The 135,155-nt window shown below is 39.7% G+C and overlaps 6 protein-coding genes and 1 long non-coding RNA gene across 14 annotated transcripts; 4 read left to right on the top strand and 3 right to left on the bottom strand.

Moving 5' to 3' along the window:
- The first annotated feature begins 32,626 nt into the window (after positions 1-32,626).
- Positions 32,627-58,824, top strand: LOC124416509 (glutamate synthase [NADH]). Of its 5 annotated transcripts, none has more exons than XM_046897644.1 (34): positions 32,627-32,748; positions 39,239-39,367; positions 44,214-44,344; positions 44,550-44,676; positions 44,768-44,893; positions 45,228-45,371; positions 45,488-45,576; positions 45,693-45,897; positions 46,056-46,216; positions 46,950-47,055; positions 48,373-48,495; positions 48,957-48,959; positions 49,611-49,831; positions 49,918-50,017; positions 50,231-50,565; positions 50,649-50,889; positions 51,008-51,145; positions 51,287-51,472; positions 51,571-51,854; positions 51,987-52,152; positions 52,272-52,472; positions 52,613-53,002; positions 53,287-53,618; positions 53,769-53,907; positions 53,982-54,295; positions 54,553-54,712; positions 54,804-54,967; positions 55,073-55,338; positions 55,440-55,837; positions 56,037-56,282; positions 56,521-56,688; positions 56,840-56,953; positions 57,059-57,215; positions 57,314-58,824. In XM_046897644.1, the coding sequence occupies exons 2-34, from the start codon at positions 39,248-39,250 to the stop codon at positions 57,448-57,450; spliced, it is 6,192 nt and encodes a 2,063-aa protein (XP_046753600.1). In that variant the 5' UTR covers positions 32,627-32,748; positions 39,239-39,247; the 3' UTR covers positions 57,451-58,824. The 5 variants fall into 5 exon arrangements, with proteins under 5 accessions (XP_046753600.1, XP_046753603.1, XP_046753601.1 ...); XM_046897645.1 differs by lacking the exon at positions 32,627-32,748 and adding an exon at positions 33,122-33,216; XM_046897646.1 differs by lacking the exon at positions 32,627-32,748 and adding an exon at positions 39,089-39,156.
- Positions 58,825-60,605: 1,781 nt separating this feature from the next.
- On the bottom strand, positions 60,606-64,142 carry LOC124415949 (protein odr-4 homolog). The gene is made up of 8 exons (XM_046896704.1): positions 63,987-64,142; positions 63,036-63,215; positions 62,771-62,973; positions 62,511-62,682; positions 62,213-62,398; positions 61,771-61,981; positions 61,442-61,624; positions 60,606-61,309 (listed from the first exon to the last, which is right to left on the bottom strand). The coding sequence occupies exons 1-8, from the start codon at positions 64,080-64,082 to the stop codon at positions 61,155-61,157; spliced, it is 1,386 nt and encodes a 461-aa protein (XP_046752660.1). The 5' UTR covers positions 64,083-64,142; the 3' UTR covers positions 60,606-61,154.
- Positions 64,143-66,297: 2,155 nt separating this feature from the next.
- On the bottom strand, positions 66,298-83,307 carry LOC124415829. Its single transcript, XR_006930740.1, has 4 exons — positions 83,298-83,307; positions 75,680-75,685; positions 71,172-71,175; positions 66,298-66,566 (listed from the first exon to the last, which is right to left on the bottom strand). It is a non-coding gene; the product is annotated as an uncharacterized LOC124415829 (long non-coding RNA).
- LOC124415827 (delta-aminolevulinic acid dehydratase) lies at positions 71,835-75,262 on the bottom strand. Its single transcript, XM_046896481.1, has 5 exons — positions 75,095-75,262; positions 74,116-74,263; positions 73,813-74,032; positions 73,089-73,321; positions 71,835-72,196 (listed from the first exon to the last, which is right to left on the bottom strand). The coding sequence occupies exons 1-5, from the start codon at positions 75,214-75,216 to the stop codon at positions 71,909-71,911; spliced, it is 1,011 nt and encodes a 336-aa protein (XP_046752437.1). The 5' UTR covers positions 75,217-75,262; the 3' UTR covers positions 71,835-71,908.
- On the top strand, positions 78,095-81,521 carry LOC124415828. Of its 4 annotated transcripts, XM_046896483.1 has the most exons (5): positions 78,095-78,307; positions 78,412-78,526; positions 79,575-79,754; positions 80,403-80,578; positions 80,900-81,327. In XM_046896483.1, the coding sequence occupies exons 2-5, from the start codon at positions 78,445-78,447 to the stop codon at positions 81,173-81,175; spliced, it is 714 nt and encodes a 237-aa protein (XP_046752439.1). In that variant the 5' UTR covers positions 78,095-78,307; positions 78,412-78,444; the 3' UTR covers positions 81,176-81,327. The 4 variants fall into 4 exon arrangements, with proteins under 4 accessions (XP_046752439.1, XP_046752440.1, XP_046752438.1 ...); XM_046896484.1 differs by lacking the exon at positions 78,412-78,526 and having other exon boundaries at positions 78,095-78,310; XM_046896482.1 differs by lacking the exon at positions 78,095-78,307 and having other exon boundaries at positions 78,330-78,526.
- Positions 83,308-83,353: 46 nt separating the features above from the next.
- On the top strand, positions 83,354-84,940 carry LOC124416216 (zinc finger MYM-type protein 1-like). Its single transcript, XM_046897141.1, has 3 exons — positions 83,354-83,422; positions 83,506-84,769; positions 84,897-84,940. The coding sequence occupies exons 1-3, from the start codon at positions 83,354-83,356 to the stop codon at positions 84,938-84,940; spliced, it is 1,377 nt and encodes a 458-aa protein (XP_046753097.1).
- Positions 84,941-98,504: 13,564 nt separating this feature from the next.
- Positions 98,505-99,143, top strand: LOC124416215 (uncharacterized protein F54H12.2-like). The gene has a single exon (XM_046897140.1). It carries the CDS (start codon positions 98,505-98,507, stop codon positions 99,141-99,143), a length of 639 nt encoding a protein of 212 aa, XP_046753096.1.
- Positions 99,144-135,155: the final 36,012 nt, after the last annotated feature.

The raw sequence follows: 135,155 nt of genomic DNA, 5'->3' as shown, positions 1-135,155 counted from the left end.
TATGTGAAGTATCATTAATTTAGTATCTTGTTTGACAGGTGGATGCAAGCATACTATTACCTCTCTTATGTGGCGTCACCGACGAAGCATAGATCCGTCAACTAGAGAAGTCAATTGATATTGGCCAAACGCGAAGGACAAGGGTTGGAATATATAGAACTCTGGGCTCTCATTAAATAATGCATTTCGAAAACAATCCGTTAAATGAGTTGCCGTACGAGTATTTGCTAGCCTCGGTGTCTTACTATTTTCAGTCTTGTTACCTTAAAATTTGATTGTCTTGTACTCTGTACGAGCTAGTCCAAGTCTGTTCTTGTTCAGTTTTTATTCAGTCATTTATCATCATGGGGGTTGGAAATTCCTGGACTACACAATGCAAGCTATAAGGTCGGTAGATAATTACACACTATTTATGGTTGATATATTCTTCGAGTCATAATTTTGAGTGCAAACATGTATGAAATATATAGTGCTCTTGTGGTTCTGTCGAACCTGAACATTAAAACGATCTTTCTATAATATTTTAGACACTAAAAGCTTCGACTGAAGCAGAATTAGTGTGTCATGTGCGTGAAAAGCCAGTTTTCCAAATATGAACGATCGAACGTAAGATCAACACGAGCATGAAGGGACCACTCACTTAAGGAATTAGTCAAAAATCACTGGAAATCACTAGAATTCAAGATGTACTTTAATATTGATAGTCACCTGGAAATCAGTAATATACTAAATATCTTTAGGAACCACTCAAAGACTAGTGGTATTCAAACTGTTTTTTAATAATGGAAATTACCGGGAAATCATTCGTAAATCATTGACGATTTCAAAGTGCGTGGCGCCTTTGACCATCATTGCAGAACCTGTCCACAGATTTCTTTGTACAACTTTAAGGTGCATCAAAAGTAATTTTATAATATTGCTTTAGGAAGATTTGAAATCTTTACACATTCAGAAGTTCTAGTCGAGTCTTTCGGCAAAATTATAGCAATACCAATGACCAGCAAAGCTTCATGTGTACTAATTTCCATGTAATTAAATATCAGTCACTTAGAGGTAAATGTTCACAAGATTGAAGGTAATTTTAACATGTTTACTCTTGATGTTGTGTAGCTTTCACCGATCAAGTTTGAACTATGTGACGTTTGTTAACTGAATTCTTTATTTCATAGTGCCTGATCCAAAAACAGGATTTATCTAGAGTGCTAATAGATGACCTTTAATAACAAAAATCAATTCAGTGTTGATGTACAAATTCATGATAAATATATGAATAATTACGGAAAATTGGGTAGCTAGAAACTCTGCAAATGAGCTCCATCGATCAGACCTTCAAGTATATGCAGCGATATATGTAGCACTGAGTGCTCACTATATCAAACATAGTGAGTCGATAAAGTCTCGAGCAAGCGAAGTCAGCAATATGAATCTCAGTACAAAATAAACTTTAAAAAACTAAACGTTCTGATACAATACAAACAACATAACTGGTTACGGTGCTAATGTCGTTTCTTGGACACTGATTCAATGTGTGTAATATAATGAAAGAAAGTGATGTTCATGTGTTTCATAGTCATAGGTTCAGAACTAAGTAAAAATATACAAATTCGTCATAATTATCAGACTACTTTAAATTAGTTCAATGAACAGCAGAGCTTTCAATGAAGCTATAGTATGCTAATAGTCTTGCAAAGCTTATGTTTATGCTTATGTAATCGGGTAAATTTGGTATGACAATCTGTAGCACTATCGTACCAACTAGATGCTGCGTTGAAACGTCTTAAAATAACTATGACTTTGGTCCAAAACAATTCTCTGCACTTCGAAGTTATCAATATCTATCAAAAGTAGTTTATACATAAAACTAAAGAACGAGTAACAAATAAATTTATACAAAAAGCAGTGATATCCCCAAAAAAGCACCTCCGATGCAAAAACCTTTCGCCAAATACATTAAAAATGTGTTCTCATCGTTTATAAAAAAAAATTGAAATCACATACTAGCACCAAGTATATGTCTGTTTATTATATTACACAAAATACCTCATAGATTGACGAAGATCCAGAAAAAAAAATTAAATTACCAAGTGATACTTGGCGAAAGGTTTTTCCACCGGAGGTGCTTTTCGGGGATATATATATATATATATATATATATATGAGATATATGTATATGGAAGTGAAATACCAACTGCGCAGAATTACGATAGTGTTCTACCTGCTGCATTACCGCGGGCAATATTTTGTAATATTACGGACTCTGTGCCGGGAGAAGACGAGACATTGCGTCAAAGGGTATTGATTTCGCCTGTACATATGTAGCAAGGGATCGCGAATGTATATACACTGTAGATAATACATATAGATATGTATACGCATCGTCGTCTAGTTTGGAAGAAACGAACGACGCAAAGCTTGCGTCTGTATGACGAAGGGACGAAGTCGAAGGTGGATCGCGGCATGATTGCGATGATGACGATGGCCTGCAACCAGCCAGCAGACCTTGGAATTAGTATAGCCGGCGTCCTACGTCACACGTGTCGTCTATTTTTAGCAGGGATTGTGTCGGTCCTCCCTCCCATCACCACGTGCTTGTTCTGGCCTTGAACTAACGGGTTTCTTTTGCTTGGAGGAGAGTTTGCCCTACATTTTTTCTTCCCTTTTTATTTCTCTCTCCCTCTCGTATCGAGACGACGCGACTGCAGTTTCGACGACGCAACGCGATCAGGATTTATGTATGTTGCAGGTTCTTTAACCCATTTATTATGAATCATGTTTTCAGAAAAATTCTGTAGTAAAGGTAACTGTAACAGTAACATTACGATAACAGATTGAACAGTATCTCGTGAATGGGTGAGACAAAATTCCCAAATTCCAACCCATCATGATAAATCATAATTATCATATTTAACAACTTTCGAAAGATCGTCGTCACGTTATTGAAGGACGGTTCTGTTCAATTCTAAGAGCGCATTTTTTTCAGCTTCGATATATACAGTAGCTCGTTTCGATGCGGTAAAGGTCAAGCACAAATATGCATGTTTAGGGGAAATTGTTACTTCGCACCTTTAGGTTTGTCTATCATTTAGTTAAACATATGATGAACAAAATATACTCATATTTTGAAAAACCAACTCCACGAAATTCGTTCCAAAATTGTACAATAATGGTTTTTTCGCGAATGTTTCGTTACGTTAACGTAACGTAATTCCGTTAGAATTTTTTTTCCCCTTTTACCTTAACTTTGACGATGTTTTACAATATTTAGACAATCAATTTCGATTAGGAAAACTGACAGAGCTCCTTCTGCGATCCTTAAACAATATCTAAATATTTATTTTTTATTTTTAGAATTCATTGTTGAAGCAGGATATCACCTTCATGGAGCTGGGATGAATTTTCACTCAGTGTGACCGGTATGCTATTCTACTGAGGTGTGAACAATCGGGGTTAGGAACTAAAATTTCAAAATATGAGTGTGTTTTGTTTTATTACGGCTTACTACAATATCAAAATCTTGAGATAACGGATTTTCCTCTGCATGAATCGTTAAGATAAGGCTACTGACTTCAATATGATCATACGTTCATGTAGGTAAAATAATTTTTGAGATTTTGCGCTGTTTCGATTCAACATTTCTTTATCAGCAATTCATGACTGCTATAAGTGCATTAATTTTTCGATTTTTCGAACACTGAAAATACGCTAAAGTACAGAAACGCGTACCAAAGACATTTTTCTTATTTTTTTTTTTTATTTTCGTGAGAACGCCGAGCAATCGTGACGTCTGGTGGCTGCCGGTTGTACCAACCGTATAAATTATAAATCTATATTTTGTATAATTATTTGGAATATCGGAAACTTGGAAAATTGATATGTATTTAAATTCACTGTTGAATTCAGCGTTGAATACATGTAATTTTAACCAATCGATACAAGCATAGATACGGAATGTACAACATAAAGAAGGCAACTGTAAAAACCGGTTAAATCCAGTATAAAAAAAATATCTCGAAAGCAGCGAAGATATATCCCCGAAGAAAATCTAAGGTTTATTTTTGGAATGATCGCACCTAATAGTCGTTACGTTATTTACGATGCCTGTGTTCCAAAAATCGAAATTATATCCAACGCTGCATACCTGTTTCCTGATTCAGGTTTCCTGATTAGATCAGCGGTTCATGACGTTCTTTCTCAGCGCCATTCAAACTGTCGCGAAGCTCCAGGGCATTGAAATCGGATAGGGAACACTACAATCGCAAAAACTTATCTTAACTTATTAGGCGATCCATAGAATCGCGAGAATGGAATGTTCCTCATATAATTAGCAGCGCAGTAGCATTCCTTAGCATTGTGTAACGAGCCCAGGAACCTCGTGTATAACAATAATTTTATTATACCTCCGTATACAGAACTGTTCTGTGTATGGAAGGAAGCTCTTATCGTCAAGGCGACGTGATGATACATATATGCAGTATGGAACAACTCGTCGAAGTATAATTAGAGTCGTCAATGAACGAGAATATTTAGATATATTTTTTTTTTTTTGCGAATAAACCGAAAACGAAAATACCGAGTTAAATATTTTTTACTCGAGTCGCAATATCTAACGCATCACCTTAACCCTAATTGAATTGGAATTGGTCACAACCAAGGAACCAGTTCCAAAAAAAGTTATATCCTGCTCCAACATAGAAAGCTAAAGATCTTAAAAAATATTTAAGTACTATTCAAGGATCGCAGAAAAAGCTCTTTCAGTTTTTCTAGCCAAAATTGATCTTTTAAATATTCTAAGACATTGGTAAAATTAAGGTAAAAGGGGAAAAAAATAATTTACGGAAAATTTTAGTTTTACAAATTTTGAGTAAGTAAACTATGAAAATCTATTCCTGAGGGTTGAGTGTGAAAACGTATCGCAAACTTGTAAATCGTTCAAATTTTCTCTTGAATTTTCCATAAAAGGTTACAATAATTAACGCGTTGAGCATGTCCTGCGTAATTTACCAATTTTTATCGTTATTAAGGATCTGCTAATGCGTTTGAACGTTCTCCGATATCTGCAAATTTGCCACTGAAACCTTGTCAAACTGCGCCGCAGAGGAATACATATATATAAGACGTACATTATAGGTGTGTAAGTATATATGTATACATGGTACATACCTCGTATATACCGTCACATATACGTCATACGTAATGCGAAAGATTGCCGGTTACCTTTTGCCTTTTTTCCGCTGCTTTCCTTTACTTTTCGTATCCTCTTGAGCATTGAAGATGCGAAAAGATATTACAGTATCGAGCGGCTCTTTTTGGTACGGGAAATAATTTGGCGGTTTGATATTAGAATACAGTCGAACCTCGCTTACTCAAACCTCTATAAATTAAAATCCTCTATATGTCAGAGTTTCAGTCTGTTCCCTTCGAAAAACTCTGTAATTCGTAGAAAAAACAGAGAATCACTCGAAGTTTTCCCGACGTATTGAGGTCCGTTATTTTGCCTCTGTGACCCCTATAAGTCAAAGGCTACCTCTATAACTCGAAGCAATTAATGCAATGACGTGAAGAATACATGTCATAACCTGCATCCCAAAAAAATTAGGGTGATTGAAGCAGTGAAGATTGGTTCAAAAAAGAAAAAAAAAAAAAACATATTTGACAAATTTTTAGCAGCCTCTATAAGTCGAATATTGTTTTGGTCACCCTCTATAACTCAAAAACTTCGATTAGACGAAATATCTCTTACTGAGTATTGAGATTTGAGTTAAATACAATAATGTATTATTGTGTACAACATGATATACTTATAATTGAATTTTACTGATACTGTTTTCAATGTAGTATATTTATTTAAATTTTTGTTTAATTAAAAAGAGTAAAGGTTTATAAAACCTAACAATTATTTCAGGTTTTTCTATTTTATACGAAGTTATGTTTGAATGAAAAATTCCCATGCAGATCTGATAAATTCGACTAGTGCAAATTATTAAATTTTTATTGCTTGCATTCAACACGATTTACAAGCTTTTCTTCCTAGCTGACTCAACATCGAACACTTTTAACAAAATATATTACATATAAACAGGATATGGGCGTATTACAAAAGCGCATTTCAAAATTTCACGTGTATAATACAATATAAGTATATCGCGGTGCTAATGTCAAAAGTCATATAGTTTTTTTTTTCATTGCTAATCATTCCTTAGACTTATTTTAAAGCTAAATATAGAAAAAAAATTAAGACAAAAGGGCGTATGTCCAAGTTTAAAGCCAAAAGGACATATATTTCTTAAGATATTTAGTTTGTAAATCAGTCTACGGAACGACTGACAATGAAAAAGAGATTAGCACATTTCGTATTAGCACCGCGACATATTTTAATGATCATTGGCGATATTTCTCCACAATAACACATACCGAGAACATTCCCACTCCGATAGAAAATACATTGATTAATGACAAGACTGGGACGACAAGGTAGTTGATCATTTTTATTCGCATCTGCAGATTATTGCACGAGGGTCAAGACCAACGGTGCAATGCGGAGCTTCAACCTATTTCGCGATACATCGCGTCATTCGTTGTTATGAAGAAGTTGATGTAACGAGTTGATCGGTATAAACATATGTTGGTCACGTTTCGGTGTGTAAGGTGTCAAAGTTTAGATTTAGATAACCTCTGAAATAAACAAATTGATATTCTATTGGGGGGGGGGGGTCCTTTTATCAAGGTCTGCAGAGGGCACCCCACTGGGTTTATAATTTACCACTTCGTGTGGCCTTTGCTTTGACGACAACAAAAATGTTGAACGCATTCCGGGATTATTACAGCTGATAGGCCACATTGGCGGTGAGTCAAACAGATCCAGTGACTTTCAGTGATTTTTAACTAATTCCTTAAGTAAATGGCCCCTCCACGCTGGTGTTTGATCCTGCGTTTGGTTGCTCATATTTGAAAAACTAACTGTCCATGCGCACATCGCACCATTCTGATTCAGTCAAAGCTTTTAGTGTCCAAAATTTAAAAAGAATGTTTCAACGCTTAAGATAGACAGAAAAACAGATTACGTAAAACAGAGTACTATACATTTTATACATGTTTTCACTTAAAATTATGACTTGAAGAATATGTCATATATCAAACCATGAATAATGTTTAAGTAATTATCTGCCAACCTTCTAGCTTGCGTTGCGTAGCACAAAAATTTTCACCCTCTTGATGATAAACGAATGAACAGAAAACAAACACAATAGCCTGGGACTAGATTGTACAGAATATAATACAATCAACTTTTTGGGGTAACAAGGCCGAAAAGGGAGACACCGAGGTCAGCAGCAAATACTTGTACGACATCTCATTTGTTATACAGAATGGCAAAAATCGTTTGCATCAAGTGGCTCGCCACAGACAAATTGTTTACAGAATGCGTTGTTCAATGAGAGCCCAGTTATCTGTATATGTCAAACCTGGTTCGTTGCTTTTTGCCAGTATCAGCTGACTTCTGTAAGTGCCAGATCTACGCCTCTTCAGTGAACCCACATGAGAGAGGCCACATGCTTATACCTGTGGAACAAGTCACCAAATTGACGATACTTCACACATATTTTATGGGAAAACATATTGCTTTGAACATGCCAGCTGCTGTGGCACACTCTTGTCATTCTGCAGTTTTTATTAATTCTTGGCCCTTGACCGTCATCACGTTACGACGTACGATTTGCTACGCAGGTTGTGCTCTGGACTGATTTTTGTTTTCCAATGTATGGTGAGCTGGGCGACGTAATTGGATGTACCTCATCGCTGAGGCGCCATAACTTCCCCGTGCGAACCTCATTATATAACATAAAAGGTATATCTGTCAGGTTATATGTGAAGAAAATGTAGATGCTCATTGATATTAATAAATAAATAATTTCTGTACATTCTGCTGGGTATAAAGAAGTATATAGAAAAAACAAAGAACGAAGAAGACTGCGATTTACATGCACTTTGAGGCTATAATACACTTTCGAAACCCTTACGTGAAAGTAATCTTAGGTATTTAAATGAATCTCACACAGATGTACGAAAGAGGAGCTACAATTTATCGACCAAATCTCAAAAAATTTGACGAACATGATGTACTAAAATATACAAATACAAATGATATAAAACATTACTTACGTACCACTATATCCACATTAATTTTTGGGAACATTGTTCGAGTTTGCCTTTTGAAACCAATGTAGGTCATAGACATAGATTCCCAATAAAACTACTTATGCAAAGAAAGATTTCGATGTGTTGTGAATATGTTTATTATTACAAGCGCCTGACGCCCTTTACATACGATGTACAATAATAATATATAATAAGTATAATTACTGCATGTTGGTTTTCTTTACATTTTCGATAATGTGATGTATCCCTCGATCGCAGCGACGCTATCGGCTTGGCACGTCAAGAGGCTCACGTCGAAACCTGTGGTTGCAAGACCTGCGACTAAGACCGTGTCTGAAGAGGAGAACGAAAATTCTTGATCGAACTTACAATTCTTCTTTTTAATTTTCCTATGCTTCTCGACGTTGCAGCTTCTGAATTTGTTTTACTATTCAACGATCGTATTAAATCTTTTCATAAAATGAAGAATCACTATTATTGGGGAATTGCTAAGCTCGAGAATTTTTCATTGCAATTTTCTGGATTTACCCAAAGCCTCGCCCAAAGCCCTCCCCGTCATTTTTCTGACTTTTTCGGGCTTCAATAATCCGTTGGCATTTGCAGGATTTTTACTATTCCAACTCTCAATATATGAACCCATCTTCTTGACAATGGTTTAATATAGTTACAAATTTTATGAAACGAAGAGAAAGGTTTGTTGATGATACACCAAATATTAGGGATTAAGATTAAGAGGGAAGACCACTGTGACGGCCAAAAATATAACCAATTTATGAAAAAAAATTTCACATGGATAACTAATTAATAAAGGGACCGGATTGTTCGTATTTTATTGAGCGTGTATTAAACTTTTTTTGTGTAAATTTTTGTTGACATTTTTTTTAAACTAACAAAGACATGGGCCTCGACTCAACGACTAATAAAAAAATGTCCCCCCTATTTTAGCATTGATATTTCTGTAAAGAGTTATCTGAAAATAAAAATAAAATTTTTATCAACATCTATACAAATGTAGCTATCGTTATACTTGGTCATTTATTTCCTTTTATTATTTACAAATTACGGATTACGGATGACGAAGGTACCCAATTTTTTGGATGAAAATACGTGACAAAAAACACAATTGCCATTTTTCGGAATTTTTTACCCAGCGTATGTGTAGTATTATTTAAACCTTGAAAAAAAACCTGACTTTCTGAAATCTGAAAAAATTCAGATAAGATGTAACAAAATTTTTTACACCTATTAGAAGATGGAGATTTCATGACTTCGAAGAAATAAATAAGAAAAAGAAAAAAATACAGATATCATCATAATGTATTTGATTCCCTGTAACTCTCTAAATAGGCATTTTTTGGCCCATATTGTAATGAGCTTTTATGTTCATTATTATGTCAAAAATTCAATCGAATAATAATAATATATATTTTTTTTTTTTTTTTTCACTTATTCATTTATTGAAATTATGAAATCTCCATCTTCTATAGGTGTCCAAAATTTTGTTACATCTTATAAAAATTTTCTGAATTTTTCCAGATTGTAGAAAGCTGGGTTTTTTCAAATTTTTGAGTTATACTTCAGATACGATGGGCCGAAAAATTCTGAAAATATTGCGATTGTGTTTTTCGTCATGTACGTTCATAAAAAAAATTATAAAGCCAATCTGAGACATCGACTTAGAATCTTCATCGAGATGTCACGGAATGCCCCACATATATTTTCACATTTGAACCGCATATCTTTTTAACCTTAGCCTGCACACAATATGCATAATCTCAGATTTAGATCAATAAACGCTTGCAACAAATTTCAGGCAATCAGACAAAAAGATAAACGTGCATTCTGAAACGTGAAGAACGTGAGACAGGAAATTCGTAAGCATTCCTCATTATCTTCTATTCCCAAGACGGAAAGTATCATTCTAGACAACAGAACATAAATTACCCTCGAAGAGTATATTATATAGAATAAAACTAAATCAAACTCAGAATCGATTCCAAATTCAAGTGCAGAGAAAGTAAACCAAAATCAAACCAAATTTCAGATTCAGAATCTCTCAACTCTAGCATTGCTATTCCAATTATAATTAAACTATCTTACGAGTGAATAAATATTGTTAAAGTCTAACGCTAAGAATTGACCGAGAAGAACTTGTTATTTGTTATTAAATGTGTATTTCAATATAAGTGATAGTATTTCTTTGGCCGTCACATTGGCCTCCTCCCTTAAATATGGCGAAAGAAATGTTTTTCCAATTCAACAAGAAAGGTGATTAGAACAACAATTTGTATTCTTTAGAAAATGATATTCGTATATTTGAATTAATTAAATAAAACATTACTTCTTTCGCCGTATTATACATTTGATGGACATATTTGGTAAATTCAACAAACCTTTCCCTAGTGTGTGTCGATCGTTCACAAGTTTTATCGAAAACAGTAAATTATACAATAGGCAGACGAAAAATGCACCATCCAATTCATTCTTGAACGTTTTTTTTTTTTTTAAAGGGGCGGGGGGGTAAGGGTTTCAGCGTAAAAAAAAACACTTTTTTTGTGAATTTTTTTTTTTTGAAAGTGTGGATTGAGCAAATTTATTGAAACTGTTTGTACACTATCAAGCATACTTTTAACAATATTCTGTAATTTTTTCATGCAGAAATATTGCAAAACAAGCCGGTGACAGAGCTTGCCCCAGAACGTCTTAGAAAAAAAACCATTTGCGGTGTTCACGATATCTCGGTCGGAAATTATCTGAATTCAAAAACCATTAAAATTTAGTCAAAGTATTATCAAATCCTCCCCCAACGTTCTACGATTATTATTTTTTTTAATTTAAAAATTTTTGGTGACCATCTAAAGTGTAAACTGCTATTTTCCACGAAAAATTCCGCCATTTTGTGGGTGGGAAACCCCCTTAATGTTAAAATTTTTTTTTTTAACTAAACGTTGGGGGGAGGTATTTTATATGTAGAAAATGTGTGCCAAGTTTGAAATGGATCGGTCAAGTAGTTTGTAAATGACAGTGAACACGGACTTTGAAAAAGTAATTTTGAGAAAAACGCGTTTTTAAAGTTTATTGAGCTAAAAAAGTGAAGAAAAAAAGCTCTTTCACCGGCTTGTTTTGCAATATTTCTGCATGAAAAAATTTCAGAATATTGTTAAAAGTATGCTAATAATGTAAAAAAGGTTTCAATAAATTTGCTCAATCCATACTTTCAAAAAAAATTCACAAAAATGTGTTTTTTTTTTACGCTGCCCCCCCCCCCCCCCCCCCCCCCCCCTTAAGAGTTTTGCTCAGATCGACTCAAAATTTTGAGAATATATTTTTGAAAAGTTTAACAATAAGATAAGACAAAAAAAAATCGATTTTTCAAAAGTGTAAACCCTTACCCTCCCCTTAATCATCAAGGAGCAAATATTCGATCTCCCATTTTCCATAAATTCTTGTCTGCGATGCCAATGATTCTCCTTACCTGCAGGACGAGAGGACCGTCGCGTCGGTTTAATGCGGTGCAGCTCTGCAGTCGACCGCAAACGACGTGAATTCAACAGAATAAATTATTTACGGACAAGCTTACATGGCAATGCTGTATCAATGGTAAAAAATGCGACTCACGTTCATTCAGGTATTCGATCGCTGATTCCTTGCAGACAACTGCTTTACTGCAAGAGACTTTTACTTGTGCCAAAGGTCCTCGTATCGTCCACTTCTGTCAGATGTCTCCAAGAAACCAACTTCTCCACTGACGAAAAGTAAATTGTCGAATCGAATATTTATTCTAATAATCCTTAACAGCAGACATTTAATTATTTCAAATGCTTACATACTTGTAAGATGAAAAGTTGGTTTGAAATTAGAGTATTTTTATTGAAACAATCGAATAGTTCTTTGAGTCGATAAATTATATATGCTAAGGAGTATTGAAATATCAATACATCATGGATTGAAGTATTTTTTTTTTTTTTTTTTAATCTAAAGAATCCATAATCACTCAGGTCGATCGATTTCTCCGGCGAAAGGAATAAAAAGTTTTGAGAATGTAAATTGATAAAATGTACGTCGCTTTTGTACCGGTGATGTTAACATTTTTTATTATATTTCACACCATGTAGACTCATTTCCAATCATCTTTCCTGAACTATGATTATAATAAGTGAATCATGACGTTTCTTTATGTATTTAATTGCTATTTCGACGAATGATCAGCTGCACGTTTGGTAATGAATAATGTTATCGTCTGGGTCTATGCTTTTGACATTTAGACCCGGAAAAAAGTTGTAACTAGCGATTTTCTTTCGGAAATCGTTGGGGGGGGAGGGGGGTCACTGGCAGTCTACTTTTCGGGATTCGCACCCCATTGCTTTAGCCGCCATCTTGAATTTAAGGTTTTAATCGAAAAATATCGATCTTAGGGAAAAATTGATAAGGACCAAAATTGTAGGAAATTTAATTCGAAACAACATTGATGATTACCATTTTTCGTGTAAAATTTTCATTCCGTAAACCGTATTAGTGATAAATTGAATCTGTATAATCCGATTTCATTTTGTTTCTCAATAGAAATGAGAAGGAAGAGAAAGAAGAAAAATTTGAAAGTACGCGGACGACGAATTTTCGTTTTCGCCAATATTTCCGCACACAAATTATAGTCGAATTCGGCATATGAGAGGCAAGTCTGGTACATACTTCCTTCATATTTTCAATGCGATACACTCGGTTAATACGTATTATAGAACCGCAACTGCGTTTGCTCTGCAGCTATTAATAAACGTGTGATTAATTTGTTATGCACCCTGTTACTCTTCCTCCTCCTCCTCCTCCTCCTCCTCCTACTTAAATTATGTCTTGCGTATACGTATATACGTATAATATTCTTTCGAAATGCGCCTATGGCATTCATTCTCTGAAGAAGCATCCACGACACGGGATCGCAGAGCCGAAACGATCTATGGTCTAATTTTAGCAAGACACCACGCGTCGCCGTGGCATTCCCGGTTTACGGTGTCTCTTTATCTTCTTCTTCCTCTTCTTCTTATTCCTTGCCGTTTTCATCTCGGATTAATTTCCTTTAAACCATAGCTTAGGAAGTATAACTATCAAGTTACGCTGTAAAGGCGCAAATCGCTAAGCTGAGGAATATACACCAAATGATCTTATATCTCGTCTCTGACCAATTCTAACATCATTCGCTCGCTTCATACGTGGGCAAAGCTCCAAAGAATTTGTGCGCTTCTTACACGATATGCGTTTCGCTGTTGATTATATAATATATACATATATACATCTTGAATATGTTTTATACGGTTTATTTATACCTTATACACATTCAAGTACATACATAAATCATTTCCCAATTGTTCATTTCATGGACACGCTATTTTACATGCGGTCACATTAGCTCCGGCAGTCTTGCTCTGCTCTCGTTGTGAATGTGCTCGATTTTTATCTTTCCTTTCTCTCAGCTTTTTTTTTTCCTGATATTTACACCGCATGAGGAAAGTGCAACAAGAAGGGAAGCGTACCGACTGTTCAACCTGATTTTCTGTGCAAAGATCCTAAGTTTCTGCTACTGTTCATATTTTTCTTGTTATTATTGACGTGTATTAACTAAGAAGTATTACGAAGAGACATCGAGACGTCTTTACACACGACTTGAAAGTACGCTCGGTAATGAGTTTATGTATTGTGTATATAATCACCATAATTACAATGCAGGGGAATTCACTGGGAACATGTCGTCGGAAACAATTTTGCAATTCTATGATATACCGGCAGTATATGGATTGAATAATAAATTCTCCGAGGACGATGTTTTAACACTGCTTACTTAGCTACAGAGAGCGGTTGTGGTTGAAAGTAAGGCATATAACATCGTAATTGCAGAAAATAAGAAGCAGACGAGTATGTTTCTCTACGTCTGAATGCGACAACTTGTAAAACGCATCCATATACATATATACATACACGTATTATATTATTATGCTATTATGCATGAGTTAAACGAGATCCAAGTCTTATCGCTGAACTCGATTCACGGGTCTATCAAACATTTTAAATATTGCACAACTCCGCGGTTTACACGTGGGTATATCACAGAACTGCATCAGTTACTCCATCAAAAGATCTTTCATGGACAATTTATATGTCATATAATTTTGTGGTCGGGGTTAAGGTCTTATTAGACGGATATTATCATCAACCAAAAAGTAGGTCTCGGTGAGAATATTGAACACTTCGCGATGAGATAAAAATCTGAAAAACTCTACGATAACCGAGATGATAAGATGATTCGTTTTGAATAATAATAACAACAAAAAGTCTTTAATGAGTTGTTGAAACAAAAATTTCTTCAACAAATTTCTAATGAAATTTGTTTTATTTTATATGGAATGAATTCATTGAGTTTGCTGAATACCTATGAATTTTTTTTCAAATTTTCGATGACGCAATAACAAGCAAGAGAATTTACTCGAATATTTCAAATTCTTCGAGGATTTATAGATATTTTTCATTAGACAATCATTTTTCTTTTTTCTGAGCTGACAGAATACTACCGAAGATCAAATTCAGATTAAAAATTAAATTAGTACGTGAAACTTGGCGTGCTCTGTAAAGGCATGATGCATACATGAAACGATGATAGAATTTCAATTATTCTTAGAGGTACTTTTCTAAAAAGGCACGCCAAGTTTCATTTACCAATTCAATTTTATTTTCTGGATTTTCATCAATGTATGAGTTAATTTGTTTTTAATTCATACTTAATTATCATTTGTAGTTGAATGAGTTTAGAGTCGGTCTAGCCATAGTGTGGCAGTAGTGTGATTCCAGAAAGATGTGGAAGCGAATTGCTAAGAATTGAGTTTCGATCATGCATTTGTTGTGAATTAACAGAAATGTACTTGGAAGTGTTATGTGACTTGAATTTTATTTGATGCAAGATGAGAACACATTTTTAATATACTTGGTGAAAAATTTTTGCATTAAACGTGCTTTTTTCGAGGATAACACTACTTTTCGTAGAAATTTATTTCATACTCGTTCTTACGTATAAACTATTTTTGGTAGACATTGATAACTTCGAAATGCAGAGAATTGTTTTGGAACAAAGCCATGATTGTTTTAAGACGGTTTCATTGCAGCATTGGAAAACCAAGTTTACCAGGTTATATGAGCATAAACTTAGCCTTCGCAAGACTACTAGCTCTTCATATAGCTTGATCGAGAGCTCTGCTGTTCAACAATAGCTGTTTATGTGGCATGCCCGTAAACCGCCTGTTTTTTTTGGCAAGGATAAAGATTTCAGGACGAGCTGAAGGCGAGCCGGAAGCGAGCCGGAAGCGAGTACTGAAATTATCCGAGCTAAAAAACGGTTTACGGGCATGCCACATACAATATTTTTTACGGTATGGGCATTGAAAAGCAAAACGAAGAGTGAGGTTATGTCGCGAACTGTTCGACGAAGCTACTTTATTCGGCAGTTTGGGATGCGCACTTCGAACTGCGCATCAAAACTGCGGAATAAAGACTTTATTCCGCAATCTTGTTCGCTGCCGTATAAAGCGTCACTTTACGGAACGAAAACTGCCACAAAAAGTGGACTTTTCAATGCCTATGCCGTAAAAACCAATTTAAGTTACTTCGTTTATTTGATGCTTCATGTGCTTTGTATCCTGGAAGATCAATTACAATTGGCAAGATATACTTTGTTAAGTTTGATTTTATCCACCTGGCTATGTTCGATATATTGAACACTCGATGCTACGTATCTCGCTTTATATACTTGAAGTTTCAAGTTTCAAGCTACCCAAGATTCCGTAATTATTTAAATATATCATGAAATCTGGAATAGCCCCGCGATGCTGGTGTATGATCCTGTGTTCGATCGTTCATATTTGAAAAACTAGCAGTCCATGCGCATGTTCTTAATGTCTAAAATATAGAAAGAATATTTTAATTTTCAGAATAGACAGAAAAATAGCTTATATAAAACAGAGCACTATACATTTTACATACATGTTTTCACTCAAAGTTATGACTCAAAGAATATATCAAACCAAATAATAATGCTTAAGTAATTATCTGCCAATCTTTTAGATTGCATTGTGTAGTACAAAAATTTCCAACCTCTATCATAATAAATGAATGAACAGAAACCAAGCAAAAACAAACCTGCGACTAGCTCGCACAGAACACAATATAATCAACTTTTTGGGGTAACAAGGCCGGAAAAGGACACACCAAAGTCAGAAAATACTTGTAAGACATCTCATTTGTTATACAGAATGGCAAACGTTGTTTACATTATGTGTCACGCAACTGACAAATTGTTAAAAAACGCGTTGTTCAATGAGAGCCCAGTTTTCTGTATATTTCAAACCTGGTTCGTTGCTTTTTGCCAGTATCAGCTGACTTCTGTAAGCGCCAGATCTACGCCTCTTCAGTGAACCCACATGAGAGAGGTCACATGCTTGCACCTGTGGAACAAGATACCAAATTGACGATACTTTACACATATTTTATGAGAAAACATATTGCTTTGAACATGCCAGCTGCTGTGGCACACTCTTGACATTCTGCAGTTTTTATTAATTCTTGGCCTTTGTCCGTCATCACGTTATGACGCGACGTACGATTTGCGACGCAGGTTGTGTTCCGGACTGATTTTTGTTTTCCAATGTATGGTGAGCTGGGCGACACGACGTAATTGGATGTACCTCATCGCTGAGTCGCCATAACTTCCTCGTGCGAACCTAATTATATAAAAGGTATATCTGTCAAGTTATATGTGAAGAAAATATAGATGCTCATTGATATTAATAAATAAATAATATTTGTAGACTCTGCTGGGTATAAAAAAGTACATAGAAAACACAAAGAATGAAGCAGACTGCGATTTACATGCATTTTGAGGCTATAATACACTTTCGAAATTAAATTGTTCACAGGCATCATGACTTCCTTCCACTGGGTCTGGTTAGCATTGTTTCGTCAAATTCATGACGAACGAACAACCTCCTCCTGCGCATTTTCTTGCTAACAATTCGTGCGTAACACTAATATTTGTGATTGTTATTCAGGCTGTTTCGCAAATTTTTTTCAATTTTAGAATATCGCAACTTCGTCGGCTCGATTTTTCATTTACACGTAGCTTGTAACTGTTTCGTGCAATCATTAGAGCCCATAATGCAGTCGTCGTACTTTTCACTCTTCACGACTCTCGATCACTGTTTCACTCACTCACTAATGTCATAACATAATCGGCATGACCCATTTTTACTAATTTTACAAATTGACTTCAACATTGGATAACAAATAAATAATGATGATTATTTTTTATAAATATTTTTACGATCGACAGCGTAATGAGCGTGACAGCACCCGGGGGGCGGCCATGACGGTTACACGGGTAACAGCGCCATCTGTCGGTTATGTTATCAACTGCTATACCCAGCGGCCATTTTTTATAGACTCACTTCGTAATATGTAAACAGGAACCGGAATTTAAAAGATACTAGTTTTCTTCTTCCAACTGGCTTATAACGGTTCAAAGAAGAAACCTCTGTGCGATCCCTAGCATCGATCGCTGCTGAAAGATATATCATTTCGAAAATAGAGGGAAAATGATGATTCACGCGTGTTACAGAAAAAGTTGACAATTCATAAAGACAGGAATCTCCAAATACTGCAGAAAAAAATTTCCTGTATTACAATATTATACATGTATATTACACTTCATGAACAAAAAGAAAAAACTCTTTTCGCCAAAAATGATGCGGATCTACTTTTGAATACTGTTCGTTTTATTTTATTTATTGTAATTCAAGTTTTTACTATTTTCGTTCGCTGTAAGTATTCATACTATGTCAAAAATTTAAGGATCAAAAATAACCACCAACCCGAAAATACACCCAAGGCGCTGCAGTTCTGCAAGTGCAATAACAGTTCCGCGGTAAAGCGTTGCGAATGGGCTGGAATCGTGATACAAAATCAAGCAGTCATAATATTTCTAACGAATTAATTTACTCTATTTTTTACTTCTTGCACAAATTGAAATCATTCCTTCAGGAGGAACATAATCATTGTTTTCACACGTCAAAAAAAGTAAAAGTTAGAAAATCGCGTTGTGACGGTTATTGTTGATTTAAACAAATTCTCCGTTGACGGAAGAAAAATGTACCCAAAAAAAAGGCACAAGGTGTAAATTGTAAAGAAAATTGTTCAAACTTGTATTTCTGAATGAAAAAATCAGTCAATGTCATTTAATTATAGAAATTTCAATTGAATTATCCTTTTTGTATGGAGTTGGTATAGACGTTCGTTTTGTTTAACAAATAAACAGATCAGGGGTGTATAAATTGTATAAGTAAAATTGTAAATATTATTTATTTTAAATCATTCATTCGCTAGATTAAAATATCCCTATAATACATAGAAGATTTTTATGACAATTACTCTAGAACTAGCGTTTTTCTTCAAACAATAACAGTGTATTTATCGTCCTTTTTGTTTTACCTAACTTATATTTTTCTCTATCGTTGTCGAAGTCGGTTCCGCAGTTTTCGTTACACAGATTTTGTTTTCGTAGATAGCTTTTCACTGTTCGTTTTTATACATTTTTTAAATTTCTCAACTTTTCACTTATAGTTTTCGAAGAACATTTGACTAGACTGTTTAAAGTAAGGAAAAAATGTATGTTGTAAAATTGAATAGATTGACGGGTGAAAGAATAAATCGAAATGTGGAATACGAGGTATTAATTCGATAGTGTTACTTCGGCGCCTTCTCGTAGAAGTAAAAGCGAGAGTTGGCCAAGACGGAAATTGGAAACTTGACAACTAAAGTCAAGCCTTTACGTATAGGTTTACTAAATTAGTCAAATTATACTTTGAGTAGCCGGGCTTATTCAAACTGTTACAACGTCGACATTTGCGTTTTTCATTTTACGCATATTTCAAGCTGTAAGTTATTTGACCAGTGACTCGATCGGTGTTAAATATATTAACTGAGAAAAAACGTATAAAGTATTAATTTATATTTTTGAAATTTATTTCATTTGAACTTGATTCGATTTTTCTCACTTTCCAAGCATTTGTTTCTCATTTTGCTTCTAAACTCAAAAACTTGCCCACTTCCATATTGGTCTCAAAATTTTCGTTTCTAACAAAGAATTCATGAGAATTATTTGGAGCCAATCGATTAGGGCTATTCATTGGAAAATTGGGTTTTTGTATTTTTGGGAGCAGTTAAAATCAAACCCGTGGTCCAAAAAAATTTTATAATCTTTGAAAGATAATGTTGTTTCACACTCTATACTACATTTAAAAATAAGTGAAATGGCCGATAGTGAGGGTCAGAAGTAGGTCGGTTTGGGGTGGAATGCTTGATATATTACATGGGGCATTCCAAGTGAAATGGAGGAGTTATTTGCCTCATCTCCTCAGATCCTTGCATAACCTCTTTTCGCATTGATTCCCCTTCAAAAGAAGCCTAATTTTCTTAAAGAATTTTCTCACTACTCCTTCAGGTGGCGCGACGATCGTTTTTATGTAAAAAAGGGATAACTAAAAAAACTCCATATTTAAAATTCTGAAGTTTTTCCCACAGATTTTGAGTAAAAAATAAGTATTATCTATCGTAACTAGAAAGTGGGCTGTGGCTGCCTCATATTTTTTTGAATTTCCAAAATAAAAGAAAAACATATACAAAAATCAAATCCTAATAGTCCTTGCAGAAGCGGAAAAAAAAAGAAAAATAAAACATGTCTAGGAAAATTTACATATTGTGCATATTTTTCAAAATAAATGAGAAAAACCTTTTTTTCTCAATAAAAAAGATAAAAATATTTTTCTCATTTATTTTGAAAAATCTGCAAAACATAAAAATTTTTCAATCGATGTTTTATGTTTCTCTTTTTTTCTGCTTCTGGAAGAACTATTAGGATTTGATTTTTTTTATGTTATTTTTTTTATTTTGAAAATTCAAAAAAAATATGAGGCAGCCGTAGCCTACTTTCTAATTACGATAAATAATACTTATTTGTTACACAGAATCTGTGGGAAAAATTTTAGAATTTCAAACATGGTGTTTTTTTAGTTATCCCTTTTTTTACACAAAAACGATCGTCGCGCCACCTGAAGGAATGGCGAGAAAATTCTTTGAGAAAAATATACTTTTTTTGAAGTGGAATCAATGAGCAAAAAAAAGTTATGCAAGGATCTGAGGACATGAGGCAAATGACTCCTCGATTTCACTTGGAATGCCCTATATACATATATATAGCAGATCAGTGCCACATTGTAGCTGCAATGTGTTGTAAGTTCGTAATACACCTAGCCGAGATCATTGAATTGTTTGATCAATTTCGATAAGGTCTACAAACTAAAAAGCCGATTATGTATTTCCTTATTTGCAAAAAATCTGCACTCTCCGTATAGTAACCGTAAATATACAACAATACCTTGTATAATGTTATGAAAATCTCTTTGGAAAATAATTTACCATTCTGCGCCTGCATTTTGAATCCAAATGGATTATCACGATTCGAAACATCGGCAACGTAACATTCTATATAAACTAAATTTGAAGGAACTTTGAGATGAATTGAGTATAACTAAAAACACATCGTGAAAAGAGCCTTGGAGAATCGTAACACGTTTGCCTACCTCAACACGGCGCCGCGTGTAAAAGGCATGCGGTGACGTGTAAGAGGCCGGTGTGTAACAGGTAAGAGAAAATACCAGAATACGCGTGTGCGTGCAGATGGCAAGCGAGTCGAGTCGACGTGTTACTCGAATATCATCTGCGCGTGCAAAACAGCTGGTTGAAAAAACTTCTTGTTGGCAAAAACATTTTTTCATCGCGGTGAAAGAAGAATATAAAAGCATTTTACACTTTGTCGAGACGTTTTGCAGCATTTTTCAAGCACCGGTTTCGAATTGGCCGAAGGACCAAGAATATCTCTTGAATATGTTTGTATATAACTATAAGCCTTCATATTACTCAACGTCAAGAAGATGCTTCTGTTGTTTTCATTAATCTTGGATTCTTTCATTTTTGTACAGCGACGCTCTTGTGCTCGTAAATATTGAACCAATTGGCACGACCTCTCTGTCCATATCGTCATCCAACGCCAAGGCGTATTAATACCTTGCTTTCGGAAATAAGTCGAACCTGGTTGCATCCCGAAAATCTAGACGATGTTTGTATCTACGTTCTACTTATCTATAATCAATCATCATAAAATATATGACGGAATATATTCTCGTCTGAATATTGGAAATCGAAACTGGAACAAAACTTACAATCAAACTATTGCAATCTTAATTTGGCTGAAAGACGGTACAAATGGTGATGTTATTGGTTGAAAAATATCTGCTGAGCATAACGATTGAATGAAAGAAAACGATATTCATTCGTACGTGTCATATTGCGTCGAATATTCCGAACAATCATCGTCACTATTTCTTTCCTCAATTCTTGTATATATATATTATGGTGATTTCTTTTTCGACGATTTTTTTGAAGTCGAACCTAAAATTTTGTTGGCTATGTCGAAGAAAAAATTTCTTGTAAGTTATAGCCCTTAATATTAATATTAAGTACTTTCCCTGGGCGTGCAAAAGATTTTCTATATAAAATACACGTAAATCAAAATATTTTTTTTCAAAATTCTCTAACCCAGCGGCATTTTATGCTATCGTATTGTTCTTGGTTGCAATTTACGCAGAATTGAACGATCTTTAAAAGTGTCTAGAACGGTACAAGTGCAACTTACAGTGGTGAGATGGTACGGGTCACTATAAAATAGATTTTTACTCAAAATTCTCGATTTTTTCCCTGTTATCTCCGAAATGATCAACTTCACCGAAAAAATGTGAAGAATAATTTTGTTGGAAATTTAATTTCCTACTAAAAGGTCCTGCAGACCTAAGTGCTCAGATTAATATTTCTTAAGATATCGAACTTTAACTTACTTGCATAAAATTTGTATGGTTTACTGAATCAAACGTTTTAAATTATTGATATTCCATTGGAATTCGATTTTTTTCGATTCGATTGGACCCGATCCATTCGATCTATTCTATTGGAATATCGATAATTCAAAAGGTTTGATTCAATAAACCATACAAATTTTATACGACACGTAAGTTAAAGAGTTCGATATCTCAAGAAATATTAATCTGATCACTTAGGTCTACAGGACCGTAATGTGCGTCGCCCATTTGGCGGCCGATTTTTTTCTCGAAAGTAGGTTAGAAAAAAAAGTGATCCTGAAAAGTTGAACTCGATACACCCAAATTCGGCCGCTAGAGAATTTTTTGAAATTTGAAAAAAGTCGATTTTTCAGTAATTTTCAAAAATTTATATCTCAACTTCTATATGACTTTGAGATTCCAACCAAATGTCATCCTTCTCTGCCAATCTTATATTTTCCAGAAAAAAATAGTCAGTCAGTGCAAACTCATATCCGGCTTAGGTGGAAGCTCCCAACTGGACTGCTATTTTCATAAAATTTTCCTTATTTTTCAAAGGCTCTCAAATCTACATTTTTGGAAATCAAAGGATGGTTGACGGCTTATATTTTTTGTTAAAGTATATTTTCATGATATCTGCCCTATTTTTCCTAATCGCTTCCATTTCATCAAGATGTCGCCATATAAAGCAGGTCGATTTTTAAAAAAACGCTGTTTTTGAATAGCTATAACTTTTTTCTCTCAACTTGAAATTCTTTGAAATTTTCACGGATTATGCTTTATTGTATGCCTAAACAACCCTAAAAATTTCAAGTTTGGAATAAAACTGATTACTACGCTATGAATTTTTGAAAATGTCAAATTTTCGATCTAACATGATATTTTTTGTGGTTTATTATAAGTTTCGATAATTTCACCCAATTAATCGTTGAAAAATTGTTCACTTGTAGTATGTACTAAGATTGGAAACTTCACCAAATTTTAACCTTCTAGGACTTACCGTTCGCCAGAAATGCCACATCAAAGTTTATCATTTTGACCTGACTGAGGTTTAAATGCGAATTATTTTCGTATCGTTACCGGCATGAAAAAAATATGAAAAAATATGTATCTCATGTGAAAAACTCTCACCACTTCCAAATATATTATTCATTTTTAGATAAATTTTCAATATCAACCTTAAAACACGTTTTTAGGCAGAAAACCGCTTTTTGTCATGCGCCGCCAAAATTTATCTTATTTTTGAGTTTTTCACGTAAAAGCTGATATTTTTTCAGTGAGGAACCCAAATTTTCAGAGTGGGATAGCCATGAGGTCTCACGTGAGACACGTTTAATTGATGAAAGTCTGTTAAAATAATACGTTGTTTTTCAAATTTAACGGGTCATTTTTATTTTTTCGAGGACAACTTTGGTTTTTAACCCGTTGCGTTCACACGTTCTACTTGGACAACAACCTTACAGTCCGGTTACACGGGGTCCAGCGGATCCCACGCACAAAAACAGAACCTATTCAATTTATGTTCTATTTGATGTATTGACTTGAATCTTGCGCCAAATTCCAATTTAGAATTTCTTATAAATGATTTAATAGTTGTTTTTTATTTAAGTTTTAAAAATAGTGCAAAAATCGATAAGAAACAAATAGTTACGAAATTTAACTTTTTTGTACTAAAAAATTCGTAGAAATTTCAATTTTTGCAATATCGTAAAAAACATTACGACATTTCACTCGGGCACAATAAATTTTTAAGTAAAAAATAGAGCTCTAATGAACTTTGAAAAAAGTATATTGATCTTGGAAGTTTAAAATCACGAATTTTGGTAAATCTCTTAAAATGACAATGGTACGTTTATACATGCTAAATAATGTGAAAGAAGTTGTTCTTGACGTAAAGTAGCTACAAAGTTTGCCTGGAGTCCACAGGACCCCATGTGATCCAACGGGTCAAGACTCTCTCTAGCAATGAACAATTCAAAGGAATAAAAATATTCTATTAAATCTGAAAATGAGCGTACTATTAACAGACTTTTATCAATTGAACATGTCTCACGTGAGATCCCATGGTCATCCCACTCTGAAAATATGGGGCCTTTACTGAGAAAAATCTGGACTTTCAGATGAAAAACTCAAAAGTAAAATAAATTTTGGCGGCGCATGAGAAAAAGTGGGTTTCTGCCTAAAAACGTGTTATTGAGGTCGATTTTGAAAAATTATCCAAAAATGAATACTGTGTTCGAAAAGGTGAGAGTATTTCATATAAAAAGCATATTTTTTAGTAATCTTTTTATGCAGGTAACAATACGAAAGTAATTCGCGTTAAACCTCAATTCGGTCAAAATGATAAATCACGACTTGCGCGTGCGTCAATTTCTTCAAATTTCATTAGCCGACAGTTACCGCCTAATTAAGCAGCCCACACAACACCAATCGCGACTGTCAAAAAATGTCCCTAGGAGTTCACCGTTAGCTGTTGTGGGATACCGTTTTCCGATAAAGACTTTCAGCTCAAAAAACTGCGAAAAGATCTGAGAATATAATTGGTAGACTTGCTCGTATACATATATATGCATATATATATATATATATATATATATATATATATATATATTTAACCTTGAATTTGTAGAATAAATGACTATCTAAGTCGCAATAGCGAGTCACAATAACTGATCGCTATCTCGATCCAACGGTCAATGCATTGTGCCATTCGCAAATTCTGCGTCACGCCGATCAGCACTTACGAGCCACCGTCATGCTACCGCGGTGTTTGCAAAATGCCAAAACGGAGCCCTTGTTATCTCATCAGTGCAATGATGATAATGGATTCGCCCGATTCCAGGTGGACGAATCCAACGAAACCAAACCTCTCCACCCATCCACATCGCTTTGTGACTAGATATATTCGGTATCCGGGTAACCCATTGCTCTTCGTCATCTTTCCCTCAACCGATGGAAAGACTGTTATATTATACAATAATACTGATGCAAAACGGACGCGAATTATACGTTTGGACTCGGACCCCCCCCTCAAGGTTGTGGAGGGTTATCTCAATGGAGCAATATTTCTGTTGACACGCGTCGAAGTCCGTCGTCGTCGATAGAGAATCATTATCAAGGGTCAAACAAAAATGCACCCCGTATCATGGTTATCAGTGTCTGAGCGCGTGCCCTCCGTGCGTAAAACCCGACGTGATTCTTCGTTGGTGTGCTACAATCAAACCACGCGACACATGAATGATGCCACTGTCGGATTGGCCGTCGAGCACGAGGCATCGAGTCCGATTAGTCATCGAGCTTATCGCTTATCTTGTGCACGCGTTTTAATCACTCCGTCTATACAAACGATACTGGAAATATGTGTGTTTTTTTTTTTCTTTCCTTTTTTTCGTTTAATGGAATCTTTTCCTCCGATTCTTTATCCACTTTTATCACCGATGTTATCTTGTTCCTATCGCTTTTGACCTTGAATTCAACAGTTGGTGAAAAATTTTGCTTTCCAATTACTTTTCCAATCGGTCTCCCCAATATAGTTTAAAATTTAGTAAACAGAACATTTATTGTAAGTTCTGTTTAATATTACCCAGTATAAGGGATAGCTATACAACTCTGTAAGTTATTTTTTACGGCATAGGCATTGAAAAGACCACTTTTTGTGGCAGTTTTCGTTCCGTAAAGTGATGCTTTATACGGCAGCGAACGAAGTTGCGGAATAAAGTCTTTATTCCGCAGTTTTGATGCGCAGTTCGAAGCGCGCATCCCAAACTGCCGAATAAAGTAGCTTCGTCGAACAGATCGCGACATAACCTTACTCTTCGTTTTACTTTTCAATGCCCATACCGTAAAAAATATTGTATGTGGCATGCCCGTAAACCTTTTTTTGGCTCGGATAATTTCAGTACTCGCTTCAGCTCGACCTGAAATCTTTATCCTTGCCAAAAAAAACAGGCGGTTTACGGGCATGCCACATAAATAGCTATTTTTCATTTTTTTTTTTTTGTTATCCTGAAGATGGCCGACAGGGCCCGGTTGAAATGTCGAAATAAATATTAATTTAATGATCATCTCCGAGGAATTTTTTTCATTCGTTTAAACTAATATCGTTACGAAATCTAAATCGATGTTGTGTTCGGTAAACGGCAATTATTATACATGTATCTATGCAGCGCCTGGGCAGGAATTTTGATTTTTGAAACATTTAATGCGCTTGCTCGACGTAACGAGTCAGTTGTAAAAAGTACAGGTTCAGTAGATGATTAAATACCATCCTTCTGATCCTTCAAGTAAATGGAAAGAGGATCGGTGAAGTTGAGGTACTTTCAAACATTTGAAAGTTCATTGTAGTTTGTTCATTGTGTTCTTTATTAATCATCAGCGATGCATAACAGGGATTTCGGAATAAAAGTAATAAAAATGGTTTTCGGGAAACCAAATGATATTCAATTAGTCTATCATTGGTCTAAGTCTTTAGCGAAATGGTCACATTATAAGGAACGGACAATATTTTGACACGGACCTTAATAAGGATGGAGTCATTTTACTGTAAAAAATTTCTGGCCGGGGGGTTAGATCGAGATTACTATATGTTTTTTGGGTCGCTGAAACCGAATCCGAAGTCCGTTTTCCCCCATCACGTCAGGTTTTTGACATAACCTATAAATAATTATTTCTACTTTTTAAGGTTATGTGATTATTGGGATTTTAGGTTATAGGATAAAGAAGTGTCGGAGTAAAGGGGTGAAGGGGTTGAATGGTTATGAAGTTGAGAGATTATGAGGTTTGACTGGGCTTGGATTACAAGATTTTTTAAGGTTATGTTAAAAACCTAACATGATAAGGTGAAGTGGACTTCGGTTTTGGATTCAGCAACTCCAAAAACATATAGTGAAAATGGCTTGACCCCCAAGCCAGAATTATTTTTTATTTTTGTGTGGCTGTGAAGACTTTTCGAGGTTATGTCACAAACCTGACGTGATGAGGTAAAGTGAACTTCGGATTCGATTTCACCGACCCAAAAAACTTCTAATAATCATAGTCTGACCCCCGGCCAGAAATTTTTTTTGTAGTGGCTGTGTTACTTTTATCTCTGGGATAACAGTGAATGCAATTCTATATATCTGGCGATTAATGAAAGAGAAGTTATTCGATACACGATAAACGATATCATGTTTGGTATATGTCGATTATAATACACGTATCGCTTTTCATGATCTGCATTCATACAAAAAAATACCGCAAATGTGCGTCGCAGCGGTCAAGTATTGGATAATAATATTTCCGCGCTTCGTTTGCTGCTGAAGTATCGTTATACGCGTATATCTGAATATCCTGTTATAGTTTTTTTATTATAGAATTTCTGTAGAAGTTAAAGAGATAGGTTATTACAACGGTTTTTATTTCTGAACTATGGAAGATGGTGTCACGGGTTAAACTAAAAAAAGGTAAAAAAATTTTTGCTGCGCCGCAGTGAAGTAGAATACGTATGGTGAAAAAAAAAATTATTATTTTGAATTCATTTGTTAAGATTCTTGTAGTAAAAAATGAATTAAAAAGAAACTTTGTCGTGGTAAAACTGGATTTTCTCTTCAATTCAAGAGTAAACGAAGAAAACCATGTTTTTTTAATCCACTTAAGCATCGTTTTCTCGAAATCTCAAGCTTTCAAATTTTATAAACTTTTAATAAATTTAATTTTAATAAATAAAGATTATTATTTATAATTACACTTGTTCTGTTTTATTGTGAAGGCAAGAATAGGGTTAACTTCGAATTAGGTTGACGTAATAGGGTTAACTCAAATCCTATAAACGACTTTGATTTTGCCAGAAATTTCAAAATGGGCGTTTATTAAAGATCGTATAATACATCGCAAATATTATGTAAGTTTGTTGACTTTAGAAGGCATCTATTCTAATTGACTGAGTGTGCGTATTTTGTTACATAACGTTTACAAGCTGAAGAATATAAAGTATAATGAAAATTATGCAATCATTCTTTGGATCCACTTATGCCGTTTTTCATGAAATCTTATTATGATGTTTCTGTAATATATTTCGTGGGCAAAGAGTTGCACAATTTGTGTATAAAATTCTTTAGAAAACACAGGCTTTATAAAGTTATTCAATCAAAAAAGATCAATGAGCAACTTGTAGTGACGTGAATCGTGTTTCCTGCGTAAGTACGACGTTAAAATTGCGGCTATCATAAATAAATATAAATATGATAAATGCGATAATTTGCGACAAATTCTTTGCGCACGCAGTCAAGATGTGTCTTCGGACATGAAAAAATATGTACTCAGCGTCCGTTTGTTTGTTGACAACTCTGCGGTGATAATAATTAGAAATGATAATTCTAAGACCTATTGCCAACATGTTGATATATATCGAAAAAGGTCATATATATGTACAGAGATTAGTCTCTTTACATATATGAGCTAGAAAGCACTTTTCTAATCGGGTAAGACTTGGATTAGTTTTGGACTTGCGCGAAATTAGATAACATAATCCTCTCCCACGATTACAACAATACCTACAGTACACTGTCTCATGCAATTCTACATTTTTCAGATCTACTAATTGTTAATCGATATTATGATTTGGTCATCCAAACGTGATGAATTTACATCATTCGATAATTTTTTTGTGACTCATAAGAACCTCGTTTCGTTGATTATAAACCAGTCAACGACGCAGGCAAGAAACATGCACCAAACCGCATTCTCAAAAATATTTAAAACTATTCTATAAATGCGGGAGTCGCGACAGTCGCCCAACGCAACGTTCTCCAGTGATTTCGGACTCGGAATACAGCCAAACCTGCGTTGAAAAATTACCAATATTCCAGGCTCGTAGACCTCCCCAGAACCTGCAAACCAGCTGACTTTGAGCCAGGGATTACACAGGAGTAACTACCTACGTAAATGAATTCCGCCGCATATAAACCATATCCTACTTACTACCCACCTACATTCTGCGAAGTATTTCCAATAATTGTAATGGTCGGAACACGCCCAGTTCCGTTCCGAGTAAGTCTGATTAACCGTCAGCGTTCCACGAGAGAAGAATGAATGTGAATTAATATTGCAGTCACGCGTGTATTACAGGTTTTCCAGACTCTCGCCTATAAATGTACTTGATTATTGTAAATTGATATGTGGTTATGGTACATTATATAATACACTGAAGTTGCAAATAGTTTGTGAAATGTGTGAGTTTTTCAAGTCACGTTGTGTGTGTCAATATTGATTCTACATTTTATAAACGTATGTCAATTTTCTGAGGTAATAGGCACCAACGTTAAGTAATTTGTTAAATAGAAATTTGCAAATTTTCAACACGTAATTAGAGCGTCAACGAAATTTTTTCCAGTTGAAACGCATCGAATTTATACTCGCGCATTGCTATTCCGAGTAGAACGGACGGTCGTTAGATGGCAGTAGAAGCGCTCGGCGCTCGCTAGAGCCCGCAGAAAGTAAGAATACTGTCAATCGTCACCATTTTGAAGTTAGTTACATATTGGTACGAATGAGTTTGTTATTGAAGTACCTACCTCAAGTGGATACAATGTGAATATAGCCATACCTAGAAAATTATTAATAACTTATTAGTAAAAATGTGATCTTAATGCGATAATTTAAATAGAGAAATCAATGTTCAAAAACACGTTCTTTTTAATATTTGTGCGATACTAATTGCAAGCCATTGCTTTCTATGTCACGCAATTTTATCTCATAAAATGATTTTCAATTGCAAAGTCAAATTTGTTGATAAGAAATTTAATCCCACTGATTTGGTTTCAAACATACGAATAGTCTGTAATTGTATAAAATATGTATTCCGTTTACAAAAATAAAAATGGAAATATTCCGAAAAGGCAATGAAGTAATTAGGTATCCTTGTAACTCGTAACCAGAACATAAGTTTCGCGTAATAATCTTTGAGTAAGAAACAGAAAATGAAAGCTCGCGTACTTTTTCCAAAAAACCACGTTGACTACTTCCGTTAAACCTGTATACACATTAGGTACTTCTCAGTGCGATATATTCAACATTTTAACAGAAAGTAACGTAATAAAACGTCTGTTGACAAGGTGAAAATCTCCGATCAGAGCGGTCTTATCGTCCTGAGAATGGCGGACATCTACTCTACTAGTCCAACCCTTGTGGTAGTAAATCGTCGGGGGGCTGCAGCTGTCTCAGAAGACAAATAACATTCCGTTCTCCTACCAACAGCCCCCGCATGTTTTTTCTTCGCCTACAGGCTGCAGAAGAAGAAGTTCGAACCAGGCCGAGTTATCGATCCTAGTCCGTGACAGTCTTCTTCTCGCGTATGTACAATATAGCCGGATATTGTACATATATATATATATATATATATATATATATATATATATATATATATGTATATATATATCCATGTATGCTGGGTCGGAGACGGTAGCGAAGAGTTTATTCTTGTCTAGGCTAGCTGCACTAATTTTGGACGTGCATGTTATATACATTATATGTACATGCTTTTAGGGTGCTCGAAAGTCGATGCGGTTCGCACGCCATTTCATTCGCCGGCTTATACAGATGTAACGAAGCTGTATGTGTGCGTTTTGGGAGAATATTTATTCATGTATGCACGGTTTACAGAAACGTTGCTGCTATATGGCATAGCTTGCAAAAACGTATGTACGTCTCGTCGTTTGCAGAGTTTGCATACGTGTACCTAATCATATAGTTAAAATACTTCGATGCAAGAGGTGAACTGATGAGACAAATTGAAAATGAGAATCAAAAAGATTGCAAGTACCAGTTTACATAACTTTTCATAAAATTATGCATCGAAGAAAAAAACGTTTTTCTTTTTTTCTAATTTTAGATCGCAATTCCTTACAGCCTCTTTTGTTCTTCTGTTGAATATTTCATCTCATGTTTGTATAGTTAATATAGATAACTCTGAGAAAATATGGTTATCGTTGAAATAACAAGAAAATTTGGTTTATTATTTACAAGTATTTCATGGTTTAACAGCTACAAAACTCATTTTCACTTTGTACACTCAGCATTTCATATATTTGAGAAAAATAGTTGAGAACTGTGTAGTAACCTCGACTATAATAACAAGGGAGTTTGTACTTGGATATTTTAGATAAGCGTTGTCGTGCACGCACCAACGATGAACAGATTTAAATGAAATCTTGTCTGCACTTGAAGCACTTCGAGTCAAGAAGTGTACGGTTTATTGATTTTAGACGCTGCTGCAGCCGCACTTATTGCAGTTGTCGTGGAATGGATACTAACAGAAAACAATTCTCATATACGTATATATGCCTAGACAATTTATGATGGGGAAAGTCCGGTTGTGGTTTATGTATCGGGTATTTCACGGAATAGAAATCAGGAAAAATCAGTCTGTCATTACCGTTTACAAGAATTCCTACTTCACGAATCTATATTGAGAATCGATATTTTCTTTTTATCAATCTTTATTAGTACGTATAAATATATACTTTAGTGGAACGTATTAAATCGCCGAAGCTATATATTTGAAATTATAACCTGTATAACTTTTGAAATAATAATATGTTCAGGTATATCGCAGTCGGCTAAAATTCACTTATATATGTATAATAAGTAACACATACGCGTTGAATATATATTATTTCAATACCCCGTAAAAGTTCTTTTTTTCTTTCTACTGATTCTCACTGTGTTTTTTCCCTGTCATAAGCAACGCGATTTCAAATCAAAAATATTATACGTGTACAACACACTTACAGGTTACAACGTTAAAAATGTTTTATGTATAAAAGTTGACAATATTTTCCAAGGATTTTTTTTTTTTCTTTTTATCGAAAAACGGTTTTATTTCCTAATTTATAACAATTTTCACACGTAACCGTTCCGTTCAATTACCTGCACTGTGAAATAATGACAACATACTTGCAATAAAACTTGCACTCTAAATAATCTCTACTTTTTTTTGTACTCCCTTGCGACCCCCCCCCCCCCCGTGTATTACGACTCATGCATTACATTATGCGGATTGTTCAAAGTAGAGCCAGACGTTATGTTGCTCAATCGAAATACTCAATGTCTGGAATTCGCGATATACGTATAGAAGTTATTCTGCGGACACACACATTGTACAGGGCATTCATACATACTCTGCACTACCGTGAAGTTCGTAGGGGGCAGCAGTGGCAGTTAGATAAAGACCCCCCCCCCCGGCCCCTCTCGCTCTCTCTCACTCTCTCTATCTTTCTCTCCCTCGCTCACTCTCTTCAATACGAGTGCTTCCGAAAGCGCCGACTGATGCTTCGGTCGGTCAGTTCAGTCTGTTCCGAAGCTTTGTAGCCGCCGGTGTGTCAGTGCGAGATCGCGCTACCACCTCACTCTTTATTATATACATACGTATACCTATAATATATACTTTCAATAAATAAACGATCAGTTATATAGGTATAATTAGTACAGTCTCTGATTTTGCGAGATAATAACTCGCTGCGAATTTAGTTATTTTCTATTTTTTTTTTTTTTTTATTCCGCTACTTGGAATTACCACCCCCACCGTTCTTCGAGGATCATCGATACATTCATATACCGTCTGCGCTTGTAACGTCAAAAGGTTATATATCTCCACTGTTTTATCGCAAAAATATTTCGATAATAATAATAATTATTATTATTACGTACTATTATAAACGCACCGCGAACTACCGGAAATATACATACGTACGTACGTACATACATGTATGTATACTTTGAGTATGTAATGTAACATCGATTATATACTTGAACACACATTATATGTATATCGATTATCGATTAATGTTCGCGCGTATGTTAAAGTCTTAAGTAAGTAAAGAAGAAGGAGAAAAAGACCGTCGATATTTATCAGTAGTGCAAACATTTCTCAAGTCCGCTGGTAAATTAATTATAAACGCAATTAATCTGTGCCTCGTCTAATTCGTCATATATTTGTCAGTGCTTTTTGTGAAAGTAAAAATAAAGTGCAAATTTTTGCTTGTGAATTTATTTTACGAACCGTAAATTTATCGGCTACTTCAAAGAGGAAACTGCAGTGTATTCTCAGGTACAAATATTTCAATCATTTCAATCATACCTGAACCGTAGGTTTAGTAATTAATTATTTGATGTTTAATTTGCGAAGAGAATGACAAAATTCTTGAAAAATTTAAAACTACAGATGCGATTAACATTTTAAAAAAATGTTACCAAACAGCTGGATATTGTGAAATTAAATAGAATACTAAACTCGTTGCTAGGCAGTCGAGAAAGCTCGTTTTCGGCATGAGAATAATATCTATAATTATAGAACTTACTTAACTTGCTTATCAAATTTCTAAAATTCACAATTTTCGCTCAAGTGATTTTATAATAACACTTACCAAAGTATTTTTTTTTTTTTTTTTGTAATCCAATTTATTTGACTTTAATTTAGAAACTCGTCATTCGGTAATAATCAAAGCTTCGATTCAATCCATTAATATTTTTCGAGTGAAACAGTGTACATTTTCGGTGAGAGGTAGATATAATGTTTATAATTTAGTGTGATTTGGTTCATTGGTTCCATTTTTGCATACCTACTCTCATTGGCACACCCATCTTCTTTTTCGCCACGTATGCTGTTCAGTATGAAGCTGATTGTGTCGCCGTTTTTCTTTTACCTGAAACTTTTGTCGTTTTTTCGCCTCTTAAACTGGCTTCAACATACCGTTATCTGCACGGAATATTGAATTGTCGCCGAATCTCTTTCGCTTCGCGATTATGTAAAACTAGCCGTAACCGCGTCGCTGAAAATGGAGAAGAGGTGTAATGGAAGAGAAAAAAAAAAGGAAATGCTATAAAAACTAGTTAAATAGACCGCGGCGCTACGTTCGAGACGCATGTATACATCTATGTATAGGCTGTCCACCTCAATACGACACACCTCCGGACTTTACCGTCTCCGATTCGATCCATTTTTTGATATGTTGTTGTTCTAGCTCTAAAACATTTTTCTGAAACTTGTTCGAATTTTGTTCACCAACCCTTTCTGAGTGATGAATTTTTTTAGGGTGAAAATTCTGCACTATTTTGTAATTTAAAAACAAAATCACTAAAATTTAACATATGTGTATTCGTGATTTATATCAATTAGGTCGTCAGAATGATCCGTTGATAACAGTGAAAAAAATCTTGTACAAATGTAAAAAATAAAAAATAAATTTTCAAGCGATCAACCAGCTGGACTCTTGAATTTTTTAATTCGTTCTTTTATAAAATATCATCAACCAACAATTGACTCGCATTCGTGGAATGCTAGAAGATGTCGGTGACGCGATTTGTCGAATAAAATTATTGAATAATGACAAAAAAAAAAACATAAGAAAAATTCCGTCCAGGTTTTTGGAAGTAGATGGTTGTTCCCCATCAAGAAGAGAATTTTGGTGAATTTTTTCAGAATTTAACATATGGTGGCAAATTTTCATCCTAAAACAATTTATTACTCAGAAAAGGTTGGTAAAAAAAATTTGAAAAAAAAATTCGGAAAATTTTTTTAAAGCTAGAACAACAACATATCAAAAAATGGATCGAATCGGAGACGGTGAGGTCTGGAGGTGTGTCGTATTGAGGTCGAAGTTCCATACGTAACATTATAACAAACGTATTTTTAACCAACCGTATAGTCGTATAGCTGCCGAGAAATGAATGATGCATTCTGGAACAGCAGTGATAGAAATATCTAAAAACATTATAGACACCTAGGCCTATAATTATTGATCTCTCTATTTACACTCGATCATTTTCACCGTGACTAAATTTTTGATAGTGAACAAGTATCGTACGAGTATTCTATTTCTTTTTCATTTCTGTCGCGGAAAATTTCTTTTTTCTACTCTTTTCTCATTCACTAACGTGCGTGTAGTTTTGGACGAGTTCCAATTTCTCAGCAACTCGCATCTGTGCGGACAGTGATCACTTAATTTTTCTTTCACAAAATTTCGACAAACTTATTTTTAAGCTCACGTTATGTATATGTATATGCCTTGATAGTTCACTAACCGTACCGGTTATCCATCTTTGAACAGGAATTTTTTTTCTCTTGTGATATTTTTCCACTCGTAATCAACCGCAAACGGAAATTAGAATCAGAGCGAACGTTGAGTACAGGCAGGAAAATTGACGAAACTAAAACAGGTCCCCGGATTTTTTTTAACCTCCTATTCGTACGGATTGCAATCTGCATGATTCAAAATATTCCCAATGTCCTATAATTATTGCATCTTCTTATTTATTTGCGATGTTCACTGTTTCGATTAACGATTTTATCTGTGAACAAAATATCAAGAGAATAACATATCAGTACATTTCTTGTTGTCGAATTAATTTGACAAAAAACACTACAACGACCGATTGTGATAAAACATATATATATATTGATTTATTTGCTTCACTTATGCTATTGAGAAATATTCGGAAGTATCCTAATTGTTGATGAAAATTCCATGAGCACTGTATGCAGGTGTAAGTTATCCGTGCTGACAATTTTTTACGTGATATCTTCTCACAAATTGAATATTCGTGTGAAAAAATGAATATTACTATCACATTTAAGTTTTGAATTATTTGCATTCATGCATCTGTACGGATTATTCCTGTAAACACATTTAAGACATTATATATATCCGTATCTATATTGCATTATAGAATAACGATACCGAGAAGAGTTGAACAAAAGTGAAGTCAGCCGTAACATAACGTAACACAACAATATCATGTAGAATAATACAACTTAACGTAACATTGTGATAAAGTGAGTAAAATTCTTGTGCTATGCAATTATTACGATATGAGAAGAAGAATTGAATCTCTTCGTCGTCGCCGTCGCCGTCGTTCGGTCGTTATATTATAACATGCTCACACACATCACAGTAGGTCGACCCCGTAATCTGAATAGATTAGTGATGTTGATTTTACTGTACAGATTATACCGTACGCATGTAAATACGTCGGGCATTCGCCACCGCAGACTTATGGTATATGTATATATGTATGCCAATGTTTATGCTTCTGCTTAAGATAATAATGTAACTTTGAATGCGTGCACAAACGGGGCTGCTGCAGTCGTTAGGACACGTCATAAAATTCTTCTCATTGTCAGAGAGAAATAAATTTCACATACTACTGCATACTCTTCACAGACGCAAGAAATGAAATCTAGAAATCCCATGGAGAAGGAAACGTTGTAGGAAAAGAAAAGTACGGAGATGTAAAAACGATGAGAAATTATTATTGTGCGATAAGAACATATTATTCAATGTCACACAAGCACCGCCATCGGCAACGTCTGCATCGTCACTTCTTAGACCGCTGCTGCAGTTGTTCACTTGATGCATGCCTGAAGTGCAATGCGCAAATGCTACGACGGAGTAGAAACTCTAGTATCTGTTGTGTAGGAATTCAATTCACTCGAATGTGTGCAGCTCTGATATTTAATACATGTTTACGAACGTATCGACAAAAGGCAGAAGGGTACGTTACACTCTCGTGTATTCGATTCTTATATCCGATATTACAGACAAATACGATACCCGATTACAAGTGAATCGAAAACTGGTACAGTTAAGAGAAGCCGGCACATTATCACAGTCTACCAAAGTATTCATTTTCACCGGCACCACGAGGATTATGTTCACGAATCGATAAGCTTGATTGCGTCGTGTTTGTTGCGTAACTTATAATTCTCCAAAGCTCGTTAGTACGGTTTTGCACTATTGATGTGCACATTTATGCTGACCTTGGATGATGAACTTATAGCGCCGTCGTTGCAGTTATGCAACTATAAACCATGCGCCAATAATCATGCAACCTGTCGTCACGTAGAGTCTTGACGAGACTGAACCTAGCAGCCAGAATTAGCAGCCAAACGTTGTAATTCCCATTCGCACAAGGTAGTCAAGTCCGAAAATGAAAATTTTGTGAAGTACTTTGAACCCTCGATACTTTTATAGAATTGCAACGATAAAAATGCACTGCATTTTTCTATATCCAAAAAGTTTAACACTTTAAAAGCTTAATTTCGAATGGCATCTGAAAAAGTTTCCGTACACGAAGGAAAAATTATTCTCTATCGATTGAGAATCTACAGTTTGAACTACTGAATAAATTCGAGTCGCGTTATTATTGCAGTTGGAATGTGAGTGGAAATTTTTGTTTATACATCCTATTCAAACGCGCCAGTTATATGTACAACAAAATAAAAGCAAACGAAACTTTCGTACACTTTGCCAAACTCGTTGAAATTCGTCTTATATAATGCGGTTTAGCTGGATAACAGAAATTTTTCTTCCAATCTTTTCTCTGCGCATAAATTACGTTGCCAAGCATTTTTTCCATTATCACCATAGTATGTAACATGAAAATTTGCGTGTTACTTTAGTCTGCGCCGTGATAATTGATGGCGAGATGGTTTCAGATATTTTATATCCCTAGGCCTTGTCTGCACTGCAGATCACTGTACGCGAGTACATCATAATTGTATTATCAACTTGACAAATGTGGCTTCAAATTTCTTATTTCTATATGTCTAAAGTCACGGTGTGAATTTGATCTGATGATAACAAGATTATCGAATTGTCCTGTAATTCCACTTCACATTACGCATTTGCTCTGTACTTGTGTAATTGCTGATACCGTTTTATAACACGAAAAATTCTTATCACGTATCATGTATGTATATCGGCCAATCTACCAATTATCAACGAATGATTTGGATATCAGAAAATTGATTTTTCTGAAAATTTATTCTCTTTTAGTGTGTACTCAGATTGAAAACTTCACCAAGTTTAAACTTTAGCAATGCACAATTCAAAGAAATAAAAATATTCCATTAAATCTCAAAAAAGAGCGTATTATTAACAGACTGTCATCAGTTAAAGTTGTCTCATGTGAGATCTCATAGCCATCCTACTCTGAAAATTTGGGTTCCTTACTTAAAAAATCTCAGCTTTCACATGAAAAATTCAAAAGTAAGATAAATTTTGACGGCACATGAGAAAAAGCGGTTTTCTGCCTAAAAACGTGTTTTTTGGTTGGTCGATTTTGAAAAGTTATCCAAAAATGAATAATACATTTAGAAAAGCGAAAGTTTTTGATATAAGATACATATTTTCTCGTAATTTTTTCATGCAGGTAACGATACGAAAATAATTTGCACTTAAACCTCAGTAAGGTCAAAATGATAAACTTTGATGTGGCATTTCTGGCGAACGGTAACTCCTAGAAGGTTCAAACTCAGTGGAATTTCCAATCTTAGTACACATTAAGAGTGAATAAATTTTCAGAAAAATCAATTTTCAGACGTCCAAATCATTCGTAGATAATTGGTGGATTGGCCCGTATGTACATACCTGTGAGGCTAATTTTTCATCCAGTAGCTATTACTGCCTGTTTCACTGACGATCTATTTTCAAATTCAAAGATCTTATATATTTACGAACTAAAAAATCAAGAGAAACACGAATGAGTTATAAACGATGACGACACTGTATACTTGTAGAAACTGCATTCGTACTCTTCGCGAAATATGTCAGCTTGTTTTTGCGAATCAAAATACTTTTTGCCCAACTTTCTCTCACGCGCATTGCAGCCTGCCATGCGGCAGAGACAATTTTATTTTATGCTATGTACAATAATTTCACGATGCTCAGCGAACACTGAGTTGCTGCTCAATATTAATGATCCGTCTAAATAAATTTGAAAAAGTGTGGACCGATAGGCTTCGGACACAAACGTTGTTTTTCACATATAATAGTTCAGGTAAAAATCGATAATTAAGGTTTGCCCAACAGTTCGACGAGGTACGAGCACACTGATCGGTTTCCTAATTCTAATGAAGTCGCTGTTGTAATGCTCTTGACTAATTTGAATTTACTCTGTGATTTGTCATTATTCATGTATGATATATCTGTTGAAGTTTATTCAGCGGGAATGGTTAAGAATTAGTGTGGAACCCGCGTGTAAACACTTGGTAATATATAGTGGATATAAACGACTTACCGAAAGACTGCGTAGAACCAAGTAAATAATGAATAATAAATGTTTGTTTTCAGATTACGAATATGAGCTCTGGTGACCCGTGGTCTCTACCGGTAAAGCAGGGCCTCTACGACCCAACTCTTGAGAAAGATGCCTGCGGTGTTGGGTTCATAGTCGCTATTGATGGGAAACGATCCCACAAGGTGAGATATACAGTAATTCTGTGCATCATATTTCATTTTTCCTCATTCTTACTCGCTTATCAAGCTAAAAGACGTCAGGATGAAGTTAGTAACGTTAACGTATTCACAGAAACATCTCGGAAAAAATCATTCAAAAATCGTCATTGTACAATTTTAGAATAACTTTCACGGCTTCGGCTTTTCAATATGAGTAGATTTTATTCATCCCAGTTTAATAAATAAAAACGTTCATAACTCCTACGTTTTTAAAAGAACTAGTCGCAGAATAATCGCTATGAAATTCAAAAATTCGTGAAGAGAAATTTTTTACTGACCCAGTCTGACAGCTGTTGTGTCGACTAGATTCAATACGATTATAACTGTTTTTACTTTGCTTATATATTCGAATGTAGGCGTTGACATTTCACGAAACTTAACTTTCATGAGATCGTACTTGACAATTAGAGTTATTATCCGTTGCCAATAAACCATCGTTATATATCGATAAATTCTTCCAGTTTATCGAGTATCGCATCTTGCAGTGAATTTGTTTTTCGGATACGCGAGTATTCATTACATAAAATTAATCGGACCGTATGATATTTTTCTCGGAAGAAATCATCGCATGATTATTATCCAACTTTCCAAAACTGAGCTAAATCAAGTTTTATCATCCGTAAGATGAGTCACACTTCCTAGGTGGTGGTATTGTATATTGATCGATTAGCATTGACCCAGTCTATCTTTTAAGCTTGACAAATTCCACAATGCTTATCTGAGAATAAATGATTAATTTATATCTTTCGAAATAAAGTTTAGACAGATATTAACGACAATCTCGAGTGGGTAAGACTTTTTTTTAGTCTCCACATTAAATTCGAATGAATGAAAATTTTTTGTCGAGTCATATCAGCAATAAATATTTACTTCAGGAAAAAACTGTTCTCATCCTATTCTATGGCTTAATGTTTTAGAATTCGATCAGAGACTTTTCTCTAAACTGGCATTTTATTATCCGGTTAGGTGCTTATTTTTGCCGTACTTATTTATTACCGAGCGGTAACTCAAGAAATAGAGGAAATAAAAATTGACGTACCTATATATACTACCAGAGTTCACAAATGTCCTCGCAGCAACTTGACTTGGCGCTCTATTCGTATATAAAATTTCGTCTAACATTCATATTACGAAATTGACACGCCGACAAATATGAGGACACTTCACCAATGCTGGTATCACCTTAGATAAAAAATTGGTAACTAAATAATTATACAAAAGTTTCACAACCTCGACCTCTTACACAACCTGCGTATCTACAGGGTTAACATTTCTAATTAGTTCCGATTTTTGCCTGATCGAATGTTGATTCAAAACAAATCGTTGTTGATTCGTTGCCTAGGCATTGAATTTGATCGTCACCTAAACCAATGCAACTTAATGCCTTGATTAGTTTCCTGTGGTTTGGCTAATTTTTTTTCTCTGCGTCAGACTGACCATCATCACCGCATTTGAAACCTTCAAATGCGGTCAGTTGTTTTGATATTCTTAAGATGATCGTAACGCAGCGTAGATTAACAAGAATTCCATAAAAAACTATCTGTGGTCACATTTTTCTTTGATTTTTATTCAATCGTTGCTGTCAAAGTCAAGAGTTACTCCGATGAATAAATTCGAGATTAATGAATCATCGTATAAAAAGTGTATAATTTTACCAAAGATTTACAAATTTTACGCAAAATATTTCCTTTCACTAGTACAGAGAGCATTCAGTTTGCGCAGCAAATATATGCTCCGGTGTGTGAGTTAAATGCAACATAGTTTCGCCGAATTTTTCGCCAAAATTTCCATTACTACTCGGATAAATCGATTTTATTTCCAAGTTGAAGATATACTTTTCGTAAATGGGTTTCTTTGACATCAAGTTATGATCTACCCTGGACAATTCTTTCACTGATCTCAGTTTTGACTTGAAAGAGGATATACTCATGTCATTTTTCGAGACTATTACAGCTAAATCTCTCACCAAACACGGCTCCATGTCCTTCATATCTCTTTTCAAAAGCTCTATACCCTTTCGCCATTCCCTCATCTCCTCAAATCCACCTCTCAAACGAGCCGGGCCGCATGATCTGTCGCATTGAAGATTCACCTACCATGCAGAAGAAATACCTTTACGGCTTTATATTATACTTTCGTCGTAACAAATCATCCGTTTATTATACCATCACGATCAATGACTCGGTACTCTCGTCGCAATTGTTATAATCGAGGTGATTCGTTTTGTAGCTCCTTTGAAAACCTCCCTGTTTGTCAACTGTAGTTGTTACCTCTTCCTGAAATCAATCGAACAACGTGACAAGGTACGCTTTTACTCTTCGGTTCAATTGACTCACAGTATCTTCTTCTAATTCCGCGGCTCTCTCGGACTCGCTTCGGAATGAGTTTGTGAAATTCGACCACCTGACGTGCTTTCTTATGTACTTGAGCACCTGCAGAAGTTCTTCCGGCCCGATTGGACCGCCTAAGGGTTCACTTATTTTCGGCGGCATCTCAGAGTGTCCTTTCATCGCGTATTGTCCTGACAATTTCACCTGTCGTCGCAATTTTTTCGTCCTCAATGCGAATATGAACAGTCATTTTCCTCACGAAAGAAGTGCAGACCCCGATCAATACTCACCAGCGGCCCCTCGTGGGTAGCAACCAAATTGTAGGATGAGCTCAAGTAGGAGTCGAGCAAATCGACGATGCAAGTCCCGTACCTGAAACCATGCACGTCTCTCTATATTTTCCCTCTTTCCATTGGATGGTGTTGAATGTCATTATAGTCCAACGATTCAAACATATTATGATATGATCTCCGTATTTTACCACCATGACGGTTCTTCTTCGTCGGAAGTAATTCGAAACCTTTCAAACCAATCCAGATATTGATCAATCAGTAGAACTAATTTGGCTAGCTTTTTGTTCTCCTCTTGTTCCATTCCTTCACTGCTCTCCTGAAGCTCGATAAAAAGGTCCAGTATTTCTCCTGGTGTGTTTACCAATTTCATTACATAGACCGTACAATTTATAACCCCGTTTATGGTCAAATTTATCGCTCTTTAAATTACGTCGAATGTGTTGTATGGGATGTTAATTCCACACCTCTTACGAAAACTAGCATGTTGGGCTTTCATCACGAAAACCAGTACGTTTTGGGTATTGCGGGGAAAACTATCATGACTCGATTAGTCCAATAAGGGTTTTCTGAAGTTTTGTGCAGTGTGCGGTAGTCGAAATGAAAGTCATTTTGCGGATGTAGAAGTGCGTTTTTTCACGTCAAAATAAACTTACAAATATCTTGGAAATGGTGTTGTCGATGCAGATTTTAGGAAAATGAATGCTTTTTTCTATAGGTTCTTTACTGATGAGTTGATCTTATTATATTTAAATCAAGTAATCCTTACTTAAACTATGCGTAATCTTTCTACAAAAGTGCAACAACCATCGTATCTTATTGGAAATCTCTCACTCTTACTAATTTTAGCTAGTTTTCGTAAGAATTCGAAACGTGCTAGGCGTCGTTATAAGGTACGTATACGTATACTTACCAGGGGCAAAGCAGCCTCTTCCATTTCTAATGTAGTTTCGGCATAATGCGAGCAAGATGGCGTGTTCGGTGCCCAGTAGTCTCAGAAAACGACCTCTGAATATCGCATCGCTCGATATACAACTATAGAGAGACATGATATACTACAGTATAGTATAGATATGAATTATCGAGAGAAAAGCAATTGTTATTCAAGGGTTCACCGTTGACTAATTGCACGTTGCTATTTCTCACCAGATAGTAATTAAATTAAATAAAATTATATACAATTGAAGAATACCTCGCGTTATGAGTTTTCAACAGAATCAGATACTGCGTGTATTTGGTTATAAGTTGTGGGCCCAATTCTAAAAATGCTGAATTTAAACGCCGTCTAGCAGCCTGATGCAAATTGTTTGAGACACCTGAGAATTGAGTTATATTATCAGTATGTTGTTTATTATAATTATTACATGTCATGCCAATCTACTTTCCATGTTTACCCCCGAGTTCTGGTTAAGGAGTAATTAACACATTTTTATTTTAGACTTATATTTGAGTGTGAATCGACATAATGATTATGTGGTATCGTAAGGATTTTTTTTTCTTTAATTCGTACCTCGGAGTCGAGATATATCATCAAAACTCAAGTGATCCAGTATTTTATTCAATAATTTCGGTGTTAAACTCTGTAAGCTTGACATCCCAATTACATAATTTGAATGCATGGAAACATTTGTAGGTGTAGCTGGAAAGAATCTCCAGGTTTAGTTACAACGACAAATGTTGTATTAAGAAAATATTTGACAATCTTTATTCAAAGTAGTTTTCGTAAAAGAAATTAACCCCCAGCAGAAATTGTGCAATTGCCCACCATCGCACATAAACCTGAAGGGAGCACGATAGTGTTATGAAAGAGGAACTCGCGTGTTGAAAAAAAAAAAAACGTCAGTACAAACAATGGTTAAATATATCATATCTGATATATTCAGCAACTTTGCCTGTGGAATACGTGGAATATATTACACTTTTAACCCATGTCATACGAAGGATTTGAACTACTTCTTTTTTCTACTTTTATTGAATAATTGAAACGACGAATAACGAATTTTAAATTCAAATTAAAAAATATGGAACGGCAAACACAGCTTTTCATCTTGATTATTTTGACTTGGCCCAGCTGAATTTAAAGTAATTGTACATTATACTGATCTGTTATAGATATAGTATTAGAGTCCAATTTTTGCTGTAGAACGAATTACTTGATCTCATTGCTTTTTCTCTTCACGTATGTTTCAGATCGTTCGAGATGCAGAAAAATTGTCGGCGCGCATGAACCACAGAGGTGCATGTGCATGTGACAATGATAGTGGTGACGGAGCTGGTGTACTCTGTGCTATTCCCCACGATTATTATGCTGCAGAAATTCGGTAGGTAATACGAATTATACGTTACCAAAAAGTAAAAAAGAAAAATATTTTTGTTATCTCATTTGGAACGAAAATCAACTTGCCAATCTACTTTTGTTAAAGAAGTATTAGTCGCAATTTTTTTGTGTTTAATTTCAAATTATTGTTATAATTTTCCGTCTACTGAGATGATTTGTGAAATTATGGAAGTATTTTATCTGCTCAGTCAACAGCATGGCGTTGAATTGCCTGAATTTGGTCATTATGCAACCGGAATTTTCTTCCTCGATAAAACCACTCATCAACAAACCGAAGAAACCTTTGCTAAATTGGCTGAAGAGTGCAATTTGCGGGTATGTTTTGTCCGTAATTTAGAAAACTATACTTTCATATCATAAGGAAAATCATCAATTATATACAACCTTTATGTTTGTCGTGTTTTAGATCATCTGTTGGCGTGATGTGCCCACAGATAATACAAAAATCGGCCAGGTAGCTTACAAAACTGAACCCTATTCGCGTCAGGTATTTGTCACTGGGGATCAAGAGGTCGAGGCATTGAACCGCCAGGTAAGTTCAGAGCATGGGATAATTTTCCACTCCTTGCTTAACAGCTGAATTTGTTGCTCGATATGATTTTGAACAGTAGGTAATAGTAGTGTTGAAAAAATTGCTACTCGACTATATGACGCGTCTTATAATTTAATTACTCACAATTGGTGAAATAATGATTAAATGTTGCACTCTGAACATTTTTGAAATAATATATTCAGGACCTGAGAAACCAATGTGCAAATCTTTAAAAGTACGCCACACATCAAGTTAGGAAAATGTTTTAAAATCCCACTTGCTTCGATTTATTATTGGTATTTCAGTTTGGATAAAATAGTATGCAATTTTTCAGGTGTTTGTACTGCGCAAGAGGGCATCGCATACTATATCACAGCCGGGAGTTCGATTTTATATCTGCTCCTTGTCTCTGAAGACGATTGTTTACAAGGGTCAATTCACTGCCGATCAACTATGGAAGTATTACACAGATTTATCGGTAAGCGCAACTGGATCTTTCCTCTATACAGTCCCAGTTCACAATGGGGTTCCTCTATAATTAAAATCTATTTTGATCGGATCAGTTCTCAAGATTAAAGTTGTATTCTTTTTCAGTCTCCAGACTTCGAAACATATCTGGCCTTGGTGCACACACGTTTTTCCACCAATACATTCCCGAGCTGGGAACGTGCGCACCCATTACGGTGAGAAAATACTCGAAATAACTTTGTGTAGTATAATAAGAAATCAAAACTGCATCTTCGCTGAGATTGTAAGACAAGCGTTGTTAATATTGAGTTTGAAAAACTTATTGTTTTAGTCTTCTTGCGCACAATGGTGAAATAAACACATTGCGGGGTAATGTTAATCTAATGAAAGCGCGAGAAGGTGTCATGAGCAGTCCTATCTACGGTGATAAACTGAAACAACTTTATCCTGTTGTTGAACCAAACCTTTCTGACTCTGGAGCTGCTGATTGTGTCCTGGAATTCTTGGTGATGGCTGGTCAACGTACGCTACCTGAGGTGAGTTCTTTCACATTATCCATGCCTCATGAATTTATCAACAACAACATTCCTTAGATGAGGGATTATCAGTTTCGAATCATTCACTGTATTGGTAAAAAATTAAATAGAAGCTTTTGAACGCCCGTATGAAAATAGTTTTATTATTCTCTGTCCAGGCTGTAATGACGATGGTCCCGGAAGCCTGGCAAAACGATCTAACAATGGCCACAGAGAAGCGTGATTTCTATCACTGGGCAGCATGTGCTATGGAACCCTGGGACGGACCAGCCCTACTAACATTCACGGATGGTCGCTACATTGGAGCTATACTAGACAGGTACAAGACATTGCATTTTACACTGAAATAACAGTTAGGTACCATTTTATTAATATTTGAACACTACATAATTACACAACTGTTTGTATCGATGAAACTATTTGTGAATTTTATTATTCTACTCCACCTCTAGAAGCACATAATATTTTTGTGTATAATTGGCAAGTCGTAAAAATCTTTTTATTATAATGCGTAAGATTTCAATTGTAAATTTTTTTTTCTGTTTTTCGACAAATTTCAATCCCCTTTTACTTTTTCTAATCTGGACTTATCTTTTTTCTAATTTATGTGCATGGATATACTATGTCAGGGTACAACGATTATTGAAAATTATTATCCCAACAGGATTTTTTACTTAAACATTATGATCTTAAGTATATATAATAGAGGTAATGGAAATAACAGGATATGAACTAACTTGTACTCAGGAGTCTTCGGACCAGATTGAATTATTCAGGTGAAAAGAACAAAAATATAATACAATCTGTGCCAAGGAGTCACCACCTTATTGGGTGTATGAGTATGTTATATATAAATATGTATATTATTTCCATCGCTATCTATGTGGTTAATAGGAAGAAATTAACAAGGTAACAAGTATGTGTGTATATACAGAGGTATATGAGAATGCCGGCTGGAAAGCAATCGAACGAACGAACAACAATTATTCAGCTGATAATTAACTGATGCAAAGATGGTAATACAGAAGAATTTTTGAATTTTTGTTTGGCAGAAATGGCCTGCGCCCATCGCGTTTCTACGTCACTAAGGATAACATGATGGTGATGGCGTCCGAAGTGGGCGTCTATGACACTCCGCCCAGCAATGTTGTCCTCAAGGTAAACATGGCGATTACGCAAACCCAAGGACCTAATCATGCTGGGACCAATCAACAGTCAGCTTCCTAAGCTGGGGCAAAAATTCTTACTGTCTAAAAACAGTTACTTCGATCGCCTCTTATCAATCGCTAAAATTTACGATACAGAGAATTTCAGCTTTAGGGATTAGTTCTTTGGAGATGACATCATGGATCAGGGTCTCTTGACCAGCCTGCTATTATGGGGGGGCGGGCGGACTGGGCTGGGCTGAACATTTTGGAGTTCGGGCCTGTTGTAACTTGATTGTTACAGCGTGACCAATGATTCATCTGATTCAACATATCTCATTGATTATTTTTTCCATCTGACTAGTTTCTCTTCAATATCATTGATTTTATATTTAATTGGTTTAAATCGTTTGTGGGGCGATCACCTTTACCTTTATGCATGTTGCGGAAAAACAGACAGCATGTCTGAGGATTTCACTTGTTACAGTATGTTGTTAAAAATACGTATTTTTTTTTTGTTTCATTTCTAAAGATTTGATTTTCCGGACTGCTGTGTATAAAGAATAGGTGATTACCCTTGACTTCTATGATAACTCACACATGATTTTTATAAACAGCTATATCTTAGTGAAAATTCTGTACTTCGGGCAGCATTGATAATGTGCTGGTGATCTGTCCTTGTTGTATTTTGTTACATCCTGATTTATCTTTTTGTTTAGTTACTGCTAGTCGTCCTTGGGTCGTACTTCAGTGATTTTAGTAGGTTTATAACTAATATCACAGAATCATGTGAATAAATTTAGTTGTTGATAGGATACTAGACAAGGATTTTTAATTCCTTACCTCGTTTGATATTTACTAGGTGATTTCATATTGTATGATTTTTAAATCGCACGGACATTTCGTAAATTTTCTCTTCTCGTTGCCAATATGATGCTTAAGCTGGAACTGACATACTTTTAAGTCGCAAACGCGAACGCGGTAAACTCGTAATGTATAGAATATTGATATTCTTGTATTATCGAGGAAGATAAGTGACATGCATGATTATGCGATGGATACATCATCAGCAACGACAGAATATCAATCGTTTAATCCACATATATATTTTTACACTACTGTATTCTAGAATTTGTATGAATAGTGTATCATACTGTACTCTATTTTATTTATTTCTATTCATTCCACAAACGACCATGTAATTATCGCCATCTAGGGACTGGGTTTGTATAAAGAGCTGTAGGACCGTCATCCAGTGCTGTTACATGAATGTTGTTCAAACTCAAGGCGCTTTACAATGGCATTCACTTTGCATCTGTTTCATTTTCAGAGCCGTTTGAAGCCTGGAAGGATGCTGTTGGTTGACACAGAAGAGAAGAAGATTATTCAAGATGTCGATCTCAAGATTCATATCGCACGCAGCAGGCCTCACTCTACTTGGCTTAAAGAACAGGTATGTTATTTCCCTCAAAATAATTCATAGTGACACTCGGTGATCACGACTAATCAATTCTCCACGAGTGTAATCGAAGAAATCAGTTACAGTGATGGTTTAATGGAATAATTAATTAATGCATCAGATTTTGATTTCGAGAGTAATACTTTAAAAATGTACAGGTAGTAACAATTCTTTATACTAAATGGATATGTCATCGGGAGTGCATTAAGTATAGAATCAATCAACAATCACTGCTGTATTTTCATTTAGTGACATGGTGGTGGTATATAACTGCATATGAAAAGTACATACATCATGACATATCTCATCCGTTCATTCCCAATATATAATATCATCAAATACTAAATCAAATTGCATAGCTGTATATGCAAAATTCAATAATTGGATAATGATGTTAACTTGACATTTCTTTTCCAATTTATCTTCTATGATGGCGACATTGGTGTTACGTGCAGAGGGTGAGTTGTAAATGTAACAAACAATTCCAAAGGTCTTTTGAGTTTGGTTATTTAATATGGTGGTATTTGATATTTCTCAGTTGTTATTTATTATATACTTCTTTGAAATAACGTTTTACGCTTCTTTATTTGGTGATATCAGTCTTTATTTACATAAAAATGTATTTATTGATCTCACATTTCCACATACATTTCACTCTATATTTTGCTATATTACCCTGCTTTTAATGAATAGATTGAAAAAATTATACTTATAGCCAGAAGGAATCTTATTTGTGGTTTGGTTTGGTATTTTCCCCACTAATATACATGCTTTAAACAATGTTTACATACATTTTGTAGCATTAGCATAACAATCATTCACGTTTCAATCACCAATTCATAATTTTCTTTCATACATTGCCCATACACTTCTCATTTACCAATTTTCACTGGTATAAGTAGTTTTATTTGAAGCCGATGTACAAATATGTGATACAGGGACATCTTTGGAAGTATTTTTCTATCGTTCGTCATTAGATATTTTTTAGATAACTTATTATTTTATTAAGTAATAATATAGTAATTTTTTCTTCTTTTGCCAAATGCATCTCTTTAGCCTGGTGTCATGTACAACGTACAACATTATTCAATTTTCTAATTTCTACGCAGATATCGATGGACCAGTTACGAGAAGCTCATATTGCAATAAACGGGTCAAATGGTATTACTGAAAACGGAAGTGTAGAATTGACTAAGCTCAATGGTATCAACGATACTTTCGAGGGTGTTTCTGCAGTGAATCGTGTTTGGGGAGGAGACAAACGTCTTTCGTTATATGGATATACAATTGAAACTATCAATATGCTTTTACTGCCCATGATTCAAACCAAGTAAATATCAAAATATTATAAATATGATTAAGAATTTTTTCATGTAAATCATGTAATTGAATCCGTTTTTTTTTTTTTTTTTTCAGAAAAGAAGCACTCGGATCTATGGGTAACGACGCACCCTTGGCCTGCCTCTCCGACTTTCAACCTCTGATCTACGAGTATTTCAAACAATTGTTTGCACAGGTGAAAATAATTACCCTTACTATTGCAAAAATTGACGGAAGATTCTGCTTTTACGTTCTGATAGCAGTTGGACCATTAAAAACGAATTGAATTGACAACACTGTAATAATGTTCGAGCACATCAAATTTACTTTTCTTTAACGTAAATTCATACTGAAATTAATTAGGTATAACAGGTATTTCGAAGCATAATCATGAGTGTTGTATCTTCAGGTAACAAACCCGCCGATTGATCCATTCAGAGAGAAGATCGTGATGTCACTAATGTGCCCAATCGGTCCTGTGAGTAATATCCTGGAACCAAATGAGTTACAAGTGCATCGATTATTCCTTCATCAACCCATCTTATCCCTGAAAGATCTTGAGGTGATTAAAAACACCACCTATCGTGGCTGGAGAACAAAGGTTATTGACATCACGTATCCTGCTGAGTACGGACCACCAGGTCTTCAGAAAACCATTCACAGAGTGTGCAACGAAGCTAACGAAGCTGCCCATCAGGGTTATCAGCTCATTGTCTTATCCGACCGTCTAGCTGGTCCTGACAGGTACAAATTATCACATTCAATAAATTTTTTTCATCATTCAAACAAAAAAATGTATATGCTGTAACTGTTCAATGTACTCACAGAGTTCCAGTGAGCACTTTACTCGCCCAAGGTGCTGTACATCATTTTCTCATCGAAGAGCGTCAACGAATGAAAGTTGGCTTGATCCTAGAGACTGCAGAAGCTCGAGAGGTGCATCACATGTGTGTACTGCTTGGTTACGGCGCTGACGCAATCTGTCCCTACCTCGTCTTCGAAATGGCTAGAAGTCTTAGAGCTGATGGAGTTTTAGATGAATCCTGTACTGATGATATCATGTTCACTGTGAGTGGTACTTATGCAATTTGACTGTGAATTTAAATTTTATAATTCGTCTAATTAGTACAATATTGTCTTTGAAAAATATCAAACCTTAATTTGGATTTGAAATTTCTCCTTCTAGAATTATTCTGACGCTATGGAACGTGGAATTGCCAAAGTGATGGCAAAAATGGGAATATCTACTCTGCAATCTTACAAAGGTGCCCAAATCTTCGAGGCGGTTGGCTTAGCTGATGATGTTGTTGATAAATGTTTCAAGGTATTTATGCGCTTATTGATTATATAATGAATAAATCATTGATTCGATCATCTTTTTATTATTTCGTTAGGTTCTCATACTTAACTGTTGGTGTCACTATGCAGTGTTACTTAATGTTTCTTATGTCTGTTGACATTTTAGGGTACCCAATCACGAATTGGCGGTGTAACATTCGACATAATAGCAAAAGAGGCTTTCGAAAGACACCAAATGACTTACATGGAAAAAGCCGTTGATATGATGGTTCTGCGTAATCCTGGAATATACCATTGGCGAGCTGGAGGAGAGAAACATATCAACGAGCCCAACAGCATTGCTAATCTACAGGTAAATGTCGTGAAACACAAAAAAAATTAAACCTTTGAACGTGTAATGAATAATGCCCCTAATTCGAATTTTCTATTCATTTGCTTCTAAAAATATAGGAAGCTGTTGAATCGAAGAGTACCAACGCCTACGAAAATTACCGCAAATCTACGATGGATGCTGTCCGAGCATGCACACTACGAGGTCAATTGAAACTCAAAACTATCGATAAACCAATATCAATTGATGAAGTGGAACCAGCATCTGAGATTGTGAAGAGATTTGTTACTGGTGCCATGAGCTTTGGAAGTATTTCACTGGAAGCTCATACCACCCTTGCTATTGCCATGAATAGAATTGGTGGCAAGTCTAATACTGGAGAAGGTGGAGAGAATGCTGATAGGTGCGTCAATTAAGCTCATCCGATCATCATTTTGTATCTTGGAAAAAAATCAATAAAATAGATATGGGTATATTATACTGCTTTGATAAAACTTTTGATTTGATTTAAACTCGTGATTGTTAACAATTTCAGATATTTGGATCAAGATCCAGAATTCAATAAGCGGTCATCAATCAAACAAGTAGCAAGCGGCAGATTTGGTGTAACTTCCAGCTACATTGCAAATGCCGATGATTTGCAAATTAAAATGGCTCAAGGTGCCAAACCTGGTGAAGGTGGTGAGCTGCCAGGATATAAAGTGAGTTGATTTCGATTATTGTATAGAATAACTGAACTCACTTGCCATAGGTACTTCTTTAGTGTGACCGTTTCAATTGAATAGCAAATTAGTGAATGTAATGATTTTCAATATCACAGGTCACAGCAGATATTGCTGCAACGCGTCACTCTGTGCCTGGAGTTGGACTAATTTCACCCCCACCTCATCATGATATATACTCAATAGAAGATTTAGCTGAGCTGATTTACGATTTGAAATGCGCAAATCCAAATGCACGGATCTCTGTAAAACTTGTGTCGGAAGTCGGAGTTGGAGTTGTTGCATCTGGTGTAGCTAAAGTGAGTATGATACAATGTTTCAATAATTTGTATCGAATATTTTTCATGAAACCCTCTTATAAATCCTTTATGAAATTAATTTACTGATATTTCGTTCGTCGCTTTTCTCTAATCAGCATGCCCATTGACTATTTTTGTAGGGTAAAGCAGAGCACATTGTAATATCTGGGCATGACGGTGGTACTGGAGCTAGTAGCTGGACTGGAATCAAGGCAGCGGGTCTTCCATGGGAGTTGGGTGTAGCAGAGACTCACCAAGTCTTAACACTCAACAACCTGCGCTCCAGAGTCGTTGTACAAGCAGATGGTCAACTCCGCACTGGCTTTGACGTCGTTGTCGCTGCACTTCTAGGTGCAGACGAATTTGGTTTCAGTACAGCTCCACTGATCGCTATGGGCTGCACAATGATGCGAAAATGCCATCTAAATACGTGCCCAGTAGGCATTGCTACACAAGATCCAATTTTACGTAAGAAGTTTGCAGGAAAACCAGAACACGTCATCAATTTCCTGTTCATGTTGGCTGAAGAGGTAAGGCTTTGTTTCGAATTCAGTTTTGTCACGTATTGCATGCATTCCATATTCATTCCTGCTCAAAAAGTCCAATAGGATTTGATAGATTATAGTTAGGTCATCAAGAATATTACGAAACAGTATTCAGAATCGCGATACAGAGTAATGGACGAGGCTATTCCGGTTTTGAATCTCATTCTATAATGTTCTATCAGAATCTTTCATGTCCCACCAATCATTTAGTAAGGATAGATGAAATAAAGTTTTTACATAATGCCAATAATTTCCAAATAATTATCCAGGTACGATCGCACATGGCTAGCCTTGGTATCCAAAAATTCCAAGATTTAGTCGGACGCACTGATTTCCTAACGGTTGCTAGTCGTGATCATGAAAAATCCAAGACTCTTAATTTTACGAACATTTTACGCAATGCATTGGAGTTGCGTCCAGGTGTCAATATTAAGGGTGGCTCGATCAAGCAGGATTTCCAGCTCGAAAACAGATTGGACAACAAGCTTCTTGAAGAGGCAGCACCAATTTTGGAAGGTCTCAAAAAAAGCGTTTCCATCCAGATGAGCATCAACAACGAATGCAGAGCATTTGCATCAACTTTAAGCTATCACATTTCAAAGTAAGTCGCAATAATTGTATTTAATTTCAGTTAGCACTCGAACGATGCACAATCCCTTATTTCGTATAGCTACCATTTTCTTGTATATGTCTGTACTGTTTCACAATTTCTATTACGTTTGAGAACTCTGTTTCACGAAATTGTTTTTAGGAAATTCGGGGAAGAAGGGCTTCCAGAACACAGTATTAATATCAATATGACTGGCTCTGCAGGTCAGAGCTTTTGCGCTTTTATGACAAAAGGTGTTCATGTTACATTAGAAGGAGATGCAAACGATTACGTAGGAAAGGTGAACAAAAATGATTCAAATGCCTTCACTAAATTGTATAAGAATGAATACTTACCTCTATTTTTGTCACTCAGGGTCTGTGTGGCGGAGAGATTATCATATATCCTCCTAAGGATTCAGACTTCAACTCCGAAGCTAATGTAATTGTGGGTAATGTCTGTCTGTATGGTGCGACTTCTGGTCGGGCATACTTCCGAGGTATAGCTGCAGAGAGGTTCAGCGTTCGTAACAGTGGAGCTATCGTAGTTGTAGAAGGTGTAGGCGATCACGGATGCGAGTACATGACTGGAGGTTGTGCACTCATTCTTGGACTGACAGGAAGAAATTTTGCTGCTGGAATGTCAGGTGGAATTGCTTACGTTCTCGACGTTGATGGATCTTTCAAAAGGTAAATTGACACATGCACTGTGCGTAACATACGTTTGGAATATTCAGTGTGCACAGATGGATTTACTTCTGCAGTTGAGCGAATTTGTTATAGTTCTAATGATGCAGCTTTTTTTTTGTGAAGAAAATTATTGTTACAATATCCATAATAGCAGGTAATAATAACTGAGTATGGTCAGTATCACGACTAAAAAATATTACACATTTGCTTTTATTACATTTTACTGATGATCAATCATATTGCCCTGTATGTTTTAGTAAATGCAATCCTGAAATGGTGGAGCTACTTCCACTTAATCAGCAGAGTGATATTGCGTATGTGAAGGAACTTCTGGAAGAGTTCATTGAAAAGACTGGGTCATTGATCGCTCAAGAATTATTGAAGGTCTGGCCTGAACCAACCACCAGATTTGTAAAGGTACGCTGATAAACTTTACTCGATGGTCGAATTATTTAGAATTTCTTCAAGTTTTTATGGTTTAAATACATCTTGCATATAATACTATCAGGTATTCCCATACGAATATCAACGTGCTTTAAAGCAACTAGCAGAGCAGAAAGTATCACAGCCAGTTTTGAACGGCAATAGCAGACCATCGGAACCTAACGTTAAAGATATTGAAGATTCGATTGCTGATGGGGATATGGAAAAGAAGAAATTGGATAAGATTCGGTAAATACTATGAATTTTAGTTCATACACTGATGATACGGTATGTGAATTTAATTCGTCAAATTCAATAGCACAACTAATCACGACATATGTACTTTGCTCGCAGAGGATTTGTAAAATACGGTCGTGAAACAAAAAACTATCGACCGGCTGAAAAACGAATGGAAGATTGGGATGAGATATATAACTTCCAAGGTGTTAGGAAGGGACTTAGAGTTCAGGCAGCAAGATGTATGGAATGTGGTGTTCCTTTCTGTCAGAGCAGCCATGGCTGTCCTCTTGGAAACATTATTCCAAAGTGGAATGATCTCGTATTTCATTCGAACTGGAAAGAGGCCTTGAATCAGCTGCTCCAGACCAACAACTTTCCTGGTTAGTTTTTGCCCTATCATCACGATCACTTTTGGCATCTGGTGAAATCAAAGCAGTGACGGCTAGAATTTGTCTTTAACATACACCCGCCATTCTTACAGAATTTACTGGAAGGGTATGTCCAGCGCCTTGTGAGGGCGCTTGTGTGTTGGGAATCTCAGAGCCACCTGTGACAATAAAAAATATTGAGTGCGCTATCATAGATCATGCTTTTGAGCAAGGATGGATCACTGTGCAACCTCCGAAGTCAAGAACTGGACGTCGAGTGGCAATTGTAGGATCTGGTCCTTCTGGCCTCGCTGCGGCTCATCAGCTTAACAAAGCTGGTCACTTGGTCACTGTCTATGAAAGAAACGATCGTGTTGGTGGTCTTTTGCAGTATGGTATTCCTACCATGAAATTATCCAAGCAAGTTGTTCAACGGCGAGTTTCTCTTCTAGCAGCTGAAGGAATCTCCTTCAAGACTGGTATCAATGTTGGAAAGGATATTTCAGCTAAAGTGAGTTTGTGAATTGCTGTTTTTTTTAAGCAGTGAATTTCTCTTATCTTCCTATAGTTGTTCATAGTTTCGGCAGAATGAAAACTTTCAGTAGGCATCTGTTAAAATTAATTATTAAAGCCATTGGATCCTGAAAAATTTTCCACTTAATCACGCATATTCCGCAATAAAATATACTACCATATTTCTTGCACAATAGGAATTGAAAGAACAGTATGACGCGCTTCTTCTGTGTACTGGAGCTACGTGGCCAAGAGATCTGCAAATACCAGGACGACACTTCGAAGGAATTCACTTTGCCATGAGTTTTCTCGAGAATTGGCAAAAAAAACAGATGGGAAACACTGTACCACCCAAAATGGAATTAATTGCCCAGGATAAAGATGTCATAATTATCGGTGGTGGAGATACAGGATGCGATTGCATCGCTACATCCTTGCGACAGGTATTACACTTTGCGCATCAAATCGCATGGGTCTACAAGACCCATGATCCATTACGATAGAATACTACAATACAGTAATGTAAATCTCATCCTTATTTAGTATGTCTAATGCAAAAGTACTAACAAACGGATCTTTTGTTCGAAATCTAAATTTTTTGTCTAATTTTTTAAACTATGATGATACTAAGTGTATGGACCACTATACATACCTATGTGTAACATTCTGACCTGTTGTCAGGGTGCCAAATCCATTACAACGTTTGAAATCTTACCTGAACCTCCTGTGAAAAGAGGAAAGGACAATCCATGGCCGCAGTATCCTCGAGTGTTCAAGGTGGACTATGGGCATGAAGAAGTTTCTCTTAAATTTGGACGGGATCCACGTCAGTTCAGTACACTGAGCAAGGTAAATGTAGCATTTTTCTTCTGCACTGAAGTGTCGTAACAATTAGTTGAATATGAACGAATGCAAATGAATTTCAGCTTGAAATAATGAATTGTCTTTTATGGAATATCTGAGGAAATTTGGAAAGTTTAATTTTCATCATTAATTTCAGGAATTCTTGGGCGATGACAAAGGACACGTAACTGGAATTAGAACAGTCACAGTTGAATGGACTAAAGATGAAGCAGGCAGATGGAAAATGGACGAAGTTCCTAATTCTGAAAAGGCAAGTTTTTTTTTTGTAGCACCATGGCATATAATAACTGCTTTAAGTGAGCCATTGGAGGCAAGCCGATGAGATATTTGTATATATAAATGTATTTCTGAATAGACCTACAAATGTGATCTGGTATTACTTGCAATGGGCTTTATGGGACCTGAGAAATACGTTGCTAATGATCTAGCAGCAAAACTGGATGGGCGTGGAAACTACGAAACTCCTGGTGGCAAATACTCAACTAGTATTCCAGGCGTTTTTGCTGCAGGCGGTTAGTTATGATTTTGATTTTATTTCAGCCAAAGTTCGATTGAAAGAATGCGTTTCCAATATAATTCTACTCTACATTTTTAATATTTGCGAATTTAGATTGCCGAAGAGGTCAATCACTCGTCGTATGGGCAATAGCTGAAGGAAGGCAGGCTGCAAGGGAAGTTGACAAGAGTCTAATGGGATCTACGACTCTGCCAAGTCCCGGTGGTGTTATCACAGGAGTCTTACCTTAAATCTGAGTAAGGCGAGATCCTGTGAGCAAAAGATGTTCATGAGTCCACATTGAGCCCAATATGGCAGCTGACTTTGTAGAAATTGCGTATTGATTATTGTGTCAACTTAGGAGAAATTTCTTAATTCACAGACTGATTAATTCGTTGAGGCGTCCATAAATCTCATTTGATTATTTGGATCCTGGTCATGTAGACTGAAACTGTAATCGAAATAGCCTCTAGGATATGTAAGAGATATTAATTAATACTGCATCGTCGTGCTTGTCATATTGCGTTTCGTATAAGGTTAGGCATGTACACATACACATAAGCACAGACACACACCTGCACACATATCGTTGTACATAAGATATGTACATGTATGTACATGCAACTGCTAATGTGATTGGAGTTATATTTTTTTGTTCTTTCTCAAGTGCGAAAAGCGGTGCTGTAAACGTCATAGCAAACTCCATAAGTTGTAGGCATGAAGAAAACGCATGTAAGTACTTGGTAGAGGTGATGCTTAATTATTTTCTCCAGCATAAAGATTCAACTGCAAGACGGAATACTAAAATTCTATTCTTGCCACTATCAGGACTGCATGACATGCCATAGGAGATTATGATATCTAATGATGTAAAATCTTTACATATACAATATAAATACGTACACAAAAATATCGTATGCAAATCAATGTAATGTCCTGCATTCCTATGATTAGGCTGCTGAAACTACTGAAATTAATTAATTGTTTATAGAAGAAAGTTGGAAACGATATGTCGAAACATTATTTGGAGCATATCTAAACTATGTTCTGGAATGTATACTATGTATTCTATTAATTGTCGCGTACGTGATTGGTCTGCCACATTTTGTTCATGTTTTTTTTTTCGATTATGCCTTTTTGTAATGTTCTTAGCTTACATAATTGTATCAGTAAGTTATAATTGTCGGATCTTATCATCGATTTATGGTATAAGTAATTTATTTATGATTGTAGTATCAAATGTTGGATATCAGAATATTTGCTACACGTTATTAACCAATTGTTCCGAGTATAAGCCGACTGCGCATATCAGACGATCTCCAATTATGAGACAATATTTCAGGGTGTTTTCCTTAGTTACCTGCATGAAACGGGTCCGCGGATAATATTAGGACGGTTTTGGCAGGTGCTATTAGCGATGACAAACATCTTATATTCGGAATAATGTGGTATTATTATTAAATATTGAAATAACTTTTATTTCCATTAATAGCATCGTTCCATGAGTGAACACCTATCATTTGAATCAATACGATAGATTGAAATAATCATTTATCACTGTAAATTATAGTGCAAACGTATCTATATTATACTAACGAGACAATAAAAGTATACTGAACGTTAAATATTCATGCATCATTTAATTCATACCTGCAATGTGACAAAATGCTAACGTTTCTGGAATTTCTTTAACTCTATCAATAATATTCGAGAAAAATGTTAGTTATGCATAGTTGAATTAGAATCTTTGTACATATGGTTGAGAACTATAGTGTACTATAAATAGTGCAGAAGTGCACATTAACAGTGAGTGATTGAAATCATTGATAGTTATTTCAACTATCACAACTGTGTGTAGAACGACATGGCAACTATATACGGAAAAAATTCGTTCGATTGATCTATTCTCAACGGTAAACAAACAAGTTCGAAAATGTTATCATTCCCATTATGCCGCTGATACATGGGTTAGGATACACATTCGCAGGGTTGGCAACCTCGAGCGATCAAATTATCGCACCAGGACCGTCAAATTATAGGGCATTCAAAAAAATTATCGTATTTTTTTTTCAATAAAATCTATTGAGAAAATAATCCATAAGGTAAACGGTTATTATTTTGAGATCAAACAATTCTGCTTTTTTTAATTCTACAACAAATAAGATTATTATAACAATATAATTCACATTTTCAGACATTTGAACGGAATAATAATTTATAAACTCTTTCATTTTTTAACAAGACTTACACAACTTTTTGCTTAAACTTATAGATTTTTTGGTACGGTGACGTCATCGGCGTCAGATTCGCTTTCTATTTCAGCAGTGACTGTTTTTTGCAAGCTCTCATTGTTGTTATTGCGTTTTTCACCGGCCTTAGGATATAATGAATTTTTATTCATTCTGGCGTATTCTCCCGGAAGTCGCTCGAACGTCGTGCAATTGTTAACTCGTTGTCGCGCTAAAAGTATGCCGTTCAACGACGAAGTTACCAGTTTATTTCTGGTCTTGGTTTTCACCAAATTCACAGCGCTGAAGATTCTTTCGCATTCAGCATTTGAATGCGGAAGCGAGATACCGTTTAGGGCGAATTTGGCTAAATTTTTGAATTTTGAATTGTTTTTTATTCTGCGAAGCGCACTGTAAAAGTGGCAAAATGTAACCAAACAGAAAAACCGCCTCTATATATTACGTAGAACGGTAAAGGAGTACCGACAAACTTCATGCATACATACCTTGAACGTATCGGTTCGGTCGACACTTTGCAATGCCGATTGCCGGGTACCAGATACGAAGTGTGAAGGTGTGAAGTGTGAACAAAAACCGTTGAAACTACTACTAAATTTAAGTTTCAAGGCGTCGGTACTGAAGAGAGCATAGAGTGAGGGTTGGGAACATGATTTACGGACGAGAGTGGCGGTAATCGTAGGCGCGATGGTAACTAGTAACTACCAAATTCGCTAGAGGCTAGAGGGCATACCAATCACGCGCGCGCTCTTCTCTCTCTCTTTCTCGCTCTCTAAAAGGTAAAACAGAACGAACTTTCTTCGTAACAAGACTGCTGTCGTACTTTTCATCTTTTTTTAAAATAATAGCAGCTATCAACGAAATTATCGTAGATTTGCAAGTTATAGTACGAGCGCTATGTGACATAGTACACATGGTCAAATTATGTGACATCTACTATCATTATGTTACGGTTGCCAACCCTGCTGACATTCGTATTGTGCTCTCCAGAATTGGTGGACATTTCCGGTTTTACAAAATTTCCATACAGACTACTTGATTTTGGTCAAAACGAATTCGTCGGAATTTCAATTTTGCGAACTTCCCTCCAGTCGAGTTTGTGAAAAAAGCAGGTACAGTGAAATTAACAAATACATCGTTAGAGCATTCAAAGATTTTATTGAAATATTGATTTAATAGACTTTACATTTATAGTGTCAACATTATAAAAATATTTGTCAGATACAATACAGAGTACATTCCTAAATATAGTACAGCTTTCAAGTCAGGTTAACAATGTTTCAGTTAGCATTCATGAATCTCTTACACAACCCTTGTGATATGCAATATACTGTTTGGGCATTGTGTACTACCAATATTGATACATGGTAAACATATATCAACTTACAATTATTAACCTATCGATAATACAACAAAAAATACAAATAACAATCAAATAATTTGACGTCGTAATTTATAATCATGACAACACATAATCTGACAATAAACTGTTAACATGAGCTATCTAGAAAATATACCTCTGTGTGTATTTTATAAACACTTGCATGTCAATACGGCTTCGAATTACCAATAGAGTACACTTATTATATTAAAATTTTCACGAATTCTAAATATAGAACAAAAAATGTACAATTATCATTTATTCTCGTGGCTAATAAATTACAAAACAAATGCAAATGATACACTATAATTGTGACCGCCGCATAAATTCAGTACAAATGCGCGACAATTGCAGCTACTAGAACAAGTATTGCCACACTCAAACCAGTCATATATACAACAAATTGCTGATCTTGGGATGAATCTTCGCTGTTATCGGAGGCTACTGTGTCCAAAGTATTTTGAAAGTAGAATTCCGAAGGATCTGTAGGTCATTAATGTTGATTGATTTTATTTCTGAATTATTCTGTCAGAACAATTCTTTTATATAAACTTAAACAGACTGCAAAAATATGCAAATGCTGTGCAATCTGTAAGTAGATTCAGTACAACTCACCGGCTTGGAGTTCAAGCTCTTTTTGTACACTGCTTTCTTGCATTTCTAAATCCAAAAGTTCTTGCAAAGACACTAAAGCTTCTTGCGGTCCTTCACCAGGAAATAAATAGTCGGACAACGTTACTCTGCTCTGCGGTAGAGCGACTAAAACCCTTCTTGGAGGTTCGTGCAGGGTGACATTTTCTAAAAATAAGTAATCCACGGAAAGTTTGTAATTATTTCTACTATCCAAAAATGAATATTCAATAAAATAGAGAAAACATCATATCATTCATAACGTCAACCCAATCGTATGTCTATTGTATAGTTTTGCCGAGATCATCAGTTACCTTCTGGAGATCCGTTTTCTTCTTCAATTAAACTATCCCAATGCATTTCCAACCGACTAGCCAACGACCTCATGATATCCTGTTTCACTGCTGCAGTAGCCTCTTCGATAGTTGCTTTTTGATGCACAAATGTTCTGCTAACAACTTGCCCGACTAGTCGCATAGTCGCACTGCAGGATGTTATCAGTATGTCTGAACCAGGATTTTTTGGCTAAAATAATCAAAAACATATTTCTGTAGTTCTTTCTTCAACGGGTTTTTCAATGCCCCTCTCTAGACTTAAATACAATTAATTAATTAGGAATCCCAATAATTTTATCATTTCTTTTTCAGTTATAAAATTGCTCGAATATGGAAGTAGTTCCTTGATACAGCCAAGTGTCATGGCCACCCGGCCACCTATGCAATCAATCATCAAGCTATTATGACCACTGAAACTTACACAGGGAATATACATGCTAACTTGAAGCGTTTTGTTAGCCGAAGTCGTGTCATTGTTGCTTTTGATTTCTTTTCTGTCCTTTTTCTTTTTTCCAACAACTTCGATAGTATCTTCTGAAGACCTTGGTTCACCTTCGATTACAATCAAAGCTGAGTCAACAGTATCTGATATACTTGCGAGAATTTCCTGTATCGAGCATAAATAGAATTGGCTACCTTGTGGTATAAGACATGCTACTTGATATAATTCATGAGATTCAATCTGCCAATAATTCAACTTTTTAAATCAAAACAAACACCTGTAGCTGCTTTTTTAATGTTGTCGGCATATTGTCATCTGCAATTGGAAACAACCGATCAAAATCTACTCGAGCTTCGAGTTGATGCCATTTTGTGGCCTTAGCCTGGAACTTCCAATCTGCTGGTTTCAATATTCCTCCAAGACTAGCATCAAGAGATTTGCATAATATCCTAGAAAGTAAATCCAAAGTTTTTTTAATCAAACAACACGAAAACGATAGCACGTATCATTCTTATCATTCCCATAAAGTTCACTTACTTTTGAGTAAGACTGTTAAAGTGTAGGATAAGATTTTCCTGATTGTTATTTCCATAAAGATATTTATTTAATGCCAAGTGCTTATAAATTGCAACTATCACTGATCGTAGTCTATTTATTGAATTACTATCATTCAAGATATCTGATGGACCAACCACGAATATTCCTAACACCCACATACCACCTGGTAACATCCTGGTAACCTAAAAAGAAATCCGTTGAATTAATGAATACACAATGTTGGTGATAATACTGAGTTAATTACATGTTTTGCGTGATCGGCAACCCAAGTTTCTGGTATGTCGTTGATGGATTTTATGTACTTTGGTCCTGGTTCTGGCTGAGTGTTGCTTGCAGAGCTTATCAAAGATTCCTCAATTACATCCTTTACCGCAGGAGGTGGAGTTCTTGCCAGATGGACAACAAAGTCCTTCTGTGCTGTACTCTAAGATAAAAAATGACAATGATAGTAAAAACTGAATATAATATTGATCAGAATTTTCAACTTGTGTCGACTCTGGTGACTTTTGCGTGCGACCTTGATTATACGTAGTGACACATTGAATGGCTCTAATGACGTATCCTTTACAGATTACTCTAGATGATCATACTTCTGTTCCGAATTACGCTTTCCAAGACTAGACAATTGAATGAAATTTTTATGTGTATTTACTTAGAAGAATTAATTCTTATTATTTTAGAATGCAACGATTATCGTTATTGAGTTGAATATGGTGTTCGTTTATTTGATATTTACTGGACATTCTGAAAAGTCTAATTCATACCATGAATGTGCAAGATCGCTAGCATATTGAATAAAATTGCCAGCTCAACAGTAGAACTTGTCTCTCAAGCATATTGTTGGTTTGCCGATAGTAGCGGGAATAGGAAGATATTGAATGCGTATACAATTCTGTAAAACGTATATTGAGATAGCGTGAAATGCGGAGTATAATGTAGTGGTAAACTTTAATATTTGACGTTTAGCATAACCTCTAACAAGTCCGTAACTCTGTCTCATAACTAATAAAAGTATTGTTTTTGAAGCTAACAAAGGTTATATGTAAACAACGAAGTGCCTTCGAAGCAAGTATCCCAACATATTTCGTATTCTGATAAAACAACATATGGTAGACAGTGAAATACAGCGTTGATCGCTTGGGGACCGCGCTCTGCGGACTGATCCTGAGATCTCTAATTAATTGAAAGGTCGCACCTGTCCAAGTATCAATCCTATCGTATAACCATCAGCTCTCATCAATGATTTTAGATATGTTAAGACACTGTCTTCGGCGTAAGCTGTTCGTCCCATTGTAGATGATTTATTGGCCAATTCGGTTTTAACTCTAGTTCACGACACAATGCGACGGAGTCCACAGTGGTCCACAAGTTGATTCTGTCCCTCGCAACTTGCTGCTACCTTTACCGACCGAGCGAACTCATCGGTATTATTCCTATATCAGGGGGGCGACACTGGTAGATAAAAGTGGCACGCGAAATGTGCTTGCCGCACTGTGGCGCTAGCTGTTCTGTACGCCCGAGGTTGTGTTGACCTGACGGACCTGACGGCCTCGCTTTACATGCTTATAAACGCGTTTGCATTTATCGTATAGGAAAAGGTGCCAGTGTCTTGAAAATATCAAATCGTGACGTCATAAATACGTGCAGCGCCTCTGAACGTTAAACGGTGAACTAAGGCCGCTAATTTCATTGGCTTGTTCTGTTAGATCCAACCAATGATGTCAGTTACAGATCGAGACATACTTCTTGTGGACCATGAACGGGCTGCTGTCACATGAAAAACGCCGTTACGAATCGTCCCATATTTACAAAAAAATAACTGATAGTATAAGTTTTCCCGAATAAAGTGAGTGCTTTTGTACGTGGCTAACTCTCTGGTGAGAGTGAAAGAAATTGTGAAACAGTGCAATCAGTGAATATTCAACAAGCGGTAGCTCCGATCGGCCATGTTTGTTTTGACGTGATTTTATTCACTTCATTATTCTTTATTATAAAAATTATCAGCGATTTGCATGACCAGTGACTGAGTTAGCCACGTACACTTTTATTCAAGATTCAATTTAAAAATTTCCTGAGTAAGATTCGTGCTGCTTTCGACAATCACCTTGGAATCACCTGTTGCTTGTCGCATTGCCGTATTATTTGAAATGTTTGTTGACGAAGAGTGTTAGATCAAAAATGTCTCGAGTTGCAAAGTGCTGTGTGCTAAACTGTTGTGATAAAACATCTATCCGGCACAGATTTCCGAAAAACGAAAAAAATGTGTTTCAAATTTGGAAACAACGAGCACAACATCCGAGATTCAACGAAATCAGCGATGACCATATATACAAAGTATATACAATGTGCGGGGCACATTTCAAACCCGAAGACAAAATCCCCAACAGTAAGAAACTGAAGAAACGAGTGCACAACTTGTACTTGAAAACTAAGAAACGAAAATAATAACTAAGATACCTGTTAATAGTAATGCAATTAAGTAATGATAGATTATATATAATCCATATGTATGAATTCAAGCCATCTAATTACATAATCATAGCTACACTTTAGTATCCGTCAAATTATACAAGCGCCTCAGGCTACCTATTCCTTGCAATGTAATATGTTTACTACGCTTTAGTTTAGTTTAGTCTAATTGGTTAGTTACTTGGTTCGTCATTTAATGTATAGATGAGGTCAAAAATATTTGTATTTCTGTTACTGTATTTCATATTTTACCAACATCTAGTTGATTACGTAGTTCATAATGTAGATATCAGTAATTGTATTGTAGATTATAAAGAATATAAATAACTACGTAATGATAATTAATCAGCCTGTTGAAGTTTTTAATATTTTACCTATACCCATCCGTCGGAAATAACTGAACCAATACCTTTATTCTGAATTCGAATCTCCCGCCATTGAATCCTCGTTGTCTTTTAATACTGCACACAACCACGGCAAGGCAAATGGCGCTGACTGCAACCGAACTCCGTCCCACCTCAAACCACGGCAGATACGCTTCTATAAATTTCTATTCTAGGAGCAGAATGGCTGACAAAATGGCTGTGGCCACGGTGTAAGAATAATAGGTGGTCCGGCTGGGGCTTGGTGGCTGTGATTATTTTAGCATAATTCAGTGCTTGGCCACCAGACGGATACGTGTCGCAAGGGTCAATTGTAAACAATTATGGCACACACAGTGTTCGAAAAAGAGGAGATGAGGGTGTCATGTATATTAAAATTTGAGCAAAAGTTGCAGTTGCCAACATAAAATAACAATAATATCAAATTATAAAATATATAAAACATGTAAAGTAATATAAAATAAATACGAGTAAACTTATGAGGTTGAAATTCATAACGTTGCCGCAACAGAATGATTGATAAAAGTTTGAAATTTTCAAACACGAAATTATACGATAAAATTTTCGAAGTTTAGTCAAACATTATGTGTCTCACTTATTTTGCAATAACAATATTTGAGTCACAAAATTGTGCCTTTTTTCAATATTCTATTGCAGCAACGTTACGAATTTCCTGTTAAAAACTACGTACTCATCAACCTTGATAATTTTCTCTTTTCACGGCTCTGCTTTAAAATATCCCGTGTATGAATTTTTGCCCATTGTCGCATTCTCATCGTTATAGATTAGTGCATGATATATGACACAATTTCATCCTTGTGTTGTTCGCAAGGAAATGAAAAGCTATAATTCTATATCATGTCAGACACAGTCGATTCATATACAGATCGATTTTCAGATTCTATGTGCTTACAAAAGTATTTCTCGATCGCTGATAGAAGAGAAAACAGAAAAATATTGCTATGAATTAAACCACCTCGGGTTTTCATATTAATTAATTCTGCTTCGCTGAGAGTATCATTATCTTTAACAGACTGAAAAGCTTTCTGACATACTCGACACTTATTTTGTTTTCTTAATTTGCGACACAAAAATCCGGTTACATAATATATTATGCAATTGACAACCGAAGCCGACGCATAATCATGGTCAAATCTGACAACATCTTCGCATTCCCATTCTGTTGTTTGGATAATGGAGTCTAACTTTGTCTTGAATTCTTGCAAATGTTTTGAAATGTGTGTAGTATCCTTTTTGAAAATCATTGGGTAATCTGCCAATGAAACTAAAGGCTTGTGCATATCTTCTTGTACTGTACAATTTCCAAATTTCGGGGGTTTCAACAGTTGATATATTGATATTAATTTATAAAGTTGCAAAAATGAGGGAAGCGTAGGGTGGTCATTGGCAGCTCCTGCTTGCCGGATAATCCCAAAAAATTGCTGCAATATAGATTAGATACTATTTTCTAATGAGGCTGAAGTTAGTAACGTGAACGGAACGAAACATCAGGGAAAAAATCACTTTTTTACAATTTTAGTATGACTTGTAAGGAGTCGGTATTCCAAAAACCTTTTTCAAAACTACACCAATACGAGCAATTGAGTCTTTCCATTTATTATACAAATAAATTTCTTTCGGAACGTTGAAAAAAGATATGTTCTTCCCATACGCGTCTGAAGCACGTTGATGACAGACACAACAAGTCTTGACCATATTTAAATGTATTCTTATCTAAATAAATAATAAATAAATATTATATCGTTGAACACCGTTATCGTTGATTATATTCACGATTTATATTTCAATGGTTATACCTCCTCTGTTGTGATTGAAACTTAGAGCATGAAACCTAACGTGCCGCCATTATTGTTTACAATTGGCCCTTGCGACATGTATCCGCCTGGTGGCCGAGCACTGAATTATGCTAAAATAATCACAAGCCTTAGCATTGCGGGGATAGGGCAGCCGGACCACCTATTATTCTTACACCGTGGATAGAGTGGAAGGTCCCATAAAAGAGCCAATGTATAAAAGCGTACCTCGATTTTCAGCACGCTCTGGTAGCTCTGAGGAAAAGTAAAGTACCCCCACTACGATTTTGGCGCTCCCTTTAAACCAGGGAATACAGTGAAGAATTCTTAAAACTTCTGATAATAAATTTTTTGCAATGAATTCTCCAGTCGACGCTGTTATTACAGAACGATCTCATATTTTTCTCCATATCTGGCAGCCTATAAATATGTTTGCATGGATACAGAACATAACGTAAGCATCGTACATACACATTCCGTCTATGAATGTATGTGAATTTAGTATAAGACAAAATAATGAAATAAATGGCAACAAATCAAACACATTGTATCGAAATTATATATTTAAATAGGCAATCTTCAATATATAACATCAAAAAAGTACTTATATTTAAAAAACGTAAACAGTAATGTCAAATCTTAATAAAAATATATATCCGTACATAATACTGTATCATAAAGAATGGTTACATAAAATATTGTATCAACTAAAAAACCTCTAGTATTTTTTATTAGTTTCTACCAAAACAACCATACACGAAAATCATTACATTTATTTTCACAACAAATGAAGATACGTGAGCCACAACATTCCCGCGAAAGTGAGGTTATATATTCATATTTACTTACAGTTGCTGTTTATTTGGTAACGAGAAAACCGTCACTTTGTTACGTTCTGAGAGGAACGCCACGAGTTGATTATGATTCACTGCGTGATTTGGTTAATCTCTTGACTTACGTAGTTGATGTTCGAAAATCTGCTGATCAGCTCCTCAGCTCTTCTCGTTCGGCTCAATTAATTCTGAGAGTTTGTAAGGTAATTAGGCTCGTGCCAACCATCACTATGCGTGATTGAAATAATTCTCTTTACACAACACTTTAATTTAGAATAAACATTTATTAATAATCAACAATGTTCTTTACATTCTCAATTGTCGAATTTACAATGGTTTATAAACTGCTGTTTTGCTTATTACAATCGCAACTGTTATTAAATCTTCGAGGTTCTGAGTTTGACTTTATTCACTGAGTCTAAACTTTTCTATGATTTGTGGATTAAACTCTGTTCTAAAGTTGTTCTGTTTTCTATGGCGTCTAAAACTGTTCTCTCTGATGTCTGGATTTATTCTGCTCTGATCTCTCTGATATCTAAAACTGTTCTCCCTGATTTGAATTAAGGTTGAGAAAAGAGGTGGAAAAAATAGGAGGAGTTCGAAAGGGTTACAGTTTCTCGCGGGTCTAGGATGATTGGATGAGGATATTAATTAGTATGGGGGTAAGGTTTCTGATTAGTGCGTAGGATCTTGGCGGGGAATTAGCGTGAGGTGGTTGGTTTAGAAAGCAAGCGGCGATACGCTAATTGGCCGCGTGATCATTAAATAAGGGCGCTATTCCTAATTCTGAGAATAAGGCTTCTTTATCTGAGAGCTATTCATGACTTCTCTTCCCACGTTTCCTCTGTTTAGTCTACTCGACTATCTTTATTGAGTGATAATTGCAAGTGATTATTGACTTGAATTATCGCAGGTGTTTATTACTCTGAGTTATTGCAAGTGTTTATTGCCCTGAATTATTGCAAGTGTTTATTACTTTGAAGCACTGCAGCTGCGATCGTAAATTAAGGGATTTATTTAAAAGCTAGTGTTGAAAAATATAACGGTCAAATGTGAGAAAAAATATAAGTACCATATATGTATATAAGTTTAGCTGATGAAATAACGGTTAATATAGCGTAGAGAACTGTCGATATAAGAATATTGCACGTTATGATTATAATTGTGCATGTCGGTATTAGTTTAAGAACTACGGGTAAGAGCTCCTAAAGTTCTCCTATGGTAACTGCACATCGGTAATGTAGGATACAGAGAGGGTGCCCCCGTGGATACCGGCTGGCACGTAACAACTTGTTTCCCGTTATTTATGCTTTGATTTTTTACATATTTGTTATTGTCACATAATTTGATGTCACAAGAAATTGGCATCTTTGGAAAAAGTTCGTTTGTTACTCAACTCTTACCATGTATTCTTATCACTGATTCTTACTCAAAGAATATGGCGACCGCGTCATCACACCAACAAACAATACTACATCGCATGTTCACTGACGCTACACATACACGTTATACTTTTCCTCAGAGCTGCTAGGGGCGCTGTAATAGGGCGATACGGGTACCTTCCACTCTATCCTATACTCTTTGATCGTTATTATTCTCGCGTCGTATTAAGTTTAAGATTACTTGTATCTCGCTCATGGAAGATTGTTTATAGTCATTTAAGTTACTATCTTTGTTTTGTTACGAGTTTCTTTTTATCGTCCGTGTATTTCGATCAGAGAAGATTGTTTTATTTTCGTTACGTTATTATTTCCGTTTCCTGTATCGAGTCTTTTAAATTATCCTTTTTTTTTTGTCACCACTCTTCCTCAAGGACTGTGTACGACAGCGTTGCCAACTCGTACCATAATTATGGAATCGTACCATAATTCAATCATCTGTACCATGTACCATACCACGCGTATCATACTCAAAAAATATACCATAATTCTGAATACCGAAGTAAATTCCATAATTTTGTACCATAATTTTGCATATCTGGTACTTGCTCCTAGTTATTTTTTTCAGCCTGGCTAGCTCGACCCCTAACAGGGACCTGCGCAACACTTTTTATCAGTTATTTGGGAGTTTTCACATACGGACACAATCTAACGCAGTGTCAACTTTCTGGCGTAAGCGGCCAATCCGGGCGAAGGAATACACCAGAAATATTGACACTGTGTCGCATTGTGTCGCAGTTGAAAACCTCGTCCTCTGCGCTACACTTGCTTTTTCGCGAAACCTTGATACACGGTCATATAACCTCAGTTAATTTATGATCTACATATCAGATAATATTATCATATTCTCAATTTTTCTGGACATGTAAAATAAATTCATCAAAATGTTTGATCCAACCTTTCAATCCAAGTCTCATCTATGAGTCAACTCTGAGTATTTTTTTCTTTCTATTTACCTGATTGAAAAGCTTTGATCGCGGATACAGGGCTTTAAAGTACCATAATTTACGGTCCTGAATCAATAATTTCGTTTGATGACTGTACCATAAAAGTACCATAATTTCACGGCCCTGCGTCGATAATTTACTCTAGAGGAGTTGGCAACGCTGGCTATACGATCTAGGTAACTTTGATACCTACTTCCGTCCCTGTTAATAAACTAACATTTCGTTACCTTTACTCTTGGGCAATTTTTATAATAGAAAAGTGTGTTGTCCGTTCACTATCCGGCCACTCCCCTCCACCAATTACTGAGCTACCGAGTTCCCTTTTTCCCTTTTATCTTTCAGATTATCGTGGTACAGCGTACCTGGCGCCCAACAAATTTTCCTCCCGTCCATTTCGGAGAATTATTACTTTGCAGCCTGATTCACCGATTCAACCATTCCTTAATTTCGTGACGTATCGTAAGCCTCATTTGTCCTCATCCTTGCTGCTGACACGATCCTCAGTAGGCGTGCATCGATTGACGGGTCGCAATGTATATACTATATGTATATGAAAGAATGATAATTGATGCATCGATTAAAAGTCCAAAAAAATAATCGAACATGACTCGATTAAATTGGCAGAAATTAATAGATTATTCCGTATTGAAATGAAAACTTCGTAAAATTCAGTAGGTATAGTATTAATGACAGAAAAGTTTTCTAATAATTTAGTTTCATTCAAAATATTTTTCATTTCAGGTAAAAACATTCCTTTATATTTCATTAATTACATCAAATAGGTACTTAGTAAGTAAGACAATGATAATAATTCATATTTTAATTCCATAAATTAATATTGTATTGCATCGTTTATGGGAGTAAAAAACAAAAACCGATTGTAGTATTTTCGGTTATTCTTGTTATCCTATTCTTAGTCTCTGCATATCTTCCATCAGTGGTAATCCCATATACGATCAGTCAGTAAACGACAAGCATTACCATTACTTCCGTGCCTGCAGCACCCTTTTACTTGTACCAAAAGAGTACGCATGGCTGGAGCTCTAAAGCAATACTCAGTCGATGCTACCGGCTTAGAAACACAACCTTGCTGCAGCTATTACTTATATTACTATTATTATATATATATATATGTTGAGTAATTTTTTTAACCCTTCATATTTTGGTATTGAATCAATCCCGAGAAAATTACTAGCCCATTGTATAAATATACAGAATTTCACTAACAGGAACTAATATTTGCTTTTTGGTTTTAACATATCCAAAATTAGCGGCACAAAGTAAGTGATAATACAATCAGCACCGGCTCTTCGCATCGCTGTCAATACTTCATATAGTACACTTTCTAAATCAAGTGCTCCATTCTGAGCTCCATGGTAAAGCATTGCATATTCACCAGACACTTGGTAAACAAAAAGTGGGTACTCAGGATGGGCATCTTTAATTTTCCGAACTATATCCAAGTATGCTAAACCTGGCTTCACCATGAGCATGTCAGCACCTTCTGCTACATCTCTAGCCTGTGAAAAATATAATTCAATTTTAACCATTGTGAAAATGGTACCATGTTTGATTTATGTATACTTTGATCATTTGTCAGGTTGATCAATGAGTACGAGCGAAAGAAACAAAAGGCATCTTTACAAGAGGTATTCCATGTTCGATTAGTGAATGATTGACATGACTGCAACTTACCCTTATTATTACCAATGATTTTTCTTATAATAGGATTCCTGAAAACCCTCTATAAAATGTTCAATTTTTTTTTCGATCACCAGTTTTCAACCTATAAATTCTGAAACTCACCTCAAGAAATGGCCCAATCAATGTTCAAAAACCAAAGTTGGCAATATTCTAATTCAATTTAAAAATTTTCCCAGAATTGTCATATTGGAAGTACATTGTTTCCATTGTCTAATCCTTAAAAATGGCTTAAGAAATACATATTTACAAATGTTACTTTGATGTCAAGTACTCGTCATTAGTTACCTGCCATATTACCGAAAGCACCAAGAGTAAAACACCCATGCAACCTGGCGACATCTAAATAGCATGCTATTACTGTAGCGATAATAGATTCTGGGCTCTTTCATGTAAAACATTTGCATGATTTCAAAAATGTAATGAAGTAAAAGAAAAAATGATTCTTTTACCCAACAATTTCATGTGAGTTTTCAAATTGCGAATAAAATATTTACATTTTTCATTTTTTAGAATCAAGAGCCTTTTTTCAGATAAGTTTAAAAATTCATAGACCAAAAATGGATAGCTAAAAAAAATGGTTTTTCTTTTTTGGGAGTTTTCTTAGGGTTTACATTATCAGAGAAGAAGGTCATGTTCATTGCTGTACTTAGTTGATACAGAATAACCTTGAAGGATGTATACAGTACAAATAATAAATATTCATCTTACAGCCGCTCTTGCTGCAAGCCCATTACTACCTGGCGGTAGCTGGTAGCATTTTCTGTCTCCAAATTGCGGAGCAGACTTTGAGGCATCTCTGAAGGGCCCGTAAAAACCTGATGCAAATTTGACAGCGTAGGATAAAACTGTAACTTTATTTGGCAAATCAGCAGCGGCTAAAGCTTTCTTTATTGCTCCGATTCGACCATCCATCATGTCTGAAGGTGCCACGACGTGTGCTCCTGTAACCAGTTTTGAGAATTGATCAAGTATTAATATAAATTCTTAATGAGAATTGACTCGAGGCTTATCACGCTTACGAAATTTATTTTTCTTCTGATGTTTGCCATCTTGTCATGAAATCAAATCATTATTTTGTACTTTCAATTGTAATTTTATGATCTTTTGACGTATTTTATTAGTGCCATAATCATGAATTATCGTTCATATGAAAATGACTTGCTGCTTGATAAACATTTAAATTTCTAAATTAGTGTTTGATTACTAAATATTTTAAGATTTCGTCAATCCCAGGAAACTATGAAAATTACCTGCCAGAAGTCAGGAGTAGTGGTTCGAGTATAACAAAGAACCATTTAGGTAATTGTGATTATCGAATCTCAACTTTCAAAAAATTTTGTACGTATAGCTTTCAAATTTTAATTCCAGTTCCCAGCATGTTACACTATTAACTCATAATCAAGCTCACTATGTTGAACATCTCAATTCTCACCAGCTTGACCATATTTGACAGCAATCTCGCTAATACGTTGGATGCTAGCTTCGTTATTGATGCCACCGTCAGTGTGTAGTATTCCGCAATGCCCATGTTCAGTATAAGCACATAAGCAAACATCGCAAGCGATTAACAGATTAGGAAACCACTTTCGAAGTAACGGTATTGCTTGCATTACTGGATTTTCACTGCTATCTGCATTGGAACCTGTTTTGTCCTATAAGTAGAAATTGTCAAATGAGGATGAACAGATGCTTATTATAATCTCTACCAGAATCATATCATATCGGATCCTATAACCTTGGTCAAGTGACTTGGAACACCGAACAACAAAACTGATTGCAGCTCCTTTGCTATCAATGGCTCCAATATTTCTTTTAAAACATTTATTCCATACCGATATACTCCAGGCATACTTGGAATATGGTCCTTAGCATTGGGTTCATCTCTAAAACAGGTAGTGAAAAATAGATAAGTTGGTGTTTAGCTTGGTGGTGCTTGAGTTGTTTGGGAAAATATCGAGGTATTTTTGTCTTAGCAATGGAAAAATATTCAACTTATTGTCAGTGTAAAATTTTTATTCAAGATTTCAAATCAAGTGGTCTCATTGTTTAGATAACTAAAACTGTTCTACAAAACATTAATATTTGATTGGTATTATTTAACTATATTCTTGGTAATATTTTGGTAATTTTTTGTGTACTGTAGATGCTACTCTACATGATGTTTCGTTTAATTAGTTTTGTACAATGCTGAACATGTATTTTCTTGTTGTTGTGAATATTTGTAAGTTTGCTTGTGCTCTTTCAGGCAGGGGCCATAGTCCATTTCGATGTTGTCGTGTATATCACGAACTAGCCAAATCCATGTATCTCAAACGCAGGAAAGGGCATGACAGTCCCAATCTACATACAATTCTGAATAAAACCAGCCCAATACACTTTCATTTAATGATAAAATAAAGAAATGGCATAATTTCTATGAATCTATTATCGCGAATTTATAAAAATTAAATTAAATGTAAATGTGTTGGAGTAGTTTTGTTCAAAATTCCATATATAATGGGGCTGTTATGCCCTTTTACGCGTTTAGATACGTGGACCCGGATAATTCGCAATATACACGAATACATTAAAATCGACTAGAGCACTCCCTTAAACGTGACACATTTCAAGTCAATTACAATTATGAAATTAAAGCCCATTGGCGTTTTCGAAAAAACACGCACGAGCAAACATGTAATTGTTAGTGGATTAATCAAACTTGAAATTTTACTCACAATATAAATATCGGATACATCAGATTCTTCGCTGTAATTTCGACGTTCGGTGATTGCCATTGTCGCAATAAAGGGTGAAATATTCCACTATGCAGACTGTGTTTAGCTTCGACGGTTGCCATTTGTTAGGTTTTTAATCAAATATGTTTTCAATGATTGTTGGGCTGAATATGACCAGCATTAGCCACGCGAGGTCGAAACCATGGAGACTAGAGTAAAGGAGTCCGACCTTTGTAAGTTTGATCCGGCATCAAAAATCCGTACAATACGGCTTGCGCAGGCTGACGCTGAACAGCGCTGATATAACAAAGATCCAACAAATTGTAACATCCGACCGCCCCACTATTTCTATTCTAGGCTGTATATGCTCTAAGCTCTAAACTCCGTGTTTGCAACTAGGTATTGTATAGTATTTGGATATAATGGTATTAGTGAATTGTAATAATAAGATAATAATAACATAGTCTTCTGTAATGTGAGGATCCTGTAATACGGTTTCTGGACTCTTGATTAATGATAATTGTTGTTACACCTTATCTAGGGACTTTCAGATGGTAAGGCAGTTTCCTTGAATGACCTCCTTACAGAGTTCTCACATTTAGAGTTTTGGTTAGTCGGTACTAATGTTAAGGAATAGTTATAAGCAATAAAACATACGGACGTTCCGGTCGGATCACGGTGTAAGAATAATAGGTGGTCCGGCTGCCCTATCCCCGCAATGCTAAGGCTTGTGATTATTTTAGCATAATTCAGTGCTCGGCCACCAGGCGGATACATGTCGCAAGGGCCAATTGTAAACAATAATGGCGGCACGTTAGGTTTCATGCTCTAAGTTTCAATCACAACAGAGGAGGTATAACCATTAAAATATAAATCGTGAATATAATCAACGATAACGGTGTTCAACGATATAATATTTGTTTATTATTTATTTAGATAAGAATACATTTAAATATGGTCAAGACTTGTTGTGTCTGTCATCAACGTGCTTCAGACGCGTATGGGAAGAACATATCTTTTTTCAACGTTCCGAAAGAAATTTATTTGTATAATAAATGGAAAGACTCAATTGCTCGTATTGGTGTAGTTTTGAAAAAGGTTTTTGGAATACCGACTCCTTACAAGTCATACTAAAATTGTAAAAAAGTGATTTTTTCCCTGATGTTTCGTTCCGTTCACGTTACTAACTTCAGCCTCATTAGAAAATAGTATCTAATCTATATTGCAGCAATTTTTTGGGATTATCCGGCAAGCAGGAGCTGCCAATGACCACCCTACGCTTCCCTCATTTTTGCAACTTTATAAATTAATATCAATATATCAACTGTTGAAACCCCCGAAATTTGGAAATTGTACAGTACAAGAAGATATGCACAAGCCTTTAGTTTCATTGGCAGATTACCCAATGATTTTCAAAAAGGATACTACACACATTTCAAAACATTTGCAAGAATTCAAGACAAAGTTAGACTCCATTATCCAAACAACAGAATGGGAATGCGAAGATGTTGTCAGATTTGACCATGATTATGCGTCGGCTTCGGTTGTCAATTGCATAATATATTATGTAACCGGATTTTTGTGTCGCAAATTAAGAAAACAAAATAAGTGTCGAGTATGTCAGAAAGCTTTTCAGTCTGTTAAAGATAATGATACTCTCAGCGAAGCAGAATTAATTAATATGAAAACCCGAGGTGGTTTAATTCATAGCAATATTTTTCTGTTTTCTCTTCTATCAGCGATCGAGAAATACTTTTGTAAGCACATAGAATCTGAAAATCGATCTGTATATGAATCGACTGTGTCTGACATGATATAGAATTATAGCTTTTCATTTCCTTGCGAACAACACAAGGATGAAATTGTGTCATATATCATGCACTAATCTATAACGATGAGAATGCGACAATGGGCAAAAATTCATACACGGGATATTTTAAAGCAGAGCCGTGAAAAGAGAAAATTATCAAGGTTGATGAGTACGTAGTTTTTAACAGGAAATTCGTAACGTTGCTGCAATAGAATATTGAAAAAAGGCACAATTTTGTGACTCAAATATTGTTATTGCAAAATAAGTGAGACACATAATGTTTGACTAAACTTCGAAAATTTTATCGTATAATTTCGTGTTTGAAAATTTCAAACTTTTATCAATCATTCTGTTGCGGCAACGTTATGAATTTCAACCTCATAAGTTTACTCGTATTTATTTTATATTACTTTACATGTTTTATATATTTTATAATTTGATATTATTGTTATTTTATGTTGGCAACTGCAACTTTTGCTCAAATTTTAATATACATGACACCCTCATCTCCTCTTTTTCGAACACTGTGTGTGCCATAATTGTTTACAATTGACCCTTGCGACACGTATCCGTCTGGTGGCCAAGCACTGAATTATGCTAAAATAATCACAGCCACCAAGCCCCAGCCGGACCACCTATTATTCTTACACCGTGGGTCGGATGTTACAAGAGCTTCCAAAGCTCCAGGAGAAATTGAGCAGATCTGGGGAATTTCCGGTTTGGTTTTTTGGGCTTTCGGCGGACTACCAAACGTTCTTCTGAAGTTTATCTTTACTGCTAAACGATTGCGCGTCGATTAAGCTACTTTTGAATTCAATTGGAGCGAAAATAATAAAAATTCGATCAACTTGACGCCTAGATTTGTTCAATTGATATCAAATCGACTATTGCCATGACTACCAAACAACTTCATTAGGCTACCAATCACCACCAATCGACTACCAAACGATTTGTATAGTCGAAATTAAAAAAGCTCTAATTGCTCGACCAACTTTACATAGGTCAATTATTTTTAAATACTTAGGTTATATTCTTTGATTGTTTGAAATTCAATCGTATCACTAGATCGTTGGCAACCATGACACCTGTAGCCCGGCAACTCAGCTTGTATGCATAACAGATCAAAAGATATTTAACCTCAAAAGTGAGAAAACCGTAACAAATCCACGGGGTACGTTTATCGTAAATGTCGTAAAGTCAGTTCTGCATTTCATCATCGTGCTCTGAAAAGGATAAAGCTAGATTTCTCTGAAAAATTCAATTGCGGAGATCAGTCGACGGTGCACATGATCGTTGCAGACTATCTAAGTCGCCTAATACAATGTTAATATATTACCTGTGATGTATGCTGAATGTGCTGATATCAAGCTGTCAGGAATGTACTTGGGAAATCGTTGATCCTCCTGGCACAGAACTTTCTTTGCAATACTGTGGTGAAATACGCGTTGCTTACAATTAATCTTAAGTTTTCAAGTACAGTGTTGGCAAAATTCTTGTTCTTTTCTTACGGACAGTCGAGTTAGTTTCTTTCTCTTACGGAATGACTGATTGGTTTCACAATCCTGATTTTTTACGAATATATCAATCCGCGGACAAAGAATGGCCCGGCTATGAATTTGCTGGTAAGAATTTACACTGTGAAACGCAAGTATGCAGATTACGCGTGCCTGCCTTCTGTATTAAAAGTAATGGTTTCTGTGACAGTATAGAAAGAGCGAATCGGAGTACAAAGAATAATTTATGTACTGATACATCTTAGTACAATAAAGTCTTTTTCTTGTGCTCCACTGTGGAAACAGAACTTGTGAACCATAGTTTGGTTATACAGTACATGGTGCCCTACAAGTTCCAGGACATCTGAATAATTTGAAAACTTCCAGTCATACAAAAAACGTTGGGTACTAAAGTTGTAGGATTTTTTCCTGGCTATCCAGTTGTGACTTTGGATTTGACCTTTAACGTCATTGCAAGGTTGAGTTGATTTTTTTATATTTAGCACTCTGAAATTGAGCCCACCGAGAATCAGAGGGCAAGAGCATTTTTTTTCTACATTTCCCGTTTCACAATTAACTGCAAATTGCAGGTAATTGTGTCAAATGTTGAGTTTAAAATTTTAAAAATTTCTGTACTTTTTACTACTTGGCCTTTTTCAGTCACCTTTACTGTGCGAATGCAATTCAGTTAATAGTTTTTTTCCTAGAATGAAACCCACATTTTTTATAGTAAACCAACCGCCATGCATTTTTTACCAACATTTTTGGTAGAGTATAGAAGTATTTAAATATCTCAGAATGCATTGCCGTCGCAACACGAAACATGTATGTAGTTTTCAAACATTGAATACTCAAGGCTCCTGAAACGGTAATCTTATTGGTAGATTCTTGTATAACACTATTGCCATTGGTTGGTTCCATAAATTTAGATATAACCGTGCAATGGAAATGCAATGATTCATTAGGATATTGTGGAACTACATGGTAATGTTCAAACAGAATTTATTACTATTTTAGTTTTCATTATAGATAAAAAATATATATAAATTACATTAATGTTTACATATCGAAATTAAGGGTACATATTTGAAAGAAAACCTGACATTATAAAAGAAAATTTCTTCTAGATCACAATTCTTATATATTACAAAAAAGTTCACCTTTAATGTTATTGCAGGTAATGAAAATGTATCCTTACCTCTACTAATTTCGGAAATATATCGTCTGATACCTTATATTGGGTCAGAATATGTACATTTTCACCCAAAAAATATGCCCGATGTTAAGATAGATAAAATTGAAATTATTGGAATTGTCACGGACAAGATAGAACTGCAAAAATACATCTCATATACTGGTAAATCCATTAATTTATACACTGATTACAAGATTTAGCCTGTACAACAATGCAAAATGTCCACAGAGCCAAGCTATACTGATTGTGAAATAAACTGAATTTTCTTCAGAGAAATTAAATTTTTTGATAACCGTCTGCATCTTGATGATCAGCCATTTATGTTATAGCAATCACCTGTTAATAATTTTGTTATTGTATAATTCCGAATACCTGGAAAAAAATGGGAATGTACAATGAAAATCAGTAATGTAAAATGCAATCAATGTTGATATAGATTGAAATAATATTGTGTTAATTTATTTGATACGATGACCATCAATCATTTTGTTCAAGTACGTAGCAACGAGTGCGTCTATGTGTTAATTACCAGACAGTATATTTATTACGGAGAATGATTTTGAAAATACGTGAAATAGATGAAAATGTACTTAAAAATAATAGCAAAGGTTTCATATTTTGTATTAAAAAATCAGTGCGTACTCTGTAACAGCGACCTTGATAACTTATTCTTTTCAGGGTAGTTAGAGTATTGATTAAGTATACTAACCCTAATAAAATAACCAAAATTCAATAAAGATGCTTGTTTTCTTCCATTTTCATAACATACGCTTTACTTCTTACACATCATTTAATGTGCATGTATTGCAGTGGATGACAGCACTGGTGCAGTTCCGGTATTATGTGCAAAGAAGCCACTAAATGAAGATGATTCAACAGATTCTCAAGAGTCAAGTGATGATGAGTCTTCTGTCAACAGGGGGAAAAAACTTGAGCTAAAACCTCCATTTGGACTTGCGCCTCGTGCACCATATTCTTATGAGACTGTAGGTTGCATTATTTATGAAATTTATGATCTGATACAGTGTTCAACGAATATTTTTTGTGATAAGGATACTATTCTTCGATGAATGTTTAGTCTATCACAAGCAATAACTTAGATTTTCGTTATTTCCAAGCTTGCAGAGGAAAACTACATACTATTCGAAATGATTTTGTAAAGCACCAGAATATTTACTACTAAAATTAAGCTGAAAATGTAACAACTACGTTTTTATACCATTATGAGGCACTATGAATGAAATTGATTGAAAGAGAAGTGAAACTAATTTAAATGAAATTTCTCGCTAAAAATTTTTTTCTTCCAGCATATTCAAAGTTTGTGGGTTCAAGCAAGAGGCAAAGAATTCTGTTATGATGAAGTTTTGTTATATGACTATGTACATGTCATCGGGTGTTGTGCCATGGATATCAGACATCAAAAGGATGTTAGTAAGCTCACTAATGATGATATAGAACTTGGCAGATTATTTATTTTTGGAATGAATCTGAGAAAAATAAGTGAAGCAGATCACAATGCCATGACAAAAAGCTTGATAACTCATGTTGCCAGACAACGATACGTCAAGCCCAAAGTTGAGTAAAATGTGATAATCGTCTGTAATAAATGTGAAATGTGAAAACTCTGAGATTATACTTAGTCGATATCTCTTTTGTTACGTTCCTTATTAGAGAATAAAATTTATACAACCACTTGACTCTTTATAACGCTATTTATAACATTTGATTTTGTATCTATTACTTGACTCAAGCGAAGTAGATTGAAAATATGGTATTGTGTTCCAAATTGTTTTACAAAATATTACTTCTCATTTCACACCATCTAGACCTTCTGTTTGCTGTTATTGTTGAATCTAGGGTCACAATTTTTTGTGTACAAACCTGTAAGGAACTAATGTACATTTGAGAAAATGATAAAACAATGTGCTGCATTTTATAATATATATATATAATTTTTAATCAGCAAAAAGGACAATATGTCTGGAAGAAGTAGTTCCGTCTGAACGATCACTGGTAGCTAGCTAAAAATATGTAAATCATGCACTAGTGTATCTACCTCAAGGTGGCATGGAAAAGATACGAATTCAGAACAGATTCTTTACGCATGTATGCTCATGCCAATTTGTCTGTCTTCGTAGATTCGTCCTTGCTTATCCCTAAGATAACCGCCAACTGAAGGTAAACGCATCATTCGAAAGTAACGGAGATTATAATCACTGTGTTGAAATCCGAGATTCAGCATACTTATTTGACTATTTTCTGGTACTTGCCCCGTACCATGTGCTAAGAGATTATAATCTGTACAGCTGGAGGAAAAACTAGCTGTGAGGCCACTTGTTTGGCATAAAGATAATTGCCTGTATGGGAATATTGTGAACATTGTCAATACCATATGATTCCATATTTCTTCATAATTTGATTTACGTTATCTCAATTGAAGGTAGATAAATGCATAGCAATGTAAGTAAAACATACATAAGATTTTATTTCGTAGGTTTGAATGCATAAAATTATCTCCATCTAGAAACCTGAGACTGGTTTGCAGTTTAAAACTCAATATAGGTAGATGATAAATGTATGAATAGAATATGTTGATGGATAGCAAGAATAGCTATGATTAAACCTTAACTATTAACTTTAGGTTGGGTAACCAATTCTTATAAATCGAACCTGTATTTGAATGTTAATATCTATTAAATGTATCTGACTTATCTGTAAGAAGAATATGTTTTAGGTTTTTCATTTTCATCAACAAGAAAGTTAATATCAAGGGCCTGAAATCTGAACCGACAAATCAGTTTCAATTAGCTTATCTCTATAGATTATTCGGCAGTCGTACATAAAATGCTTACACGAATAAAAAAATTGTCTCCGTACTCGTGTGACAGAATACTAACCTCACACAATGTTTCGTTGCAAAATAATTAAGATATATCACGGCAAATAATTTATTTCGGCGTGAACTATAATCAATTATAGTATTTGTTTATGATTCTGATTCTGATGAACATCGAATTCCGAAAGTAAGTATAACTAAAAATTCAACATTTTCCGTCAAAAAATACAAGAGTATACAATGGATGAACTTAAACTTATACTACATACTATATACATTTTAACTCTATTAAATATCAATGAATCGATAATTTTTTATAAATTATTTTTAAGGTACTTTCTATAATGAACAACAGACAAGTTGATCGTCATAAAACCCCACGTCATTATCAAGCCGGCTCTGATAAACGTAAGAATGCTAAGGAAAAACAAAAACGGGAGTCCGAAATTCTCTCGCAAACACGTCGGCTAACTGATTTTGTCATAAAGAGACCAACAACTTCGACGGCTTTACAAAATCCTGACGAAATAGTACGCCGAGAAACATTATTCAACTTTTCACGAAAATAGTAGAATGGAACGTCATACAGCAGCCTATCAAAATCATTGATAAAATATGATCAAATCAATTTTTTTTTTTTTAGAAGATAGCTGAGGATGACGCTGCTATCAATAATCCCACAATATTGGACGGGCCAGTGAAAAAAGATCATGTGAGTGCAACATAGTATTTCGAAAATGACAAAATGATAGAAAGTAACATATTTATGAAGATTGAACCGTTGTTTTACATTTTAGAACAATATTGACCGTGACGACGTGGTTAATGATACGATTTCTGAAGAAGTGAACAAATTACAAACTGAAGACGAAATATTTTCAGACTGTGATATTGGTACGTGGCCGGACAATATGAAAACACAAAAATGGTGAAACCATCAAACGGGAATGGTTATGTTTTTCGCCAGGCAATGGAAAACTTTACTGTTTCTTTTGTAAATTATTGAATACGGTTGAAACTCAATTTTCACACGGTGGATATTGCGACTGGAAAAACGCTAGCGATCGTTTGATAAAGCATGAGACGTCTTCGGCTCATCTCAAAGCTACGATTTCTTTTCAAACGCGTTCTCAAGAATCGGGCTGGATCGATTTCGAACTTATCCAACAATTGGACGACGAAATAAACTATTGGTGGAATGTACTCAAAAGAGTAGCATCCGTGATTCTCTTTGTTAGCGAGCGTGGTTTACCTTTTCGAGGAGACAACGAAATTATTGGTTATGCACACAACGGTAATTATCTTGGGTTGCTCGAATTACTTGCCGAGTATGATGATTTTCTGAAAGGACATATTGGAAATCATGCGAACCGTGGGCGAGGCCGTGTCAATTACCTCTCGTCGACAATTTGCAACGAATTTAGACAGTTGATCGTTCGACGTGTATTCGATGAAATTATTCGCCGAATTAAACATTCACAGTATTATTCGTTTACTCTTGATTCTACAAAAGATGAGGGTTACATAGATCAATTAGTTTTAATCTTTCGTTACATAGAAGAAAATGGTGATCAGGTCGAGAGATTTTTGCCTTCTATGCCAAACCAGGGTCATAAAGCAAAAGATATGTTTGACGGTTTGATGAATTTTTTAAATAAGAAACATCTTAATATAAAAAATTGCCGTGGTCAGTCATATGACAACTCATCGGCTGTGAGCGAGAAGTTTGCGGGTCTTCAAGCTTTGGTTCGAGAGGCGAATGACTTAGCATGCTGGGTTCCTTGTTTTGGACACTCGCTTAATCTGGTTGGAACTGATACAATGAATAGCTGTCCCAAGGCTAAATTTTTTTTCAGTTTTCTGGAACAAATTTATGTCTTTTTCACCTCTTCGACAGAGCGCTATAGCGCACTCGTTAGTTGCTTGAGATCAGCATGTACGCCAGAAAATCCCGTACATGTTCCGAAGAGGGTAAGCACAACTCGCTGGTCATCACGAGCAGATGCGACTAAATTTTTAGTCCGTGGTTATGCTCAAATTAAATCTACTTTATTGGAAATGGTAGGAGAGAATAGCAAGGCACGCGGGTTATATGACCAAATGTCCAAGCTCGATATCGGTATCTTTGCCGTTTTCTGGAATGAAATTCTCTTCAGAGTTAATCATACAAGCAAATGCTTACAGTCTCCTGAGATAGTTCTAAACACCTCAATAGAAATGCTCAAATCTCTTAAATCTTTCATTGAAATTAAAAGAGATTCACTTTCGGGGTACGAACGTCGAGGAGCAGAGCTATGTGGAAATAAACAGTATGTAATGGAGAACAAACGAAAGTGCACAGGTAACGTACGTCTGAATTCATTAGACTACGCGCATACGCCAGAAGTCGAGTTGACTGCATCAGAAAAATTTCGCGTACAGAGTTTTCTTCCGATTATTGACCAATTCTTTATGTCATTAACGAAAAGAATTTCCGCATACACAGAAATACATTCCCGATTCGGTTTTCTGAGAGAACTCAATGATCTGACTCCGGAAGAAATTAATTATCGGCCAAATCATTATGTGATGTTTACAAGAATGACCTTGATGAGAATCTTGGAATCGAGCTTGTACACTATACCTATAAGAGTTATCACTCAACGTTTGCTTGTTGCTGGAGCAAGATATTTTTATTTGTCATGGTTATGGCGCCCCACATTACCACTATACCTTTAATAATTATAGCCGTCACCAGTAATGTCAGTATCAGCCACGGATAAGGTTGTTCTTCGGACGCGTACAATGACTCAGTTACATCAGCGTTCGCTTGTCGGTGGGTAACAGCGTTGATCCGCGCCTCTTCGTACGAAAAAATTCTTAGGGTAACACTGACATTGCCTACCATTTCTTCCCGATTTATTGTGAGTTGTACGCTGCCCTCGGTCGTCATTGGAAAAAAGTCTTCACTGGGTTATCCCGATGTTTGTTGGTAGTGACGAAATGATTTATTTAAAGGTTGGCCAAGACTTTGTCCTCGGTTTCGATGGCTTGCTTGATTTCAACAGCGAGGTATGATGGAAACAGACGCGTTATTTCAAGGAGGACAATGCTGAGGTAATTCTCCGCAAAGGCAGTGCTCACTGTTGATCTGATGTGTTCCAGAGCAGCGCCGTACTCCTTCTCCGCTATTTGCCTAATACGATGAAGACTCGGTTCCTTATGGGGTGTCAGATTCCCTTTCTCTGCTATGTACATACGCGACGTATAATTTCTTACATTCGTTCACCGAATGGCATAAACGTTGAAGCCTCTGCAACCGTTCGTCGACACACACAAATATAGCTTTCAAACCGTTGAAGGTGGATTTCTGCATAACTATGGTGGGTTAATACGGTTTCTAGCGTTTCGCGGGTGACTGGAAGTTCTCGTCCTGGGTTCCGGTGCCTGTGGTGAATCTTTCCTTTTCCTCTGGATCAGTCACTTCGGCATCAGTAGGTACTTCGAATCTGATCGCTCGCTCGCCATGTGCCGTTGACAATTCGATATTGCAGTTACCAAGCTCAATTCGATTAAAGTACCATTGTGCATCGGTGTATCCTTCTATGTCGAAGTATTCAGTAATGTTGTCCAGCTCATCCGCCAGTCTCGACCAGGACGAAGGTGACAATCCCACACCCCCAGATGAGTTGTTGACTAGTTTGATGACCGGCTCAAACTGATCGTCGAACCGTAACCCGAGTCCGATGACTATTTTCTTCGTAAAGGAATTATTCAGACCGTATGTTGTCGACAGCACAAGATTTTTCTCAGACTTCTTTAAAGCCCTCGTGAAGGTTTTATAAATTTTATTCGCGTTTCCCATTGGTGCAGAAGATCTTGATGTAGCCATAGTTCACGTGAGGATTCTTTCGTAGTTGTCGCAAGACTGACACACCCCCGCGTCTGGGTTGATTACAAAGGGTGTGATTCACCCGCCCCTGCTAAACGCTCTTGGTAACGCAACTGAAAAGAGTTAACAGGAATCTAATGTCTTGGATCATGCAGGGGATCCCCACCAGACTGTATTTAACACATGCCATTGTTTATATCTCGTTTCCGTTTTCACGAGGGGAGTAAAACGGATGCAATTTATCAAGGGGTAGAATACGCAGACATTAAAAGTGACCGAGTTGATATACATAGATATTATAAGAAAGCAAGATGTGTGTATAGTGTGGCCACACGCCCTTACGGTATGCTAAAAGTGACCTCTCCGGGGTCTCATCTCGATGTCGCAAGATGAGTCTACGATCTCCAGCGGTCAAAGCTGAAATAGGTTTATGTCTCGTGTCCGTTACGGAGGGCGGTGCAAATAATTGTCGTCTATCGAGGGAAGTATATGTAGTCATTACAAGAGAAGAAAGATGATGAAAAGGGTTGCGGGTGTATACAGCATGGTTCATGTTATGTGAGTAATGTTTGGGCCTTGTTACGGAGGGCAGGTTGGTCCCCGCTATTCCGTGGTACACCCTTACGGTATGTTGATTGTTATGACTTAGAGAACAGCGAAGGAATTTCACCGGCTGCCTCATTTCGATGTCGCAAGATGAGTTTACGATCTTCAACGGACAAAGCTGCAATAGGTTTATATTTCGTATCCGTTACGGAGGATGGCGTAGGTAGTTGCCGTATATCGAGGGAAGTATATGTAGCCGTTACAAGAGAAGAAAAATAATGAAAAGGGTTGCGGGTGTATACAGTATGGTTCATGTTATGTAAGTAATGTTTGGGCCTTGTGACGGAGGGCAGACTGGTCCCCGCTTTTCCGTGGTACACCCTTGCGGTATGCTGATTGCTTTGACTTAGAGAACAGCGAAAGGATTTCACCGGCTGTCTCATTTCAATGTCGCAAGATGATTCTACGATCTTCAACGGACAAAGCTGCAATAGGTTTATATCTCGTGCCCGTTACGGAGGGTGGTGCAGGTAGTTACCGTCTATCGAGGGAAGTATATGTAGCCGTTATAAGAGAAGAAAGATGATGAGAAGGGTTGCGGGTGTATACAGTATGGTTCATGTTATGTGAGTAATGTTTGGGCCTTGCGCCGGAGGACAGGCTGGACCCCACTTTCCGTGGTACACCCTTACGGTATGTTGATTGTTATGCCTTAGAGAACAGCGAAGGGATCTCACCGATTGACCCATTTCGATATCGTATCATTCATAGGATGTTACAGTGAATAGGCCGGTTCTCGCTTCACCCCCTACACCTGAAAGGGTCAGCGTTTGATATAACTGCGGGGCAGCGAAAGGATGCTGAGGGAATCTTATTGCGTGTTTGTCAACGTTCCCGTAAAATTAACGTACTCTCTTGCAACCAAAAATCGCAGGTAGATGATACTACGAAGGATTGGATGCTAGCGCTTGTACTGTACGTCCTGTATTTGTGTGACATATTCTGATTTTGTAGTCTAGCGATGGATCCTCCGACGCTGACATGTAGTCTGTATTGGGCAGAGGACTGATATCTTGGTCGACGTGGCTTTGGTTTATTTTTCAGCCCATCTACGGGTGCTTCGGCACTAGCTGCCGCGGAGGGTTTACGTTAGCGGGTCATAGTAAAATTTCATACACTTAAGGAGCGGTGGGTTAGCGTATTGTATTAGCATTTGGTCTAAACAAAGCCCGACCTACTGAATTTATAAATAGTTGTGCGCTCGGAGATCTTCGCAGTTTGAAAATCGCTTTGCTGAAAAATAGAACCCTATATTTCGAAATGTGTAAAATCTCAGAGCTACGGTACGCTGTGGCGAAGGCGGCTAGTTTAGCCCGCAAGAGCAACGGTGTTCTTCGACGCGTGCGTCCCGTTTTCCGTCGGGAGGTGTTGTTCCGGATGACACCGGCGGAATTGCTTCGGCAATTGAGGCACCTCCTGGCGGTCTGCGGGGCACGGTCGCACAATAATTTTGAGTGTCTCAGTGCGGCCGTGCGGGTGATCCGTAGGCGGGGTGCCTCCCGTTTCGCGATTATTCGTGGGTTGATGGCCGAGTTTGAGGAGCGCACAGGTAAGTTTGAAACGGTGTTTGTGCTATGAGTGGTGTAGGTTTTAATCATTGTGGAATTTAAATAACCGGATATCCGATATGGGGTAGAGAATGAAGAAAAATACAATGTGGAAAGAATTGCATCGAGTTTTTCATCCGGTAGAATTAAGATCAATGCTGATGGATACAGCGGAGAACGAAGCTGCCCTCAGCGCGGCCTGTGCGAGATGCGAGGAGATTGATATGCAACGTGGGGTGGACGAGGCGATGGCTGTGGAGGAGGCTGCGCAACCGGTTCGCGATGGTAACCCCAGATGATTTGCCTGTTCGATATGACTCCGCATGGAGTATCCGTGTGTAAATATATTGTGCGTGAACGGTATATCAAGTTTTCTATCCGTTAGATTTCTTATCATTGCTAAACGGGACGCCGAAAATCGAAGCATCTCTACAGGAAGCATGTGCGACTTGCGAGAAGCAGGCAGCGCCTGCATGCAATCAACAAGCAGATGGGTCCGTAGAGAGGGTGAATTCTGCCGAACGGGACGGTAAGTCCAGATAATTTGTATGTTCGATATACCGCATCGCGGAGTACCCGTGTGTAAATACGTCGTGTGTATGTGAGCTGTCTTTCAAAAGGTTGAAGAAAAAGTCTTCTTTATCGCGTATACTGATAGAAGTTATTGCGTCCGTTGCAGAAATTGATTTATCACACGCGTCAACCCTAGTGTTGTCGTGCCCGAGACCAATAGAAGCGTTGGATATTAAAGGTATAGAAAAAGTTTTAAAACGGCAAGTAACTAGGGTATTCTGATATGATCTCACGCATAATTTCTTTTCGGGCGGATAATTAGAGCCGGTCGTTGTTCGCGAGCCAGAAGAAGCAGGGGTAGAAGAAGAAGATGAAGAAGGGGTCGGTTATGAAATATCGCCGATGGATGAGGCTGTGATATTCTCGTGGCAGCTGTCTCCCGAGAGTGAAGTGTTCACACAGCTGACATTCACACCGCCTCCGGAGGATGAGGATGATTTTTAAACTGTGGGGAAGTAAACACGCGGGTACTCGACAGTGTGCGTTTCTAGTAAAATCTACGAGATTTGACAATACCTATTGAATTGACAGTTCGTTACTACAGGATTTAGGATGAATTTTGTTTTTGTATGTACAACAGGGATACCCATTGTCAGACGAGATGCTGGCCCATATGGCATTAACGAGGGTGCCAGTACCTCCGGTTTACAGACCGGTGGGGGTAGAGTCAGGATGAATCGCGATAACGATTCTAACGCGACATTAGAGTCCGACGATGACGATGACGAAGACGACGAGACAGAGACAGCTTCAGGCGTGACATACGAGACGAACGAAGACGATGACGACGACGACGTGCCAGAGACAGCTAACTCTGGAAGCACGGGCAGGGAAACGGAACGGTGGAGTGAAGCTGCGAGTGAGTCTGAGTCAAGTCAGACATCCGAGGACGGGGCTAGTTCACTGCGTAACCATTTTACGGTTATCGGTGAATCGTCGAAATTTATTCGTAAATTCGCTGTCACTGGGCGCGAATTACGAATAAAGATCGTGGCCCCTAAGTCGGGTGTTAATCTAGTGGGGTGGCTGGAGGACGCGTTCGGGGACCTGCATGCGTATGCCGTAGCAACGTGCCGTAGTAACGACTACATAGGTTTCACGTTTAGCGCTGATAGCTTCAGTCAAGGTCCTGCGCGGTTATCGTTCCGTCCGGTGAGGGACTCGCGGTACACTGACCTTTGGAAGCTAGTTTTTAGCGTAGCCCAGAGCGCATCAGAGTTTGGCGTTGACAGTGTCTTTACCGTGACGGTACACAGCGTTGGCGTACCGACGGGCCGCGGAAAGCCGAAGCCGATCACGCATGCGGGGGTATTTAAAAAATCCGTCGTGCAGATTATCAACAGCGACGGACTGTGCCTACCTCGCGCCCTCGTTGTAGCCAAGGCTCACGCCGAGAGGGGCCCGGCCCGCAGCGGTGCCCTGCACGAGCATTACGAGATGGTGAGGTTTGCTAGGTCAAGCATCCAGCGTGCAGAGGCTCGTAATCTTGTTGCGAGCGCTGGTGTAGAGATTCCGCCAACAGGATGCACGGTGTATGAAATCGCACAGTTCCAGAACTATCTGGCACGTGAGGGATTGCTCATCACAGTGTACGAGTTGGGGAGGCTAGGTACCGGCGAAGCGGCATTTTACGACGGAACTGCCGTGGTGAGAGCAACCGGAACAGGCGATGTCAGGCACCGTTTGAATCTGCTGTACTATCCAGACGAACAGCATTATTGTCCGATTGTCAATTTAACCGCGGCGGCAGCAGGGGCCTTCTTTTGTCAACCCTACAATAGAAAATTTAACAACGGGTACGAACACCGATGCTCTGAAAAGTGCCAACAGTGCCTTGCATCGCCACCGTGCAACAGCGAGTCTCGCGAGATCCAGTGTCCCGATTGCAGGCGCGTGTTTCGCGGTAACGGCTGCCTGGAGTATCACCACAGGATCGGCTCCGTCAGTCCGCGTCGCTCCGTATGTACAACACTGCGTTTATGCCTGGATTGCGGGCGATTCGTAAATCTTTCGAGGCGGAATCACATTTGTGAAACTCGTTTTTGCGCCACGTGCCGATGCAACAGACCATACAATCACTACTGCTACATGACGCCACTAAAAGACGCGACCAGGCCGAAACGTTACATCTTTATTTTCTATGATGATATACGCAATGTATCCACGATCACGACATATCGAACGGATGTTCCGCTTGCGGGCTCGTACGTGAGTTCGTTTTCAGGAGGGATCCGGTGAAGGAGCTGGCAGACTTGGCTACTCGGCCCGTTCACGACTTTGCACGTATAGTATGCATTGCACACAATGCAAAAGGTTTTGACGCGCAATTCGTACTGCGGCATATGGTTGAGCAGGCTGGAAATCCGCCGCAGGTCATCTTAAGCGGTAGCAAGATCATTATGCTAGAAACGGGGCACACCCGTTTTCTAGATTCTCTAGCGTATATGCCTATGGCATTATCGGCGCTACCGAAGGCATTTGGACTACCGGCTGCTTCCGTGAAAGGTGTATTCCGTCACCTTTTCAATACCCCTGAAAACGTTGGTTACGTGGGACCGCTTCCCGCAGCAAAGTTTTACTCTCCGGATACCATGAGTAGCGATGCGCGAGCAGAGTTTTACTTGTGGTACAACGAGGATGTAACGAACGATCAAGTGTTTGACTTTGATGCGGAATTGCTGTCGTACTGCCGGTCGGACGTCGATATATTGCGGCGCGCGTGCGTAGCATTCAGGGACGTATATCTGGAATGCGGCAGAGTGTATCCCTTTACCGAGAGCATGACAATTGCCTCGGCTTGCTCGGCGGTGTTCCGTAAGAATTTCTTAAAACCAGAGCGAATAGGTATCCTGCCACCGGGTGGCTATCGACTTGCCGACGCCCAGTCTCGCAAGGCTCTGGAATAGCTAGTCCTGAAGGAGCGCGAGCTGGGCATTTACATCAGGCATGCCGGAAACGGGCGTGAGTTTCGGATTCCGGAGACAGGTCGCAAGGTGGACGGATGCCATGTCGCGGGCGACGGCACGCGGCACGTCTTCGAATTCCATGGGTGCTTCTGGCACGGCTGTCGCGAATGTTTGCGAATCAACCGCGACAGACGTAACGTTAACGGTGAGTCATTGGACAAGCGTTACGAAGAAACTCGTGCGAAGACCAAGCGTATGCGTGAACTGGGTTACCGCGTGACAGTGCAGTGGGAATGCGTCTTTGATCGAGGCTTGAGGGAGAACGAGGAGATGAGGAAGTACGTGGCGACACACCCGCTGACCACTGCCACTGCCACGAGCGAAGCGCTCGACCCGCGTGATGCGTTCTACGGCGGTCGAACGGGGAACACTTCCCGATACTACGAGGTGAAAACGGATGCAGCGGGCAACGCGTGCGAGGAAATACGATACGTCGATGTTTATTCGTTGTATCCGTTCATCTGCAAGAATGGATGGTTCCAAGTTGGCCACCCGACGGTTTACGTTGGAGAGGAGTGTAAGCTCCTGACAGGGGCGAGCGGTTGCGACATCACGCAAGTCTAGGGGTTGATCAAATGTCGAGTTTTACCGCCGCGCAATCTTTAACACCCTGGTTTGCCGGTGCGCATGCATGACAAACTCATGTTTGCTTTGTGCCGCTCATGTTGTCAGAGTTTGCGTCAGGGTGAGTGTAGACATGATGACGAGGCCGCGCTAGAATTCAAGGGCACGTGGGTGTCCGTTGAATTGAAAAAAGCCGTGGAGATGGGCTATAAGATCAAGAGCATTCGCGAAATCTGGCAGTATACGGTAACATCTTTTGATCCGACTACTCGTCAAGGTGGGCATTTCGCCGACTACATCGACACCTTCCTCAAAATTAAGCAAGAGGCAAGCGGCTGGCCTGCTGAATGCGAGGACGAGTCGGCTCAAATGCGGTATCTCGACGAGTACGAACGTGTCGAGGGTATACGGCTAGATTGCGACCGTATTACAAAGAATCCCGGTATGCGATCGGTCTCTAAATTATGTCTAAACTCAATTTGGGGTAAGTTTGGGCAACGTGAGAACCTGGTAAAAACGGAGGTTATCAAGACGCGACAGCAGCTGCTCGAGCTTTTGACCAACCCTGAAGTCGAGGTGTCCGGTTTGCTGCCTGTAAACGACGATGTACTGTACGTGCGTTGGTCGCACGCGCAACACAGCGTTGAACCGTCAGCACTGGCGAACGTCGTGATTGCCGCGTACACCACTGCTCAGGCTCGGCTGAAGCTCTACTCGTACCTCGAGAAGCTCGATCGGCGCGTTCTCTACTACGATACCGATTCAGTGATTTATACCCGGAACCACCACCGACCAAACGCGTATGAACCTCCTACGGGTAACTTCCTTGGCGATCTAACGGACGAGCTGGAGCCTTACGGCCGTGGGAGCTTTATACGGGCTTTTGTCTCTGGGGGGCCAAAGTTCTACGCTTTCATCGTCAAACGTCCGAATGGTGAAGAGGTTGAAATTTGCAAGGTGAAAGGTATAACGCTGAAACACGGTGAGCTCGAAAATTAACTTCGAGGCCATCAAAGGGATGGTGGTAGAAGCCGCTGCACCCATCAATTTGGAGTATCGTGCTATTCGCCGTACGGAACTGCACGCAGTGGTGACTCGCTCCGAGTGCAAAACGTGCAAGCCTGTATTCGCGAAAAGGCGTTGCTGCGTCGACAGGTTCGACACGCTGCCCTACGGTTACCGCGCTGGGTGATGATCAACCCAGCCTCCAAACAGTTTCACGCTCCCGCTACCGTCTTCTCACCCCTGCGGTACAAACACCCGGACGGAAGTTTACAGGCCACGCACACGCTCGACCGACAGACAAACAAACAGACAGAGACCACCGATGGGCTTCTTACCCCCATCCAGCTGTTATTCGAACCGGCGAGACTCTCATCCCCGGACACCCTACGAGAAACCCGCTTGTATGCGCACCACCCAGCTGTATAAAGGTTAGTACCACACGTGAATCCTAATCCAGCATGAAAAATTGTAAAAAACAAAAATCTCAGATTGCACGTAAAAAATCTAGCACTTCAACCGCGGCGGGGCACGCTGCTTTCAAGCTGATATCACAGCGCGCACGCGTACGAGCGAGCTCATGGCGTACGCGCCACACGCTCAATCAGCTAGTACGTTTATGACCGCGCCGATAAGCTCGTACCTGCGCGGCCCGCGTGCGCTTGAATATGCTCATGGTCAGCGCTCGAAGGGGTACCGCCGCCGCCGCCGCCGCCGCCGCCGCGAACAGGCTTGCATAGTAAAAGAACGTGTCTTCAACTGATTAAATTTTTATAGATCTTGCATCATCTCTGAATTCTTCTTCTTCTTCTCACTTCGCTCAATAATCCCGCTCATCAATGACGGACACACGCTGGAAACATCCGTTTCCGGCCATCATCGCCGGTCCATCAGGATGCGGCAAATCGAATTTCGTCAAGAATTTTCTGCGTCATGGTTCGTCGATGTGCGACACAAAATTTAGTCGCGGGAATAAGGGTACAGAGTACCGCGAAGAGTTACCCCAACACGCCGATTACGACGGCGATAAAAATCCGAAACTCTTGATAATCGACGATTTCATGCGAGAGGTTTCAAACAACGTTGTCGTGGATCTTTTCACCAAGGTCTGCCATCATAATAATCTCAGCGTCTTCTACATAACGCAGAATCTGTTTCACAAGGGACACGGTCAACGAGATATTTCCCTCAACGCAAACTACATAGTCTTCTTCAAAAATCCACGGGATCGCGCCCAGATTCAGCATCTCGCCAGACAGGTATATCCCGAGAATCCGAGGTTTGTTCAAGAGGCCTATCACGACGCTACCGCAGCGCCGCACGGATATCTACTTCTCGACCTCAAGCAATCCACTCCAGAGAATTGCCGTTTCCGATCAAATATCTTTCCTTCGGACGAAAATCACTATGTCTACGTTCCGCGAAAGGATATAAAGGTCAGCAACGCGCATCGTGTTCCAGTCGTTCAGTTGTGATGCCTCGAATACGCCGTACCGCGCCCGGACGCAGAGCTCGTGCTGGTTTCACCGAAGCAAACACCGCAGCGCTGCACGCCTTGCAGAAATTGAACCCGACGCAGAGATCAGCATTGCTACGCACAGCAGATGATTCGTTGGTAAAGACCATTTGTGAGTGTGCATTGAACACCTTGGAGGGTAACGTAGCACTGTCCAGAGCGCAGAAAATTCGTCTGGGGCGTCATAAACGGACATTACGAAGATTGGCCAGCAACCAGGGTACCTGGAAGTCGAAAAAGCGATTTCTTGTTCAACGTGGGAACGGTGTCCACGCCCTCTTACTCGTACCGATACTCGGTACTCTAGCTTCCAGTCTCTTCTCCAAATAACGAGATGGAGCGTACAAAGAAGATGGTTTTAATTTCGATGGAAAGTATGGAGAGATTTCAACAACGTGTCAGCGAGGGTATAGCCGCTACGCTTTCGCCTGGAAATACATCTACCACTCGCACCGATCCCGCTTCAAGGCTCGACAGCGAGATGAAGGACGTCTTGAACCATCCGTCGAAAGACGATGCAGAAAAGTGGAAACTATATCAGCAGGTACTTCAACGATATTTGTTTTTTGCAAACGACGCACGCAAGCCCATGAAATTAGATGTTCTCGAGGAGAAGGAGGAGGATGAGGAGGAGGAAGACGAAAACGCAGCCGAAAAATCAGTGGTATCACTCTGTGCTGGGTGGGCCGCTGCGAGCCCTGACAATGTTCAAACGCAGTCAAAGAAAGTCGGGTCAGCAGTACCGAAAAAGTACCGCACAAAGGCCGAAATGCTGATGCGCAATCTCGGTGGCGTACCGAAGCGATTTACGTGCAATGCCACAGGAACCGTCTTGATAGACGGCGTTACAGTTCCCGGGACAAACATCGTCGACCTGGACTTTTACTCCCGCAGGGGCTGGCCAGTTTGCACGGTTTTTTCACACGCTCAACGTACCCCGAGAATACGTGGGTATAACGATACGCTTTGGACAGACATACGCACATTCGATGCGCCGGGTCTATCGAAGGGCACTCCGCAACAACCGTTGCCACGCACCAGTAGCTCGTCAACGAAGCGGCGAAGCGGGGCAAGCGTTACACCCGTGTCCAGCCGATCTCACGACTTAGGATACGCCCTACGCAATCGCGTCACCAGGACAAAATCTAGTTGGAAAACACTTCAGCTGAAGAAGAAAAATGACGACTCTGCTTGAAGAAGCGTATTACGATCCCTCGCATACCGCCGGTTACGCTGGGGCACGAATTCTGGAACGCCTTGCGCGCAAAATTAACTCTCGCGAATCGGTGAGAAAATGGCTGGTGGCTCAGGATGCCTACACGTTACACAAACCCGTGCACAGAAAATTTCCGAGAGCAAGGTACAGCGTTTCCAACATAGACGACGTGTGGGAAGCTGATCTGGCTGATCTGAGTTCCATGAAAGGTCGCAACAATGGTTTTCGTTATCTCCTGGTGGTCATCGACGTATTGAGCAAGTACGCTTGGGTGGTCCCGCTAAAACGAAAGACAGCCGCAACCGTTGCTGAAGGTTTTGAGCAAGTGTTACGCACTACGCCGCGCAGACCCGACCTGCTGCAAACGGACAAGGGTAAAGAATTTGTCGGAAGAGCTTTTCAGAAAATACTTCGCGACAATGAAATACGATATCGTGTTACACGTAATCCTGACATCAAAGCAGCTATCGTGGAGCGATTCAATCGTACGCTCAAGGAACGTCTGTGGCGCTACTTTACGCACAAAAAGACGCGACGCTACGTTGATGTTTTGCCGCAAGTCGTGCAAGCATACAACAACACGATTCACTCGAGCATTGGGATGGACCGTCGGTAGTGACGCTTCGTAATGCTGCAACGGCACGTGCCCACATGCAAAAGCGTTATCCACCCCGTCAGCAAGCAACGGCAAGCCGAGGTTCGGCAAGAATGACTTTGTACGAATAAGTAAAACCAAGGGCACGTTCGACAAAGGCTACGTAGCAAACTGGAGCGAAGAATTATTCAAGATCCGGCGAGTGCTTGCGCGTTTGCCGATGGTATACGTCTTGGAAGATCTCAACGGCGAGGTGATCGACGGTTTGTTCTACGAGCCTGGACTTCAGTGCGTGAAGGGGGAAAACGCATAGTTGATAAAACTGCGCACTACCGTGGCATGACCCTCAGTCTCTGTTGGTTCATTGTCGATCTCATGCAGCAAAGGAAACGAAAATGGCCCGGGATCAGTTTTACCCAACTTTACCGAGCAACAGCTCGATGCAGTTTTTTCCGGAGAATCGGACGTGCTGTTACATTACGCAGTTACTGCGTCAGATCCAATTAACGGGTGAATAGGAAGTTGGGCTGGCCGAGATCCACTATCCACTTACGTTTGAACACCCACCAGGGTATGTGCCACCGAAAGATGAAACGGCTCCCTGCGTAACGTATTGCGGTTCAGCTGAAGATGGTGCAGTTGTGATATCGGAGTGCAAGGTATCCGAAACCAACAAATCATTAAGGGTCCCTGGCTGCCAGATGTTTATTTATTGCGACCTAGTGGAACCACGCATCGTTGGAGACGTTTACGAACCGCTGTTACGAGTCATTCAAACATGTGGTAAAGACAGCACCTCACGAGGCGAATCAGAGATGAAAACCTTGTCACAGCTGTACTACGTGTCACTGATGCTGACCAACTTTCATACCATCGAAATCGATATAAGAGATCAATTCGGAAGACCAGCGCCATTCGCACGCGGGACTTTGACGGTTACGCTGCACTTCAGACGATTCAGTAATTGGATGAAATCACGTTGAAACGGGGGTAAGGAGTTACGCGGCAAAAATAACAAGAGAAAGAACAACAGGTACAACATGACCCATTACGCGCATCATTACGAAGCTCAACTTGGCGGTGGAGGCATAGAAACGGTTTACCGAGGTGCACCACATCAGCGAGGACACGGAATCGGGAGCTTCTTGGGAGGCCTGTTTCGTCGAATATTTCCGTTGCCGACCAGTGGTGCCAGAGTGGTCGGAAAAGAGGCACTGCGTGCAGGGATGAACGTTATGTCAGACATAAACAACGACACACCGTTCAAACAGTCAGTCAAGAGGCGAATCGCAGAATCGGGACATAATTTGAAGAGAGCTGTTGAAGAAAAGATTGATAAACTCATGAAGGGGTCTGGCTATAAAAGGCGTGCCGTAGGATAAGCGCGTCGGTCAAACATCGCCCGCGTGAACAGTCTTGTCGACGCGCGACGAACAGCTGGTACAGCGGGAAAAATTAGACGGAGAAGGTCGAAGAAGAAAACAACGGCAAAGACACCCAAGCGGGCCGGAACCACCAAGAAAACAAAACGGAAAAAGTGTTGTAAAAAACGGGCCCTTACAGACATATTTGGACCCCGGTAAATCCACGCGCCGCACGCCTACAACGTAAACATCAGCAATGGCCTTCGTGCACGCGCATTCGGGTGAGTGTATGAAGTCGCAACTGGAATTATTTTCTCTACCACCAACGCAGACGTCTATTGAGGCTGGTCAATGGGTACACTACAAGCCCGTATCATCTCTAACCGATGATTCCCCGATTGAATTTGTTGTACCTGGAAACGGCGATGAGTACATCGACTTGGCACACACTATGCTTAGCGTACGAGTGAAGTTACAGCTATCGGCTCCGGTCACCCCAGCAGGCGAAGGCAACGCACCCACTCCGCACGCCACTCCGGTAAATAATCTGCTCCACTCAATGTTCAATCAAGTCGATATATTCTTCAATCAAAAACTAGTCTCCCCAGCCAACAACTCTTATGCCTATCGAGCGTACATAGAGACCCTACTGAATTACGCACCTCACGCCAAGAAATCTCATCTTTCATCGGCATTATGGTACGACAGCGAGGAAGGAGTATCAGATGTATACGACGCCGACGCTGCCGGTGCGGATCGCGGATTCATCGAACGCAAACGGATCACGAGCAATGCCCGTACCGTTGATCTCATTGGTCATCTACACTGCGACGTATTCAATCAAGACAAAGTTTTACTCAACGGTGTGGAACTGCGTCTTCGCCTCGTCAGATAGCTTTTGCATCATGGAAGCCGAAAATCACCACAAGCTACACATCCTGGAAACTTCGCTGCTCGTTCGTCGGGTGAAGATCAGCCCCGGAATCTTGTTGGCGCATGCACGGACACTAGCCAAAGATACAGCAAAATACCCCGTGACCAGAGTCGAGGTGAAATCCTTTACCATACATGCAGGAGTACAAGCAGAAACGCTGGATAATGTGATACTCGGTCAGCTACCGAAACGAGTGATGATCGGATTTGTCAGCAATAAAGCCTTCAACGGAGGCAGACAACGCAATCCATTCAATTTTCAAAACTACTTTCTGAATTTCCTCTCGCTATACGTCGACGGAGTGCAAGTTCCATCGAAACCGCTACAGATGAACTTTGGCAAAGTCGATCTCTACGTGGACGCCTATCACACCCTCTTCTCCGGTACGGGGATTCATTTTCTGAACGAAGGAAATGGTATCAATCGATAACAGTTCGCCAAAGGAAATTGTCTAATGGCATTTCATCTAACTCCCGATCTCTCCGCCAACTGTCCGTCTCACTGGTCGCTCATCAAACACGGAACTCTCAGGGTCGGAGTGCGCTTTGACGAAGCCCTCAAACAAACTGTGAATTGCCTGGTGTACGCTGAATTCGATAATCTGATTGAAGTGGATGCTGCACGTCAGGTCATTACAGATTTTTCGGGGTAAGAGTTACTCCTATCCCATCTCGGGCGCTGTCGCGACACAGCAGGTGGTGACTTCCGCTAGAGGGGACGCGCTCACTCCTCCACTCCAACGTCTTCAAGGGGAGCATCAGGCCAGTTGGAGACATCGGATAAACACGGCTGCATATAAAACGCCTCACGCAACTGCAATGCCGAGTCAGTCAGCATTCAAACTACACCGCGACAGCATAGCTCTTGCAATCTTTGTTCACTCGAGTACGTTCGTTGAAGCTCAAGTATGGATTACGTGATAGATATCCAAGGGTTTCGAGATGTCTACGGCAAATTCATACCGAAAAAAGTGACAGTCGTCACCCTCAATCGCTACTCGGCACATTGGCTAGTAGAACCACCATATCCCTTCGCGGATCTGCCACTTAAAGAACGTGCCGTGAATAATTACGTTACCTGTTACCACCACGGCATCGAGTGGTTCGAAGGTGACATCACTCTGCTTCAACTAGCCGTTAATCTACGAGAAATCGCACGTAACGCTCATCGTATTGTTGCCCGCGGACGCGAGAAATCGAAATATATTGGAAATGTTACTGCGCGACAAGTATTGAACTTGGAGGACCTCGAATGCCCGGCATTCGGTGCGGGGCAGCTGAGTGGCTGGAGCTTTGTCGAACCCGCCCAAGAATTTCAGGATCGGTTCATGAATAGCCAAGATCCTTTGAAAAATGTAGAATTCCTGGCAATCTCGTCTATAAATCAAGATATCTCCAATTTTTCTGCTGGTCTGACCTGAATGTCTGCGATTCTGACAAACGCGCATGACAATTCAAGGTCTCATCCGTAACTTGGTCGGAACGGTCAGAACCGACGAGAATCTAGAGTTTTTCAGCCAAATACCAACTTTTTTCTGAATTTTCGGTGCGGGGCAGCTGAGTGTCTGAAGCTTTGTCGAACCCACCCAAGAATTTCAGGATCGGTTCATAAATAGCCGAGATCCGTTGGAAAATGTAGAATTCCTGGCTATCTCGTCTCTGAATCGAGATATCTCCAATTTTTCTGCTGGTCTGACCTGAATGTCTGCGATTCTGACTAACGCGCATGAAAATTCGAGGTCTCATCCGTAACTTGGTCGGAATGGTCAGGACCGACGAGAATCTAGGGTTTTTCAGCCAAATACCAACTTTTTTCTGAATTTTCGGTGCGGGGCAGCTAAGAGTCTGGAGCTTTGTCGAACTCACCCAAGAATTTCAGGATCGGTTCATGAATAGCCGAAATCCGTTGAAAAATGTAGAATTCCTGGATATCTCGTCTCTGAATCGAGATATCTCCAATTTTTCTGCTGGTCTGACCTGAATGTCTGCGATTCTGACAAACGCGCATGACAATTCGAGGTCTCATCCGTAACTTGGTCGGAACGGTCAGGACCGACGAGAATCTCGGGTTTTTCAGCCAAATACCAACTTTTTTCTGAATTTTTGGTGCAGGGCAGCTGAGTGTCCGGAGCTCTGTCGAACCCACCCAAGAATTTCAGGATCGTTTCATGAATAGCCGAGATCCGTTAAAAAATGTAGACTTCCTGGCTACCTCGTCTCTAAATCAAGATATCTTCAATTTTCCTGCTGGTCTGACCTGAATGTCTGCGATTCTGACAAACGCGCATTACAATTCGAGGTCTCATCCGTAACTTGGTCAGAACGGTCGGGACCGACGAGAATCTAGGGTTTCGCAGCCAAATACCAACTTTTTTCTGAATTTCCGGTGCGGGGCAGCTGAGTGTCTGGAGCCCTGTCGAACGCACCCAAGAATTTCAGGATCGGTTTATAAATAGCAGAGATCCGTTGAAAAATGTCGAATTTCTGGCTATCTTGTCTCTAAATCAAGATTCCTCAATTTTTCTGCTGGTCTGACCTAAATGTCTGCGATTTCGACAAACGCGCATTGCAATTCGACGTCTCATCCGTAACTTGGTCAGAACGGTGAGAACCGACGAGAATCGAGGGTTTCTCGGCCAAATACCAACTTTTTTCTGAATTTCCGGTGCGGGGCAGCTGAGTGTCTGGAGCCCTGTCGAACGCACCCAAGAATTTCAGGATCGGTTCATAAATAGCCGAGATCCGTTGAAAAATGTCGAATTTCTGGCTAACTTGTCTCTAAATCAAGATTCCTCATTTTTTCTGCCGGTCTGACCTGAAGTTCTGCGATTTTGACGAACGCGCATTGCAATTTGTGGTCTCATGCGCAACTTGGTCAGAACGGTCAGAACCGACAAGAATCGAGGGTTTCTCGGCCAAATACCAACTTTTTTCTGAATTTTCGGTGCGGGGTAGCTAGGTGTCTGGAGCTTTGTCGAACCCACCCAAGAATTTCAGGATCGGTCCATAAATAGCCGAGATCCGTTGAAGAATGTAGAATTCCTGGCTATCTCGTCTCTAAATCGAGATATCTCCAATTTTTCTGCTGGTCTGACCTGAATGTCTGCGATTCTGACAAACGCGCATTACAATTCGAGGTCTTATCCGTAACTTGATCAGAACGGTCAAAACCGACGGGAATCTAGGGTTTCTCAGCCAAGTATCAACTTTTTTCTGAATTTCCGATGCGAGGCAGCTTAGTGTCTGGAGCTCTGTCGAACCTACCCAAGAATTTCAGGATCGGTTCATGAATAGCCGAGATCCGTTAAAAAATGTAGAATTCCTGGCTATCTCGTCTCTAAATCGAGATATCTTCAATTTTTCCGCTAGTCTGACCTGAAAGTCCGCGATTCTGACAAACGCGCATTACAATTCTAGGTCTCATCCGTAACTTGGTCAGAACGGTCGGGACCGACGAGAATCTAGGGTTTCGCAGCCAAATACCAACTTTTTTCTGAATTTTCGGTGCGGGGTAGCTAGGTGTCTGGAGCTTTGTCGAACCCACCCAAGAATTTCAGGATCGGTCCATAAATAGCCGAGATCCGTTGAAGAATGTAGAATTCCTGGCTATCTCGTCTCTAAATCGAGATATCTCCAATTTGTCTGCTGGTCTGACCTGAATGTCTGCGATTCTGACAAACGCGATGACAATTCGAGGTCTCATCCGTAACTTGGTCGGAACGGTCAGGACCGACGAGAATCTAGAGTTTTTCAGCCAAATACGAACTTTTTTCTGGATTTTCGGTGCGGGGCAGCTGAGTGTCTGAAGCTTTGTCGAACCCACCCAAGAATTTCAGGATCGGTTCATAAATAGCCGAGATCCGTTGAAAAATGTAGAATTCCTGGCTATTTCGTCTCTAAATCGAGATATCTCCAATTTTTCTGCTGGTCTGACCTGAATGTCTGCGATTCTGACAAACGCGCATGACAATTCGAGGTCTCATCCGTAACTTGGTCGAAACGGTCAGAACCGACGAGAATCTAGGGTTTCTCAGACAAATACCGACTTTCATCTGAATTTTCGGTGCAAGACAGCTAAGTGTCTGGAGCTCTGTCGAACCCACACAAGAATTTCAGGATCGGTTCATGAATAGCCGAGATTCGTTGAAAAATGTAGAATTCCTGGATATCTCGTCTCTGAATCGAAATATCTCCAATTTTTCTGCTGGTCTGACCTGAATGTCTGCGATTCTGACAAACGCGCATGACAATTCGAGGTCTCATCCGTAACTTGGTCGGAACGGTCAGGACCGACGAGAATCTAGGGTTTCTCAGACAAATACCGACTTTCTTCTGAATTTTCGGTGCGGGACAGCTAAGTGTCTGGAGCTCTGTCGAACCCACCCAAGAATTTCAGGATCGTTTTATGAATAGCCGAGATCCGTTAAAAAATGTAGACTTCCTGGCTACCTCGTCTCTAAATCAAGATAACTTCAATTTTCCTGCTGGTCTGACCTGAATGTCTGCGATTCTGACAAACGCGCATTACAATTCGAGGTCTTATCCGTAACTTGGTCAGAACGGTCGAAACCGACGGGAATCTAGGGTTTCTCAGCCAAGTATCAACTTTTTTCTGAATTTTCGATGCGAGGCAGCTTAGTGTCTGGAGCTCTGTCGAACCCACCCAAGAATTTCAGGATCGGTTCATGAATAGCCAAGATCCGTTGAAAAATGTAGAATTCCCGGCCATCTCGTCTCTAAATCAAGATATCTCTAAATTTTCTGCTGGTCCGGCCCAAATGTCTGCGATTCTGACAAAGGCGCATGACAATTCAAGGTCTCATCCGTAACTTGGTCGGAACGGTCAGAACCGACGAGAATCTAGGGTTTTTCAGCCAAATACCAACTTTTTCCTGAATTTTCGGTGCGGGGCAGCTGAGTGTCTGAAGCTTTGTCGAACCCACCCAAGAATTTCAGGATCGGATCATGAATAGCCGAGATCCGTTAAAAAAAGTGGAATTCCTGGCTACCTCGTCTCTAAATCGAGATATCTTCAATTTTCCCGCTAGTCTGACCTGAAAGTCCGCGATTCTGACAAACGCGCATTACAATTCAAGGTCTCATCCGTAACTTGGTCAGAACGGTTGGGACCGACGAGAATCTAGGGTTTCGCAGCCAAATACCAACTTTTTTCCGAATTTTCGGTGCGGGGTGGCTAGGTGTCTGGAGCTCTGTCGAAGCCACCCAAGAATTTCAGGATCGGTTCATGAATAGCCCAGATCCGTTGAAAAATGTGGAATTCCCGGCTCTCTCGTCTCTAAATCAAGATATCTCTAATTTTTGTGCTGGCCTGACCTAAATGTCTGCGATTCTGACAAACGCGCATGACAATTTTAAGTCTCATATGTAATTTGGTCGGAACGGTCAGAACCGACGAGAATCTAGGGTTTTTCAGCCAAATACCAACTTTTTTCTGAATTTTCGGTGCTTGGCAGCTGAGTGTCTGAAGGATTGTCGAACCCACCCAAGAATTTCAGGATCGGTTCATGAATAGCCGAGATCCGTTAAAAAATGTAGAATTCCTGGCTATCTCGTCTCTAAATCGAGATATCTTCAATTTTTCCGCTAGTCTGACCTGAAAGTCCGCGATTCTGACAAACGCGCATTACAATTCTAGGTCTCATCCGTAACTTGGTCAGAACGGTCGGGACCGACGAGAATCTAGGGTTTCGCAGCCAAATACCAACTTTTTTCTGAATTTTCGGTGCGGGTCAGCTAGGTGTCTGGAGCTTTGTCGAACCCACCCAAGAATTTCAGGATCGGTCCATAAATAGCCGAAATCCGTTGAAAAATGTAGAATTCCTGGCTATCTCGTCTCTAAATCGAGATATCTCCAATTTTTCTGCTGGTCTGACCTGAATGTCTGCGATTCTAACAAACGCGCATGACAATTCGAGGTCTCATCCGTAACTTGGTCGAAACGGTCAGAACCGACGAGAATCTCGGGTTTTGCAGCCAAATACCAACTTTTTTCTGAATTTTCGGTGCTGGGCAGATAAGTGTCTGAAGCTTTGTCGAACTCACCCAAGAATTTCAGGATCGGTTCATGAATAGCCGAGATCCGTTAAAAAATGTAGAATTCCTGGCTCACTCGTCTCTAAATCGAGATATCTTCAATTTTTCCGCTAGTCTGACCTGAAAGTCCGCGATTCTGACAAACGCGCATTACAATTCTAGGTCACATCCGTAACTTGGTCAGAACGGTCGGGACCGACGAGAATCTAGGGTTTCGCAGCCAAATACCAACTTTTTTCTGAATTTTCGGTGCAGGGTAGCTAGGTGTCTGGAGCTTTGTCGAACCCACCCAAGAATTTCGGGATCGGTCCATGAATAGCCAAGATCCGTTGGAAAATGTAGAATTCCCGGCTATCTCGTCTCTCAAGCAAGGTATCTCCAATTTTTCTGCTGGTCTGACCTGAATGTCTGCGATTCTGACAAACGCGCATGACAATTCGAGGTCTCATCCGTAACTTGGTCGGAATGGTCAGGACCGACGAGAATATAGGGTTTTTCAGCCAAATACCAACTTTTTTCTGAATTTTCGGTGCGGGGCAGCTGAGTGTCTGAAGCTTTGTCGAACCCACCCAAGAATTTCAGGATCGGTTCATGAATAGCCGAGATTCGTTGAAAAATGTAGAATTCCTGGATATCTCGTCTCTGAATCGAAATATCTCCAATTTTTCTGCTGGTCTGACCTGAATGTCTGCGATTCTGACAAACGCGCATGACAATTCGAGGTCTCATCCGTAACTTGGTCGGAACGGTCAGGACCGACGAGAATCTAGGGTTTCTCAGACAAATACCGACTTTCTTCTGAATTTTCGGTGCGGGACAGCTAAGTGTCTGGAGCTCTGTCGAACCCACCCAAGAATTTCAGGATCGTTTTATGAATAGCCGAGATCCGTTAAAAAATGTAGACTTCCTGGCTACCTCGTCTCTAAATCAAGATAACTTCAATTTTCCTGCTGGTCTGACCTGAATGTCTGCGATTCTGACAAACGCGCATTACAATTCGAGGTCTTATCCGTAACTTGGTCAGAACGGTCGAAACCGACGGGAATCTAGGGTTTCTCAGCCAAGTATCAACTTTTTTCTGAATTTTCGATGCGAGGCAGCTGAGTGTCTGAAGCTTTGTCGAACCCACCCAAGAATTTCAGGATCGGTTCATAAATAGCCGAGATCCGTTGGAAAATGTAGAATTCCTGGCTATCTCGTCTCTGAATCGAGATATCTCCAATTTTTCTGCTGGTCTGACCTGAATGTCTGCGATTCTGACAAACGCGCATGACAATTCAAGGTCTCATCCGTAACTTGGTCGGAACGGTCAGAACCGACGAGAATCTAGAGTTTTTCAGCCAAATACCAACTTTTTTCTGAATTTTCGGTGCGGGGCAGCTGAGTGTCTGAAGCTTTGTCGAACCCACCCAAGAATTTCAGGATCGGTTCATAAATAGCCGAGATCCGTTGGAAAATGTAGAATTCCTGGCTATCTCGTCTCTGAATCGAGATATCTCCAATTTTTCTGCTGGTCTGACCTGAATGTCTGCGATTCTGACTAACGCGCATGAAAATTCGAGGTCTCATCCGTAACTTGGTCGGAATGGTCAGGACCGACGAGAATCTAGGGTTTTTCAGCCAAATACCAACTTTTTTCTGAATTTTCGGTGCGGGGCAGCTAAGAGTCTGGAGCTTTGTCGAACTCACCCAAGAATTTCAGGATCGGTTCATGAATAGCCGAAATCCGTTGAAAAATGTAGAATTCCTGGATATCTCGTCTCTGAATCGAGATATCTCCAATTTTTCTGCTGGTCTGACCTGAATGTCTGCGATTCTGACAAACGCGCATGACAATTCGAGGTCTCATCCGTAACTTGGTCGGAACGGTCAGGACCGACGAGAATCTCGGGTTTTTCAGCCAAATACCAACTTTTTTCTGAATTTTTGGTGCAGGGCAGCTGAGTGTCCGGAGCTCTGTCGAACCCACCCAAGAATTTCAGGATCGTTTCATGAATAGCCGAGATCCGTTAAAAAATGTAGACTTCCTGGCTACCTCGTCTCTAAATCAAGATATCTTCAATTTTCCTGCTGGTCTGACCTGAATGTCTGCGATTCTGACAAACGCGCATTACAATTCGAGGTCTCATCCGTAACTTGGTCAGAACGGTCGGGACCGACGAGAATCTAGGGTTTCGCAGCCAAATACCAACTTTTTTCTGAATTTCCGGTGCGGGGCAGCTGAGTGTCTGGAGCCCTGTCGAACGCACCCAAGAATTTCAGGATCGGTTTATAAATAGCAGAGATCCGTTGAAAAATGTCGAATTTCTGGCTATCTTGTCTCTAAATCAAGATTCCTCAATTTTTCTGCTGGTCTGACCTAAATGTCTGCGATTTCGACAAACGCGCATTGCAATTCGACGTCTCATCCGTAACTTGGTCAGAACGGTGAGAACCGACGAGAATCGAGGGTTTCTCGGCCAAATACCAACTTTTTTCTGAATTTCCGGTGCGGGGCAGCTGAGTGTCTGGAGCCCTGTCGAACGCACCCAAGAATTTCAGGATCGGTTCATAAATAGCCGAGATCCGTTGAAAAATGTCGAATTTCTGGCTAACTTGTCTCTAAATCAAGATTCCTCATTTTTTCTGCCGGTCTGACCTGAAGTTCTGCGATTTTGACGAACGCGCATTGCAATTTGTGGTCTCATGCGCAACTTGGTCAGAACGGTCAGAACCGACAAGAATCGAGGGTTTCTCGGCCAAATACCAACTTTTTTCTGAATTTTCGGTGCGGGGTAGCTAGGTGTCTGGAGCTTTGTCGAACCCACCCAAGAATTTCAGGATCGGTCCATAAATAGCCGAGATCCGTTGAAGAATGTAGAATTCCTGGCTATCTCGTCTCTAAATCGAGATATCTCCAATTTTTCTGCTGGTCTGACCTGAATGTCTGCGATTCTGACAAACGCGCATTACAATTCGAGGTCTTATCCGTAACTTGATCAGAACGGTCAAAACCGACGGGAATCTAGGGTTTCTCAGCCAAGTATCAACTTTTTTCTGAATTTCCGATGCGAGGCAGCTTAGTGTCTGGAGCTCTGTCGAACCTACCCAAGAATTTCAGGATCGGTTCATGAATAGCCGAGATCCGTTAAAAAATGTAGAATTCCTGGCTATCTCGTCTCTAAATCGAGATATCTTCAATTTTTCCGCTAGTCTGACCTGAAAGTCCGCGATTCTGACAAACGCGCATTACAATTCTAGGTCTCATCCGTAACTTGGTCAGAACGGTCGGGACCGACGAGAATCTAGGGTTTCGCAGCCAAATACCAACTTTTTTCTGAATTTTCGGTGCGGGGTAGCTAGGTGTCTGGAGCTTTGTCGAACCCACCCAAGAATTTCAGGATCGGTCCATAAATAGCCGAGATCCGTTGAAGAATGTAGAATTCCTGGCTATCTCGTCTCTAAATCGAGATATCTCCAATTTGTCTGCTGGTCTGACCTGAATGTCTGCGATTCTGACAAACGCGATGACAATTCGAGGTCTCATCCGTAACTTGGTCGGAACGGTCAGGACCGACGAGAATCTAGAGTTTTTCAGCCAAATACGAACTTTTTTCTGGATTTTCGGTGCGGGGCAGCTGAGTGTCTGAAGCTTTGTCGAACCCACCCAAGAATTTCAGGATCGGTTCATAAATAGCCGAGATCCGTTGAAAAATGTAGAATTCCTGGCTATTTCGTCTCTAAATCGAGATATCTCCAATTTTTCTGCTGGTCTGACCTGAATGTCTGCGATTCTGACAAACGCGCATGACAATTCGAGGTCTCATCCGTAACTTGGTCGAAACGGTCAGAACCGACGAGAATCTAGGGTTTCTCAGACAAATACCGACTTTCATCTGAATTTTCGGTGCAAGACAGCTAAGTGTCTGGAGCTCTGTCGAACCCACACAAGAATTTCAGGATCGGTTCATGAATAGCCGAGATTCGTTGAAAAATGTAGAATTCCTGGATATCTCGTCTCTGAATCGAAATATCTCCAATTTTTCTGCTGGTCTGACCTGAATGTCTGCGATTCTGACAAACGCGCATGACAATTCGAGGTCTCATCCGTAACTTGGTCGGAACGGTCAGGACCGACGAGAATCTAGGGTTTCTCAGACAAATACCGACTTTCTTCTGAATTTTCGGTGCGGGACAGCTAAGTGTCTGGAGCTCTGTCGAACCCACCCAAGAATTTCAGGATCGTTTTATGAATAGCCGAGATCCGTTAAAAAATGTAGACTTCCTGGCTACCTCGTCTCTAAATCAAGATAACTTCAATTTTCCTGCTGGTCTGACCTGAATGTCTGCGATTCTGACAAACGCGCATTACAATTCGAGGTCTTATCCGTAACTTGGTCAGAACGGTCGAAACCGACGGGAATCTAGGGTTTCTCAGCCAAGTATCAACTTTTTTCTGAATTTTCGATGCGAGGCAGCTTAGTGTCTGGAGCTCTGTCGAACCCACCCAAGAATTTCAGGATCGGTTCATGAATAGCCAAGATCCGTTGAAAAATGTAGAATTCCCGGCCATCTCGTCTCTAAATCAAGATATCTCTAAATTTTCTGCTGGTCTGGCCCAAATGTCTGCGATTCTGACAAAGGCGCATGACAATTCAAGGTCTCATCCGTAACTTGGTCGGAACGGTCAGAACCGACGAGAATCTAGGGTTTTTCAGCCAAATACCAACTTTTTCCTGAATTTTCGGTGCGGGGCAGCTGAGTGTCTGAAGCTTTGTCGAACCCACCCAAGAATTTCAGGATCGGATCATGAATAGCCGAGATCCGTTAAAAAAAGTGGAATTCCTGGCTACCTCGTCTCTAAATCGAGATATCTTCAATTTTCCCGCTAGTCTGACCTGAAAGTCCGCGATTCTGACAAACGCGCATTACAATTCAAGGTCTCATCCGTAACTTGGTCAGAACGGTTGGGACCGACGAGAATCTAGGGTTTCGCAGCCAAATACCAACTTTTTTCCGAATTTTCGGTGCGGGGTGGCTAGGTGTCTGGAGCTCTGTCGAAGCCACCCAAGAATTTCAGGATCGGTTCATGAATAGCCCAGATCCGTTGAAAAATGTGGAATTCCCGGCTCTCTCGTCTCTAAATCAAGATATCTCTAATTTTTGTGCTGGCCTGACCTAAATGTCTGCGATTCTGACAAACGCGCATGACAATTTTAAGTCTCATATGTAATTTGGTCGGAACGGTCAGAACCGACGAGAATCTAGGGTTTTTCAGCCAAATACCAACTTTTTTCTGAATTTTCGGTGCTTGGCAGCTGAGTGTCTGAAGGATTGTCGAACCCACCCAAGAATTTCAGGATCGGTTCATGAATAGCCGAGATCCGTTAAAAAATGTAGAATTCCTGGCTATCTCGTCTCTAAATCGAGATATCTTCGATTTTTCCGCTAGTCTGACCTGAAAGTCCGCGATTCTGACAAACGCGCATTACAATTCTAGGTCTCATCCGTAACTTGGTCAGAACGGTCGGGACCGACGAGAATCTAGGGTTTCGCAGCCAAATACCAACTTTTTTCTGAATTTTCGGTGCGGGTCAGCTAGGTGTCTGGAGCTTTGTCGAACCCACCCAAGAATTTCAGGATCGGTCCATAAATAGCCGAAATCCGTTGAAAAATGTAGAATTCCTGGCTATCTCGTCTCTAAATCGAGATATCTCCAATTTTTCTGCTGGTCTGACCTGAATGTCTGCGATTCTAACAAACGCGCATGACAATTCGAGGTCTCATCCGTAACTTGGTCGAAACGGTCAGAACCGACGAGAATCTCGGGTTTTGCAGCCAAATACCAACTTTTTTCTGAATTTTCGGTGCTGGGCAGATAAGTGTCTGAAGCTTTGTCGAACTCACCCAAGAATTTCAGGATCGGTTCATGAATAGCCGAGATCCGTTAAAAAATGTAGAATTCCTGGCTCACTCGTCTCTAAATCGAGATATCTTCAATTTTTCCGCTAGTCTGACCTGAAAGTCCGCGATTCTGACAAACGCGCATTACAATTCTAGGTCACATCCGTAACTTGGTCAGAACGGTCGGGACCGACGAGAATCTAGGGTTTCGCAGCCAAATACCAACTTTTTTCTGAATTTTCGGTGCAGGGTAGCTAGGTGTCTGGAGCTTTGTCGAACCCACCCAAGAATTTCGGGATCGGTCCATGAATAGCCAAGATCCGTTGGAAAATGTAGAATTCCCGGCTATCTCGTCTCTCAAGCAAGGTATCTCCAATTTTTCTGCTGGTCTGACCTGAATGTCTGCGATTCTGACAAACGCGCATGACAATTCGAGGTCTCATCCGTAACTTGGTCGGAATGGTCAGGACCGACGAGAATATAGGGTTTTTCAGCCAAATACCAACTTTTTTCTGAATTTTCGGTGCGGGGCAGCTGAGTGTCTGAAGCTTTGTCGAACCCACCCAAGAATTTCAGGATCGGTTCATGAATAGCCGAGATTCGTTGAAAAATGTAGAATTCCTGGATATCTCGTCTCTGAATCGAAATATCTCCAATTTTTCTGCTGGTCTGACCTGAATGTCTGCGATTCTGACAAACGCGCATGACAATTCGAGGTCTCATCCGTAACTTGGTCGGAACGGTCAGGACCGACGAGAATCTAGGGTTTCTCAGACAAATACCGACTTTCTTCTGAATTTTCGGTGCGGGACAGCTAAGTGTCTGGAGCTCTGTCGAACCCACCCAAGAATTTCAGGATCGTTTTATGAATAGCCGAGATCCGTTAAAAAATGTAGACTTCCTGGCTACCTCGTCTCTAAATCAAGATAACTTCAATTTTCCTGCTGGTCTGACCTGAATGTCTGCGATTCTGACAAACGCGCATTACAATTCGAGGTCTTATCCGTAACTTGGTCAGAACGGTCGAAACCGACGGGAATCTAGGGTTTCTCAGCCAAGTATCAACTTTTTTCTGAATTTTCGATGCGAGGCAGCTTAGTGTCTGGAGCTCTGTCGAACCCACCCAAGAATTTCAGGATCGGTTCATGAATAGCCAAGATCCGTTGAAAAATGTAGAATTCCCGGCCATCTCGTCTCTAAATCAAGATATCTCTAAATTTTCTGCTGGTCTGGCCCAAATGTCTGCGATTCTGACAAAGGCGCATGACAATTCAAGGTCTCATCCGTAACTTGGTCGGAACGGTCAGAACCGACGAGAATCTAGGGTTTTTCAGCCAAATACCAACTTTTTCCTGAATTTTCGGTGCGGGGCAGCTGAGTGTCTGAAGCTTTGTCGAACCCACCCAAGAATTTCAGGATCGGATCATGAATAGCCGAGATCCGTTAAAAAAAGTGGAATTCCTGGCTACCTCGTCTCTAAATCGAGATATCTTCAATTTTCCCGCTAGTCTGACCTGAAAGTCCGCGATTCTGACAAACGCGCATTACAATTCAAGGTCTCATCCGTAACTTGGTCAGAACGGTTGGGACCGACGAGAATCTAGGGTTTCGCAGCCAAATACCAACTTTTTTCCGAATTTTCGGTGCGGGGTGGCTAGGTGTCTGGAGCTCTGTCGAAGCCACCCAAGAATTTCAGGATCGGTTCATGAATAGCCCAGATCCGTTGAAAAATGTGGAATTCCCGGCTCTCTCGTCTCTAAATCAAGATATCTCTAATTTTTGTGCTGGCCTGACCTAAATGTCTGCGATTCTGACAAACGCGCATGACAATTTTAAGTCTCATATGTAATTTGGTCGGAACGGTCAGAACCGACGAGAATCTAGGGTTTTTCAGCCAAATACCAACTTTTTTCTGAATTTACGGTGCTTGGCAGCTGAGTGTCTGAAGGATTGTCGAACCCACCCAAGAATTTCAGGATCGGTTCATGAATAGCCGAGATCCGTTAAAAAATGTAGAATTCCTGGCTATCTCGTCTCTAAATCGAGATATCTTCAATTTTTCCGCTAGTCTGACCTGAAAGTCCGCGATTCTGACAAACGCGCATTACAATTCTAGGTCTCATCCGTAACTTGGTCAGAACGGTCGGGACCGACGAGAATCTAGGGTTTCGCAGCCAAATACCAACTTTTTCCCGAATTTTCGGTGCGGGGTGGCTAGGTGTCTGGAGCTCTGTCAAAGCCACCCAAGAATTTCAGGATCGGTTCATGAATAGCTAAGATCCGTTGAAAAATGTAGAATTCCCGGCCATCTCGTCTCTAAATCAAGATATCTCTAATTTTTCTGCTGGTCTGGCCCAAATGTCTGCGATTCTGACAAAGGCGCATGACAATTCAAGGTCTCATCCGTAACTTGGTCGGAACGGTCAGAACCGACGAGAATCTAGGGTTTTTCAGCCAAATACCGACTTTTTTCTGAATTTTCGGTGCTGGGCAGCTAAGTGTCTGAAGCTTCGTCGAACCCACCCAAGAATTTCAGGATCGGTTCATGAATAGCCGAGATCCGTTGAAAAATGTAGAATTCCTGGCTATCTCGTCTCTAAATCGAGATATCTCCAGTTTTTCTGCTGGTCTGACCTGAATGTCTGCGATTCTAACAAACGCGCATGACAATTCGAGGTCTCATCCCTAACTTGGTCAAAACGGTCAGAACCGACGAGAATCTCGGGTTTTTCAGCCAAATACCAACTTTTCTCTGAATTTTCGGTGCTGGGCAGCTAAGTGTCTGAAATTTTGTCGAACCCACCCAAGAATTTCAGGATCGGTTCATGAATAGCCGAGATCCGTTAAAAAATGTAGAATTCCCGGCTCACTCGTCTCTAAATCGAGATATCTTCAATTTTTCCGCTAGTCTGACCTGAAAGTCCGCGATTCTGACAAACGCGCATTACAATTCTAGGTCTCATCCGTAACTTGGTCAGAACGGTCGGGACCGACGAGAATCTAGGGTTTCGCAGCCAAATACCAACTTTTTCCCGAATTTTCGGTGCGGGGTGGCTAGGTGTCTGGAGCTCTGTCAAAGCCACCCAAGAATTTCAGGATCGGTTCATGAATAGCTAAGATCCGTTGAAAAATGTAGAATTCCCGGCCATCTCGTCTCTAAATCAAGATATCTCTAATTTTTCTGCTGGTCTGGCCCAAATGTCTGCGATTCTGACAAAGGCGCATGACAATTCAAGGTCTCATCCGTAACTTGGTCGGAACGGTCAGAACCGACGAGAATCTAGGGTTTTTCAGCCAAATACCGACTTTTTTCTGAATTTTCGGTGCTGGGCAGCTAAGTGTCTGAAGCTTCGTCGAACCCACCCAAGAATTTCAGGATCGGTTCATGAATAGCCGAGATCCGTTGAAAAATGTAGAATTCCTGGCTATCTCGTCTCTAAATCGAGATATCTCCAGTTTTTCTGCTGGTCTGACCTGAATGTCTGCGATTCTAACAAACGCGCATGACAATTCGAGGTCTCATCCCTAACTTGGTCAAAACGGTCAGAACCGACGAGAATCTCGGGTTTTTCAGCCAAATACCAACTTTTCTCTGAATTTTCGGTGCTGGGCAGCTAAGTGTCTGAAATTTTGTCGAACCCACCCAAGAATTTCAGGATCGGTTCATGAATAGCCGAGATCCGTTAAAAAATGTAGAATTCCCGGCTCACTCGTCTCTAAATCGAGATATCTTCAATTTTTCCGCTAGTCTGACCTGAAAGTCCGCGATTCTGACAAACGCGCATTACAAGTCTAGGTCACATCCGTAACTTGGTCAGAACGGTCGGGACCGACGAGAATCTAGGGTTTCGCAGCCAAATACCGACTTTCTTGTGAATTTTCGGTGCGAGACAGCTAAGTGTCTGGAGCTCTGTCAAACCCACCCAAGAATTTTGGGATCGTTTCATGAATAGCCGAGATCCGTTAAAAAATGTAGACTTCCTGGCTACCTTGTCTCTAAATCAAGATAACTTCAATTTTCCTGCTGGTCTGACCTGAATGTCTGCGATTCTGACAAACGCGCATTACAATTCGAGGTCTCATCCGTAACTTGGTCAGAACGGTCGAAACCGACGGGAATCTAGGGTTTCTCAGCCAAGTATCAACTTTTTTCTGAATTTCCGGTGCGGGGCAGCTTAATGTCTGGAGCTTTGTCGAACCCACCCAAGAGTTTTAGGATCGGTTCATGAATAGCCGAGATTCGTTGAAAAATGTAGAATTCCTGGATATCCTGTCTCTGAATCGAAATATCTCCAATTTTTCTGCTGGTCTGACCTGAATGTCTGCGATTCTGACAAACGCGCATGACAATCCGAGGTCTCATCCGTAACTTGGTCGGAACGGTCAGGACCGACGAGAATCTAGGGTTTTTCAGACAAATACCGACTTTCTTCTGAATTTTCGGTGCGGGACAGCTAAGTGTCTGGAGCTCTGTCGAACCCACCCAAGAATTTCAGGATCGTTTCATGAATAGCCGAGATCCGTTCAAAAATGTAGACTTCCTGGCTACCTCGTCTCTGAATCAAGATAACTTCAATTTTCCTGCTGGTCTGACCTGAATGTCTGCGATTCTGACAAACGCGCATTACGTTTCGAGGTCTTATCCGTAACTTGGTCAGAACGGTCGAAACCGACGGGAATCTAGGGTTTCTCAGCCAAGTATCAACTTTTTTCTGAATTTTCGATGCGAGGCAGCTTAGTGTCTGGAGCTCTGTCGAACCCACCCAAGAATTTCAGGATCGGTTCATGAATAGCCAAGATCCGTTGAAAAATGTAGAATTTCCGGCCATCTCGTCTCTAAATCAAGATATCTCTAATTTTTCTGCTGGTCTGGCCCAAATGTCTGCGATTCTGACAAAGGCGCATGACAATTCAAGGTCTCATCCGTAACTTGGTCGGAACGGTCAGAACCGACGAGAATCTAGGGTTTTTCAGCCAAATACCAACTTTTTTCTGAATTTTCGGTGCGGGGCAGCTGAGTGTCTGAAGCTTTGTCGAACCCACCCAAGAATTTCAGGATCGGATCATGAATAGCCGAGATCCGTTAAAAAAAGTGGAATTCCTGGCTACCTCGTCTCTGAATCGAGATATCTTCAATTTTCCCGCTAGTCTGACCTGAAAGTCCGCGATTCTGACAAACGCGCATTACAATTCAAGGTCTCATCCGTAACTTGGTCAGAACGGTCGGGACCGACGAGAATCTAGGGTTTCGCAGCCAAATACCAACTTTTTCCCGAATTTTCGGTGCGGGGTGGCTAGGTGTCTGGAGCTCTGTCAAAGCCACCCAAGAATTTCAGGATCGGTTCATGAATAGCTAAGATCCGTTGAAAAATGTAGAATTCCCGGCCATCTCGTCTCTGAATCAAGATATCTCTAATTTTTCTGCTGGTCTGGCCCAAATGTCTGCGATTCTGACAAAGGCGCATGACAATCCAAGGTCTCATCCGTAACTTGGTCGGAACGGTCAGAACCGACGAGAATCTAGGGTTTTTCAGCCAAATACCGACTTTTTTCTGAATTTTCGGTGCTGGGCAGCTGAGTGTCTGAAGGATTGTCGAACCCACCCAAGAATTTTAGGATCGGTTCATGAATAGCCGAGATCCGTTAAAAAATGTAGAATTCCTGGCTATCTCGTCTCTAAATCGAGATATCTTCAATTTTTCTGCTGGTCTGACCTGAATGTCTGCGATTCTGACTAACGCGCATGACAATTCGAGGTCTCATCCGTAACTTGGTCAGAACGGTTGGGACCGACGAGAATCTAGGGTTTCGCAGCCAAATACCAACTTTTTTCCGAATTTTCGGTGCGGGGTGGCTAGGTGTCTGGAGCTCTGTCGAACCCACCCAAGAATTTCAGGATTGGTTCATGAATAGCCCAGATCCGTTGAAAAATGTAGAATTCCTGGCTATCTGGTCTCTAAATCAAGATATCACTAATTTTTGTGCTGGCCTGACCTAAATGTCTGCGATTCTGACAAACGCGCATGACAATTCAAAGTCTCATCCGTAATTTGGTCGGAACGGTCAGAACCGACGAGAATCTAGGGTTTTTCAGCCAAATACCAACTTTTTTCTGAATTTTCGGTGCTTGGCAGCTGAGTGTCTGAAGAATTGTCGAACCCACCCAAGAATTTTAGGATCGGTTCATGAATAGCCGAGATCCGTTAAAAAATGTAGAATTCCTGGCTATCTCGTCTCTAAATCGAGATATCTTCAATTTTTCTGCTGGTCTGACCTGAATGTCTGCGATTCTGACAAACGCGCATGACAATTCGAGGTCTCATCCGTAACTTGGTCGGAACGGTCAGGACCGACGAGAATCTAGGGTTTTTCAGACAAATACCGACTTTCTTCTGAATTTTCGGTGCGGGACAGCTAAGTGTCTGGAGCTCTGTCGAACCCACCCAAGAATTTCAGGATCGTTTCATGAATAGCCGAGATCCGTTCAAAAATGTAGACTTCCTGGCTACCTCGTCTCTGAATCAAGATAACTTCAATTTTCCTGCTGGTCTGACCTGAATGTCTGCGATTCTGACAAACGCGCATTACAATTCGAGGTCTTATCCGTAACTTGGTCAGAACGGTCGAAACCGACGGGAATCTAGGGTTTCTCAGCCAAGTATCAACTTTTTTCTGAATTTTCGATGCGAGGCAGCTTAGTGTCTGGAGCTCTGTCGAACCCACCCAAGAATTTCAGGATCGGTTCATGAATAGCCAAGATCCGTTGAAAAATGTAGAATTTCCGGCCATCTCGTCTCTAAATCAAGATATCTCTAATTTTTCTGCTGGTCTGGCCCAAATGTCTGCGATTCTGACAAAGGCGCATGACAATTCAAGGTCTCATCCGTAACTTGGTCGGAACGGTCAGAACCGACGAGAATCTAGGGTTTTTCAGCCAAATACCAACTTTTTTCTGAATTTTCGGTGCGGGGCAGCTGAGTGTCTGAAGCTTTGTCGAACCCACCCAAGAATTTCAGGATCGGATCATGAATAGCCGAGATCCGTTAAAAAAAGTGGAATTCCTGGCTACCTCGTCTCTGAATCGAGATATCTTCAATTTTCCCGCTAGTCTGACCTGAAAGTCCGCGATTCTGACAAACGCGCATTACAATTCAAGGTCTCATCCGTAACTTGGTCAGAACGGTTGGGACCGACGAGAATCTAGGGTTTCGCAGCCAAATACCAACTTTTTCCCGAATTTTCGGTGCGGGGTGGCTAGGTGTCTGGAGCTCTGTCGAAGCCACCCAAGAATCTCAGGATCGGTTCATGAATAGCCCAGATCCGTTGAAAAATGTGGAATTCCCGGCTATCTCGTCTCTAAATCAAGATATCTCTAATTTTTGTGCTGGCCTGACCTAAATGTCTGCGATTCTGACAAACGCGAATGACAATTTAAAGTCTCATCCGTAATTTGGTCGGAACGGTCAGAACCGACGAGAATCTAGGGTTTTTCAGCCAAATACCAACTTTTTTCTGAATTTTCGGTGCTTGGCAGCTGAGTGTCTGAAGGGTTGTCGAACCCACCCAAGAATTTCAGGATCGGTTCATAAATAGCCCAGATCCGTTGAAAAATGTAGAATTCCTGGCTATCTCGTCTCTAAATCGAGATATCTTCAATTTTCCCGCTAGTCTGACCTGAAAGTCCGCGATTCTGACAAACGCGCATTACAATTCTAGGTCTTATCCGTAACTTGGTCAGAACGGTCGGGACCGACGAGAATCTAGGGTTTCGCAGCCAAATACCAACTTTTTCCCGAATTTTCGGTGCGGGGTGGCTAGGTGTCTGGAGCTCTGTCAAAGCCACCCAAGAATTTCAGGATCGGTTCATGAATAGCTAAGAACCGTTGAAAAATGTAGAATTCCCGGACATCTCGTCTCTAAATCAAGATATCTCTAATTTTTCTGCTGGTCTGGCCCAAATGTCTGCGATTCTGACAAAGGCGCATGACAATTCAAGGTCTCATCCGTAACTTGGTCGGAACGGTCAGAACCGACGAGAATCTAGGGTTTTTCAGCCAAATACCGACTTTTTTCTGAATTTTCGGTGCTGGGCAGCTAAGTGTCTGAAGCTTCGTCGAACCCACCCAAGAATTTCAGGATCGGTTCATGAATAGCCGAGATCCGTTGAAAAATGTAGAATTCCTAGCTATCTCGTCTCTAAATCGAGATATCTCCAGTGTTTCTGCTGGTCTGACCTGAATGTCTGCGATTCTAACAAACGCGCATGACAATTCGAGGTCTCATCCGTAACTTGGTCAAAACGGTCAGAACCGACGAGAATCTCGGGTTTTTCAGCCAAATACCAACTTTTCTCTGAATTTTCGGTGCTGGGCAGCTAAGTGTCTAAAGCTTTGTCGAACCCACCCAAGAATTTCAGGATCGGATCATGAATAGCCGAGATCCGTTAAAAAAAGTGGAATTCCTGGCTACCTCGTCTCTGAATCGAGATATCTTCAATTTTCCCGCTAGTCTGACCTGAAAGTCCGCGATTCTGACAAACGCGCATTACAATTCAAGGTCTTATCCGTAACTTGGTCAGAACGGTTGGGACCGACGAGAATCTAGGGTTTCGCAGCCAAATACCAACTTTTTCCCGAATTTTCGGTGCGGGGTGGCTAGGTGTCTGGAGCTCTGTCGAAGCCACCCAAGAATTTCAGGATCGGTTCATGAATAGCCCAGATCCGTTGAAAAATGTGGAATTCCCGGCTATCTCGTCTCTAAATCAAGATATCTCTAATTTTTGTGCTGGCCTGACCTAAATGTCTGCGATTCTGACAAACGCGAATGACAATTTAAAGTCTCATCCGTAATTTGGTCGGAACGGTCAGAACCGACGAGAATCTAGGGTTTTCCAGCCAAATACCAACTTTTTTCTGAATTTTTCGGTGCTTGGCAGCTGAGTGTCTGAAGGGTTGTCGAACCCACCCAAGAATTTCAGGATCGGTTCATAAATAGCCCAGATCCGTTGAAAAATGTAGAATTCCTGGCTATCTCGTCTCTAAATCGAGATATCTTCAATTTTCCCGCTAGTCTGACCTGAAAGTCCGCGATTCTGACAAACGCGCATTACAATTCTAGGTCTTATCCGTAACTTGGTCAGAACGGTCGGGACCGACGAGAATCTAGGGTTTCGCAGCCAAATACCAACTTTTTCCCGAATTTTCGGTGCGGGGTGGCTAGGTGTCTGGAGCTCTGTCAAAGCCACCCAAGAATTTCAGGATCGGTTCATGAATAGCTAAGATCCGTTGAAAAATGTAGAATTCCCGGCCATCTCGTCTCTGAATCAAGATATCTCTAATTTTTCTGCTGGTCTGGCCCAAATGTCTGCGATTCTGACAAAGGCGCATGACAATTCAAGGTCTCATCCGTAACTTGGTCGGAACGGTCAGAACCGACGAGAATCTAGGGTTTTTCAGCCAAATACCGACTTTTTTCTGAATTTTCGGTGCTGGGCAGCTGAGTGTCTGAAGGATTGTCGAACCCACCCAAGAATTTGAGGATCGGTTCATGAATAGCCGAGATCCGTTAAAAAATGTAGAATTCCTGGCTAACTCGTCTCTAAATCGAGATATCTTCAATTTTTCTGCTGGTCTGACCTGAATGTCTGCGATTCTGACAAACGCGCATGACAATTCGAGGTCTCATCCGTAACTTGGTCAGAACGTTTGGGACCGACGAGAATCTAGGGTTTCGCAGCCAAATACCAACTTTTTTCCGAATTTTCGGTGCGGGGTGGCTAGGTGTCTGGAGCTCTGTCGAACCCACCCAAGAATTTCAGGATTGGTTCATGAATAGCCCAGATCCGTTGAAAAATGTAGAATTCCCGGCTATCTGGTCTCTAAATCAAGATATCACTAATTTTTGTGCTGGCCTGACCTAAATGTCTGCGATTCTGACAAACGCGCATGACAATTCAAAGTCTCATCCGTAATTTGGTCGGAACGGTCAGAACCGACGAGAATCTAGGGTTTTTCAGCCAAATACCAACTTTTTTCTGAATTTTCGGTGCTTGGCAGCTGAGTGTCTGAAGGATTGTCGAACCCACCCAAGAATTTTAGGATCGGTTCATGAATAGCCGAGATCCGTTAAAAAATGTAGAATTCCTGGCTATCTCGTCTCTAAATCGAGATATCTTCAATTTTTCTGCTGGTCTGACCTGAATGTCTGCGATTCTGACAAACGCGCATGACAATTCGAGGTCTCATCCGTAACTTGGTCGGAACGGTCAGAACCGACGAGAATCTAGGGTTTCTCAGACAAATACCGACTTTCTTCTGAATTTTCGGTGCGAGACAGCTAAGTGTCTGGAGCTCTGTCAAACCCACCCAAGAATTTTGGGATCGTTTCATGAATAGCCGAGATCCGTTGAAAAATGTAGACTTCCTGGCTACCTTGTCTCTAAATCAAGATAACTTCAATTTTCCTGCTGGTCTGACCTGAATGTCTGCGATTCTGACAAAAGCGCATTACAATTCGAGGTCTCATCCGTAACTTGGTCAGAACGGTCGAAACCGACGGGAATCTAGGGTTTCTCAGCCAAGTATCAACTTTTTTCTGAATTTCCGGTGCGGGGCAGCTTAATGTCCGGAGCTTTGTCGAACCCACCCAAGAATTTCGGCATCGGTTCATAAATAGCCCAGATCCGTTGAAAAATGTAGAATTCCCGGCTATCTCGTCTCTAAATCAAAATATCTCTAATTTTTGTGCTGGTCTGACCTGAATGTCTGCGATTCTAACAAACGCGCATGACAATTCGAGGTCTCATCCGTAACTTGGTCGAAACGGTCAGAACCGACGAGAATCTCCGGTTTTCCAGCCAAATACCAACTTTTTTCTGAATTTTCGGTGCTGGGCAGCTGAGTGTCTGAAGCTTTGTCGAACCCACCCATGAATTTCAGGATCGGTTCATGAATAGCCGCGATCCGTTAAAAAATGTAGAAGTCCTGGCTCACTTGTCTCTAAATCAAGATATCTTCAATTTTTCCGCTAGTCTGACCTGAAAGTCCGCGATTCTGACAAACGCGCATTACAATTCTAGGTCACATCCGTAACTTGGTCAGAACGGTCGGGACCGACGAGAATCTAGGGTTTCGCAGCCAAATACCAACTTTTTTCTGAATTTTCGGTGCGGGGTAGCTAGGTGTCTGGAGCTTTGTCGAACTCACCCAAGAATTTCGGGATCGGTTCATGAATAGCCAAGATCCGTTGAAAAATGTAGAATTCCCGGCCATCTCGTCTCTAAATCAAAATATCTCTAATTTTTCTGCTGGTCTGGCCCAAATGTCTGCGATTCTGGAAAAGGCGCATGACAATTCAAGGTCTCATCCGTAACTTGGTCGGAACGGTCAGAACCGACGAGAATCTAGGGTTTTTCAGCCAAATACCAACTTTTTTCTGAATTTTCGGTGCGGGGCAGCTGCGTGTCTGAAGCTTTGTCGAACCCACCCAAGAATTTCAGGATCGGTTCATGAATAGCCGAGATCCGGTGAAAAAAGTAGAATTCCTGGCTATCTCGTCTCTAAATCGAGATATCTTCAATTTTTCTGCTGGTCTGACCTGAATGTCTGCGATTCTGATAAACGCGCATGACAATTCGAGGTCTCATCCGTAACTTGGTCAGAACGGTTGGGACCGACGAGAATCTAGGGTTTCGCAGCCAAATACCAACTTTTTCCCGAATTTTCGGTGCGGGGTGGCTAGGTGTCTGGAGCTCTGTCGAACCCACCCAAGAATTTCAGGATTGGTTCATGAATAGCCCAGATCCGTTGAAAAATGTAGAATTCCCGGCTATCTCGTCTCTAAATCAAGATATCACTAATTTTTGTGCTGGCCTGACCTAAATGTCTGCGATTTTGACAAACGCGCATGACAATTCAAAGTCTCATCCGTAATTTGGTCGGAACGGTCGGAACCGACGAGAATCTAGGGTTTTTCAGCCAAATACCAACTTTTTTCTGAATTTTCGGTGCTTGGCAGCTGAGTGTCTGAAGGATTGTCGAACCCACCCAAGAATTTCAGGATCGGTTCATGAATAGCCGAGATCCGTTAAAAAATGTAGAATTCCTGGCTATCTGGTCTCTAAATCGAGATATCTTCAATTTTTCTGCTGGTCTGACCTGAATGTCTGCGATTCTGACAAACGCGCATGACAATTCGAGGTCTCATCCGTAACTTGGTCGGAACGGTCAGAACCGACGAGAATCTAGGGTTTCTCAGACAAATACCGACTTTCTTCTGAATTTTCGGTGCGAGACAGCTAAGTGTCTGGAGCTCTGTCAAACCCACCCAAGAATTTTGGGATCGTTTCATGAATAGCCGAGATCCGTTAAAAAATGTAGACTTCCTGGCTACCTTGTCTCTAAATCAAGATAACTTCAATTTTCCTGCTGGTCTGACCTGAATGTCTGCGATTCTGACAAACGCGCATTACAATTCGAGGTCTCATCCGTAACTTGGTCAGAACGGTCGAAACCGACGGGAATCTAGGGTTTCTCAGCCAAGTATCAACTTTTTCCTGAATTTCCGGTGCGGGGCAGCTTAATGTCTGGAGCTTTGTCGAACCCACCCAAGAATTTCGGGATCGGTTCATAAATAGCCCAGATCCGTTGAAAAATGTAGAATTCCCGGCTATCTCGTCTCTAAATCAAAATATCTCTAATTTTTGTGCTGGTCTGACCTGAATGTCTGCGATTCTGATAAACGCGCATGACAATTCGAGGTCTCATCCGTAACTTGGTCGGAACGGTCAGGACCGACGAGAATCTAGGGTTTTTCAGCCAAATACCAACTTTTTTCTGAATTTTCGGTGCGGGGCAGCTGAGTGTCTGAAGCTTTGTCGAACCCACCCAAGAATTTCAGGATCGGATCATGAATAGCCGAGATCCGTTAAAAAAAGTGGAATTCCTGGCTACCTCGTCTCTGAATCGAGATATCTTCAATTTTCCCGCTAGTCTGACCTGAAAGTCCGCGATTCTGACAAACGCGCATTACAATTCAAGGTCTCATCCGTAACTTGGTCAGAACGGTTGGGACCGACGAGAATCTAGGGTTTCGCAGCCAAATACCAACTTTTTCCCGAATTTTCGGTGCGGGGTGGCTAGGTGTCTGGAGCTCTGTCGAAGCCACCCAAGAATTTCAGGATCGGTTCATGAATAGCCCAGATCCGTTGAAAAATGTAGAATTCCTGGCTATCTCGTCTCTAAATCGAGATATCTTCAATTTTCCCGCTAGTCTGACCTGAAAGTCCGCGATTCTGACAAACGCGCATTACAATTCTAGGTCTTATCCGTAACTTGGTCAGAACGGTCGGGACCGACGAGAATCTAGGGTTTCGCAGCCAAATACCAACTTTTTCCCGAATTTTCGGTGCGGGGTGGCTAGGTGTCTGGAGCTCTGTCAAAGCCACCCAAGAATTTCAGGATCGGTTCATGAATAGCTAAGATCCGTTGAAAAATGTAGAATTCCCGGCCATCTCGTCTCTGAATCAAGATATCTCTAATTTTTCTGCTGGTCTGGCCCAAATGTCTGCGATTCTGACAAAGGCGCATGACAATTCAAGGTCTCATCCGTAACTTGGTCGGAACGGTCAGAACCGACGAGAATCTAGGGTTTTTCAGCCAAATACCAATTTTTTTCTGAATTTTCGGTGCTGGGCAGCTGAGTGTCTGAAGGATTGTCGAACCCACCCAAGAATTTTAGGATCGGATCATGAATAGCCGAGATCCGTTAAAAAATGTAGAATTCCTGGCTATCTCGTCTCTAAATCGAGATATCTTCAATTTTTCTGCTGGTCTGACCTGAATGTCTGCGATTCTGACAAACGCGCATGACAATTCGAGGTCTCATCCGTAACTTGGTCAGAACGGTTGGGACCGACGAGAATCTAGGGTTTCGCAGCCAAATACCAACTTTTTTCCGAATTTTCGGTGCGGGGTGGCTAGGTGTCTGGAGCTCTGTCGAACCCACCCAAGAATTTCAGGATTGGTTAATGAATAGCCCAGATCCGTTGAAAAATGTAGAATTCCCGGCTATCTCGTCTCTAAATCAAGATATCACTAATTTTTGTGCTGGCCTGACCTGAATGTCTGCGATTTTGACAAACGCGCATGACAATTCAAAGTCTCATCCGTAATTTGGTCGGAACGGTCAGAACCGACGAGAATCTAGGGTTTTTCAGCCAAATACCAACTTTTTTCTGAATTTTCGGCGCTTGGCAGCTGAGTGTCTGAAGGATTGTCGAACCCACCCAAGAATTTCAGGATCGGTTCATGAATAGCCGAGATCCGTTAAAAAATGTAGAATTCCTGGCTATCTCGTCTCTAAATCGAGATATCTTCAATTTTTCTGCTGGTCTGACCTGAATGTCTGCGATTCTGACAAACGCGCATGACAATTCGAGGTCTCATCCGTAACTTGGTCGGAACGGTCAGGACCGACGAGAATCTAGGGTTTCTCAGACAAATACCGACTTTCTTCTGAATTTTCGGTGCGGGACAGCTAAGTGTCTGGAGCTCTGTCGAACCCACCCAAGAATTTCAGGATCGTTTTATGAATAGCCGAGATCCGTTAAAAAATGTAGACTTCCTGGCTACCTCGTCTCTAAATCAAGATAACTTCAATTTTCCTGCTGGTCTGACCTGAATGTCTGCGATTCTGACAAACGCGCATTACAATTCGAGGTCTTATCCGTAACTTGGTCAGAACGATCGAAACCGACGGGAATCTAGGGTTTCTCAGCCAAGTATCGTCTTTTTTCTGAATTTTCGATGCGAGGCAGCTTAGTGTCTGGAGCTCTGTCGAACCCACCCAAGAATTTCAGGATCGGTTCATGAATAGCCAAGATCCGTTGAAGAATGTAGAATTCCCGGCCATCTCGTCTCTGAATCAAGATATCTCTAATTTTTCTGCTGGTCTGGCCCAAATGTCTGCGATTCTGACAAAGGCGCATGACAATTCAAGGTCTCATCCGTAACTTGGTCGGAACGGTCAGAACCGACGAGAATCTAGGCTTTTTCAGCCAAATACCAACTTTTTTCTGAATTTTCGGTGCGGGGCAGCTGAGTGTCTGAAGCTTTGTCGAACCCACCCAAGAATTTCAGGATCGGTTGATGAATAGCCGAGATCCGTTGAAAAATGTAGAATTCCTGGATATCTCGTCTCTGAATCGAGATATCTCCAATTTTTCCGCTGGTCTGACCTGAATGTCTGCGATTCTGACAAACGCGCATGACAATTCGAGGTCTCATCCGTAACTTGGTCGGAACGGTCAGGACCGACGAGAATCTAGGGTTTTTCAGCCAAATACCAACTTTTTTCCGAATTTTCGGTGCAGGGTGGCTAGGTGTCTGGAGCTTTGTCAAACCCACCCAAGAATTTCAGGATCGGTCCATAAATAGTCGAGATCCGTTGAAAAATGTAGAATTCCTGGCTATCTCGTCTCTAAATCGAGATATCTCCAATTTTTCTGCTGGTCTGACCTGAATGTCATCGATTCTGACAAACGCGCATGACAATCCGAGGTCTCATCCGTAACTTGGTCGAAACGGTCAGAACCGACGAGAATCTCGGGTTTTTCAGCCAAATACGAACTTTTTTCTGAATTTTCGGTTTAGGGCAGCTGAGTGTCTGGAGCTTTGTCGAACCCACCCAAGAATTTCGGGATCGGTTCATGAATAGCCAAGATCCGTTGGAAAATGTAGAATTCCTGGCTATCTCGTCTCTAAAGCAAGATAACTCCAATTTTTCTGCTGGTCTGACCTGAATGTCTGCGATTCTGACAAACGCGCATGACAATCCGAGGTCTCATCCGTAACTTGGTCGAAACGGTCAGGACCGACGAGAATCTAGGGTTTCTCAGCCAAATACCAACTTTTTTCTGAATTTTCGGTGCGGGGCAGCTAAGTGTCTGAAGCTTCGTCGAACCCACCCAAGAATTTCAGGATCGGTTCATGAATAGCCGAGATTCGTTGAAAAATGTAGAATTCCTGAATATCTCGTCTCGGAATCGAAATATCTCCAATTTTTCTGCTGGTCTGACCTGAATGTCTGCGATTCTGACAAACGCGCATGACAATTTGAGGTCTCATCCGTAACTTGGTCGGAACGGTCAGGACCGACGAGAATCTAGGGTTTCTCAGACAAATACCGACTTTCTTCTGAATTTTCGGTGCGGGACAGCTAAGTGTCTGGAGCTCTGTCGAACCCACCCAAGAATTTCAGGATCGTTTTATGAATAGCCGAGATCCGTTAAAAAATGTAGACTTTCTGGCTACCTCGTCTCTAAATCAAGATAACTTCAATTTTCCTGCTGGTCTGACCTGAATGTCTGCGATTCTGACAAACGCGCATTACAATTCTAGGTCTTATCCGTAACTTGGTCAGAACGGTCGAAACCGACGGGAATCTAGGGTTTCTCAGCCAAGTATCGTCTTTTTTCTGAATTTTCGATGCGAGGCAGCTTTGTGTCTGGAGCTCTGTCGAACCCACCCAAGAATTTCAGGATCGGTTCATGAATAGCCAAGATCCGTTGAAAAATGTAGAATTCCCGGCCATCTCGTCTCTAAATCAAGATATCTCTAATTTTTCTGCTGGTCTGGCCCAAACGTCTGCGATTCTGACAAAGGCGCATGACAATTCAAGGTCTCATCCGTAACTTGGTCGGAACGGTCAGAACCGACGAGAATCTAGGGTTTTTCAGCCAAATACCAACTTTTTTCTGAATTTTCGGTGCGGGGCAGCTGAGTGTCTGGAGCTTTGTCGAACCCACCCAAGAATTTCAGGATCGGTTCATGAATAGTCGAGATCCGTTGAAAAATGTAGAATTCCTGGATATCTCGTCTCTGAATCAAGATATCTCTAATTTTTCTGCTGGTCTGGCCCAAACGTCTGCGATTCTGACAAAGGCGCATGACAATTCAAGGTCCCATCCGTAACTTGGTCGGAACGGTCAGAACCGACGAGAATCTAGGGTTTCTCAGACAAATACCGACTTTCTCCTGAATTTTCGGTGCGGGACAGCTAAGTGTCTGGAGCTCTGTCGAACCCACCCAAGAATTTCAGGATCGTTTCATGAATAGCCGAGATCCGTTAAAAAATGTAGACTTCCTGGCTACCTCGTCTTCAAATCAAGATAACTTCAATTTTCCTGCTGGTCTGACCTGAATGTCTGCGATTCTGACAAACGCGCATTACAATTCGAGGTCTTATCCGTAACTTGGTCAGAACGGTCGAAACCGACGGGAATCTAGGGTTTCTCAGCCAAGTATCAACTTTTTTCTGAATTTTCGATGCGAGGCAGCTTAGTGTCTGGAGCTCTGTCGAACCCACCCAAGGATTCCAGGATCGGTTCATGAATAGCCAAGATCCGTTGAAAAATGTAGAATTCCCGGCCATCTCGTCTCTAAATCAAGATATCTCTAATTTTTCTGCTGGTCTGACCTGAATGTCTGCGATTCTGACAAACGCGCATGACAATCCGAGGTCTCATCCGTAACTTGGTCGAAACGGTCAGAACCGACGAGAATCTCGGGTTTTTCAGCCAAATACGAACTTTTTTCTGAATTTTCGGTTCAGGGCAGCTGAGTGTCTGGAGCTTTGTCGAACCCACCCAAGAATTTCGGGATCGGTTCATGAATAGCCAAGATCCGTTGGAAAATGTAGAATTCCTGGCTATCTCGTCTCTAAAGCAAGATAACTCCAATTTTTCTGCTGGTCTGACCTGAATGTCTGCGATTCTGACAAACGCGCATGACAATCCGAGGTCTCATCCGTAACTTGGTCGAAACGGTCAGGACCGACGAGAATCTAGGGTTTCTCAGCCAAATAGCAACTTTTTTCTGAATTTTCGGTGCGGGGCAGCTAAGTGTCTGAAGCTTCGTCGAACCCACCCAAGAATTTCAGGATCGGTTCATGAATAGCCGAGATTCGTTGAAAAATGTAGAATTCCTGAATATCTCGTCTCGGAATCGAAATATCTCCAATTTTTCTGCTGGTCTGACCTGAATGTCTGCGATTCTGACAAACGCGCATGACAATTCGAGGTCTCATCCGTAACTTGGTCGGAACGGTCAGGACCGACGAGAATCTAGGGTTTCTCAGACAAATACCGACTTTCTTCTGAATTTTCGGTGCGGGACAGCTAAGTGTCTGGAGCTCTGTCGAACCCACCCAAGAATTTCAGGATCGTTTTATGAATAGCCGAGATCCGTTAAAAAATGTAGACTTCCTGGCTACCTCGTCTCTAAATCAAGATAACTTCAATTTTCCTGCTGGTCTGACCTGAATGTCTGCGAATCTGACAAACGCGCATTACAATTCTAGGTCTTATCCGTAACTTGGTCAGAACGGTCGAAACCGACGGGAATCTAGGGTTTCTCAGCCAAGTATCGTCTTTTTTCTGAATTTTCGATGCGAGGCAGCTTTGTGTCTGGAGCTCTGTCGAACCCACCCAAGAATTTCAGGATCGGTTCATGAATAGCCAAGATCCGTTGAAAAATGTAGAATTCCCGGCCATCTCGTCTCTAAATCAAGATATCTCTAATTTTTCTGCTGGTCTGGCCCAAACGTCTGCGATTCTGACAAAGGCGCATGACAATTCAAGGTCTCATCCGTAACTTGGTCGGAACGGTCAGAACCGACGAGAATCTAGGGTTTTTCAGCCAAATACCAACTTTTTTCTGAATTTTCGGTGCGGGGCAGCTGAGTGTCTGGAGCTTTGTCGAACCCACCCAAGAATTTCAGGATCGGTTCATGAATAGTCGAGATCCGTTGAAAAATGTAGAATTCCTGGATATCTCGTCTCTGAATCGAGATATCTTCAATTTTTCTGCTGGTCTGACCTGAATGTCTGCGATTCTGACAAACGCGCATGACAATTCGAGGTCTCATCCGTAACTTGGTCGGAACGGTCAGGACCGACGAGAATCTAGGGTTTTTCAGCCAAATACCAACTTTTTTCTGAATTTTCGGTGCGGGGCGGCTAGGTGTCTGAAGCTTTGTCGAACCCACCCAAGAATTTCAGGATCGGTTCATGAATAGCCAAGATTCGTTGAAAAATGTAGAATTCCTGGATATCTCGTCTCTGAATGGAAATATCTCCAATTTTTCTGCTGGTCAGACCTGAATGTCTGCGATTCTGACAAACGCGCATGACAATTCGAGGTCTCATCCGTAACTTGGTCGGAACGGTCAGGACCGACGAGAATCTAGGGTTTCTCAGACAAATACCGACTTTCTCCTGAATTTTCGGTGCGGGACAGCTAAGTGTCTGGAGCTCTGTCGAACCCACCCAAGAATTTCAGGATCGTTTTATGAATAGCCGAGATCCGTTAAAAAATGTAGACTTCCTGGCTAACTCGTCTTCAAATCAAGATAACTTCAATTTTCCTGCTGGTCTGACCTGAATGTCTGCGATTCTGACAAACGCGCATTACAATTCGAGGTCTCATCCGTAACTTGGTCAGAACGGTCGAAACCGACGGGAATCTAGGGTTTCTCAGCCAAGTATCAAGTTTTTTCTGAATTTCCGGTGCGGGGCAGCTTAGTGTCTGGAGCTTTGTCGAACCCACCCAAGAATTTCAGGATCGGTCGATGAATAGCCCAGATCCGTTGAAAAATGTAGACTTCCTGGCTACCTCGTCTCTAAATCAAGATATCTTCAATTTTCCTCCTGGTCTGACCTGAATGTCTGCGATTCTGACAAACGCGCATGAAAATTCGAGGTCTCATCCGTAACTTGGTCAGAACGGTCGAAACCGACGGGAATCTAGGGTTTCTCAGCCAAGTATCAAGTTTTTTCTGAATTTCCGGTGCGGGGCAGCTGAGTGTCTGGAGCTTTGTCGAACCCACCCAAGAATTTCAGGATCGGTTAATGAATAGCCCAGATCCGTTGAAAAATGTAGAATTCCTGGCTATCTCGTCTCTAAATCAAGATATCTCTAATTTTTGTGCTGGTCTGACCTGAATGTCTGCGATTCTGATAAACGCGCATGACAATTCAAGGTCTCTTCCGTAACTTGGTCGGAACGGTCAGAACCGACGAGAATCTCGGGTTTTTCAGCCAAATACCAACTTCTTTCTGAATTTTCGGTTCAGGGCAGCTGAGTGTCTGGAGCTTAGTCGAACCCACCCAAGAATTTCGGGATCGGTTCATGGATAGCCAAGATCCGTTGGAAAATGTAGAATTCCTGGATATCTCGTCTCTAAAGCAAGATATCTCCAATTTTTCTGCTGGTCTGACCTGAATGTCTGCGATTCTGACAAACGCGCATGACAATTCGAGGTCTCATCCGTAACTTGGTCGGAATGGTCAGGACCAACGAGAATCTAGGGTTTTTCAGCCAAATACCAACTTGTTTCTGAATTTTCGGTGCGGGGCAGCTAAGTGTCTGAAGCTTTGTCGAACCCACCCAAGAATTTCAGGATCGGTTCATGAATAGCCGAGATTCGTTGAAAAATGTAGAATTCCTGGATATCTCGTCTCTGAATCGAAATATCTCCAATTTTTCCGCTGGTCTGACCTGAATGTCTGCGATTCTGACAAACGCGCATGACAATTCGAGGTCTCATCCGTTACTTGGTCGGAACGGTCAGGACCGACGAGAATCTAGGGTTTCTCAGACAAATACCGACTTTCTTCTGAATTTTCGGTGCGGGACAGCTAAGTGTCTGGAGCTCTGTCGAACCCACCCAAGAATTTCAGGATCGTTTTATGAATAGCCGAGATCCGTTAAAAAATGTAGACTTCCTGGCTACCTCGTCTCTAAATCAAGATAACTTCAATTTTCCTGCTGGTCTGACCTGAATGTCTGCGATTCTGACGAACGCGCATTACAATTCGAGGTCTTATCCGTAACTTGGTCAGAACGGTCGAAACCGACGGGAATCTAGGGTTTCTCAGCCAAATACCAACTTTTTTCTGAATTTTCGGTTCAGGGCAGCTGAGTGACTGGAGCTTTGTCGAACCCACCCAAGAATTTCGAGATCGGTTAATGAATAGCCAAGATCCGTTGGAAAATGTAGAATTCCTGGCTATCTCGTCTCTAAAGCAAGATATCTCCAATTTTTCTGCTGGTCTGACCTGAATGTCTGCGATTCTGACAAACGCGCATGACAATTCGAGGTCTCATCCGTAACTTGGTCGGAATGGTCAGGACCAACGAGAATCTAGGGTTTTTCAGCCAAATACCAACTTTTTTCAGAATTTTCGGTGCGGGGCAGCTAAGTGTCTGAAGCTTTGTCGAACCCACCCAAGAATTTCAGGATCGGTTCATGAATAGCCGAGATTCGTTGAAAAATGTAGAATTCCTGGATATCTCGTCTCTGAATCGAAATATCTCCAATTTTTCTGCTGGTCTGACCTGAATGTCTGCGATTCTGACAAACGCGCATGACAATTCGAGGTCTCATCCGTTACTTGGTCGGAACGGTCAGGACCGACGAGAATCTAGGGTTTCTCAGACAAATACCGACTTTCTTCTGAATTTTCGGTGCGGGACAGCTAAGTGTCTGGAGCTCTGTCGAACCCACCCAAGAATTTCAGGATCGTTTTATGAATAGCCGAGATCCGTTAAAAAATGTAGACTTCCTGGCTACCTCGTCTCTAAATCAAGATAACTTCAATTTTCCTGCTGGTCTGACCTGAATGTCTGCGATTCTGACAAACGCGCATTACAATTCGAGGTCTTATCCGTAACTTGGTCAGAACGGTCGAAACCGACGGGAATCTAGGGTTTCTCAGCCAAATACCAACTTTTTTCTGAATTTTCGGTTCAGGGCAGCTGAGTGTCTGGAGCTTTGTCGAACCCACCCAAGAATTTCGGGATCGGTTCATGAATAGCCAAGATCCGTTGGAAAATGTAGAATTCCTGGCTATCTCGTCTCTAAAGCAAGATATCTCCAATTTTTCTGCTGGTCTGACCTGAATGTCTGCGATTCTGACAAACGCGCATGACAATTCGAGGTCTCATCCGTAACTTGGTCGGAATGGTCAGGACCAACGAGAATCTAGGGTTTTTCAGCCAAATACCAACTTTTTTCTGAATTTTTGGTGCGGCGCAGCTAAGTGTCTGAAGCTTTGTCGAACCCACCCAAGAATTTCAGGATCGGTTCATGAATAGCCGAGATCCGTTGAAAAAAGTAGAATTCCTGGCTATCTCGTCTCTAAATCGAGATATCTTTAATTGTCCCGCTAGTCTGACCTGAAAGTCCGCGATTCTGACAAACGCGCATTACAATTCAAGGTCTCATCCGTAACTTGGTCAGAACGGTTGGGACCGACGAGAATCTAGGGTTTCGCAGCCAAATACCAACTTTTTTCCGAATTTTCGGTGCAGGGTGGCTAGGTGTCTGGAGCTCTGTCGAACCCACCCAAGAATTTCAGGATCGGTTCATGAATAGCCCAGATCCTTTGAAAAATGTAGAATTTCCGGCTATCTCGTCTCTTAATCAAGATATCACTAATTTTTGTGCTGGCCTGACCTAAATGTCTGCGATTCTGACAGACGCGCATGACAATTCAAATTCTCATCCGTAATTTGGTCGGAACGGTCAGAACCGACGAGAATCTAGGGTTTTTCAGCCAAATACCAACTTTTTTCAGAATTTTCGGTGCTTGGCAGCTGAGGGTCTGAAGGATTGTCAAACCCACCCAAGAATTTCGGGATCGGTTCATGAATAGCCGAGATCCGTTAAAAAATGTAGACTTCCTGGCTACCTCGTCTCTAAATCAAGATAACTTCAATTTTCCTGCTGGTCTGACCTGAATGTCTGCGATTCTGACAAACGCGCATTACAATTCGAGGTCTTATCCGTAACTTGGTCAGAACGGTCGAAACCGACGGGAATCTAGGGTTTCTTAGCCAAGTATCAACTTTTCTGAATTTTCGATGCGAGGCAGCTTAGTGTCTGGAGCTCTGTCGAACCCACCCAAGAATTTCAGGATCGGTTCATGAATAGCCAAGATCCGTTGAAAAATGTAGAATTCCCGGCCATCTCGTCTCTAAATCAAGATATCTCTAATTTTTCTGCTGGTCTGGCCCAAATGTCTGCGATTCTGACAAAGGCGCATGACAATTCAAGGTCTCATCCGTAACTTGGTCGGAATGGTCAGGACCAACGAGAATCTAGGGTTTTTCAGCCAAATACCAACTTTTTTCTGAATTTTCGGTGCGGGGCAGCTAAGTGTCTGAAGCTTTGTCGAACCCACCCAAGAATTTCAGGATCGGTTCATGAATAGCCGAGATTCGTTGAAAAATGTAGAATTCCTGGATATCTCGTCTCCGAATAGAAATATCTTCAATTTTTCTGCTGGTCTGACCTGAATGTCTGCGATTCTGACAAACGCGCATGACAATTCGAGGTCTCATCCGTTACTTGGTCGGAACGGTCAGGACCGACGAGAATCTAGGGTTTCTCAGACAAATACCGACTTTCTTCTGAATTTTCGGTGCGGGACAGCTAAGTGTCTGGAGCTCTGTCGAACCCACCCAAGAATTTCAGGATCGTTTTATGAATAGCCGAGATCCGTAAAAAAATGTAGACTTCCTGGCTACCTCGTCTCTAAATCAAGATAACTTCAATTTTCCTGCTGGTCTGACCTGAATGTCTGCGATTCTGACAAACGCGCATTACAATCCGAGGTCTTATCCGTAACTTGGTCAGAACGGTCGAAACCGACGGGCATCTAGGGTTTCTCAGCCAAATACCAACTTTTTTCTGAATTTTCGGTTCAGGGCAGCTGAGAGTCTGGAGCTTTGTCGAACCCACCCAAGAATTTCGGGATCGGTTCATGAATAGCCAAGATCCGTTGGAAAATGTAGAATTCCTGGCTATCTCGTCTCTGAAGCAAGATATCTCCAATTTTTCTGCTAGTCTGACCTGAATGTCTGCGATTCTGACAAACGCGCATGACAATTCGAGGTCTCATCCGTAACTTGGTCGGATTGGTCAGGACCGACGAGAATCTAGGGTTTTTCAGCCAAATACCAACTTTTTTCTGAAT

Source organism: Diprion similis, chromosome 2 (assembly GCF_021155765.1).
Source record: "Diprion similis isolate iyDipSimi1 chromosome 2, iyDipSimi1.1, whole genome shotgun sequence".
Taxonomy (NCBI): domain Eukaryota; kingdom Metazoa; phylum Arthropoda; class Insecta; order Hymenoptera; family Diprionidae; genus Diprion; species Diprion similis.
This window is presented reverse-complemented; position numbering and strand designations above follow the sequence as displayed.

Excerpts from the sequence above, each read along its gene's own strand:
- LOC124416509 (XM_046897644.1), top strand. The coding sequence starts at position 39,248 with ATGAGCTCTGGTGACCCGTGGTCTCTACCGGTAAAGCAGGGCCTCTAC. Across the intron at positions 50,018-50,230 it reads TCAAACAATTGTTTGCACAG|GTAACAAACCCGCCGATTGA; the intron begins GTGAAAATAATT and ends TTGTATCTTCAG. Across the intron at positions 50,890-51,007 it reads CTGATGATATCATGTTCACT|AATTATTCTGACGCTATGGA; the intron begins GTGAGTGGTACT and ends TTCTCCTTCTAG.
- LOC124415949 (XM_046896704.1), bottom strand. The coding sequence starts at position 64,082 with ATGGGACGAACAGCTTACGCCGAAGACAGTGTCTTAACATATCTAAAA. Across the intron at positions 62,974-63,035 it reads TTGCCGATCACGCAAAACAT|GTTACCAGGATGTTACCAGG; the intron begins GTAATTAACTCA and ends ATTTCTTTTTAG. Across the intron at positions 61,310-61,441 it reads AGAGCTTGAACTCCAAGCCG|ATCCTTCGGAATTCTACTTT; the intron begins GTGAGTTGTACT and ends AATGACCTACAG.
- LOC124415827 (XM_046896481.1), bottom strand. The coding sequence starts at position 75,216 with ATGGCAACCGTCGAAGCTAAACACAGTCTGCATAGTGGAATATTTCAC. Across the intron at positions 74,033-74,115 it reads TTCCAAGTCACTTGACCAAG|GACAAAACAGGTTCCAATGC; the intron begins GTTATAGGATCC and ends TTCTACTTATAG. Across the intron at positions 72,197-73,088 it reads GGCTTGCAGCAAGAGCGGCT|GCTAGAGATGTAGCAGAAGG; the intron begins GTAAGATGAATA and ends TATTTTTCACAG.
- LOC124415828 (XM_046896483.1), top strand. The coding sequence starts at position 78,445 with ATGACTGATTGGTTTCACAATCCTGATTTTTTACGAATATATCAATCC. Across the intron at positions 78,527-79,574 it reads GCCCGGCTATGAATTTGCTG|GTAATGAAAATGTATCCTTA; the intron begins GTAAGAATTTAC and ends ATGTTATTGCAG. Across the intron at positions 79,755-80,402 it reads AAAATACATCTCATATACTG|TGGATGACAGCACTGGTGCA; the intron begins GTAAATCCATTA and ends CATGTATTGCAG.
- LOC124416216 (XM_046897141.1), top strand. The coding sequence starts at position 83,354 with ATGGTGAAACCATCAAACGGGAATGGTTATGTTTTTCGCCAGGCAATG. Across the intron at positions 83,423-83,505 it reads AAAACTTTACTGTTTCTTTT|CATGAGACGTCTTCGGCTCA; the intron begins GTAAATTATTGA and ends CGTTTGATAAAG. Across the intron at positions 84,770-84,896 it reads GAACAAACGAAAGTGCACAG|AATTTCCGCATACACAGAAA; the intron begins GTAACGTACGTC and ends ATTAACGAAAAG.
- LOC124416215 (XM_046897140.1), top strand. The coding sequence starts at position 98,505 with ATGGCCTTCGTGCACGCGCATTCGGGTGAGTGTATGAAGTCGCAACTG.